This window comes from Sarcophilus harrisii, chromosome 6 (assembly GCF_902635505.1).
Source record: "Sarcophilus harrisii chromosome 6, mSarHar1.11, whole genome shotgun sequence".
In the NCBI taxonomy this organism is placed as follows: Eukaryota; Metazoa; Chordata; class Mammalia; order Dasyuromorphia; family Dasyuridae; genus Sarcophilus; species Sarcophilus harrisii.
Genome location: NC_045431.1, coordinates 164563861 through 164708039, shown reverse-complemented (window position 1 = coordinate 164708039; position 144179 = coordinate 164563861). Strand labels below are relative to the sequence as shown.

Here is a 144179-nt window from a genome sequence, read left to right as displayed (position 1 = left end):
CATCATTATATTAGAGTCAAGATACTGTGGCCAATCAAAGTAATATGAGCGTGGATTCTTTAAATTTGCACATCTCACATTTCTTTTGAGCTAGTTCAATTCTGTTTTGCTCATAGAGCAGAACACCTTCTCTGATAAGGACATTCTGAGATGGGCAGTCTTATGCCAAAGTCTCTCACATCACCCAATTAAAAGTTAAAAGAGTATTTTTCAAAAAATAATCTTTTTGGCAAGCCTACATTTGACATTCAAACAATGTGACCAACCCATCAGAATTGTATCTCTACAGAAGAATTTGAATGTTTGGCAGTTAATTCGAGAAAGGACCCAGTGTCGGGTACCTTATCCTGCCAGGTGATCTTCAGAATCTTTCTGAGACAATTCAAATGAAAACAATTCAGTTTTCTGGCATGACGCTGGTATACTATCCAAGTTTCACAGGCATATAGGAATCAAGTCAGCATAACAGTTCTGTAGACTTTCAGTTTGATAGTCTAATACCTCTTCTCTCCCACAATTTTTTAGGAGCCTCCCAAACACTAAATTAATTCTGGCAATGTGTGTATCAATGTGTACATACCTGAAAATTATATTGCCGAGATAAATGAACTTATCCACAGCATTCAACAACTTCTCCATTTGTTGTAATTGATGATTCCATGTATGAATGGTATGGTACTGGTTGATGGAACACCTATGTTTTCTTGATGTTAATAGTTAGGCCAAAATTAGCACAAATAGCAGAGAACTGATCCATATTTTGTTGCATCTCAGCTTTGAGGACTGCATGGAGTGCACAATCATCTGCAAACAAAAAAATCATGCTCCAAATCTCTCTCCACTTTAGTTTTGGCTTGAAGTCTTTCCAAGTTGAAGAATTTACCATTAGTGTAGTAACAGACCTTCATCTGGAAGGTGATCATCTACCTGACAGCCAGTGCAGCTTCAGGAAAGGCCACGGAATGATCAGTAGGGTGTGTGCTGCCGGACAACTGCAGGAGAAATGCCAGAAGCAGAAAAGAAGTCTGTACACAAAGGTTATAAATGTAAACAAGGCCTTTAATACTGTCAGTCACAAGGACTTTTGGAAAATCGTGTCAAAATGTTGTTATCCAGAGAAGTTTATCAATATTATAAGTCAATTTTAGGACTGCATGCTTAAAAAATAAGCATGTGTGTTCTGGACAATGCTCTCGGGCTTTCCCAGTCACCTGTGGAGTAAAACTTTATATAGTGATCAATAATTCAAAGAGAATTTATTAAGGATTACCTATATGAGACTGTCAGGAATATTTTTTAAAAGGCAATTAACAATAACTGCTCTCAAAGAACATACATATTAATGGGGTAAATAACACATAAAAAAAGTACACAGAGAAAAGAAAGAAAATAAGGGGAAGGGAAAGTCTCCTGCAGATGGTGATATTTGAACTGAATCTAGAAGAAAGCCAAGGAGATCATTCTAGGCATGATGAACAGGTCAGTATAAAGGCATCTAGATGGGAAATGCCCTTGTGGACAAGGGACAAGAAGTAAATCTATATGCCTGGATCATAAAGGAAATGGAGAAGACTAACAGGTAAGGAACCTGAAATGGTAAGAAATGACTTTCTTTTTATTTTTTATTTTTGATCCTGGAGGTAACAGGGAGTTTATTGAATTTATTGAATAATGAATATGACATGGTCAGATCTACACTTTAGGCAAATCACTGTGAGGAGGATGAATTGGAGCATGAAAGCCTTGAGGAAAGGTGGAAGGTTCTGATTGTGAGCATTTGCCCTGCTTAGAATTCCTTATCACAAGTTCAATATTCATCTTTATGCAGATAATTCCCAAATCTACACATGCAGCCCTAGTCTCTCTCCTTACCTTCAATCCTATATCATCTACCGGGAATCTCCATCCAGGTGTCTTACAAGCATCTCAAACTCAATCTGTCTGTAAAAGGATTCATTTTGGGGCAGCTAGGTGGTGCAGTGGATAGAGCTCCAACCCTGGAGTTAGGAGGTCTGAATTCAAATGTGGTCTCAGACACTTAACACTTCCTAGCTGTGTGACCCTGGACAAGTCACTTAACCCCAATTGCCTCAGGAAAAAAATAAAAATAAAAACAATTCCTTTCTCTTTCCTCCAAAGCTCAACCTAAAGTTTCCTATTTCTGTTGTGGATACCATTATTCTTCCAGTAATCTGGTTCCCAGCCTCAGAGTCACTAACATCTCATGGTCCCTCAACCCACAAATCTAACAAGTGGCTAAGCCTTGTAATGTCTCTCTCTTCCCTCCACCTCTTTCCACCTACATCCCACCACCCTCCTTCACCTAAACCATTGAAATAGCTCCTAATGAACCTGCCATCCCCAAGTCTCTCCAATCCATTTCCCATTTGCCAAAGTGGCTGTCCTAATGCATAGTTCTGGCCATTGACTGCCCTGCTCATAGAACTGCCCTTCTCCTCTAAGATCAAAATTGAAGCTTCTCTGTTTGGCATTTAAAGGCTTTTACAACCTGGCCGCAGGCTATCTTTCCAAGCTTATTATGTGTTATTCGTTTTCATTCATTACAAAATCCAGCCAACTAATTTTCCTGATATTCATCACATACAGCCTTCCCATACCATCATCCCTTTCCTGGGCCATCCTGGACCTTTCCTAAGCCGTCCTCCTCCATGTCTGGAGTTCACTCCTTCTTCACCTGCAACATTTAACAATCCCCACTCTCCTGGAACATCCCTATGCAGGCAAAAGATTTCTCTTTGAGAGGCACAAATGAGGGCTCTGGAAACTGGTGGAGATTCTATCCAAAACACAATAGAAAATACCTAGTTATTCATGTACAGGTTTCATTTTTGGGGGGTACCATTGGGATTTTGAAGTAACTTTCTGGCACTCTCTCAATTTTATCCCCTAATTCTTAGCTGAGGGACTTGTCCCAAAGGCCCCTCCTAGGCCAAATTCCAGAGTGATGTTCATATCCAAATCTCTCTCTACTTTGCTTTAGGAGGTTCCAGCTTATCTCAGGACCCCATGCATCTGGCATTCTCAGCTGTGCTTTCTAGGTGTATCAGCCCTCCAGACTAATTCCTTCCAGTTTCAGGCACCCCAAGCACACACCTTCATTTCAGTACCCAGATAAAGTTCTCTGAAACAGTGGATAAAGTGCAGCTTTTATAATCAGGAAAATCTGGATTCTAAACTCTGCCTCAGACACTCCCTGGTTGGAAAATTCTGGGCTGGTGATTTAAGCAAGTGCATAGCAAAGTGCCTAGCACATAGAGGGGCTATATAAATATTTGTTCCTTTCTTCTTCCCTTCCTCATCTAACTGCTCTGTGCCTCAGTTTCCACATCTGCAAAACTAGGATAGTAAAATGCTAACTATAATTTATATATATATAACTACATTGTTAATATAATGAATTAAATAATAAGTAAATAAATTAAGTAAAGATTCTATTTTATAAGAAAGTAGGGCATAAGTCTCCAGAATACACTATGAAAACCACTTATCTACTCTATATTAAGCACTTGGCAAATTTGAAATCATTATTAATCAATCAATTAGTAAGAGTTTATTAAACATCTACTATGTATGCTGGTTTGCTAGGTGCTAGGGATGCAAAGTCAAAAATGTAATGTCAAGGGATTTTAATTCCATGGATGCAAACAGCTTCCATACCTGTAATTAAATATGACGTACTTTGAAAAAAGAAGCACCACTATCTGAAGAGTTTAGAAGGACCTCTTACAAAAGGCTGGAAAGAACCTGAGGATTCTACAGGATAGAAAGCAGGAGAGAGAGAATAGTCCAGGTATGCGAGATAATGTCCAAAGGCATGGAGCCAGGAGGTGGACATCAGAAGCAGGGAGACAAGCTGACTGGTTTGTCTGGAATGGAGAGTGGGTGACTACTTATTGATCGATTGCCTAACTACCTGACTGGGTAAGCTCCAGGAAAACAAGAATTGATGAGAGGAGTCAAAGATAATTATGAGACAGCAAACCTTGGTGACTGAAAAAATGATGGTGCCCTCCTCAGAAAGAGGGAAGTTTGGAGAAGGGGTGTAGTAAAAGAGTGAATATAATGAATTCTGTTTTGGATATGTTGAGTTTGAAATTATTATAGGATATGTAGTTGGAAATGTCCATTAGACAGTTGGACTGGAGCTCAGGAGAAAGATCAGGACTGGACATATGAACCAGGAAATAAGTAAGATCATTGACTGAGAGCTGGGAAGGATCTTAGAGACCACAGGAGTCTAATACCCCTCATTTGACATATAGGGAAACTGAGGCATGGATGGTTTGGACAGAACCATACAGATTACTGAGGCAGATTTCAAATCCATATCTGGATTCCAAATCCAGTGTCCTAACCATTATACAGATGCCTCTCAAGTTATGTTTTATGTGAATCAGATGATCATATCCAACTATGTAAATGTTGGAATTTATTATTACTATTATAATGAAATGAATACAAATGAAAACAATAAATGAACATGTCTGAGTATAGCGTTCAAACATGCTCAACAAACCTGAACTGGGTATATAGCATACTTTCTCACTAAGTGGTGAATAAAACTATAGCAAAATCTATATAATAAAATGTCCAAGGTGCTCTGTACCCAAGAGGTCACAATCATGAGGGCACCAGGGCAAATAAAGGAAGCTAACAAAATTACCGCATAATTAGCTTCAGCTTTTAGATTAGTTTAAGCAAGACATAACCATCAGAAGGGTCAATGATTCACCAGATTTGCAGATTCAGCCATGAGTTTTCTAATTATGGTGATTCAGAACAGCTATTTCTAATGAAAATTTTATCACTCCTTTGGCAGTTGAGCTCGGACTGAAATGAATGTACGTCTCACAAAATCAAATTCTAAGACATTGTAAAAATGGATATTTTTTCAATTTCCCAGAACTTGAGTTTGGTGGTTTATTTTAATCAGGGCATCAATCCGTCAAACACCTTTGGAATATGTTAATCCCACCTTCAGTTTTTTAACAATATACACTTTTCATAAAATGACTGCTTCTGGGCAAATGTAAAAACTTTATGCACCATATAAAAGTGAATTATTATTACTTTACACTAATAAAGCCTCTTACAGAACACTTGTCTTAAGTACAAAAGCACATATCTAAAACATGCAATATCTTCACAATAAAAACATCTTAGCTTAGCCAAAAGGGGCCAATTGAAAAATCCCTTCCCAATGGGAACCAATTTTTTAAAACATACATAGCTTTCAACACCACCTCCATTTGTCAGTGACTCTTTAAAATGTGCTGGGCACCTGGACTCCCTGCACCAAAGGGTAGATTGCCTCTTTTTGTCATAGTCACAGATTCTAAGCATTTTCTAAGCCTTATAATGTCACCAATCACATCTGAGCAGAGAAAGAACCAACGAGGATACTTATCTAGTATTTTGTTTGTAGGTTAGAGACTCCCTTCCATGTGGAGCTCCTGGAAGCTCCACTTACAATCTTGATTTGGTTAGGATCCATTATCTATTCAAATAGATAGCTTCAAGCCCCCATTCCCTTTCTAAATTTTTTTCCTGTTTTATTATTATGATACAGGCTCTGGGCTCACCAACCCAACTCATGCTCGAATAGCAAGATTGGGCTCCAGCAAGAAGCTAGATATTGATTTCCTCAGAATTATAGGAGTAATCCTATGGGGTTGGGGGTCCCTTAGTGTGCTTCTCCTGCTATGAATCCAATAGTTACCATATTGCCAGTATCAATTAACCAATTAATATCAATTAGCTGTTACAAAGAGATATTTTTGCTATAAAGTGATAGCAAAAGCTGAAAGGCAAACACTTAGTCCCTGGGAACAGTGGAATGAGGGGGAGATCATTCTTGCCTCTGAGAATTCTTTTCTTCCTTAAAGAAGACCCTACTAAGGTCTCTCTTCTCTCACTTCTGGATATGAAATGGCTGATAAATAACAAACCTCAGTTGGCAAGGTACAGATGTGTTCATTTATTTCTGACCCTGAGCTGAGTCAAGCAGATGCTTCTTCAGGGTTGGTTCCTGACCAAACGCAGCCACTGTTATCACCAGTTTGGGTTGCTAAGAGGATTTTTAAATGGCTCATCTGACCTTTTGAAACCCAGTCTATTCTGTCTCTGATAGTCATTCACCTAAGACATGGAAAGAATAAAATCAAAGAACATGGCAGCCAAGTGAGAAAAAGCTTTTCAGAGGCTATTCAGACTATTTCAGAGGCTATTCAGAGACTCACAGTAATTTTTGCCTCAATCACCATCAGGAGACAGAGAGAGAGACAAAGACATACAGACAGAGACACTCCAGGCTTTTTCGTGAATACTCAGTTCCAGCTAAGAAAACAATTGAGACTTGTCATCACCCCTACAGTACAGGGTCCTCTCTTGTTTACAAATGGGGATGATATTTCTTCTTTCATCATACAGTGTTGGAAGCAAACTTGCCAAGTCTCCTGATAGAATGGTATCAGGCAGAAAATGCATTACACACTCTAAAGCCTCCTAGGTTAAATTGTTATAAATCTGACAAACGTGAACATTTTTCTGTACAAAGAATAGAAAAAGAGGATTGCTTATGAAGCTGTGAATCTTCACTAAATATAGTTGGCTATTGTTTTGGGGTTGGTTTTTATTGTTGTTTGGGGGGTCAAGAGTTGGTCTATTTGAAATTTAATTTTTTTTATTTTTTTTTATTTTGAAAAAAATTTCTTTATACATTATCCCTTGCACTCACTTCTGTTCCGACTTTTTCCCTCCTCCCTCCACTCCTCCCCCAGATGGCAAGCAGTCCTATACATGTTAAATATGTCACAATATATCCTAGATACAATATATGTGTGCAGGACCGAACAGTGCTCTTGTTGCACAGGAAGAATTGGATTCAGAAGGTAAAAATAACCAGGGAAGAAAAACAAAAATGCAAACAGTTTACATTCATTTCCCAGTGTTCTTTCTTTGGGTGTAGCTGCTTCTGTCCATCATTGGTCAATTGAAACTGAGTTAGATCTTCTCTTTGTCGAAGAAATCCACTTCCATCAGAATACATCCTCATACTGTATCGTTGTTGAAGTATATAATGATTTCCTCGTTCTGCTCATTTCACTTAGCATCAATTCATGTAAGTCTCTCCAAGCCTCCCAGTATTCATCCTGCTGGTCATTGAAATTTAACTTGATGGTTCCAATATTATCCTATTATTTGTGTCCCCTTTATTATTTTAACGACTCTTTGATGCTCCTTTCTTTCTAAGCATTTCTATCACTACACCCATTCCTCCCAGCTATCTCTCTCCATCAAAAAAAGTAAAAGTTCTGCTTTGTAATTAATAATATAGTCACACAAAATAAACCTTCATGTTTATCATCATTTTATACCAAGATAAGCTCAAAATGAGTAAATGATTTAGCTATAAAGGGTAATAACAAGCCAATTAATGGAACATGGAAGAAATTAATTGTCATGTTTATGGATAGGGAAAAAATTAATGGCTAAATAAGAGATATAGAGATTCACAAGAGATAAATAATTTTGATTACATCAAATTTAAAAGCTTTTACACAAACAAAACTAATTCAGTTGAATGGTGGAGGGATGGATATTTGCAATAAGTCACTCTGATAAAGATTTCATTTCTAATAGATTTAGTGAACTAAGTCAAATATATAAGAAAAAAAGTCCTTCCCCACTTGATAAATGGTCAAAGGCTGTGAACAGGAAGTTTTCAGAGAAAGAATTCCAGGCTATCAATGGCTATATGAAAAAAATTCTCTAAATCAGAGGAATCAAATACACAGCAATCTTGAGGGAAGCCCAAACTGTATTAAAAATGTGGTTACTACCTGATTTTGATGCTTTAATTATACATCCATGTGCACACGCATGCACACATACACACACACAGAATGTGATTTTCTAACAGCTCACAGGGATCTCTCTGTATGGTTTAATGGTTCCTGTTTCTATTTGAGTTTGACACCATTGCTCTAAATCACTAACAATTAAATAAATGTCAATTAAAACAACTGAAGTACATCTCTCAGATTAGCTAAGATGACAAAAAAAGGAAAAAGACAGATGCAGGAGGGGTTGTAGAAAAACAAGTACATTGATGCACGATTAGTGGAGCTGTGAATTGGTGCAACCATTCTGGAAATCAATCAAAAAGCTATAATACTGTGCATACCTTTAACTCAGCACAACTAGGGCCATATGCCAAAAGATCAAAGAATAATGAAAAGGATCCATATGTACAAAAATATTTATAGTAACTCTTTTAGTGGGAGCAAAGAATTAGAAACTGAGGAGTTTTCCATCAATTGGGGGATAGCTGAACAAGTCAAAGCATACGAATATAATGGAATATTATTGTGCTGTAAGAAATTATGAAGAGGATGGTTTTAGAAAAAATCTGGGAAGACAAATAAATTGCTACAGAGTGAAGGGCGTAGAACTAGGAGAACAATCTATGCAATAATAGTAATATTGTCAATATTAAATAATAGTAATATTTGTAATAGTAATACTGTCAATATTAAATAATAGTAATATTTTAAAGACTTATTAACTGTGATTAACACAATGCCCAACCATAATACCAATAGATCCATAACGAAAAATGTGATTTACTTCCAGATAGAAAACTGATGGATTCAGAGAACATATAGAAGCATATTTTTCTTCTTTTCTTTCTTTTTTTTGACATGACCAATTTTGAAACTTGTTTTGCATGACTATATACATATATATGTATGAATGTATAGAGATGCTCAGAAAGAAAGGAGCATCAATGAGTCATTAAAACTAATAAAGGGGACACAAATAATAAGGTACCATTGAAACCTTCAAGTTAAATTTCAAATAAATGTATGTACATATATATGTATGTATACACATGCATGTATATATTATAAGAACTGCCTGATCCTATTTTTCAATTACATATTTATTGAGGAATGACATATTTTTATCAGTTTTCTGTATATCTGGGATATCATATTTTTATCAAAGAAATTCACTGCAAAGATTCCCCCCAATTGACTTTTTCCCTTATGATCCTAACTACATTGATGTTGTTTATTCAAAAACTTCTTTTTATGTAATCAAAAATACCCATGTTATCTCCTTCAATCTTCTATTTCTTGTTGGATCAGGAATTCTTCCCTCAATCCAAAGTGTCTTCTTTTCCTTGCTTCCCTGATCTTTGGATGATATAGCCTTCTATAACATAAAAGAGTTCATTTGGAGCTTATTGTAGTATATGGTATGAAATGTTGCTCTAAATCTAATTTCTCAAGCTCCCATTTCCAATGAATTTTATGAGATCAAGCCAAATGACACGTCTTCAAAAATAATAATTTAATTAAAAAGAATTGCAAAGTAAATTAAAACTTGTCTTAGTCATTTGTACCATTTTAATAGGGTTATTAATAACTTGTCTTTCTCCTTTTAATTAAAAAGAATAGTAAATAACAAGGAAATTGACAAAAGGAGCACAATCTTCAATGGGTTTCCCAGTAACAGTGGGAGAGGAAATCTTTCTTTATAGGGAAAAATAGTTTGCTTTTATATAGTATTTTAAGGTTTACAAACTAACACTCCAGAGGATGCATCCCAGCTAGGTAACCTGTCACAACAGTTCATCAGTTCTTCCTCCCAGCAACACATCATGTCTCGCTGCTTGTGCCATGCCTCCAAATCCATCACTTTATGAGCTGAGCTAATTGTCTGCTGAGCTGCTGCTGCCATCTGCTGGAAGACTTTCTCACCTGCTGGGACTCTTTCTCATAGGGATTATTATCAGTCCATTGAGAGTACACCAATCCTAAAGCAAGGTTTGGAGGTTTACAAATCATTTTATATATTGTTTGTTTAAACCTTCACAATAATCCTGTCAGGTAGGTGCTATTATTCCCATTTTACAGGTGAAAAAACTGAGACACAGAAAGGAAAAATTCAAATCTAGCACTCTATCCCAACTTTGCCATTCCAGCAATTTCGTTAATCAGGTCCATAGCTGTATCCAATTATAGGAAAACACCTTTAAATCAAAACTTTTCTTCTTTTCTTATTTCTTTTTTCTTCCTTCCTTCCTTCCTTCCTTTTTTTATTTATTCTTCTTTAATTCACTTATTCTTTCTTCCTTTTTTTCTTTGACTAACCTGGCTCCCCCTTTGTAAGAACACCTCTGGAACCCACCTGATATTTCAATTAGAGAGTTTGATATCTTTCAATCTCCATCATTCTCCCAGCAGCTGGCACCAGGATCATAAAAATCTTCCTGGAATTATGTTTAATGATGGTAGGGTAGCACTATTCCCTTTCCAATAACTACATCCAGGCACTACCCTCTTATCACTTGGGAGGAAAGACCATAGGATTTAAATTAAAAGGTTCTTTAGGAATCATCTATTTCAGCTTCTCTTTCTTCCTATCAATTTTACAAATGAGAAAGCTGAGCCTGTGAGAGATGAAATAATCTGTCCACAATAGTAAGTATTTTTGGTAGTAACCTATCATGGGTAGTGAGTGTTTTTCATTATAAACAAATATACAAAATGGCCTTTTACCTAATGAAAATTAAAACAAAATACAAAATTTTCCAAGAAAACTATGAAATGCCCTAAGTGTATATTATTGTATTTTAGGATTGTAGGTTACATATTATGTTAAGTATTAATAGCCCAGATTATTTTGCTTAGACTTTTTTTCTCCCCAAAGAATTTATCCCTTGAAGTCCTTCTTCAGAATTAGCTTTCAAATGTCACATCTGGGAAAAAGGGAGGAATGTAAAGCTAAGGAGAATTCCTAGCAGAACAACGCAACGTGCATAATTAGCTGTCATCTGTCCTTTCTCTGGGATCTACACTGACTAATAATTTTTAAGTGGATGTCTTTCACTGACAGAAATACTCTCCTTAATCTCTCAGTAGTCCAATTTGGAAGCAATCTTATTTCAATGTAATTAAGGACATCTGAGCAACGGTACAAACATCTCAAGCACTTCATCATGTTGGTATAGAGATGATGCTAGGCTCCTTAAAATTGTGCCAGTAAAGTACAAGCTTAGGGGGTAAGGGGTCCCAAAGGCTCAAACAAATTAAGTGCAAGCCCGGGGAAATTCCTCCTATCTAAGTCAGCTTCCCAAGAAACAACTCAGCTAAGTTTACAAGGGAGGCTCTTCTTCAGGAATCACAAATTTGTGAATTTTCAGTCACGAAGACCAACGACTATTTGATAGAGGACATGTGATCCAAGACAATGGAGGGAGTCCTCAGACTGATGAAATCATAGCTGTATGGTTCATCTTGAAGATGAATGAGGTCAACCCAATCTCTTCCACTCACTAACAGTGTCATCTTAGATAAGTCACCTCAATTTTGGGTCATAGTTTCCTCACCAGAGGTCCGGTGTATTCTATAAGTTCTCTAAGTCTCTTAGGATTGCATTTTTCCTCTTTAACACAGAAATCTTAACTGTTTTTAACACAAAAAAATGAGGAAGCTAGAGCAGAGCAGCTGGTATCTATGTAATATTTTAACATTTGCCAAGTATTATGCATGGAGTCCCTCACCTGAGTCTCATAACAACCCCATGAGGAAGGTGCTAGGCAATATTACTCTCATTTTAGGATAGTGCAAATACACAGAACACAAGGAAATAATTACAAAGAACAAGAAAAAAATGCAAATCTAGGAAGAATGAAAACTATTGCACTATATTCTAGCAAGCATGTATAGTCATTATTCATGCAAACAAACAGCAAAACAATGTATTACTAACAGAAATAATTGCATTTACATGCACAACAGCAATACAAAGATCTCAAAGCAAGTAAATTAAAGTCACTCGTAGTATTTAATGATCATTGGAACTATTAAAAATAATATTTTATTAGTTATATCAAACAGCTTTTTAAAGGATGCTTTTCACAGTGTATTTTATATCAACCAAGTGCCTCATTTGATATATGAAGTTTTTGTCTTATATACTCTTATAAAAATCCTCATGAAAATTTCTAGAAATCTCTAAAACCAAGGTCCTCAAAGTATGATGGAGAAAAGAAAGATAGAATTTGGAACTTAAAACTTAACATGTAATTGAAGAAAAAATATTATATAATGAGGGAAAAGTATGACGGAATCTCTGGGAGTTCCTGAAATCATTTCAGGATGTCTGTGAAATCAAAATTATTTTTATAATAATCCTAAGGGATTTTTTATTTCAGCAAAATCAAAATATATACATAGCTAAGTAAACACATAAATAGATATGTATATATTTGTACCTGTATGGGTATGTGTATATGTGTGTGTGTATAGATAAACAGAGATAGTAGATAGCCAAACACACTAGATCGATAGATGGACAATGGGTAGATAGATAGATAGAATATATATCACACACACCACTCTTGGGAGTATTCAGTAATTTTTAAGAATATAAAAGAATCCTGAGACGAAAAAGTTTGAAAAGCACTATTCTAAAAATTATTTCATTTTGGAGTGTTTTAAATTAAACTTATGACTTAGGGAGAGAGAGTGTTGATCAAACAAAAAAGGGAAATAAGTCAAAGTTATATTTTATGATTTCAAATCTTAACAGAATTATAGCTTCAAGGACTTCTAAGTGGAAATAAAGATATAACAAATCACAAAGATTTCAAATAATAGTACTTTTATGAGAATAAACTAACTCCTACTTTATCTCATACATAAAAACGTTAACATCTTCTGATATCATCTGCATTCAGGCTATTTTGTTTTGATTACCAGCAAGCTGTATTTAAAACTTAGAAGTCTGGTAAGTTTCACATTAAACATTATACATTCCTTAACTTCATTTGTAAATTTAGGTTGCCAATATTTCACTTTCACAAAAATAATAAAATAGAAACATTTGGTAATTAATATGTGCTTCAATATATGTCAATGTATGTTATATCATTATCAACATGACATGAGACATTCATTGCCCAAGTGAGTAGAGATGTTGCTATCCCTTACATTCACAATTACTTCTCCTATTTTCTCTGCAGCATCCTACCTCAGCTGGTGATAGATCAGATGAATGTAGCTCTTTTGTTGTCCATTGAGCTTTCTGCACCTGTATCTGAGATGGTTGATGGTATGGGGAGATGATAGGATGGTATGGGTCTGTATTCCTTAAACTGAGCTTAATGAAAGCATACACTTACTCCTGAAGAAGTAGCAGGTTATGGGAGAGCAGTTCAAAATGTGAAAAATTCCCAACAAGTGTCATCATAGTTAAAAGGTGCCCTTTATTGACATGAAAAGGCTCACAGCCAAAATCAAAAGTGATTAATTTAGCAGCCAACTGTTAGTGAAGGGGACTTTCTAAAGGTCAGAGAGAAGGGGAAGTAAGGGCAAGATCTAGAGAATTAGGGAAGAGTTGGGTCCTACTAGAAAACAAACACACACATGTTATGTCTAAGTGAGCAACTGCATGATGTGACAGTTAAGTATGCCTTAGATATGATAATAAGAAATCTGGCCTCCCTTTATGTGTGATATATGGTTATATGGGAACAGGATGGGCTCGTTTAAAGTTCACATTATTCCTGACAATGGAAACCAGATGGGCTAGTTAAAGTTTACATCATTCCTATGCTACATCACTGCTATAAATAGGGCACCCAAAATGGTGGTCAATAGTGTGAAATGCAGTGGAAAGGGCAAGTATGAGGACTGAGAAAAGAACATTTAATTTGGCAATTTGATTGACTACTAACTATGGAAGGAACAGAATCCATTGATTGATGATACTGGAAGTCAAATTGTAAAGGATTGAGAGGTAAAAAGAGAGGGAATGAGTATAGACAAGTTTTTTCCCCCCTAGGAGTTTGTCTAAGAGAGGAGAGATATAGATTGACTGAAGAATATGGTGGTAGAGTTAAATGGAGATTTTTTTTTTTTTTACTATGGAACAGACTAGGAAAATGTTTAAAGGCAATGATGCGGGGGGAAACCATATAAGATAAGGTTGGAGATTAGAGAGGGAAGGGATGATGGAGAAAGAAATCCATTGAAAAAGATTTAACAAAGTGAGAAATAATAATGGAATGGGCAGCAAATCAGGTCTGGAAACCAGAAAAATCTGGATCTTGCTTCCCCACAGTATGACCTCCAAGTATCACTTACATCTCTTAATCTCTCAGTATTCCTCTCAGAGGAAACTCTTTAAAAATCTAAGTTGCAGGAAAGGTGCTGAACTGCATTGGCAGAGAATTTGTTTGTTTGGGATCAAAGAAATCATAGACACAATCTCTATCCCTATTCTATTTAACAAATAAATAAACAGCATCTTAAGATAGAAAGACCCAGTCCCTCTGCATTGTTTTAAATTTAATTTTTGAAAATTAATGCTTAAGACAAATATCAAAGGAATGCAAACATATGAATGATATTTTTACATATTTGCTTATAATAGTTATAGTCATAAATGAACCTATTCAGTGAACTTAGAGAACTATAAGAGTCAGAAAAGGCACGAAAAATAGAATTTTCTTTACTCTATGATCTTTTACTAATCAGTCTAGTGACTTTGATTACTGGATAACCTCCATGAATTTTAGCCCTGCAAAAAATGAAAAGGGGAATTTTCTATTTTTTTCCCCAAGGATAAGAAGCATCATCATGAAGAATAAAAAATATATTTGAGCAGAACAATGACTGCCCTCCAGTGTTTTAAACCAGAAATTAAAGGAAACAAAAATAATCCTTTTCATGGTTTTGTCTTTAGAATTGTGTTTCCATATGTTTTGTCTTCCCCAGTAGAATATGAGTCCTTTTGTGTTTTACACAAAGTAGATGCTTATTAAATGCCTTAGTCATTCATTAATTCATCCTATGTATTTTAAAGATAAAATCATTGTGAGCAAAGTGATATAAACATATGTAAGACATTTACAATCTTACAGAACAGATTTTATAACAGCAGTGTACAGTGGGAAAAGTTCAGCCTCTGAAGGCAGAGATTCTTTGTCCGATTCCCATTCTAGCATATACTGTCTATAAAACTCCAGGCAAATCATTTCACTCCTAAAAATCTCCTTTCCCTCATCTACAAACATTAAAGTTGGAACTAAATTAACGGTTCATAACCTGGGGTCAACTGATGGATTTTAGGGGATATGAACACTTGGATGGGAAAAAATTACCCCTTTATTTTCACTAACCTTCATAACCTCTGATTTCTCTGTAATTTTATACATTTCATTTTATGCATTTAAAAACATTATTTTGAGAGGAGGTCCAGGGACTTTCTGTAAAGATTTACAAGGGCAGAAAAAACTAAGGATCATTGGCCTAGGTAGTCTCTAAATTTCCCTTCTTACTCTAGAGAAACTTCTTAGAGACTATAACCAGAAAACAGTAGCATTATTCACTTTTCTTTAAAATATGTAATCATGGAGCAGCTAGGTGGTGCAGTGGATAGAGTACCAGTCCTAAAATCAGGAGGGTTTGAGTTCAAATCTGATCTTCGACAATTAACACTTCCTAGCTGTGTGACCCTAGGCAAGTCACTTAACACCAATTGTCTCAGCAAAAAAAAATATGTAACCACATATATTTGTGTATAACAGAAAATAGTAGAATTATTCTCTTTTCCTTATATGTGTGCATATATGAAGTGAATAATTCAATTGTTTTCTGATTATATTTTGGTTATAGACCTATGTAAATATATGTACATATATGCTTACATATATAATAAGCACATATATACATATACATGCTTTTATATATATAAGCTCTGGAAGTTAATTGCTTAAATTACTTCATATTATTAAAATCTTATCACAATAACATTATAAAAAACTTGAAACATAGAGTTCAATGGTATAAAAGTCATATTTTTATTGTATACAACCAATATGTCTACTATATTTTATTATGCTAATAACATTTTCAGCTAATTTTTAATGACGGTTTCTTTAGGAAAGTTCAACACAAATATTTGATTTCTTCAAGTGCTAAGGAAAGAAATAATAAACAAAGTTAGATACAAAATAGTCTGGCTTAACAACACAGAATCACCACTAGACCCTGAGGAGCTAGAGTGTTAATCCTCTTCCTTTAAAGGGGCCTATAGCTCACTTGAATTAGTTCTATAGAGTCTGCCTTTTTCCCCCTATTATAGAGTAAGTTATGGAAGAATCATTTAAAGCTTAAATTAGGTTTAAAAGGAACAATAGATAAGTACTCAATGAACAAAATACATCAGGCTTAAGATAGCTATTTATTTCTTCCACATACAAAAAACTACCTAAAACACAAAAGATATACAAGCACATATTGACAAACATGAAACTGTAATTTATAACTACTATTATATTCTTTCAAGAAGTTGATACTTAAAAACATTAAAACCTGAGGTGTTTGGCAAGAGTTCTGAGTCAACATTTCACCTTAGCTGTGCACTGTCTGAATATAAAGTCTAAGACCAGTGGATCCAGTTCTGGGGAGTTGATCAAGTGTCTTGAGGTAGTCAAGGCACCCAAGTGATATAGAATGGCAATCTGCTCTGATAGAGGGAATAATTACATTGAGGAGCTGACAAGTTAGTTAAAATATTGAAGTACAGTGGAATAGATTAGGTTCAAGGGATAAAACAGTCAACAAATATAGCAACCTAGTCTTTGACAAACCCAAAGATCCCAGCTTTTGGGATAAGAACTTACTGTTTGATAAAAATTGCTGGGAAAATTGGAAACTAATATGGCAGAAACTAGGCATTGATCCATACTTAACGCCATACACCAAGATAAGGTCAAAATGGGTTCATGACCTAGGCATAAAGAATGAAATTATTAATAAATTAGAGGAACACAGGATAGTTTACCTCTCAGACCTGTGGAAGGGGAAGGTCTTTATGACCAAAGCAGAACTAGAGATCATTACTGATCACAAAATAGAAAATTTCGATTATACCAAACTGAAAAGTTTTTGTACAAACAAAACTAATGCAGACAAGATTAGAAGGGAAGCAATAAACTGGGAAAATATTTTTTACAGTCAAAGGTTCTGATAAAGGCCTCATTTCCAAAATATATAGAGAATTAACTCTAATTTATTAAAAAATCAAGCCATTCTCCAATTGAAAAATGGTCAAAGGATATGAACAGACAATTCTCAGATGAAGAAATTGAAACTATTTCTAGTCATATGAAAAGATGCTCCAAGTCATTATTAATCAGAGAAATGCAAATTAAGACAACTCTAAGATACCACTACACACCTGTCAGATTGGCTAAGATGACAGGAAAAAATAATGATGATTGTTGGAGGGGATGTGGGAAAACTGGGACATTGATGCATTGTTGGTGGAGTTGTGAACGAATCCAACCATTTTGGAGAGTAGTTTGGAACTATGCTCAAAAAGTTATCAAACTGTGCATACCCTTTGATCCAGCAGTGTTACTACTGGGATTATATCCCAAAGAGATTATAAAGAAGGGAAAGGGACCTGTATGTGCACGAATGTTTGTGGCAGCCCTTTTTGTAGTGGCTAGAAACTGGAAACTGAATGGATGTCCATCAGTTGGAGAATGGCTGAATAAATTGTGGTATATGAAAATTATGGAATATTACTGTTCTGTAAGAAATGACCAACAGGATGATTTCAGAAAGGCCTGGAGAGACTTACACGAACTGATGCTGAGTGAAATGAGCAGGACCAGGAGATCATTATATACTTCAACAACAATACTATATGATGACCAGTTCTGATGGACCTGGCCATCCTCAGCAACGAGATCAACCAAATCATTTCTAATGGAGCAGTAATGAACTGAACTAGCTATACCCAGAAAGAACTCTGGGAGATGACTAAAAACCATTACATTGAATTCCCAATCCCTATATTTATGCCCACCTGCATTTTTGATTTCCTTCACAAGCTAATTGTACAATATTTCAGAGTCTGATTCTTTTTGTACAGCAAAATAACGTTTTGGTCATGTATACTTATTGTGTATCTAATTTATATTTTAATATATTTAACATCTACTGGTCATCCTGCCATCTAGGGGAGGGGTTGGGGGGGTAAGAGGTGAAAAATTGGAAGAAGAGGTTTGGCAATTGTTAATGCTGTAAAGTTACCCATGCATATATCCTGTAAATAAAAGGCTATTAAATAAAAATAAAAAAAAAAATATTGAAGTACATGTGCATTAGCATCTTCAATTAATATCAACATGGGATGCTAAGTTACATGAATATGTTGTTCATATACAAAAACGTCCTAGTGATAGCTCTTTCTCCTACTTTTCATTTATCCAGAAAGGTCATGTTCCACCACAGCTCAGGTACCAAGAATTGAATGGATTGGGGAAGGAATATCTGCCTCTTCTCCCATGCTTTTATCTCATCAGGTTGAAATTCGAGGATTTTTTTTATTTGTCCTATTTTATTTGTCATTTTAAATTTGGGGTAACAATAGTCCTATCCCCACTAGACCTGGATGCTCAAGCCATGGCTACTTTAGGGGCAGGATTCCAGTCTAGAAATGTAACTGGCTGACCCAGAGCCTAGGCGTATTTTATTCATTGAGTACTTTTCTATTGTCCCTTTTATGGAGACTGTAGATATAAACCCAATTCTCTAGAGAACTGAGACTAAAGCCCAAGGGAAAATGGGGAAAGGACTTTGGACTTTGAACTTGAAGGGATTGTGCTATTTAGAAACTGAACTAAACTGTGAAGGAGTCGAATCTACTCTTATCTCCAGAAAAAGAGGGAGAGATTATGTCCCCATCCACCACCAAGGTTGGGAGAGAATTATTTGTTTATTGTCTTTCCTTTGAAGTAAATATTTCTTTGAAAAAGATAAATGGTCAAATAGAGAATAGAATGGACCTTTAAAATTGAAGGAATACCATCAAAAGGGACTGGAACCAAGAGCAGAGAGTCTAGATCACAGAACTCTGGAAAATGTGTCAAATATAAAATATTTCACAAATATACCCATATATAACAAATACACCGTTAGACAGTGGAGACCAAGATGGTCAAAGAGTTCAAGGCCAGGGACAGGTGACAAAATTTGGCTCCAAAGGAGATATATAAGAAGATTCAGAGAAGAAAATCTGCACATTCAAAAAGTTTATAATTTTGTTTACAATCAGGAACAATCTGAACATTATAAAAACAAAATCAAATTGATTTGTTTCCATGATATTGTTTCTATGTTTATTTTCTTATAAAACTATTTTATCAATTTGTATATATACTCAGTATACATAGAGATGCTAGCTATATAGATAGATAAATTATATAAATAAGTGGGCAGATAGTCATAGTGAGAAAAAAGATGATTGATAGATGAATAGATAAATATGTAAAGAAACTGGGATTTCCAAAGAGATTTTAAAGAAGGTAAAGAGACCTGTATGTGCAAAAATGTTTGTGGAAGCCCTTTTTGTAGTGGCTACAAACTGGAAATTAAATGGATGCCCATCAATTGGAGAATGGCTGAATAAATTGTGGTATATGAATATTATGGAATATTATTGTTTTGTAAGAAATGACCAACAGGATGATTTCAGAAAGGCCTGGAGAGACTTAAATGAACTGATGCTGAGTGAAATGAGCAGGACCAGGAGATCATTATATACTTCAACAACAATACTATATGATGATCAATTCTAATGGACACGTCCATTTTCAACAATGAGATGAACCAAATCAGTTCCAATAGAGCAGTAATGAAATCAACCAGCTATACCCAGCGAAAGAACTCTGGGAGATGACTATGAATCACTACATAGAATTCCCAATCCCTCTACTTTTGTCTGCCTGCATTTTTGATTTCCTTCACAGGCTAATTGTACACTATTTCAAAGTCTGATTCTTTTTGTACAGCAAAATAACTGTTAGGACATGTATACTTATATTGTATTTAATTTATATTTTAACATATTTAACACGTATTGGTCAACCTGCCATCTGGGGGAGGAAGTCAGGGGAAGGAGGGGAAAAATTAGAACAAAAGGTTTGGCAATTATCAATGCTGTAAAATTACCCATGCATATAACTTGTAAATAAATATTAAAAAGAAAAAGAAACTGGGATTTCTTGACTGTATGAAGCCTTTATGATGGGAACTCCCTCCATTAATGGCAGATTACAACCCCATCTATGATCTAGTAGTTTAATCCTATAAACTACTGGTAATTATATGACTTGCTTTAAGGCACACTCTTCCTAATTTGAAGTCCATCATAATATCCATTCGGCCATATATTTTATATGTTTATAAAAAATTGAACCCAAGACTTTCTTGACTTCATCTTGCTTTCTATACATCAAACTATATACTACATTGAACGTGTAATCAGAAAGACCTAGATTCACAAACTTATACATACCAGTTGTGTGACCCTGGGAAATAATTTTGCCTCTCAGGACCCCAGGTAAATCTCTAAGACTATAATTTACAAATAAATTGCCAATCCCTTTACTTATATTCAAAGAATACATTACATATAAAAATGTACATGTTTAAGAAAAATAATCTAGGGAACAAAAACTTCAGATAAATATAAAGGATAGAGATTTTTTAAAGCTCTATCTATTTCTTTTGAAAATTATTAATCGTCCTGTTTTGGAATAGCTGGAGTAAGGAAGAAAAAATCTGAATCAGGATCAAAGTATAAACGATTCCAAACGGTTGAATCAAAATTGTGCGTCATATTTAACACCAGGTGGCGATCTTTTGCTTCATAAAAAAGGTCTAAAGATTAGACAGAAAAAATATCTTCTCTAACCTCATTTCAGACTGGTTATTTCATAGTTTTTGTTACTTTTAGTAAATTCCAATGATGTGTCTTCATGCCATGTGAGATACAACATAAAAATCTCATCTTTTTCTACATGATGCTATAAAAGATTAGTTGCAAAGTCACTTAACTTTATTTGCCTCAGTTTCCTCATCTGTAAAATAAGCTGGAGAAGGAAATGGCAAATCACTCCGGTATTTTTGCCAGGAAAATCCCAAGTGGGGTCACAAAGAGTCAGAAACAAATGAAGACAACTTAATAATAACAACAAATTACCAAAATGCAAGAACATCATTAACAAATGTTTTTTTAAAACCTCTATGAAATCTTTTTTTTTTAAATTATAGCTTTTTATTTATAAGATATGTGCATGGGTAATTTTTCAGCATTAATTGCAAAACCTTTTGTTCCAATTTTCCCCTTCCTTCCCCCCACCCCCTCCCCAAGATGCCAGGTTGACCAATACATGTTAAATATGTTAAAGTACTTCTATAAAGTCTTAATTGAGCTCCATGAGAACAGAGATTATCTTTTGCCTTTCTTCGTATCAATGTGGCTTTAGCATAGTTCCAGGCTCATGAAGGTGCTTAATAAATGCCATTTGACTGACAAAGGAAAGGAATAACCATTTCAACAAAACTAAAACTCCAATTTAGTATCTTAAAACTGGAAGCTTTGGGGTTTGTTCAAATTTGTCTCTGCTATACAAAATAATTTAATGGGAGAAGAGAACTATACATTGGGAGATGATCCTGATATTTTTTAAAAACAAAAATATTTATATATGCTTTCTTGAAATGGAAATTTATTGTTACATATTTTGACCCCTCCCTGATATACTGCTGGGCACATGACATTTTTTTTTGTTTATTTTCCTTTTGTCTTTCTTTTTATATTTTGTTTTTTCTTATTTTTATATTTAGTTTTAAATAAATATTTGGGAGGGGAAAGCAAAAATACAGGTTATTACCTGGGTTTATTTTATGAGGAGAGAAGTACACACATTGAACAATGAATCTAATATTAAGAGGCCATAAATCAAAGCTATAATTTAGATAACTAAAGAGGTTTCAAACAGCTTTGTTAGATTTTTATCTTATTAGCTGTGGCAAAGTGGATAGACTATTGGCCTAGAATTAGAAGGACCTAAATTCAACTGCAGCCTCAGATACATATTACTTATATTATCCTGGGTAAGTCACTTAACCTCCATTTACCTTAGTTTCCTCATGTCTAACATAGTAAGTTCTATAAAGATATACTTCATTTTATTGATCTCCATAGATGCTGATTTTTTTTAAATTGAAGGTTGTGGCAACCGTGTGTTAAATCTATCAGTGTCATTTTTCCAACAGCATGTGCTCACATCTTGTGTCTGTGTCACAGTTGGGTAATTCTTATAATATTTCAAACTTCATTATTATTATATTTGTTATAGTGATCTATGATCAGTGATCTTTGATGTTATTTATTTTATTTAAAACCACATCCATACAAGATGGCAAATTTAATTGATAAATGTCTGTTTCTGATTGCTCCTTTCTTCTCTCTCCCTATTCCCTGAGGCTTCCCTATACCTCAAACACGCACAAAAAAATTGAAGAATATTATATAAAATCACTTGATACAGCAGCAGCAGGATTTGAGAGATTTGGCACACTTTTGAGGGAAATTCTACTGTGAGTAAAATGCAATAGAGAAATCTTTATAAAAGAAAAGGTCAATCAATGCAGAAAAATTCATTATTGTCTTATTTTAAGAAATTGTGACAACTACCCCAAACTTTAGCAATTACCACCCTTATTAGTCAGCAGCCATCAATATTGAGGCAAGATCTTCTGCCAACAAAAAGATTACCACTTGCCAAAAGCTCAGATGATGGTTAGCATTTTTTAAGCAATAAAGTATTTTTAATTAAGCAATATACATTGAGTTTTTTAGACATAATACTATTATATTTTCAATAGACTACAAAATAGTATAAATATAACTTTTATATGCACTGAGAAACTAAAAAATTCATGTGATTCGCCTTATTGCAATGATCCGGAATCAAACTTGCAATGTCGCCTGTCTGTTGTTGTTGCTTTTATTGTTATTCTAGCTTGTTGAGATTTTTCTGAATCTTCACAACAAACTAATGTTTTTTTTTTTTTCAGTTCCTGATCACCTACGAATTTAAGTTTGATTTCTGTCTTCACTTAAGTCATTGATAAAAATGTTAAATAGAACCAAACAAAGGATACAGCCCAGTGGCCTGTCCCCAAAGACTTCTATTCAGTTTGAGTATTGATCAATTTTTTTCAGTTGTCTAGAAAGGCTACACAGACTTTCTGTAAGTAGAGGTAAAATATGAACTCAGATGTTATAATTTAAAATCCACTGTTCTTTTCATTGCTCCAAAATGCTTCCCTGATGTTTCCTAGACTTAAATTCCTGTTTTTGCTCTGACATACAAGAATATTTAACTTTCCCTCAACTCAGTTCCTTACATGTAAAATGAGGATAATAATGCCTCCTTCATTGAGTTAATGTGAGGATCAAATTAAATAAGTGAGACAATATTTTGAAAAGAAATTAAAAAGAACAAGCAGAATGTTTAAAAATATTATTGACAGGCTAAATGTAGGCAAAGATGGTCAAAGCTACCCTTGTTTGATGACACAAGGATCTACTTAGAAAACTCCAGAAAATTACCAATGAAACTAATTTAGATAATTGCTTCTATGAAGCAATGAGAAACAAAATAAATTTCTACATAGCAGTAGCAAACCCCATGAAGAAAAGGAAATCCCCAATTAAAATAATTACAAAATGAATAAAATGCCTGAGTCAATTTACCAAGGCACTCTCAAAACACAAAAATTCAGTTACAAAAATTCTTTAAAGTAAGAAAGAATAATTTAAATTATATGGACAGTCATTTGCTCATAACTGAGCCATGACAATATAATAAAATGAAGGTATTACCTAAATTAATATATAGATTTAGTGATTATGCTAATTAAGCTAATAAAAGTACTTTATATGCCTAAAATATCTATCATATGTGTCTAAAAGTTTATATATTTTAGGTTTTTGTTTTTTTTTTGCTGAGGCAATTAGGGTTAAGTGTCTTGTCCAGGGTCACACAGCCAGGAAGTGTTAAGTGTCTGAGACTAGATTTGAACTCAGATCCTCCTGACTTCAGGGCTGGTGCTCTATCCACTGCACCACTTAGTGGCCCCCTATTTTAGGCAAAATTAAATGAAATTTATTTGGAAGATTATGAGGTATAAAATTTCAAGGGAAATAATGAAAAGCATCCCCCAAGGTAGATTATGTCACTTTTGATTAGATACCAGGAGGAAGTTTTTCCGTATGTGGTAAGGGATGTGGGAGGGAATGAGGGAAAGGTAATTGATCAAGGAACCTCTCATGTTTATTGTGAGTATCAAATGAGATAATATTTGTAAAGCATCGTGCTTTGCACATAGTGAGCACATAATAAATACTTACCCCCTTTCTTCCTTCCTTTAGTTTCCTCTTTCCTTTCTTCCATTCTTTTTCCTTCCTTCTATCTTTCATTACTTCCTTTACTCTCCCTTTCCTTCCATTATTTCATCTTTATTTCTTCCTTCCCTTCTTCCTTCTTCCTCCATAAAAGGCTAGCTCCTTTTCAATTGTCAGAGATAATTCTCTCTCCCTCTTTGACAGAGTTCCTCTGTTCTCAACTGGATCCTTACAGACTGTTTTGAATTTAGAGCTAGCTGACTGATTTAATTAAGACCCCCAGGAGTATGGCTTCAGACAGTTATTGTCTAGCCTCTCTAAAAGTCCAACACACTGATGTTTAGAGTCTGATCCTAAACAAGCTCAGAATAACAATGTCTAAGGGGGTAAACCTTAACTCTTCATTACCTTCATTTCCTGGGGAAGGGGGGGGGACTTAATTGATCAAGTATCTCCTGTCCATTCCCAACCCAAACAAACTTATATCACCCCTAAATTGACAACATCTGTGACTTCCTCCAGTTTTCCTAACTCCTCCTTCCAGGTGCAAACAGAACAAGTTTTATCCCCTATATTTAAATATAGCTATCATGTTCCCTACAAATTTTCTCTTCTCTAAACTAACCTTGCCCTCTCCTTTAACCAATCCTCCTTATGACCAGGTCCTTTGACATTCTACTTGCTTCTTCGATACCAGCTTTTCTTTGTCTTTCCTAAATGTGACTCCCATTCCTGAACCCAATACTCTAGCTACAGCCAGATGAGAGATCAAACTTCCAGATTTATCAACCTCTATTATTGTACATGACTCTCTTCATGTATCTGAGGACAGCATTACCATTTTTGGGTGCTATACAGCTACTACATGCAGCTAGATGACCAATGGATAGAGTTCTGTGGAATTTAGAAAGCTAGAAAACCTCAATTCACATTCAACCTCAGGCACTTATTAGCTAATAAGATGACCCTGAGAATGTTATTATCCCCACCTATTTCTTTAACTATAAAATAAGGGGGCTTTTACCTGATGGCATCATATATCTCTTCCAGCTCTAAATCTACGATCTGATGTATCTTATAAACTAAAATCTCTGGGTGTTTTTTCACAAGGACATTAGTCTAACCCTGATTTTCATATTAGATATTTGAGAAATTTTTTCAATCCAAGTGCAAATTTTACATTTATTCTTCACCCCCTATAAAATATTAAACCCTTATTCATTCTCGAAACCCCCTTGAAATCTATTCTTCATTAACATAGGATGTAGTTCAAACTATGTCTTTACTTTTCAGCCATAAATTCTATAACTGAAAAGTCACTTTCCCACAAGGATCTGATAATGACTGATTCCAGTTCATTAGGCAATAAGTGAAACCCCCAACGGATGTCTGGTAATTGAAGTCTGCCATCATACAATATCATGCACCTGTACCAGATTTTTAAACCATAACTTCTCAGGAAATTCTTGTTCAGGTGGTCTGAAAAGTACAGTTGGTCTATACAATGCAAATGCATGTGATGAGGCCTTATAAAATAACTTTCCTGGAGCCTTGCAAATCTAACCAAAAGATCCTTAAGTTAAAAAGAAAAAAGTGGGAGGACATTAACTAAGCCAGTTATCACCGAGAGAAACTTCAATGTTCAAAGAGTATATAAGGGTACTCTGAGGACTAAGGGCAGCAATAGAAAAGAAAATAAAGCCAATAGCAATTTAAAAATAAAAACCACCATTGCTTCAGCTGTCTTCACACAGAGATTGCAAAGCACAGTGTTGTTAATAAACATATCAAACTAAAAACAATACCCCTGAGATCTGGTGGGGTGGAACTCCTGATTAGAAATATGGTTCTGGAAGTGTTTGTCTTGTTAAGAAGAAAGAGGACTAGTAAAAAAGAGAGAGAGAGAGTTTGACTGAAGTCTACAAAGGGAAAGTCTATTTCCCTTTGTGTAGAGCATTTATAGGAAGATAAACCAAAGGAAAAAAAAGCAGAAACATCTTTATAGGTGTAAACTAGAGACCATCTAGACAGAAGGAAGAAAGAGATAAAAGCTTCAGGAAACATATAATCAGCCTGGTGTGGAATTATGATATAATAGTACTGGGAGACTTCAATTATCTGGGCATTTACTGAAGGGTTCTCCTTGCCAAAAGCAAAGTAATTAATAAATGCCTGATTTGTCTTAATCATTTCATCCTTCTGGGGCAGCTAGGTGGCACAGTGGATAGAGCACCAGCTTTTAAATCAGTAGGATTCGAGTTCAAATCTGATTTAAGATAGTTAACATTTCTTATATATGTGACCCTGGGCAAGTCTTTATCCTTAAAAAACTGTGTGAAGTCATAAGAGGAACTGTCATTCTGGACCCCAATTCTAACCAATGAAATTGCTAAACTACCTGGGAGAAAAATGACGAAGCTATCTTGGGCATTTTAGGGCGTAAGGAGTCCACTTTAAAAGTGCTGATTTCAAAAGGAAAACACAGGGCAGATTCCCATAGCCTTTAACAAGGGAAATCAACTGGAGGGGGGTGGGAAGTTCTGAAGGGTAAATGTCAAAAACAAACGAACAGAAAATCCCTAACAGAGGTAAAAAGTGAATTGTCTGAAGAGATTAATGAGGATGAATAGGAAACTTGTCAACCCCAGCTAGTTTTTGAAAATTTCTACAGAGGATAAATACAAGAGCAAATAAATTGGGATAAATACAAGAGTTTGGCACAGCCTAGTAAGAATAATGTCAGGAGATGTTAAATCTGAGAATGGACAGAGACTGGCAAGGAATGCTAAGTATAGCACACACAAAAAAGAAGGGCTTTTAAAATATATGTATAATTGGGAAAAAGTGAACCACTCGACCTTGATTTTGCTTCCTTTTTTTCTGCCAAGAAAAATGGAAAGAACCAAGCAAAAATCATTAATGAGTTGAAACTCAAGATGAGCATAGATACAATAAAGCAAAATTTAGTCTAGGCAAACTATTTCACAGAATACTGACATAATTTTTTAAATGATAAGAACAGGCTAGGTAACCTCACCTTATCTTACTCAGAACCAAACCACCAAAATACTTTCCAACTATTTCTAAATCATGCAGCCTCTATTCTGACCACCCTCACCCCCTGGCACAAGAATTCAAACTCTGTCCCTAGGACCCCAGCTCTCACAAGTGAGTTTTTCTCCAAAGATTGGCTAGAGTCCAATTGATAAATGGTCAAATCGAATGTTGGAGGGGATGTGGGAAAACTGGGACACTGATACATTGTTGGTGGAATTGTGAATAAATCCATCAATTCTGGAGAGCAATTTGGAACTATGTTCAAAAAGTTATCAAACTGTGCATACCCTTTGATCCATCAGTGTTATTACTGGGCTTATATTGCAAAGAGAGCTTAAAGGAGGGAAAGGGACCTGTATGTGGCAAGAAACTGGAAACTGAGTGGATGCCCATCAATTGGAGAATGGCTGAATAAATTGTGGCATATGAATATTATGGAATATTATTGTTTGGTAAGAAATGACCAGCAGGATGATTTCAGAAAGGCCTGGAGAGACTTACACGAACTGATGCTAAGTGAAATGAGCAGGACCAGGAGATCATTATATACTTCAACAACAATACTATATGATGATCAATTCTGATGGATGTGACTCCTCAACAACGAGGTGATTCAGGCCAGTTTCAATGATCTTGTGATGAAGAGAGCCATCTACACCCAGAGACAAGACTGTGGGAAGTGAGTGTGGTTCACAACAATGCATTTTCACGCTTTTTGTTGTTGTTTGCTTGCATTTTATTTTATTTCTCATTTTTCCTTTTTGATTTGATTTTTCTTGTGCGGCACAATAATTGTATAAATATGTACTCATATATTGGATTTAACATATATTTCTACCATATTTAACATATATTGGATTACTTGCCATCTAGGGGAAGGAATGGAGGAAGAGGGAAAAATGGAACACAAAGTTTTGCAAGGATTAATGTTGAAAAATTAACCATGCATATGTTGTGAAAATAAAAAGCTTTAATAATAAAAAAAGATTGGCTGGTACCATGTCAATAGACCACTTCTCTACCATATCTAAACCAAGCATACTACCTTCCCCTAGTTTTAGCTCCCCGTTATCTGAGGGTTGTCTTCCTTCATTAAGGAAGACTTTTTGGGGTTAGTTAGGTGTCATAATGTATAGAACACCAGTTCTAGAGTCAGGAAGACCTGAGTTCAAATGCAGTTATTAGATACAGACTTGGGCAAATCATTTAACCATTATATTTTCAAAAAATATATAAAAACAAAACATAACTACTCTTTGAGGACCAAGATGGTATTCTTAGTGTTGGCACATATAAACCCCTAATAAATGCTTTTTTCATTCATATATACATTTCTACAGAACTAGAAAAGGGCAAATATATACTTATTCAAAACAGGAAAGAGAGAAATCTGGAAACTACAGCCAGGTAAGTTTGACCTTAAATTGCAGCAAAAAATCACAATAAAGAGATTTGTCCCTCCACAATTTGACAATACTTCTCTTGCTCCCACAATCTTTCTTACAAGTGGAGGTAGGCACCTTCTTTATAACTTACCAGTCTTACAGAGTTGTCTAAGACACTGAAAAGTTTTAAAATTGTCCGGAGTTTCACAGCTAGGAAATGTCAGACATGGAATTTGAATCTATGTCTTTCTCATTTCAAGACAAGCTCTCTACTCACTAGACCATACTGCCTCTCTTTGCATATTCCTGAGACACAATATGCCGCATCCTCAAAAATATTTTAGAAATCTAAGTTTGTTGGTAATTTTCCTATGAACCACATTAGTCTCCAGTAAAACCATGTTTCTCTTTCTGTCTTCAGAATTTCTTCTTGAGAATTTCACATTGTACCTAAAATAGAGTTCATTTGTATAATCTTATGCCATGATATCAAAGAAAGAGGAAAGAGACCTATATGTCCCAAAATATACATAGAAGCTCTTTTCATAATAGCTCCAAACTGAAAACTAAATAACTCCAAACTGGAGTTCCAGTTATTGGAGAATAGCCAAGCAAATTATGGCATATGAATATAGTGGAATATTGTTGTATTATAAGAAATGATGAAATGGGTAGATTCAGAGACAAATGGGAAAAGTTTTATGATCTGCTACAGAGTAAACATGCTTTGAATGAATAGATTTCAAAGTTTTGAAATCTATTTTTCTAAAATCTTGCATAATCTTGGATCCACTCTTTCCTTAGTCATTACCATGGAGATTTGGTGAGCAAAGGAGTCTGGGCAGATATTAATCAATGTTTCCCAAGATTTGTGGCTGTTTCTAACCTTGATTAAACTTCTCAGAAGCAGAGAGCACCTATGTTCAAGAGACTGGAAGTTTGGACAGAACCTCACCTGGGTCTCCATTCTAGACTGCCCAAGCAGGGAATTAAATACTAGCCAAAGGCCTTTACTAGATAATAGACAAAAGTTAAAAAAAAATGTGGAGTTCAGTACAGACAAGAACTGAGAACAGAACAGAGAAGGGAGGACCAGAGCCAGCAGATTTGTAGAGAACCAATGACAATGTATTGAGCTGTTCCCTAGCACCTTTCGCTCTCCCCTTCCGCTTCTGTTGTAGGGAAATTGCCCTCCAAACTAATCAAATAACTAATTCCTGTTGCTTTTCCAATCTTAATGGATGAAATTGATAAATGGTCAAAGGATATGAACAGACAATTTTCAGATGAAGAAATTGAACCTATTTCTAGCCATATGAAAAGATGTTCCAAGTTATTATTAATCAGAGAAATGAAAATTAAGACAACTCTGAGATACCACTACACATTTCTCAGATTGCCTAGGATGACAGGAAAAGATAATGCTGAATGTTGGAGGGGATGTGGGAAAACTGGGACACTGATACATTGTTGGTGGAATGAACAAATCCAGCCATTCTGGAGAGCAATTTGGAACTATGCTCAAAAAGTTATCAAACTGTGCATACCCTTTGATCCAGCAGTGTTTCTACTGGGCTTATAACCCAAAGAGATCTTAAATAAGGAAAAGAGACCTGTATGTGCAAGAATGTTTGTGGCAGCCCTTTTTGTAGTGGCACGAAACTAGAAATTGAGTGGATGCCCATCAATTGGAGAATGGCTCAATAAATTGTGGTAAATGAATATTGTGGAATATTATTGTTTTCTAAGAAATGACCAACAGGATGATTTCAGAAAGGCCTGGAGTGACTTACATGAACTGATGATGAGTGAAATGAGCAGGACCAAGAGATCATTATATCAATAACAATACTATATGATGATCAATTCTGATGGACGTGACTCTCTTCAACAATTAAATGAATCAAAACAGTTCCATTTGTTCAATAATGAAGAGGACCAGCTACACCCAGTGAAAGAACTCTGGGAAATGAGTGTGAACCACTGTTTTTGTCCGCCTGCATTTTTGATATCCTTCGCAGGTTAATTGTACATTATTTCAAAGTCTGATTCTTCCTGTGCAGCAAAATAACTGTATGGATATGTACACATATATTGTATTTAACATATACTTTTAACATATACATATTTAACATGTATTGGTCTACCTGCCATCTGAGGGAGGGATGAAGGGAAGGATGGGAAAAATTGGAACAAAGATTTTACAAGGGTCAATGCTGAAAAATTACCCATGCATATATCTTGTAAATAAAAAGCTATAACAAAAAATACTAATGGATGAGAGAAGAGGAAGACCAATTTTGTCCCTTCTTGCCTAAAGCACCATTGCAGTTGAACATGGCCAACACAGGAATTTGTTTTCCTTGATTATTCATTTGTTACAGGAATTTTGCTTTTCTTACTCTCTCAACTGTGGGAGGAGATGTAAGAAAGACAGGATGGATTTTCATTTGAAAATAAAAGAAGGACAGCCAGGTGGTACAGTGGATAAAGCTTTGCCCCAGGAGTTAGGAGGAACTGAGTTCAAATTCAACCTCAGATACTAGCTGTGTGATCCTGAACAAGTCATTCAACACCAATTGCCTCAAAAGAAAAGAAAAAATTTTACAAAAAGAGTGTAATGCTTTTTCAGATTTAATGTTTCCTAAACTCATGGATTTAAGTAATCTAGACTCCACTTACAATGTCACTTTTGTTTTTGCTGATGTACCCCAAAATATCAGGGGACCCTCACGTATAAAGATAAGGAAACAGATGTTGGAATGGAATGTATAAGGAACAGCAAGCAAGAAAACTAGTTTAGCCAGATCATAAAATGTGTAAAGGAAAATGATGTATAAAAAGCCTCAAAAGTTAGGTTGGTATCAGGTAATGAAGTGACAGTGTTCATCTGTATAAGGATAGCATAACATGATTCTTCAACAACACTGTGACCTTCATCTCTTAATTTTTTTCCCAAACCATCAACTTTGATCTGACTACTACTTTCCGCCTCCCCTGTGTTGACCTGTTGTCCATTCACTATCCTCATTTCTACTCCTGTGCTACTGAATAGAGCTAGAGGAAATCCCAAAATCTTAGTGACTGGATCCACTACAAATTTATGTTATATAATTTCTATTGGAAGCAAGGCAATCCTCTTTAGACCTCCTTAACTGATTCACTGCCCTACTCACTGCAGTTTTTCATCCCTCCCTCAAGTTTCCCATGGAAATCCTTTCCCTCATCCCCTCAGCTAAAAATCTTACTTCATACTTAACCTGAAAAAATGTTTTTTTTCAAAAAGCTTGAAAAAAATGAAGCTATTCACTAAAAACTCTTTTCTTCCTTCTCAGATCTCTTCACCCAAATGTCTTTCCCTACTATGTAAAGTCTCACATGAAGAAGTGGCCCTTCTTATCAAGGCAAACCTTTCTATGTGCACCTTTGATTCTATTTTTCTTTTTTCAGCATATTTCCCCCTCTATAATCCCTACTCTCCCCCTATCTACAGACTGATTTCCTGCATTTCTCCATTTTACAGGTGAGAAAACTGAGGCATAGAGACATCACATAACTTGTAAATTTTTTAAGTAGGATTTGAAATCAGGTCTTTCTGACTGCACATCCACTATCTGTTCTATCCACTGTGCCACTGAAATGCTGTCTTGGGAAGTTCCCGTGCCACTTTTTTTGTAGAGAAAAAAAGAGCATGGAACACTACATCACATGGGAACTCCAAAGTCCCTTTTAATCCTGACCCCTAAGCCTCCATATTTACTAATTATCTCTTTCATTCAACTTAAATTGTCTTCATTAATTATTTTATGTTCACATCATGGAGTATAAAATAATAAGAGGAGAAAAGGTCAGTTTCATGTCGTTTTCCCCAGACACTGAGATTTCTAATTATGACTCTGCCCATGATAGAAGTTAAAGTCCTTTTATTTGGAGAAAAAAGTGAAAGTCATGGCTAGAAAATTTCTGCACAGTTCAGAGTCACAAGTGTTCATACAATTAGCCAGAATCCAAGATAAGGGACATGGAGCATGAAAGCCAGACGCGAAAAGCAGTGTCTGGAATCAAAAGTAGGATCGAGATCAAGAACGGAGTGCCAGAACTGAGCCAAATCATGCTCAGAGTCAGGTTGCAGAATTTTAATATAGATAAGCAATAAGTCTCCAAGGACCAGAAAGAATTTTTTTCTTTTTGTTGTACTCATGTTTTACTGATGCACACAAGGCTCTATGCCCAGTCTGATACAGTACCTGTTTCAGAGCAATGATGGGTCTAAGGAAAGGTGGGCAAAGGGATACAGCTTTTTAATCACTGTAAGTTTTGGTATCAGTTGAATAGGACTTAAAAACCAATTTTATAATTATGTATTTAGAACTGGACCATAGAGACCTGCTGGCCCAATACCCTCACCACCACTGCCCACCCCTTCCACTACCACCCCATTTGAAGGTGAAGAATTGAAGGTACAAAGAAGTTAAGTAATATGTGGGAAATTTTTGAATCCAGATCCTCTGAGGCAAGAATCAATCAGTATTGTATACATATATTGTATTTAATTTATACTTTAACATATTTAACATGTATTGATCAACCTCCCATCTGGAGGAAGGGGTGGGGGGAAGGAGGGGAAAAGTTGGAACAAAAGGTTTTGCAATTATCAATGCTGAAAAATTACCCATGCATATAACTTGTAAATAAAAAGCTATAATTTAAAAAAAAAAAAAAAACATGGAAAAAAAAAGAAGAATCAATCAGTATATTTTCCACTGTACCACATTACTTTTCCAAAAAAGCCTGATTTAGGGCACTTTGAAAAGATATCAATTATTCCCCCTTTTGAAAAAAACATTGATTTTTTTTTTAAATGTGACAGAAATCCCATCATGCTTAGGAGTCAGTTATCCAAATCAGGTCCAAATAATCTAAAATAATCTTATATCTTCAGCTGTCTTGCTATTTGTTATCTTCATTTTGGGGTTTCTCTTGAAATTTCCATATACAAAGTAAAAACAAGGTTGTGGAGGAAGCAGTAAGAGCAGAAAAAGTCTTAATAAGAAGGAGGTGGGTGTTTAAACTGAGTTTTACTGCAAGTTGGGACTTTAAGATTCTGAGACACAAACAGGTCTTGAACTCCTATCAGAACTCCCTTAAAAAAAAAAAAAAACTGTAAGGTTCTTTAGAAAAGTTCTCATCTACTTTCCCCTGCATTTCTTTTTATTTTCTTTTAACATCCATAAAAAGAGCCTTCCCATAGGTTCATTTGCACTCTCTTCATTTTACAAAAAAGGAAACAGAGGCGCAGAAGAGTCCCGCAGAGTGAGTTCTTTGTTGGTACGGCACATCTCATTGGGTACTTTCTCTTTATCCTATTTAGGGGTCCTCAGACTTTTTAAATAAGGGGCCAGTTCACTGTCCCTCAGACTGCTGGAGGGCCGGACTATAGTAAAAACAAAAACTTTGTTTTGTGGGCCTTTAAGAAACTTCATAGCCCTGGGTGAGAGGCATAAACGTCCTCAGCTGCCGCATCTGGCCCACGGCCGTAGTTTGGGGACCCCTACATCCTGAAGCCCTCAGGTGAGAGGCACCTTCCCTGGCACGGAGCTGGAACTCGGGCTCTCGGGTCCTAGGCAGGCAGCCTCCTCCCCCTTGGCAAAGAGATGGTGTTGGGAGATGGACCTTGCACTAGGCGGCGGAAAAGGGCCACCCACCACCCGCGGCCCCGGGGCTGCCAGGCAGCGGGCGATGCCCCTTGGCGCAGCGGACCGCAGCGCCCCGGGCAAACATAGCCGAGGCCCTGGGAGCCGCGGGGGCCAGCTCGCCCACGGAGTGATGTAACGCCGCCACCGCTTCCACCTGCAGCCCCTCTTACCACTCACCCACTCGCAAGTTTTGCCGCGGGCCGATTAGGAGAGTGGGCAGCGCTCCCTCGGGAAAAGCCAGCGCGGGGAAAGGACCTGGGAGCCGGTTCTAAAGCGCCCCTTCCCCGCAGCACCCCGGGGGGCAAGGAAGACTGAGAAAGCTGGGGCCGACTCTGCCGCCCCCTTTCCTCATTCTTTTTCCTCTCCTGAGAAAAGTTTGTAGAGAAAAAGGGCCAGCCGCCCTGGGCTGTTCCTCCTTCGCCCTGTCGGCATTATGTTCCAAATAGGGAGGTCCAGTATCATCCCCAAACCTGCTCCACGCAACCTGGAGGACCTGGACTCAGTGCAGAGCGTCCTGATGCACAGGTTAGTGTCGGGGAGCGCTGGGAAGGAGGTGTAGGGGGATGGAGTGGTCCCCTCTACGCAACCCGCAGGGGACGTAGACGCGAAACTGGTTGGCCCCCGTATTCCTGGTTCTGCGTACCGGATGGGGACTCTAGGTTCTGCCTTCGCTACACCCTCTCCTGAGAAAAGACCCCAGCAAAGAGTGTAACCCCTGCTTCCCAACACTCATCTTGATAATTCAGCAATCTAGAAGGAAGCTGCCCACTCACTTTAATTTCCCTTCAGAAAGAAAAGCAAATCCCCTCAATCCCCCCACACACACACAAAAAAAGGATTGTGGTAGCGAGTCAATAAAGTAGCTTTTTAAAAAATTATTTACACTTGCTCTTAATCTACCTTCAAAGAACCACATTTAGAAGTTCATTAAATGGGAAGAGAGCACAAATTTACAGGCCCCTGGGGCGAGCCTGGTGTCTCAGTGTTAGCTGCACTAGGGCGTTTGCCCATCCCTGCTAAGAGCAAATTTAGGGACCTGGAGTTGCCAGGAATCAGGGAACGTCTCCTGGTGAATAAAGAATGTAGCGCCATAGAACTGGGCTGAACAGAGCCTGCTTCTTCATCTTGGAACCCAATGAGAGAGTCTAACCCCGAAGTCCTCCCGCTGGGCTCTTTAGAGCTAAGAAGCGTTGCTATCTGGCGGAGGAGGAGGCAGGAGCTCCCTTGGGGGTCTGTCCTGAGTGGTTGAGTAGTTTGTAGAGAGAGAGAGTATGTGCCCAAAGGGTCTTTTGAGAAGTTTATGGGAATCCTCTCATCTGTAAATATTTCAAGTGACCCTTTTTAAGTCTTTGTGCAAAAACACACGGAAAGAACAGAGTCCCCTTGCCCTAGATGTGTGACTGAAAGATAGTGTGCAAAACAGAAACAGTCTCTCTCTTTCCAGCATCCCTGTGAAACATGCAATTTGGCAGTTTTCTTCCAAAGAAGGGGGCCTGCTGTGCCCTATAAAATGCTGTCAGATGAGCCACAGAAGGGGGCTCTGGAATTTCCTTGGCCTTTATTCAGAAGGACCCCCTCTTACAGTATGGATGTGAACATTGAAAAACATTTGACACAAATTCGGAGCAAAACATACTCTGTAAAGTAAGAGCTGTGTTAATTTCAATATTCGCTATTCACACACACACACACACACACACACACACACACACACTTCTTAACAAAAATTCTTCATGGAATAAGCGTCAATCGCCAGAAGCATCCACTCTGATGATTAGCATAGAGAGGGTTTTATCCAAAGAATACCTCCTACTAAAGCCATGAGATAGAAGGGAGTGGGCTTTAACACCAGTAGCAAATTTAGGCTGTAATAGTGATTTCAATGCCATCATAAGGCAGCAGAATATTTCTGGAGCAAATCTGCCCAGTATCAGGCTTGCAAACCTTCTTTATCTGAGTTATAAATAAATGCTCTCAGATGCTAAAGGGTCCCTTGGAACCTGAGAAACTAAAATGTATTTTGTTGAAGAGACTGGGAGTAATAAGTTCTCTTGTTACCATTACATTTAAAAAACCAATGCTCTCGTACTATGGGGATTTGGGGGGAGAGGAGAATAAATTTGAACACATTTCGTGTAGTTTCTTCCCTTGTTTTTGAAAATTGGGGACGTGGTAAATGACATCTCTTCAGATTTCTCTGCCATTTACCGAACCAATAACTTTACAAAGAAAAATCTTGAATTTTTTTTTTTAAGATTAGAAGGCCCATCAGCTAATCTAAACAAACCCATTTTCTTGAGAGTCTATTTTTTTATATAACTTTTCCAACATTTTGTTATGTTTCTCTTTGAAAAGGCCCTCATCAGTCCTCCACAGAGTTTTTGGCAACTGCATTAAAAAAGACCAACAGCCTCAAGCAAAGGGAAATGACAGGCATTAGAAAATAGAATAAAATCCTATTTTATTTTATCTCTTAATTTCCAAGTCTAAAACTTCTGGGTATTTATTTTTTTAATTACTTGTATATTTTGTTAGTATAGATTTCAAAATGCAAAGCAGTAAGTTGCTGAACTTTGTAGAAAACTAGTTGAGCCAAACCATAATTGAACCAAAGTTGCAAGCTCTTTTCTGCATGAAGTTTTAACTTCAAAAATATGTCTCTTTTAACATAACAATGGCAAAGCAGAAAACTCAACTAAAATGCTTTGGAAAAATGTTGGTCTATTTCCTGGGCATTTATTATTGAGAAAGAAATTGGGAAAATTCAGTCCTGTTTGCGTACCTATTTTAATTTGAGATAGTCTTTAATATCTCATCATCTTAACTTAGATGACTAAGCAAATTGCATTAGGATTTCTCAAGACTTTGAAAGGATTCTTTTAAATATTGGGGAAAAGTTATTGAGAGAGAAGAATTTTATTAAAGATTTGTAGCATATTGTAATAGAAACCCACATATTGAGATTAGAAGTCTCAACCTTTCCTTTACTAATTATGTGACCTTAGGAGATCTTTAATTGGAACCTCATTTTCTCTATTTTGTAAAAATATATATACATACATATATTGCCTTACATGCTATACATGAATTGAAACAAAAGAAAAATCACAGAATAAATATTTGTTCTGGTGCACAACCAGATCTTTATAAGTAAGTGTCCAATATATTTTAGCATGTTTAACATATATTAGACTGCTTGCCATCTAGGGGAGGGGGTGGGAGGAAAGAGAGGAAAATTTGGAATACAAGGTTATGCAACAGTCAATGTTGAAAAATTATCCTTGCATATGTTTTGAAAATAAAAAGCTTTAATAAATAAATAAATATCCAAAACTTCAAAAATAAGGTTTCAATTCTACTCATTACTTCCTTCAAAATAGCTCATGTCCCACCTTCTTTAAGAGGCTTTTCTTAGTTCCTGTCTCAATCTCTCCACTGCTATTGTTGCTGTTGCAACAGAATGGCTTCTACTTTGTGTGCATCTTGTTTGTGTACAGGTATTTCCATGATGTCTCTCCCCACACACACACTAAATTGGGAGCTCCTTGTCTTTTTGCCTTTTCTCTTTGCACTCCTGTAGTTAACACTTTCCTTCGTGGCAAGTTCAAGATTAAAATGCCACTTTAAAAATAGGATCTTGCTCTTTATTTTTTAAAATAAAGTCATTCCTAAGAATTCTTGTTCTCTAATCTCAAATAGGGTCTCACTATTGCCTGCAGTCCTTTTATTAATCTCTAATTGAGTCTCCATCTCAGTCTCCATAATGGCTATTTCAAATCTTCTTTCCTGTATTATCACTCCTTTTTCCTTTGCAATTTCATCATCCATTTTCTCTTCCCCACTAATTCCACACCATTCATGAGTTCCCACCAGTTAGGTGGCTCAATGAATAGAGCTCTAAGCCTGGAGCCAGGAAGATCAATGTTCAAATTTGGTCTCAGATACTTATTAGCTGTGTGATTGGCCAAATCACTTTAGCTCTGGCAGCTAAGTGGCTCAGTGAAAAATGCACTAAGTCAAAAAGCTCTAAATTCAAATTCAACCTCAGATACTTAGTGTGTGAGCTTGAACAAGTCACTTAATCCCTGCTGGCTTTAATCCACTGGAGAAGGAGAAGGAAATGGTAAACCACTTCAGTATGTTTGCCAAGAAAACCCCATGGATTGTATGATCCATGGGGTCACCCTGGACACAACCACCTAAGGATCTGTCCTAGTTTTTCTTCCCTTCTCTGTACACGTCATTCCTTTTTGTGGCCTTACATTTTTGCAGATAGATGGATAAAGAATTTATTAAATGTCTATTATATATTCACTGTACTAGCAAATTGGGAAAGTAAGAAAGATAAAGAGACTGGGGAAAATTGAGAGACAGAGAAACGGAGAGAGAGAATGAGAGAAAAGAGAGAGAAAGAGAAAGTCCTAATCTTAAAAAATCTGCAGTCACCGAGGGGAGATGACTTCCAAATCTTTTCTCCAGCCCTAATCTCTCTCTGGGACTCCAGTCCTTCCTCTCCAACCGCCTGATGGACATCTCCAAGTGAATGTCTTGCTTCCAAAATAATCTTTTTGTCTCCTTTTTAAAAGTAATCTTCCTAATACCAAGTCTGATCACATCTTGAATGGTTCTCCATTTCCTGTGATATAAAACACAGACTCCTTATTCTGGCATCCAAGATGCTCCAGTTTGCTCTTTCCTTTTCATGCTACTCATCTTGTTTTACAATCAAATTGAACCATAAACTACTTTTTCTTTCTTTGTTTTCTGTTTTCCGTCTTCTGCTTACTTGTGGGTATTATCCTACCTAATAATGAAGAAACCACTGCTGGACCAAGAAGGCTGGGGCACGAGCCATACCCTTTCCACAAGGAGCCCTTCTGTTCTGGATCCAGGCACCAGTTGCATACTAGATTCAATCCCACAGGAACTTTAAGGAAAGGAAGACTAGACTCTCTTTATTCACATGCTTCAGCTTGTTAAATCCCTTGCCCTGATACCACTGAAAACAAACTATTTATTTTTATTATTATTATATATTTTTATTTACGTAACATATGCATGGGTAATTTTTCCAACATTGACCCTTGCAAAACCTTCTGTTCCAACTTTTCCCCTCCTTCCTCCCTTCTTCCCCTAGATGGCAGATAGTCCAATACATCTTAAATATAAAACAAATTATTTATAAAGCAAGGTTTCTCCAAAAAAGGAGAGTAGAAATGTATTCAATGTAATTAGGTATAGGACAGTTATTTATTTTCTCCACACAAGAGAAATGCTAAAATACAAAAAATCCATAAGGTTGTATTTGATTGGAAGACAGACCAAATGACAGCGATAACTTCAGGTTTACTCATTTGGAAGATGATCCTTAAAACTGTGTTAACATGCAGCATTTTGCAGTAAAACGGCTTGGTGCTAGATTGTCTGCCTCTGCTTCCCTGCAATCCAGGCTGACCTATCATGATCAGGCTTGATTTTGGCTCCTTTTCTTGTCACTGGCTGACTTTTCTAATGTAGATTTCCTTCTACACAAGTCATCCCTACTCATTGAACCCAGAACCACGAGAGAAAGACAGTTAAGGCAAAAAAGTAAGCCAAAAACTCTCTCTCCTTTTAACTGGTCCAGCCTCCCTGGAGTGATACGGAGGAAGAATGAGATCATTCAAGACTTTTCCATCATGCCGAAAGGGTGAGTCCCAAAATAGTCCCCAAAGCCAGGAAGAACAGTCCCAAGCACTCTTCATGAGATATCCTGTTTCACTTTGAAAAGACTCTTGAGGAATCTTCCTGTTGAAATCTTTCCCTTCCTTCAAGGTTGGATGCTTTCATCTTCCTGAGGTCTTTTCCCGATTCTTCTGACCAGAGGAGACTCCTCCTTTACCAAGATCTCATGCCTTTTTTGACACATACTTTTTGCACAATGTCTGTATTATTTTTCATTCTTTTCCCCTCAGCATGCATAATAAAAATTGCCAATATTAACTAGCATTTATAAAGCTCCTTAAGGTTTACAAAATACTGTAAATGAACCTCATTTGATTCTCACAGCAACTCTGGGAAGGAGGTGCTATTTTCCCCATTTTACAAATGAATACAATTATCCCTTCCACAAAGAGGCATAATATATCAGGTCAATATAAGAAATTAAATGGGAATTTTGTGGAAACTGCAGACAAGACACAAAGGTCAGTAGACAACACAGAAAAAAAAAATTTAGAAACTCAGAAATGTATAAAAAGTATGTTTGCTTTTGTATAATACCAACATATTTTATCTTTCAATGCTATAAAGACCCCATTAAAAAATAAAAAATCAGACTTCTCTGATACAAAGGGATGGATTTTCCAAACTGCATAAACACCACACTGCTAACCCCTAACATGTGGAAAGGATAAGTATATTTCGTAAATGAGACTAAGAGATTAGGTGACTTGTCTAGGTTCACACAGCTAATAAGTATCTGAGGTCCAGATTAATTGCATTTGCCTTCAAAGGCAATACTCTATATACCATCTACTACTCAGTATTCACCAGCTACTTATTAAAGTCAAATTCAAATTCAACCAATATTTGTTAAAAGTTCCTACTCTGTGAGTACCACGGCATAGTGGGTAGAGAACTATTCTGAAAGCTGAGAAACCTGGATTCAAGTGCATCTCTGTATCATTCTGGATAAGTCACTAAATCTCCCAGTTTTCTAGACAATTTTCTAAAAACATGAGTTGCAGAGGTTGCTAAAAAGGCATTTCCCCAAGTAAAAGTCCTCTTTATCAATGAAATCCTAAATCCATCCCTTTTCCCTATTTACATTCTAATGCTAGATGCTGATGATAGATAAAAATATGACCCTGTCCTCAGGAAGCTCACATTTTATGGATGGGAAGGTATATCAATAAGATCTGTGAGTTATGGAGGCAAATGGGAAAATCCAAGAAAAATGCTCTAGGAATATTTGAGAAGAGAAAGAGAACTTTCAGGTTAGAAGGGCAATCGCGGTGTGGTTAGGAAAGGCTGAGCTGATAATGTATGATAAATATGAAAAGGAAGCTCACCCCAGACACAGGAAGGAAAAAAATGATTATGTCTCTCTTATATTTAATAACTAAGTATTGAATCAGGACCAAGGTTTTTTCCTCTTTTCTACTTCCTCATCCAGAAACCAACCAGTATGGGAAATCTTGGGCAAAGACTTACTCAGATTTAAATCAAAGATAGTAAAAAATAATTTCTAAGTTTACGTGAATGGATGGGTTACTGTTCATTGTGTTTACTCAGGTCTGGGAAAAGGTGGACTCTCCCTTTTGTCAAATGGTGATATGAAAATTGATATTTCTTTTGGATAACCCAAGTCATGGATCTCCAGGACTTTCATTAGAATGAGCCCACTTCTCATAATATTCATTCTCTTATAGTTAACCAATCCAAAATTGCCACCCTTAGGAATCCCCACCATTCCAAGAGTATGTAAGTATTGAATAGGATCCATGAGGGATCTTTAGCATTCAAGAGCACCAGTGAGCTATTTTATTAATAAAATGCTAGCATTGTTAATAAAATGACTAATTACCCAGAAACTCTTGAATTTTTAAAACAACATAGGAATGATTTGTATGAATGTGAAAAGACTAGAGATAGCAGATTAAGTTCAAGAAACCTGTTCTGAACATAGAATGGGTAAAAAGAAGTAAAGTGAATTAAGGATAGCTAGACAGACAGGGTCCAAACTGTGAAGTCAGATCAAAAAAATCTGTCCTTAGCTTTGTTCTTTGGGTTAAGTGTCACATCAGTGAATTTGTCTTTTTTCCTAGAAGTAATAAAAAGTCTCTACAATTGTCTTGAGTCAAGTATGATCACAATTAGACCAATGGGCCTTTGGAAAAATGAATTCATCAGCAACTTAAGAGACAAGAAACTGAAGGTTGGGTGACTAATTAAGAGTTTTTAACTGGTAAAGGATAATGAGGACCTGAAGGAGGATGGCGCTCATGTAAATAGAATGAGGGCAAATGGATAAAATAAATTTAGAGGCAGAAGATTTAGCAACTGGTTAGAGGTTGGGAATGAAAGAGAGGGGAGAGTCAAGGATGGAGGGTTTGTTTAATAACCTGCCATAACAATAATTAATCTTTTCTGTTGCTGTTTTAAAACTCTATGTGCTTTTGTCTTTAAGGCTATCATACAAATGTTAGTCCTCAGAACTTCCTAATAGGGAAAGTTTGTGCAAAAATAATTCCTGAGCTGCTCCTGCAGTGTTCAAAGTCCAGGAAAAGAAAGGTGCTCTCTGAATCCAATGTGAGCAGACTTGCAGAAAAGGCCCCCCCCTGCAAGATTTCCTTTGTTGGCCCAAATAATAAATGTATACCAACTGAAATGCATGTAATCCCACATTTAGGGGGCATCATTTGAGAATTTGGTCATTTACAAAAGTATATTTTCCAGAAAACTGAAGCTCACCTCCCTACCCCACGTAAGGCTTTCATACTTTAAAAAAAAGTTGTTAAGCTTTGGGGAAAATTTTCATTCTTGGAAAATATGGGGAAAAGTGTAATTTTTTTTCTTTTGATCCAGGATTTTCATTATACTTAGTTAATAAGCATTTATTAAGTGTCTATAATAAATAAACCAGGGACTGTGCTGAGGAGCTAGAGATATTGGGGAGAGGGGGTAATCTAATACCTTTGGCTCAAGCCATCTTTCCAGATACTTTCCCACCATTATTAGCCATTAGTGACTAGTATCTCATTTCCATTCAATTAATTAACTAATTCTATCAGTTAAAAATCAGTCTGCCTTTATGAAGGAATAACTTTGAAGATATAGCAAGATCAGAAGTATAAATATTTACCCCTAAAATCCTAAAGTAAGTGTGAGCTCAGTTTCTCTTTAGCTTTGATCCCACCAAGTTCACTTCCAAATGCAGTATGATTACAAGATGATTCACAACTACTACTGGACTATACCTGGAAGATGCTCCTTAGGGCATGGCTGCTGCACTGGCTGAAAAACGCAAGACTAAACTCACTTACCTGGATTCCCCAGGTTCTTGAACACTTTGTTCTCCTGAACTTTACAGATTAATCTCGCTTCTTCAACTATAGTCAATAAAAGAGGTTTCCATTCACTGTATGATTAGCAAAATGGAATCAGTTACAAAATGTTGATACCTACTCCAAAGCCTTTCTAAGAAACTTCCATCAATATCTAGAAGCAGGCTTGCTAGCTTCTTGAAATTAGAAAAATGTATCAAATAAGCAGGCTAAATATAGCACATTATTGCATTATTGGTCATTTCTCCACTTTATGTGTATGGGGAAATTTTGTGAATTAAAAATCATTACCCCTATTTCATAGATGAGGAAACTAAGGTTAGAGAAATTAGGCAATTTACCTAATTAGTTAACAAAAAGTATTAGCTAATAATAAGCAAAAACGGTTTTGTTATAATGATACAGGGAAAAATTTAGGAAATGTAAAAACTATATATATTTGCATATAAATAATCTCTTTTGAAAGAGATTTTTAAAAGAGTTTTCTCTTTCTAATTTGCTGCTTCTAAATGATTATGGACTGGTTAAGAAGATAAGGAAGATTTTTAGGACTGTGTATTTAAGAGTAAATTAGATTCTGCCTGAATGAGGACCTGAGGAGATCTGATCTGAATATCATATTTTAGCTTTGTTGTCCTGTCCATATTTTTGGCTATTCAAAGGCCTTTTGCATAATTCTAGGCTGTCTGCTATATTTCAGATAGTTAAAACTGCTAAATAAGTGAGGCATTCATTCCAGACCTTTTTTTAAGTAGATGATTACATAGTAAGGTCATTCTGCAAACTGGAAGAGTGCCAAGGAAATGATTGCTATATTTGTTCTTCTTAATCCTGATTTTTCTTTTAAATTCCATGGGATAAGACCCCAATCCTTTTTAAAAATAATACCGGCTATACTGATACACATTTGTTCAGTTGTTTTTCAATCATATTCAACTCTTCATGATCACATTTGGGGTTTTCTTGACAAGGATACTGGAGTGTTTGCTATCTCCTTCTCCAGCTCATTTTATTGAAGAAGAAACTGAGGCAAAGAAGATTAAGTGACTTGTCCAGAATCACATAGCTAGCAAATATCTAAGGTCATATTAGTTCCTGATGAACCTATAATATGTGTTTTATATCCCTTTTTAAAATTATAAAATGAAAATTACCTCTGTGGATCCAAGTCTCACTTATTGCTGGTTTCTCTTACCATGGGAGAAGGATTCTTTGGACTTGCTAAAGATAGTAAATATTTAATTATTTTATCTAGTGTATTTTATGTCAGAATTGTATTGTTTGCCTAATTTAGATTGTAATCCATGGAAGTAAGGAACTTATGTTTCATTCAGTTCCACTCAGCACATCACTGGGCCTCTGAAGATAAGGCAGATACTTCTTACATAGTGGAAAATGGAAGATGAGCCTTGCTCAGTATAAATCTTTTAGGCCTTTTTCTACTTACTAATTATACAGAAGTGAATGATCTTTGAAGAAAAACAAAAGAAAAAATGTATTATTTATTTGAAGTATTTAAATATATTTTACTTCTTTTAAGGACTTATAAATATTAAGATATAGTTAGTTCAAACATTACATATATAGTAGGAAGTATTATCATAAAAAAATTAAAAACAGAATAATCAATTTCTTATCAGTTTTTTTTCCTTTCATGATGTATTTATATTAGGAGGTCAAATAAGGCCTATTCCATCACTTAACAAACTAGTCAGTGGAAATAGTTAACCTGTACTTAAACTCCAGGAAATCTGACATAATAGATGGAAATATCTGATATAAAGGACTAAGTTGTATGAGAAATTTTTCCATGTGTTATTCCTTGCCTTAAGGAAAATATGAAAATGATATACTAACGGGAATATTTTTGTTATGTATCTTTATTAAATTTGTAATTTTTTAAAAATTTCCCCCAAAGATTCTTTTAGCAGAGGAAGAAATGATTAAAACATTTGATGTTACAAAGGAAGTCTTGAATTACTTAGTTATAATGGGTTATAATTGTTGTAGTATATAGTTATGGCTTTCTTTTTCAGCCCCCTTATTTTATAGCTGTGGAAATTGAGACCCAGACAGTTTAGGTTACTTGTCCACTGTCACATATTTCAGAAAGATGTTGATAAGTGAGAGAACATTCACAGGAAGGTAACCAAAAATGTCTTTGCTTCTAATGATAATGTGAAGGAGACACTGCCACTATCTTTAAGAAACACAACCAAATTCAGACAAACAGGGAATGTCAGAAATTTGATTTGAACTCAGGCCTCTGATTCCAAATTCAGGGCCCTTTTGACCAATTTTTTTTTCCCAATTAACAAGTATGTATTTTCTCTCCCTTCCAAATTCCCTCTCCCCAGATGATAAAAAATGAAAAAAACACAATCTTTTAAAAAAAATATATACACAGTCTAGCAAAATGAATTCCCTCATTTGCCATGTCCAAAAACATATGGCTTACTTTTCATCTTGCATCAATAATTTCTCTGTCTGGAGATAGATGGTATGTTTCATCATTTATATTCTAAAATCACGGTTGATCCCACTACATCAGTCAAAGTTCTTATGTCTTCCAAAGATGTTTGTCTCTTATAGTGGTGATGTTATAATATACTTTGTTGTCCTGATTCTGCTCACTTCATCCTGCAAGTCTTCTGAGGTTTCTCCTTAATTGTCTTTATCATTTCTTATAGTATAATAATATCCTATTACATTCTCATGTAATTTTTTCAGCCATATTCCTATGGATGACATCAAGAACTATGCAGAGATCTTTTTGACATGTCATTTGAGCCCAAGTGAATCCCCAGAAGTGCGTAGTGTAAAAGTTTCTCCAGCTTACCTGGATTCATAAACTAGAAAGACAGCAGATCTCTCTAATATGAATAGTAGATTGACAATTGGCAGACAGCAACCAACACTATTCCTCTCCTCTCCTCTCCTCTCCTCTGGGGTTCAGATCTTCCTTCCTTGGAACATAAGCAACTTTATTTTTTTCAGAGTACCCAGAATTCTCCTGTATCAAAAGTGCTCCCTATCCATGATATAATTTCCTCTGTTCAATATCTTTTCTTCTTTTTTATTTCTTGTTATATTGTAACCCCAATATCTTAAGATCCCTTTTCTCTCTTTTATTACCTTGAAGCCGTCCCTCCATTGTTAAAGGAACACTTAAACCCTCCTGATAAACTGGAGAGGGGAAGAAAACTCCTGTTTACCTAATCTTCGAAGCCAAGGCTCTCTACGCTATAAGCCATGGAAAAATTACAAACATTGTACATTCTCTGTAAATGACTACAAAATTTCTCTTGCCCTCCAAACTTGCAAGAAGTGAGATCTTCTATCCTCAGTCTTTTATCTTTTTTGTTGGCAGTGCTTTTGGAAACAAGAGACATAAAGTCCAAAAATAAGCTCATGCTTGAAGTCCTTCCAGCTTGATAGAGCCAAAACTGACATCCTTTTTTGTGCATCCAAGGACACCTTAATACCACCAGGAAGCATTGGAAGAGAACTGATTTAATAAATGAATGAATGGATTATTGGTTAATGAGTGAATGAATGAACAAATGGTTAAAAAGCTAAGTAAATAAATATGAGGATGAATGAATAGATAGATTAATGAAAAGAAAAATGAAAAAGAGGACAGGAAAGAAGAGAAAGAGATAGGAAATGAGAGTGGGAAAGAATGAATAAAAGAAAAGACATTAGCTTCCTAGTAATAATCTACAGGTACTTCAGCTAACTATGACAATAACTATGAAGGATCTTCCAAGTCATCAAAGACTAACATCAAACCAGAGTTTAGCAGTGGACCAATACAGAATTCTGTTTTACCTCTTCATCCCTTCTTTTGTACTTTATGCTCCTTCATGCATTCATTCACCAAATATTTATTAAGCATCTATTTTATATAGATTACTGTGGGAAATAAAAAGTTTATAAATTAAATAGACTCTGTCCTTATGGAATTTACAAGGTTAGCAGAAGGATAAAATACAAATACAGAGATTATATATTTAGTATTGCATTTCAGAACACTTAAAAAGAACTGTAAAACACAGTGCTATGTGCAGACAACTATTTGGGGAAGATTGTTATTGACCAGAAATAATTAGGGAAGACTTAGGGGAGTAATAATCCTTTATGAGTTGATCTTTAAAGAATGGAAGTCAGTTTCCTCACCTATGCCAGAAGCCAACCACCTGAGTCACTGATGTGTTCAGCAACCCCTTAGTCCAGGTCTCTTAAGCTATCCTCCATTTTTATACTTATAATATAATATCTTCGAGGTCAATTTCAGTAAGACAATGAATGAGAGCTAAAATCAGGTTACAAAGGATTGAGAAGATTGTGAAGAGTTAATAAGCAGAGTCGTGGGTATAGACAAGTTTTTCAAAAAAGGGGACAAGAAAGATGAAACAGTGGTTTAATGGTCTCAGAAAGGAAAAGGGCAAGTCTTTTTAGAACTGGGAATGAGTAAACAAATGGCTAAAAAAGCATGAACATGAGTGATGGATAACAAAAGGAAAGGAAAGAAGGAAGGCAGAGAATGAAAAGGACAGGTTTTTAAGTAGATAGAAAGGAGCCAGTAGAAAAGGAAAGACTGAATAAAAATCTATAAGGGGGAAGGGATGATTATAGAGCCAGAACATGGAGGATACAAGAGGGTATGAGATCAAGGACGTGTTATAGGACAGGCCTTGATTTAGGCCCATCTGTCCTTCAAGACCAAGTTGGGATGAAATAGACTCACAGGTTATCAAAAAAATAAAAAAGGTAATTAGAGCACGGAAAGAATAACCAGCAAAAACACAGCACTGATGTAGTCAAGAGCATTTTTGTTGCCTCTGTATTGGCCATGCTGGTCTGACAGTAAAACGCTTGGGATAGGAGCTCCTGGGTTTTCTTCCTGTCCTTGTACTTAGTCCACCAGGAAGCTGTAGCAGTAGATTGAACATTAATGCCCTGGGTCTGTTAAAGTTCAAGGTTGGTTCCTGGGATAGTGTTCTCACCTGGGAAAGGATTAGGTTTAATGAAAAATAGGGCAAAGCATATGTAAAGGCTAGCAGAGATAATAAACTTACTTTCAGAGCACAGATTGTCTTTCTACCAGTTCTTTCTAAACTTATTTGCAAAAAATGGGAGGAAAACCTTAGAATTTAAAAAAAATTAGAGCACTCTGAACCCCAAAATTTATTTGGTAATTATTGGACAAATGACCATTGCCCAGGTAGGGCCCTGCCTAGAGATGAAAATAGCAGATAGTCATGATAAGTCAAGATAAGTAACGGTATTCTCTTATTGAAAAGATCCAGCCCTTAAGTCAGGAAGACTAGCCAAAAGAAAAGGCTAAAATCTCCAGGACTTGGAGGACAAGAAGCTACATATATTTGTTTCAAGAATCAAATGCAGACTCCATTGTTAGGCATTAAATCCCTTCACAAGTCTGATAACACATAACTACAAACTAGCCACTCAGCTTTACAAATTCTCCCTCATATGACATTCCTGTCAATGGGATTTCACCCAAGCCACCCTATCTTACCTGGGTGCACTCTTTCCTCATCTCTGACTCTTAGAATTAGTTTTCTTTAAAAGTCAACTCTTCCTGCATTGAGGTCTTTCCTGATCCCAAACCACTGTTCGTAACTCCTCCATTAATAATAGCAGTAACAATTCCCAAGGTTGTAAATCACTTAGCATAGTGTGTCTCACATAATAAGCACTGTATAAATATTAGCTATTATTATTCATTTGTGTTTCTGTCCCCAATAACTAGCACAGTACTTGACATAAAGTAGGTGCCTGATTGACTGGGGAAGTAAAAGATTATTTCCTCTCTATTTTATATATTATGACATTAAATTTCTTCTGGGAAAAATCAGTCTGCTCTCAGCAAACAGTTTTTGTTTTTGTTGGGTTTTTTTTTTTAGAATTTTAAAAAATAATTGCTTGTTATTTTTCCAAATACATGCAAAGATAATTTTCAACATTCAAACTTGTAAAACCTTGTGTTCCAAATTTTTCTCCCTTCTTCCTCACATTCCCCTCCCCTAGACAGCAAGTAATCCAATATAGGTTAAACATGTGCAATTCTTCTAAACATATTTCCACATTTATCATTAGCAAACAGTTTTAAAGTATCTTTCTTAGAAGAAAAGTACACATTAAACTGGACTGACCTTTACAAGTACCTGCACATATGTCTGCAGGTAGAATTGTCTGTTACCAACTAAGCTTGTAAGCTATTTAACTGTACTGGATGCATACATGCATACAAAACAAAATATTAAGTAATCATCATCATCATTATCATCAAATAGTTAACTATTTAAGTTTTAAATTTAATATAAAACACTCTGGATAGCTAGGTAACAGTGGATAGAGTGCCAGGCCTGGACTTGAGGTCAAATCCAGCCTCACTCACTGTGTGAACCTGGGCAAGTCACTTAACTGTATTTGCTTCAGTTTCCTCATCTGTCAAATGAGCTAGACCAGGTAATGGCAAATCATTCTGGTATTTTTGCCAAGAAAATTCCAATAGGGATCATGAAAAGTCATGCACAACTGAAAAATAAATGAATAAAATAGCTCATTTTAATTTTTTTATTTGGTTCTCACAATAATCTTATGAAATTGTGAGGAAAGAGATTTAAATAAGAAGGCAAAAGACCTGCATTTGAATTCCAGCTCTACTACTTAATATTTTTGTGTCCTAGCCTCTCTACATCAATTTCCTCCTCTATAAAATTGGGGGATTATTCATGAGAACACTAAAGTAGTTCTAAATATATGACCCTGTTAATTTATCAGTTCCCCATCAAAATAATCCCCACAACTGCTTTACGAAATTATAGGATATTAGCCTTTAAATAGTCATTTGCATGTGAAAAAATCAGAAAATGAGGCTGAGGATTTAAGTGCAAGTGAATGAGGCCTTTAGGTGGAGAGGTAAACTTAATATACATCGTTCACTCCATAGAAAAACCCTTTGAGTTTAATGAATGTGGGGAACTTTCAGTAAGAGAGTATCACTTATTTCACACTGGAAAGGAATCCTTTGAATGTGATGAATGCAGTAAAGTTTTGTGATAAATGTCACTTTATTGTATGACAGAGGACACTGGAGAGAAATTCTTTGAGTTTATTGAATCTGAGGAGATATTCATGTGTAAGAGTTAATTTAATTAACATAAGAACTCAGGATGGGGGAAAAAATTCCCTTTTGAATAGAATCACTGTGAAAAAGTCTTCCACTAGGACCAGTGACTTTGGAGTCAAGAAACCTTTGTTCAAATTATGTGATTGTCACTACTTGTGTCATCTTGTCACAACCTCTCTGGGACATCTGTAAGGATTGGGCCAGATTATCCTTGAAGCCCAGTCCACTTCAAAATCTAAGCTTCTATCTTATCAGAGACAACAGACTTGGTACTGGTTGTAGTTTACTTTAATTATTTGCTTTTGTCTATTCATTGACTTGGGTGAATAAGAGAGACTGAGATTTTTAAAACTGAGAAATCAACCCTTGAGGCCATTGAAAAGTCAATCAGTTCTTCTGGAGTCAGTCTTGGGGTCTCTCTTGTACTTCTTGCAGTGTACCACAATTATATGGGGTGAGGGGGAGATAATTCTTTCTATTCCTCCTACTTTCCTTTTTCTCCCATTGGCAAAGTCATCTTTCCATAGATGGCCACAGGAGACCTGGGCTTACATATAGCTTGAGAATGGAACTTTTCCTGGACTCCACTCTTTCTAAGCCCCAGGAGCAACAGATTAAGAGATGACAGACCTCAGAGCTGAGACTCCAACAGAGCAGAGCTTCTTGCTTGTATTCTGAAAGACCACAGCAGTGTCTGAGGGAAGGACTTCTGCTGAGCCAGAAGCTGGAAACAATGCATACCATTGAAGCCACATGGCCAGCAGATCAAGTCATTCAGTGGGGAAGCAGGACAGGGATAGCAAGAGAGATAACAGGGACCCCACAGTGTCAAGAGAGTTAACAAGCATTCCCCTTCTGTATGCTCCTTTTTGCCATATGTACTTGCTTACTCTACCTAGGACATAACAATGTGTACTTGTGGGAAAACATGCCCCAAATTCGGAGACATGTTCTATTGAAAATCTTACTTTACTATTCCAGTAAATGCCTTTGTTTCATCTTAATTTAACCTCTGATTATTGAAACATAAACCCCATTTGGTGAGATATTGTGAATTATAATTTTAAGATGTATCTTGAACCTGGAGCAGTCAGTCATCTTCTAAGGAGCTTGATTCATGAAAGTGCCAATCAAGGGAGAGGGACTCCGCAGGGTACCCCACTATGATCCTACTCTTGGGTTTAGGAGAGAAATGTCAAGAGAACATTGAAAACATAACAATCTCCACAGGAAACATTGCAACCTTTCCATAATACCCATACTAACAAACACTTCCTAAGGCCTAATCCTTTGATCTTAGGCTATAAACTGCCTGTGCTCACAGGAGACATTGAAACCTTTTCATAATATTCATACTAATAAGCACCCCCCTAAGGCCTAAATCCTCTGATCTTAGGCTGTGGACTGCCTGTGCTCAAATAGCTAAAGGGGGACCTAAAACCTGAGAATTTCTATTTACTTAGTATATATGTTTTCTATTTTATGTGTGTGTTCATGTTACTTCTCTGAAGACTATTATTCTGTGTGTCTTTATATCCCTATCATCTAGCAAAGTGGATAGTACACAGTTAAGTGCTTTGTAAATAGTTGCTGAATGTAAAAGGCAAGCCCAGGGTGTGAAAATGGATCTTCTATGCCACAAAATAGTTGTAAGGAGAGCTAGCACTTTGTAAATCATTAAGTGTTATAGAAATGTGAGTAACTATCCTTGATGATGATGATGGATTTGTCCAGTGTTTTTCCCCACTTTTCTACATCCACTTTTTGCAGCTCAGGAATCCAGGGGGACAGCAGCTTGGAGGGCACTTTCAAGCCAACACAGGCTAATCATTTGGCCTAAGTCCTATTCTTTCTCAGGAGAAATGAGTAGCATCCACGAGATTCTTCAGAAAGGACTACTCTTTTTTGTTTTTCCCCTTCTAGTCTAATCCCCTCATTTTACAGATGAGGAAACTGAGGCACTGCCAGGTAAAGAGATTTGCCCACAGTCTTAGAAGTTGTGAATAGCAGGCAGGCAGAAAATGAATCTAGACTTCCAATTGTGCCTCTTCAATCGCATCATATTGCATTACATCATCCATTCCCTTCTTCCTCTATTCTTTTCTCCGCCCTTTTTCTCCTCCTCTTCCTCTACCTCCCTTTCCCCCTTTTTATCTCTTCTCCTTCACCTTCCTCCCCTCTTTTCTTCTCTCTCCTTTTTCCCCTCCCCTTTGTTCTCTACCCTCTACCTTTTTCCTTCCCTGGCCTTTTTCCTCTTTCCCTTTCCCCCTCCCTTCTTTCTTTTTGCACTCATCCTCCTTTCCCCTCTTCCTCCTTAATTTCTCTTCTCTGCTCTCTCATCACTTCTCTTTCCTCTCCTCCTTTCCCCCTCTCCTCCTTTGCCCTCTTTTTATCTTCTCCCTTCCGCTTCTTGTTCCCTCCCTTTTCCTCCCTTCGCCATCCTTCTTTCTTCTTTTCCTCCTTCCCTTGGCTTCTATTTCCTTCCTTCCCTTCCCCTCCTTCCTCTTTTCCCCTCTTTCTCTCCCGAGCCAAGAAGCTTCACCGTCTCCTAGGTGACCGCAACAGCAGCCAATAAAAATAGCAGACGGGGATCACGTGGTTCAGTGCCCCGCCCCCAGACCCGATTCTTGGCCTCGGTTCCCAGATATGTCGGGCGAGAACACCTCCCGGGCCTGGCGGGAAAGGCTGCACGGGCAGACCCCTCCACTACCCGCAGGGAAGACGGAGGCGGATGTGGCGGTCACGGCCCGGCCGAGTGACGCCCCCGCCTCGAAGGAGGAGGAGGAGGCGGCCGAGAGCGGGGAGAGCGGCGACAACAGAAGCCGCAGCCCGTCGTATTTCTCCGGCAGCGACAATGAGTAAGAGTCGCGAAGAGGGACATTTCTGTGTAGCTACTGAGCGCCCTAAGTAGGACCACGTGATGGGGGCGGGGAGTGAGGGAGCGGGAGCTTCCTGGTCCTTCTTGGGTGGCTGTTCGTTCTCCCTCGGCTGTGGGTGGTCTGGGAGAGGGTGACACGGAGGCCCTGGGGGAGCTCGGAGCTGGCAGCAGCAGTCCAGCCTGTTTTCCGTCTGAGCAACGAAGGACCGCAGTAACATAACTCCCCAAGGGCACACCAAGAGGGTCGGGCTGGATTCGCACTGAGGTCGTGCACCTCCCAAGCCCCCCTGCCACTTTGTGTGCCTCCTTCCAGATTCTCCGGAGTGGACTGGTCGCAGCCGCCCCCTCCCCAGTGAACTCCTTAAATTGGGCAAGGACTTAAATGTCAGCAATTTCTTAATCCGGGATTGCTGTCAATCATGTGTTGCAGAGCGCGTTTGCGGCTCCCTAGTGCTTGCTGGGCTTTGAGTAAGATACAAAGTTTCCAGCACAGGGGTCAAAGACTTGGAACTGAAGTCCACGCCCTGGTGGAGCTCCATGCAGTGGGAGGCATCCTGGGCCACAGGCATAAGTACAATGTCAGTGTAATGTCTGCTGTAATTTGCAACATTTACGGATTCACTTAACAAAAGTGTGTAGAGCAGGATGGCAGGTGCCCGAGGAGCGCAAGAAGAGTTTAGATAAGATTGGTTCCTGGTCTTCAGGATACTCACAATCTTGTAGGGGGGCAAAATAAGCTATTATGGAAAACATTGCAAACATCATTATATGATGAGTAATTTGGAAGAGCACAAAATAAAATGCTTTTTTTGAAAGGCAGACTCACAGAAAAAGGAAGTTCAGAATCTCATTTTTGAAAGAATCCCTAAGAGAATCTAGTGCAGTCCCTACTGAGCAGGGAAGCTCCCTACAACCCAGTCTCCATAACTTGTCACCCTATCCTTAATTTTCTATATCTTTGCTCGATAACTTGATATACTTGATATCTTGATATCTTGCTCAAAACTACGGAAAGATCACTTCATAGATACAAAACAGGGAAGCGATGGATCGAGACAACAGTTGTTCTGAAAGAGATTTGGGGGTGGGGTCCATGGTATATGCTCAATAAATGGGTAGAGTCATCCAAAGCATCAAATGCAAATTTGGGCTGTGTTAAATGGGGCAAAGCTTCCAGGAGTGGGGAGGTGATAGTTCCACTGTACTCTGTCCTGGTCAGAGCTTCCTCTTCATCGCTGGGGGCATGATTTAGGAAGGGCATTGATAAATTGAGGTGTGTCCAGAACAGAGCCACCAGGAAGAGGAAGGGCCTGTGGGCCTTAATGTGAATTGAGGGAACTGGAAAGAGTCAGCCTGTTGAAGAGAATACTAGAGAGGGCATGGTAGCTGTTTTCAATTATTTGAAGGACTGCCCTGTTGTGAAGGAATTAGACACACTTATTTGGGTCCCAGAGGGCAGTACTATGAGCAAGGGATGATGTTCCATAGAGGCCAATTCAGTCCTGATGTCAGAGAAAGCTTCCTAAAAATTAGAGGGGAATGGACTGCCTAGCAAAGTAGTGGGCTCCCCTTGTGTGGATGTCTCCAAGCAGCTGCTGGATGGCCCCTTGTAAGGGATGGGGATTCCCCTCCTGAGTGCATTGGATTAGATTATAGCTGAAGTTTCTGCCAACTCTGAAATTTAATTCTGTTTCTGAAGTAGTCTTATTCCAGGAATAGCAAGGATGCCAGTGTCATTAGATTATGAATATATAAGGTGGTATAAGACATAAGACTGGAGTGATAGAAGGGGCCAGATTATGAAGGGCCAAACAGAGAGAATTTTATATTTGATCCTGGAAGCCATAGGGAGCTAGTAGAGTTTATTAAGCAAAGGGCTGACATGATCAGACCTATACTTCAGAAAAAATCACTTTGATGACTGAATGGAGGATGGTAGAGACTTGAGGTAGAGAGACCCATGCTTAGCTATTGTGATTGTCCAGGATGTGAGGGTCTGCACCAGAGCAGTGCCCAGAGAAGTGGGCAAAGGCAAGAAATCTTACAAAGGAAAAGTCCACAGGTCTTGGCAATAGATTGAATATGGGGGATGAGAGAATCAGGAGTTAAGGATGACACTTGGGTTGTGAGTCTAGAAGGATGGTGGTGTCATCAGTAATAAAGAAATTTGGAAACAGGAAAGGAGTGGTGGATGGATAATGAGCTCAATTAGGAATGTGTTTAATTTATCTACAGGACTTCCAGTTTGAGACATCCAAAAGGCAATTGGAAATGTAAGACTCGAGGTCAGCAGAGAGGTTATAGCTCAATAAGTAGATCAGAGGATCATAAGTAAAGAAATAATTGAATGCATGGGAACTGATAGGATAACCAAAGGAAATAGTATATACTGTATGGAGAAGAAAAAAGGGCCCAGGACATCCTTTAAGGGACACCTACTGTTAGTGGACATAACCTGGATAAAGAACTAACAAAGTAGGCTGAGAAAAAAGTAGTCACAGGAAGAATCAAGAGGGAGAGGGATGACTTGAAAACCTGGAGAGAAAAGAGTGATTGACATGTCAGAGGGAAGTCAAGAAGGAGGAGGATTGAAAAAAGCCCATTGGATTTCACAATTAAGAGTTGTTAATAACTTTGAAGAGAGCAGTTTCAGTTGAATGATGAGGTTGGAAGCCAAACTGTAGAGCCTTAAGAAGAGAGTGACGGGAAGGGAAGTGGGGACCCCATTGTAGACAGCCTTCTCAAGGAGTTTAGCCATGGAAGGGAGGAGACAGCTGCAGCAATGGATAAATCAAGTGATGGTTTTTTGAAGATGGGGGGGTTTGGGGTGTGTTTGTAAGCAATTGGGGGAAGCAGCCATAGACAAGTGAAAGATTGAAGATTAGTGAAAATGAACATGATAGGGGGGATAATCTGCTGGAGAGTACAAGATGGGATGAGATCACTCATATATAGAGAGAGGGGGGTGGTTTGCCTTGCCTGGGAGAAACACTTCATTCTGTGGGATAGGAAGGAGATAGAGGCAAAAGACATCTTGATGAAGTGAGAGGAGGTTTCCTTTATGTGAATGGCCTCCATTTGTTCAGTAAAATAGGTTCTCTAAGAGAGTATTCAAAGGGGAACCATGGGAGTTTGGGAGAAAGAAATTAAAAGATCTGCTTTGATGAGTAGAATGGCATAAAATTGTAAAACGGGTAAAAGGATTTCCTTGTTTCAGTGAGGGTCCAGCCAAAGCTATTTAAGAGGAATTTGTCTCAGACTCAGTCAGCATGGGACCCAGTCAAGTGCATATAAGAGCAAAGGCAGAGAATTTTAGGAGTGGTGCAGAACTGAAGTTGGATCAATGGGCACTAAAGAATGAATTGACGAAGAAAGATACTTCTAAAGCCCTGCATTGACTGCATGCACCTTTTGTAGGCTGGTCTAGTCTTAAGTGGTTTAAGAATCTTCCTTATATTTTAAGTAGTAATAAACTGATCATTGGTGCTTTGGTTGCTTCCTGAATTAATCATTTGAGGGTGACACTGAGGCACTGAAATGACAGCCTTTGTGGGTGACCAAAGTTATTGCAAGAAGATATTTCATATCAGGGACTAATGTTAAGTCACAGAAAGGCTTTTTCAGCCACAGATGATTACATGGTCAGGAGATTCCATCATCATTAGGCAGCTGGTGGAACAGTGCACTGAATACTGGGTAGAGTCTGGAATCAGGACTATCTAAGTTCAGATCCAGCCTTGGATACTTATTAGGTATGTGACCCTGAGCAAGCCACTTAATCCTGTTTGTCTCAATTTCCTCATTCATAAAATGAGGATCATGATAGTATACATATTACAGAGTTGTTGTAAAGATCAAATGAAAAGTTATTTGTAAATCACTTTGTAAACCTCAAGTACTATGGGAACTAGATAGACATGCAAGTTTCATATTAGTACAGTGGCCCCAGGATCAGAAAGGCCTGGATTCAAATGCTGTCTCCAACATATAGGTCCACTGTGACCTAGACCAAGTCCCTTATCCTAGAACTATCCCAGACATTTCTCTAACTTAATAAATTGCAAATCTGTATTGGAACTTTGAGTGTCCTTATAGAATCCTTTTATCAGTGAAATCACAAGATCTGTTTAAAACATTTTTAGTGGCTTTTTTATGCACTAATCACGTGGAGCTTTTGTATTCTGAGTGCTTACATAAGGAAGGCATTTACTAAATGCTTATTGTGTTGCCTTGAATATTGTTTGAAATTTTATAGTAGTCCATTTTACAATCATTTTAATTGTGTTAATAATTGAAATTTGTAATAATGGTTTCTGGCTCCACATCTTCTAATGCCTTTAAAATCAGAGATCATAGAGTTAGAGCTAACAAGGGTCAACAAAGCACTTCCTCTTATCCAAAGTTCTCATTTTATGATGAGGAGTCTATGGCCTATGGAGGCCAGGGCACTTGCCAGTGATCTATATAGGATCATTGTGCCAGCTGTTACTAAAACCCAGAAATTCCGATTACTGTGATTTGCAACCTCAACCAAATGGTCTTACATTGTGGCTTACTAGCTTTTTTGGACAAAAATAGTCTAATTCTAATACTTTGCCCAGATTTCTCAGGACACCAGAATTGTCTGCAATCCAGGAAATAGGTACATCTATAGAATTTCTTAGAGTGCCTTTTTTTCTCTTGGATTTTTTTATTATTGTCTATCTATCATTGACTGCTGCCATCTTTTTTCATCATTGCCAGTTGGCAGGATACACAACATGAAATCTGAGTTTTAATTGTGCATTTCTCTTCCCATCAATGAGGGTACTCTGTTCTAGCTGTTCCTTTCAGCGTTCCTGTCAGTGATTTAGAACAAGTTCTCACGAAGTTGTTTATAGTTTGAAACTCATTTTTTGACTGTGCATTTCCTTTGAATGGCTCTTGATATCCTAAATTTTTGTGAATTCCCATTATTTTGGACATTAGACTTTTCGTGGTATTAACTGATAAACATATTTTCTCCCATCTAACATTTCAATTTTAATTCAGTCTTTGATTTTTATCTTGCAAATGATTTCCAATTTTCTGTACTCAAACTGTCTTTTTATCTTTTTTGATTTCCTTTCTCTTTGTTTGGATAAAAGTGAAAAGTATGTGGCCAGGCCTTATCTCTGCCCAACTGCTTTCTGGTTTTTTCCCAACAGTTCCTCTCAACAAAGGAATTCCACCTCTAGGAATTGAGGCTTTTTCATTTTGCCAAGGCATTGGATGACCATTTTAATGAATTCTGTTTCTGCCTTATCTAGTCTAGGCTATTCTGCATTTTAATCAAGCACATGAAATGTGGATGACAACTTCTCGATAATATCATTGGACTTTTCCACTTCTTGCAGGTTCAAATCAAGCCATGTTTTTGTTTCTATTTTGCAAAATAAGTGGAAGAGCAGACATTTTGGTTTTCCCATCCCCTGTGTTTAAAAACACAAGACTGTCTTTATACCCTTTTGGGTACTCCCTAGAGACAAGCATAAAAAATTTTAAATTATTTTTAAGATGAGCTCAGATTGCCTTTCTTCTTGTTGTCAGTGTGTCTTTAGTGACATCTGGATTAAGTTCAGAGGACTAAGTGTCTTGATAATGGGATCAGTTCTCAGAGCAGTTGATAGGTAAACAAGCATGTGATGACAAAATCACTAAATATCCATTCTAGAATTATAGACTAACAAACTAACCCAGCGTGTAATAGCAGTAACAATAAATCCTGATGTTTATATGTTTTAAGTTTTGCAAAACAAGCATCATATTTGGTCCTTAGGACAACCTTTTGAGGAAACAGCTATAAGTAGTCCCATCTTACAAATGAAGAAACCAAAGCTGAAAAGGATTGTGCCTCTTGCCTGTGGCCACAGAGGTAATGTATCTGAGACAGGATTCAAACTTGATTTTTCTGATTTCACATGCAGTGTTCTACCTAGTACCCAGGAAGTGAAAGTGGTCAACATCAAAGCGAAGGGTATGGGTAGAAGTTTTGTAGTTCATAGTATTTTGTGATTTGAAGGACATACATGGATTTTAAAATCCTGAATGAGAGATCTCAGCAGGTAAATAGATGAGTAGAAAAGAGAATGTTAGGCAGGCAACTGATTAGCAAGCAATTAAGTATCTGCTGCATGTCAGTACTAGGCCAGGTACTAAGGGATACAAAGACAAAAAAAATGAAACAGTTCTAATCCATCAAAGAAGACAACATGTAAAGTTATAATATGTGCAAAAATAAATCCATGTAGACATAAAGTAAAAATGGAGGACAGTTGTAGAAGGGAGATGAAGAAAGGTTTTGTTATAAAGAAAATGGGACATACTGGGAGATGGGAGATGAGGACATCAGGGATAGCTAGTACAAAGGCCTGGAGATGAGAGATGGACTGTTCTATGTAAATAATACAAAGAAGTCAAGTGGGCTTGGATTATTAATTAAGGGAAATAGTGTATAATGAGGCTGGAAAAATAAATTGAGATCAAGTTTTACAGGGGTTAAAAACAAACAGGAATTTATATTTTATATTAGAGGCAATGGTGAACTACTAGAATTTTTTGAATAGGGGACTATCTTGGTGAGATTTCCATTTAAGTAAATTTGCTAACTGTGAAGGATAGATTGGAGGGGGAAGAGACTGTAGGCAGGAAAATTATTGCAGTTGTCTAGGTGTGAGTCATTTGAGTTCCTGAACTAAGACAGTGGCTATGTGAGAAGAGAGCAGGGGTCCATTGTCAAAGGTGTTGGGAAGGGAGAGATGGCAAGATTTGGCAGCTGATTGGCCTGAGGGAAAATGAGAAGTTGAAGTAACCCTGAAGTTGTAGGTCTCAGAACCTAGAAAAGTGGTGTGTTTCCCACAGAAGTAGAGGCAGTTGGCAAAAGGAAAGCACGGAAGTTCTGTATTGTCCATACTGAGTTTGAGATACTTATGGGAGATCCATTTGGAAATATCCTGTAGGCAATTGATGAAATGGGTTAAAATGGATATATGAATCCGTGAGTCATCTGCATACTAATTAAAATCTGGGAAACTGATGGAGTCAATGAAAGAAAAGTGGGCCTAGGACAAAGCTTTGGATAAAATCTACAATTAGGGAAGTTTCTTGGAACTGTGCCACAAAGTGAAGAACTGTTAGAGGGCACAAATTATTAGAAAGATGTATGTGTGTGTGTGTGTGTGTGTGTGTGTGTGTCTTTGTGTGTAGAAAGCCAGTAGGCTGAGTCTCTCTGGTTAAGAAGAAAAAGGCTTTTTTATGTAAAAAGAAAAAAGTAGAAGCATGAGTGGTAAAAAACTACAAGTTAAAAATAGCTATACAAAACTGCTAGCTTGATAAAAATATGTTGGTTAAGCAGTTCTCAGACAGCTGTAGAATCTTCCTGGCCCGTTTATGGTCTGCTCTCTGTGTCTTTTTGAGTTTTAGTGATGCAGCAAGGATACAGCAATCTCATACTATGCATGGTAAGCCAACCAAGGAGACAGAAATGCTGAAAGTGGTGAGAGAGAGGAGATCCAGGAGAGAAAAGTGCCATTAAAATCAAGAGGAGCGAGAATATACAGGAGAAGACAGGTCAGCAGAGAGTTCAAGAAGAATGGGGAGTGAGAAAAAGATGTTAGATGTCAATAAAAAATTATTATTGATCTCAATGATCTTAGAAAAGCATGGAAAGACTTATGAAATGTACCATGAAATGGTAGAATGAAATGAGCATGAGAGTAAAATGAGCATAACCAAGAGAATATTGTATATAGTAACAGCAGTATTGTTTTAAGAACAATTTTGAGAGACTAAGCTATTTTGACTATCATAAATACCCCAATTAACCATAAAGAACATAGGAAGAAAGATGCTGTCTGCATCCAGAGAAAGAACTGATAAATAGAAGTATATACAGAATAATTTTACATATACATACATATATATATATATATATATATATATATATATATATATATATATATACCTATTTGTGTCTAATGTTAACCATCTCTGAGGCAGGGCAAAAGGGAAGAAAAAAAAAGGGGAGAAAGAAATTTACTTGAAAACTTTTTTATACATTCAAAAGGAATAGCAAATTGTACATAATAGATTTGCAGTTCCATATGCAATCATCTTTTTAAAATTATACTGTATAATGGAAATGCTTGTTTTATTCCATAAATTTAAAAAATGAGATTCTTACAACTATTAGAGATTGACTCTGGAGAGAGCAGTTTCAAAAGAATTGGAAACCAGAATTCAAAGATTTCATAGTGAATGAAAGGAAAATTAGAGGAAACAAGTGTAGACAGCTAGGATTTTGACTGAAATTGGGAGATAATGAAGGACAATGATGTGAAGGTATGTTTGAGTTTAGTGAAAGGTTTTTCACTAAAACCTAAGTTTTAGTGACTTAGGAATGTTTGAGAGCAATAGAGAAGGAACAAATAGATGGGGGGAATTGAAGATGGATGAGAGGTATGATTGAGGAGCGAATCTGCTGAAGAAGACAGGAGGACAGAGATGAAGTCCCATGTAGAGATGTTGAATTTGGTTAGAAGAAGGGTCACCTCTTTGTCAAAAAAAAAACAAAGGAAAATCACAGAGAGTCATGTTTCCATCCCAGATCAGCATAGGGAAACAGATAAAGAGGTCTGCAGACCCTGAGGGCTGGGGTTGAGCTAAGACAGGCTTCACAGGTCAGGGAAAAGTCTGGCATCAGAGCAAAAAGTAGAAATGTAGACCAACTTATCTATGGCTCACTATGCAGTTTCAGGTCTCAAATCTAGGGTAGACCAAGCAGAAGACTTGTGTTTCAGGGCAGTGATCTTTTAGCCTGTGCAAGAAGAAGGAAGAAAATGCACAACCAAGCAACAGTTATGTGGTTCTGACCCCAAGAATCTTCAGTTGCAGTCTCCAACTCAATCCAGAGCTTACAGTGGAACAGCTTGGGCAGGAATCCTGGAACAAATGTAAGCCTACACTTAAGGAACTACCCAAGAATAATTGTTTATGTACTAATGTGAAGGGCTGATTCATGTGTCCCCTTGGAACTGGGTTGTCATCAGGGGTCATGGAGGAAATCCCATTAGACAGATGGCTGAGGAGAGTGGTTGTTTCATTTTGATGATCGTGAAAGAAGAGAAGAAAGGGGAGAAGAGAAGGACAGGAGAAATTATCTTATGCGATCCGAATATACAAGAATTGTCTCAATGTAAGGGGAGAGTGGGGCAAGCAGCTGACACTTGAACCTCTCTCCTCCAAACTAGGCAAGAAGGGAAAATAGATAGAGTTGGGTATTAAAAATACATTTCACTGAAAAGGAAAAGAGGAGAGAAAGGGAAGAATGAAAAGGAGAATAGAGTAAGGAAGGGATTAGTCTTAAGTAAAACAAACTAATAACCAAGGATGTACAAAAATATTTATAGAAAAAAGAATTTATAGTGCAAAGACCAAGAAAACGAGGAGGTGCCTGCCAGTTGGGAGGGGATTGGGTTAAGGAGGATAGGAATAAGGGATAGATAAATGGGTTCAGGGACAGAGAATAGGATTTGAATGATTATGGTGGGGGGTATTGCTGAGATAAGGAGTTGAGTCACTGAGACAGGGAGTGTTTGAGGGAAGGAGATTCTTATCTTTTGAGGAATGACTTCAAGTACATTATGAGCATTTGTAAAAGTCTCTTTGTTACTGTCATCGTCTTCCTGTGGCTCTTTAATTTTCTATTATTTTTTAAGTTAGATCTTATTTTACATTCAAAGATCCTTCTTTCCCTCCCACTTGCTTTTTTTCTACGTAAGAAAACAAGAAAAAGCAAAATGCTTATTGTGCGCAAGTGTTTTAGACCAAAGAGGTGCTTAACCTGGTATATTCTGTCATGATCAAATCATATCTAGCTGGCTCAGTGGATAATAATAGAACACCAGACTTGGAATCAAAAACACCTGAGTTCAAAACCAGCCTTACACACTTACTAGCTATATGACCTGGAGCTAATCACTTAATTGAGGTCAGCCTCAATTTCATCATCTATAAAATGGGGATAATAACACCACCTTCTTCCTGGAGTTGTTTCAAAGACCCAATAAGAGAATATTTCTTTCATTTAATAGTATTTTTATTTTTTCCAATTACATGTAGAAAGTTTTCAACATTCATTTTTTTTTTATTATAGCTTTTTATTTAGAAATTATATTCATGGGTAATTTTATAGCATTGACAATTGCCAAACCTTTTGTTCCAATTTTTCCCCTCCTTCTCCCCACCCCTTCCCCCAGAAAGCAGGTTGACCAATACATGTTAAATATGTTAAAGTATAAGTTAAGTACAAAATAAGTATACATGTCCAAACAGTTATTTTGCTGTACAAAAAGAATCGGACTCTGAAATAGTGTATAATTAGCCTGTGAAGGAAATCAAAAATGCAGGTGGACAAAAATAGAGGGATTGGGAATTCTGTGTAATGGTTCTTAGTCATCTCCCAGAGTTTTTTCACTGGAGGTAGCTGGTTCAATTCATTCCTGCTCCATTGGAAGTGATTTAGTTCATCTTATTGCTGAAGAGGGCCACGTCCTTCAGAATTTATCATCGGATATAGTATTATTGTTGAATCAGCATTCATTTTTGTGAGATTTTGAATTCCAAATTTTTCTCCCTCCCTCCTTTTCTTCCCAAAACAGCAAGCAATCTGATATAGACTATATATTGGCTATACATGGTATATGTTAAACATATTTCCATATTAATCTTACTATGAAAGAAGAATCAGAACAAAAGGGAAATACCATGGAAAGAAAAAAAACATAAAAAATGAAAATACTTTGTTCCCTAGTCCTTTCTCTAGATGTGAATGGCATTTTCCATCACAAGTCTTTTGGAATTGTCTTGGGTCACTGTATTGCTACATAGTTGATCATTTTACAGTGTTGCTGATACTGTGTACAACATTCCCTTGGTTCTGTTCACTTCCCTCAGCATCAGTTCATGTAAGTCTTTCTAGGTTTTTCAGAAATCCAGTTGCTCATTTTTCTTATATATACAATAGTATTCCATTGCATTCATATCCCACAACTTATTCAACCATTTCCCAATTTGTGGGCATCCCCTCAATGTCCAATATTTTGCTACCTCAAAAAAAAAAAAAACCTGCTATAAATATCTTTGTACATTTGTGTTCTTTTCCCTCTTTTATGATCTCTCTGATATACAGACCTAGTGGTAGTATTGCTGGATGAAAGGGTATGATTTTATGGCCCTTTGGGCATAGTTCCAAATTGTTCTTCAGAATGGCTGGATCAGTTCACAGCTCCACCAGTAATGCATTAGTGTCCTAGTTTTCCCACATCCCCACCAACCGATATCATTATCTTTTCCTGTCTTCTTAACCAATTTGAGAGGTGTGAGGTGGTACCTCAAAGTTGTTTTATTTTGCATTTCTCCAATCAATAGTGTTATAGAGCATTTTTTTCCTGTGACTAGAAATGGCTTTAATTTCTTCATCTGAAAATTATCTGTTCGTATCCTTTGACTACTTATCAAATGGGGAATAACTTGTAGTCTTACAAATTTGACTCAGTTCTCCATATATTTTAGAAATGAGACCTTTATCAGAAACACTGGCTAGAAAAATTGTTTCCCAGTTCCCTTCACATCTTGGCTGCATTGATTTTATTTGTGCAAAACCTTTTTAATTTAATGTAATCAAAATTGTCCGTTTTGCATTTTATAATGTTCTGTATTTTTAGTTTGATCATAAATTCCCTTCTTCTCCAAAGATCTGACCATAACTATCTCTTGCTTACCTAATTTGCTTTATATCTTTATATCACCCTTTATATCTAAATCATTTACCTTTTTCAACCTTAATTTGGTATCGTGTATGAGATGTTAGTCTATGCCTAGTTTCTACCATTATTATTTTCCAGTTTCCTTAGCCGTTCTTGTAAAATAGTGAGTTATTATCCCAGAAGCTGGAATCTTTGGGTTTATCAAAGTGTAAGTTAATAGAATCATTGATTATTGTGTCTTGTGTATATAACCTATTCCAATGATCCACTATTCTAATTCTTAATCAGCACCAAATGGTTTTGATGGCTACCATTTTATAATGCAGTTTGAGGTCTGGTGTGATTAGGCTGCCATCCTTGACATCTTTTTCCCATTAATTCCCTTGATATTTTTGAGCTTTTGTTTTTCCTGATAAATTTTGTAAATATTTTTCCTAGCTATATAAATGAATTTTTTGGTAGTTTGATTGGTATGGCACTGGATAAAGAAACTAATTTAGGTAGAATTGTCACTTTTATTATATTAGCTTGGCCTATCCATGAGCAACTAATATTTTCCCAGTTGTTTAGATCTGACTTTATGTGCAAAGCATTTTGTAATTGTGTTCATATAGTTCCTGAGTTTGTCTGGGCATGTAGAATTCCAAATATTATATATTGTCTATAATTATTTTAAATGGGATTTCTCTTTCTATTTCTTGCTGCTGGGCTTTGTTGATAAAATGTAGAAATGTTAATGGTTTATGTATGTTTATTTTACATCCTGCAACTTTGATAAAATTGTTTCAAGTAGTATTTTATTTGATTCTCTAGGATTCTCTAAGTATACTATCATATCATCTGCAAAGAGTAATAGTTTTGTTTCCTCAATGCCTACTCTAATTCCTTCAATTTCTTTTTCTTCTCTTATTGCTATAGTTAACATTTATGGTGCAATATTAAATAATAGTAGTGATAATGGGCATCCTTGTTTCACTCCTGATTTTATTGGGAATGCTTCTAGCTTATTCTTATTTATATAATGCTTGTTAATAGTTTTAGATGGACATTATCATTTTAAGGAAAACTCCATTTATTCCTTTGTTCTCTAGTGTTTTTAATAAGAATTGATGTTGTATTTTGTCCAAAGCTTTTTCTGTACCTGCTGAGATAATCATATGATTACTGTTAGTTTTGTTATTGATGTAGTCAGTTATGCCAATAGTTTTCCTAATATTGAACCAACTCTGCATTCCTGGTATAAATCCCACTTGGTCACAGTGTATTACCCTGGTGATACATTGCTGTAATCTCTTTGCTAATATTAGCCAATCTGATAAGTGTTAGCTGATACCTCAGAGTTGTTTTAATTTGCATTTCTCTAATCGATAATGATTTAGAGCATTTTTAATGTGACTATAGATAGCTTTAATTTCTTCATCTGAAAATTACCTATTCATGTTCTTTAACTATCAATTGGGGAATGACTTGTGTTCTTATAAATTTGATTTCAGTTCTCTATATATTCTAAAAATAAGATCTTTATCAAAAAATTTCCAATCTTTCTGCTTTCCTTCTAATCTTGGTTGCATTGTTTTTGTTTGTGCAAACCCTTTTTAATTTAATGTAATCAAAATTATCCATTTTGCATTTCATAATTTTTTTCAATTTCTTGTTCATAAATTCCTCTTTGATGAGATAATATTTGTAGGGGCAGCTAGGTGGTGCAGTGATGCAGTGGATAGAGCACCAGCCCTGAAGTCAGGAGGATCTGAGTTCAAATCTGGTCTCAGCAGACACTTAACACTTGCTAGCTAAGTGACCCTGGGCAAGTCACTTAACCCCAATTGCCTTAGCAAAAAAAAAAAAAAAAAAAAAAAGAAAAAAGAAAGAAAGAGATAATATTTGTAAAACATTTCACAAACCTCAACACACTATATAAGTGGTAGTTGCTTAGAATATTGTATTTAATGCTTTGGTCTACATTTTAGGGAGGATATTGATAAACTGAACCCTGCCTAAGATACCAAGGTGGGTGGTGAATGGTCTCAAAATTGTGCCATATAAGGATTGGTTGGGCCAACCTGGGAAAGGGAAATGTTGGGAAGATAAGATATTGGTCTTCAAATTGTTATGGAGAAGAAGGATTAGATTTGTTTTGCCTGGCCTAAGAGGGCAGAACTATAGAAATGAAAAAGAAATCACAGAGTAGCAAATTTAAGCTTAGCATATTTTTTTTTTAAAGTTCATAAATAATTTGAGTTCTTCCAATGCTGAATGAGCTCCCCTTGCAGGGATTAGAGTGGTCATCCTGTAGGGGTCCCAATAGAAGCAGGAGGAATTCTTGTCCAGGTGTTGTTGAAGGAATTGTGATTAGGTATGGTCTAGGCTGATGGTCCCTGAGCCTTCCCTCCTGCTACTGAGATTCTATGGCTGAAGATTTGTTGGTGATGACAAGGGGAAATGGCAAGGACTGTTTGGCCTTGAAAGGTTAGAACTTAGTATTTTTGCTGCATCAAAACAAAACGACTCTGCACTGAACTGGTATGTGACTGGCAAATATGGCTGAACAACCACTTTCTCAGATTTCTTTAATAGGTTTTTTTTTTTTCCCTTTAATTTCTGATTTCTCTTTGGGCTTGAATAGAATTGCTAATGAAGAAAGTAGCTATATTTTCTGTCTGGTTGAATGATCAGAATACAAATTATACCATTTTATGCCTGCATTTCTGAAAGAACTCTGCCTGGATGATTATACCCCAGTTTTTATTAAAAGAAAAGTGGTTTATAAATTTTGCTTTGGATAGATTGATTTCATGTTGAACTGATGCTATAAAATTAGTATTTTTTTCCTGCATTTTTAGAATTTAGGTTTTTTCATTACCTTACTTCTCAGAAAGATATTTTGATTCACGTGATAAATTATGAAATGTGTGGTTTACTATCCTCCTACCATCATCTATGAGAACTGTCTAACAAATTATAGGTCTTGTGCTTGTGAATACAAATTGGCTCATATAACCATAGATTTAATGTTGGAAGGGACATTAGAAGTCATTTAGTTCAACCACTACATTTTATGGATGAGAAAACTGGGTTCAGAGAGGATTTACATAATGTAATTTATTTAAGATTTGTAAAGCAACTTAACATGTACTGTCCCGTTTGATTCTCATAAACAACCTGGTGAGGTAGATGAGGGAACTGAGATTGAGATAGTATCCATTTACAGGTCCACTACATAATCTTGTCATCTCATAAATAAAAACCATTTCTTAATGTACATAGGGTTCAACTAAATGGTCATTGTTTTGTGTGTCTGAAACAAACATCAAATCAAATTGGCAGTATTGCTGAATAGTATAAGGGAGACATGTATCCAAATGCATTTTTGATGTCCAAAAAAAGAGACCTCCTTCTATAAGGGGAAGAAGGGAAGGGGAAAATAAGAAAATTGCATTGTATATAATTTAATATAGCTATTTAAATAGCACCTAGTATGTGCTAGCCACTATGCTAAAAGCTTTACAAATATTATTTCATTTGATTCTCCCAACAACTCTCTCCTATTAATTATCCCCATTTTGCAGTTGAGGAAACTGAGGCATCCAGATTAAGTGACTTGCCCAGTGTCACACAGCCTGTAAGTGTCTGAGACAGGATTTAAACTCAAGTCTTCTTTACTCTAGGCCCAGTGATCTGTATATTGTGACAGCAGCTATTTCTGGATGGACATATAGAGATCTTTACTCATCTCTGGTTCAGTAAAATGGTGAATACTAAGACATTGAAAAAGGCCATTTGACATCCTAGACAAGGGTGTTTTCTTCCCTCACTGAAACTTTCCCCTGGTTCCATACAAAACTTTCTAAGGGGATTCTAGATATGTTCACAATAAATTAGAATTCTGGGGGATAGTGGAATCTTAAAGATTCTGAGACAAAACTCGGAAAAGTTGTTTCCCTTGTGTGTTGGTGGTTTTCCTGGGGGCCAGCCTTAGTCTTAGTTGAAATAAATAATTACTTTGAAATCTCAGCCAGCTGGTAAAAGTTGCAAACGTTTATTTCTCCTTATAAAATTATCCCGGGTAGTTGAGGCCTATCTCACTGCCTGGCTCCAAGAAATCTTGTAGTTTTGTCCTTGGCTCTTGCCTCTGCTTTCTTCAGTCTCCAGTCAGCTCCGACTCGTGGCTTCTCAATCTCCAGTCTGTGGCGAGTAGTCTTTTCTTCCAGAGTGTTCTGTCTCAGAGCCCTGTTGATGTTCCGGAGAAATTCCTCCTAGCTCCAAGAGCTTCCTTCATTTATGTGATCTCCCAAAGGTTAACTCCACCTTCTGGAGGGAGAGGGATTCTGGGTTATCTCCCAGAGTGCTCTCTAAAGGTGTGAACACAAGCATTGTTCAATCGGTTCCACCTAATACCTTGTTTCAAGTTCTGGCCCAAAATCAGATCAAATCAATTCCAATGTCTTCACATTTTGTAAAGAAATGTCTTAACACTTTGTAAAAGATTCCAACACTTGTGTGTGGCTATTCTCCAATTATAATTTTTTTCTTCTTTTTCACAGTGACCTTGAGGCAGAATGGTCAGACAGTGTGCAGAAATACGGGGAACTTTTTTATCTAGAGCTGAGTGACAACGAAGAAGAAAGTCTCCTTTCAGAAATACCAGTTGTGAACCATGTCAGATTCAGTGAAAATGAAATCATTTTTGATGAGGATTATCTCCGAGAAGGAAGAAAATATGAACCCAGACTCAAGAAGTTTTCCAAAATTTTGAAAAGTCGAAGACTTTTGCCAAAACGTTACAAGAAAAAGAATAGCAATGGACCAGTATCAATCCTAAAGCATCAGCCTACTCAGAAAATGGGCATCATCCTTCAGCAACGGTACAAAGATGTGTCTGTCTTTGTAAACCCTAAAAATGCAATGGTCCTGAAAGCAAAAGAGCATCTCAAGCTTCTGGAAGTGTTGCTGGGGATTATTCACCAGACTAAATGGAAGAAAAGAACAGAAGGCACCAAACTAGTAGTGCACGGCTTACTCCCAGGAGGCCCAGCCATGAAGAGTGGACAAGTGTTAATTGGTAAGTATCCCTCTCTGCAGATGTTAAGCAAAATGGTGATCCTAGACTCCCTGGGCAACATGCATGAATGTTTCCAAGTCTGAGCTCTAGTTTCTGAAATAAAAACATAGAAATAAGCAACTGGCAAGTGTGGCAGAGAGAGTATATGGGTGCAAATGAGCTACATAGCTCCATGCTTCAGTAATTCAGAAGATCTGGGCTTTCACTCACGCTTCTGCCAGTGTAGAGCCCAGACTCCTCTATATCTTAATACATGGTTTTTGAAAAGCCGTGTTTAGCCAACATTTTTGTCATCTGGTGTAAATACCTCTGAACTCAACTACACTGGGCGCAGAGACTGCAAAAGGGCTGTTACTCTGCAGGGAACCAAGGGTTGAGCTTTTCTGGTAAAGGCTTTAAGAATCCAGACCTCCACCACACTGTGGTGAGCCACAAAACTGAGCATTCGGAACCCTACCTATGCAAACATGCATGTGTGTCTGTATGTATACATGACTATTGTGTCTATGTGCACATATATACACTTATTTGTGTGTACACATGTGTATATTCACTGTATATCTGTGACATGTGAGGTTCACGAGGGCATATCTCCATGTGATTTGTCATACCAGGAATTATTTAACTAGGAATGCATTTCTCCAAGGCCAGAGATGCCTTAATCTTAGCCTGGCTAAAGCTAACACCACAACAAGCCAAGCCCACTAATAGCCAGGAAAAGTTTAAGGTTTGCCCAAAACCAGATAATAGAAAATATATAATTTGTGAATAGAAATATTCTAAATTAGACATCTGTCCTTGAAAGAATAAACTGTGAGATTTCAAAGTGGTTTTATACAACCTACATAGCAGCAGTATTATCCACAGGTTAGCTTTTAGGATGTTCATCCTGGAGGGAAAAAGCCTGCCAATCACAAAGTCAAAGAAAAAAATCCACATTTTTTTTTAATACATGTTATAGTTGTCTTTTTGTCTTGTTTGATGGATTGAGAATCACAAGTGCCTCCTGGATGCTTCTACATCCAGCAGAAGCCACATTGCTCACCTAAAGTTGAAGGAAGCCTTTTCTTTTCTTTTATTAAATAGTATTTTATTTTTCCAAATACATGCAAAGGTAGTTATCAACATTCACCTTTATAAAACCTTGTGTTCCAAAATTTTCTCCTTCTCTACCCCCTCCCCTGTTCCCAAGACAGCAAGCAATCCAATATAGGTTAAACATGTGTAATTCTTCTAAACATATTTCCATATTCATTAAGCTGTGCAAGAAAAATCAGATCAAAAGGAAAAAAAATACGAGAAAAACAAGCAAATGACAAAAAGGTGAAAATACTATGCTTTGATCCATATTTAATCTCCATAGTTCTCTCTTGGGTGCAGATGGCTCTCTCCCAAGTCTATTGGAATTGCCTTGAATCACCATATTGTTGAAAACAGCCAAGTCCATCAGAGTTGATCATAATATAATTTTGTTGTTACTGTATACAATGTTCTCTTGGGTTCTGTTCATTTCACTCAGCATCAGTTCATGTAAGGAAGGAGGCCTTTTCTAGATGGTAGAAGGAAGAAGGCAAAGAATTTTGCAGATTGATTCAGCCTCAGAGATGGACAGTGGGGAGGAAAATCTGACATTTAAAAGTACTTAAAACAGTGTATCTGCAGTGGTTTCTGGCTTTTGTTTCTTTTCTATGTGCACATGAAATTGCTTCTGATCAGCATCACCATCAGTGGGGAATGGGAACTGTCTTTACCATATTTGTATTTTGGCCTTCTGTATGAAGTTAGAATTCTGCCATAGATAGGCTTTCTGAGTAAATTTTCTAAGTAATTCTCCTGTCTGTCACTAGCAGCATATTCATTAATCTGCTCATTTTTCAAATGTTTTTAATGCTTTCATTTCTTTTCTGGTTCTTTTCTCTACTACCCTCATGTCAATTGTAAGAGTGGGTCTTCTTCGTTTCCTCTGGGCCTTCTTATTGACTGTGGCCAGTCTCTTCTTTTTCCTTGAGATATAATTTACAGGAGTTTTATAATTCTCATTTTGGGGATTTATGTCTTGTTTATCCCTGGTAACCTCTTAGTTCCTTTTCATGGGAGTCTTTTCTTATTTCCTTCTTCTACCCTTACCTTACAACTTGGTTGTTGGACTAAGAACTCTGCAATTTTAGAGAGAACTTTACAGTCCTAAATTGTTTAGGTCTGTGTTATGTTGGATTCTGCTGCTAAGTTCTGTGGCTGTTGGGTCCTTCTTCAAGTATCATAGGGGTGCTGCTACAAATGTTCAGTGGGCACTAAGTAGTCTTATGTTAGAAGCAGAACGACCATTGTCCTTATTTTGTTTCCAGATCCAGATCCTGGTTTTGGTCTAGGTAACACAACTGCAGATTTGCCTTGGGTAGAACTCCAGAAAAAGGTTTTACACCTTCTCCAGACTTAAGAAATGTGCTCTGAATAAATGAATGAATCTGTTGTTCAGTGATTTTTCAGTCATGTCTGACTCCTCCTGACCCCATTTGTGGTTTTCTTGACAAAGTTATTGGAGTAGTTGGCCATTTCCTTCTCCAGCTTATTTTACAGGTAAGGAAACTGAGGCAAAGGGTTAAGTGACTTGTCCAGGGTCACTCAGCTAGTATCTAAGATCAGAGTTGAACTCAGGTCCTCCTCACTCTAGACCTACTGCTCTATCCACTGGGCCACCCACCTGGCCCAGATGGATGAACAGTGTGAGGAACATTTTTGTGGTGTAAGACTGTATTTGTGTAACCTTGGGCAGTCCATTTATTATGATTCCTGTCCTCCCTGCAAAACTGAGCTTTAGTCCTTTCTGTCCTTTCATTCTTCTTATAAAGCTGAGGTGAAGATTAAATTAAAAGCTAAATTTAAAGGGTGACTGTGAAGTTCTTCAGAACCACAAAGTGCCAGGAGAACAGTGACAAGTGAGAGGTATTATTTTAAAACATCACCTGATTCTTTTGGGTGCTCCCATCCTGTTGGCCTCCAGAAGTTTATAATTCTCTTAATCTGATTTCTTCTTCATCTTATCTGAAACCACTTTCTACTTTTATATGTGTAGTCACAATCATACTCTTTAATTTGTATTATATTGATCAGGGGACACATTTATCTACTCCCTGTACTATTGTGTGAGGTCCCTGAGGACAGAAACCCTATTATGATTCTCTCTCAATCAATTAATAAGCCTTTACTAAGTGCCTGCCTTGCATCAGGCACCGTGCTAGGCACTGGGAATACAAGTATGAAGAAGGAGTCCCTGAATGTAACAGGGAAGCAATGCTTACATGTAGCAGATTCAATATAAGGTGAACAGATATAAATCCGTGTGCAGGAGTTAGGAAATACAAATTCATCTGCAAGGAAAGACCCTTAGAGTTGGAGTGATTCACAGAGAAAGTTGTTAAGGGGCAGACTGCCCTGCCCTGATTATGCCAGTTGTAGGGAGTCATCTCCTCTAGAGAATACTGAGATGTCAGAGAAAGCTTAGTCACTGATAGATTTTATTAGGATAAATTGGGATTTTACTCAGATGTGGTCAGTTGTCCTGGGTCACAGCAGGACAAAGTAGCCTCATGGATTACCACACCAACCCCAAGCCATATCAGTTATCATATAGAAACAGAACAAAGAAGGCATGGCCTTACAGGGAAGTTTCCTCTGGAATAGTTGGAGCTTCTTTTGCTCTTTACTTTTATTTATGGTATATCCGTTTTTCTGTGGAGTCATAGGTCATATTCCCATTCTGGCCTAACAGGGGTGATACTTGACCTGTATCCTGAACTTGGTAAGTTGGAGGTAAAGAGGGAGGCATTTTAGGAATGTGGGATTACCAGGACAAAGACACAAAGATGGGAAATGTCCTCTGTGAGAAATAGAGAAGGAAAACACCGTTTTGTTTGGATCCTAGAGCACAGGAGGGAAGTCATGTCCTTGGAGGTTAGAAAGACAAATTGGGAACAAGTTGTGTTGGGCTTTAAAAACTAAACTGAAGAGTTTAAATGTTTTTAATCAATGTGCATTTATTAAGCACTACTATGTACCAAGCGCCATATTAAGCTCTGAGAATATAATGGAAGGCTTAGCATGATGCTTTGATATTTATTCTAGAGATAATAAATAGTAGATTGATTTGGGGGAGAAGGAGGGAGTTTGATTCCTATCAAGGATTAGCACATGGAAGACAGGATCAGCTCTTCCCTTAAGGAAGATTATTTTGTCAGCAGGGTATGAGTTATTTTGTCAGTGGATGTAGGAAACTTGATACAGAAGACTAGTTTAAGAGACTGCTATCGATATGTAGTTGACAGGTAATGAAACATTGAGCTAAAAGAGCAGCTGTCAGTTCCAATGATCTTGTGATGAAGAGAGCCATCTATATACCCAGAGAGAGGACTGTGGGAACTGAGTGCAGATTACAATATAACATTTTCACTCTTTTTGTTGTTGGTTGCTTGCATTTTGTTTTCTTTCTCATTTTTTTCCTTTTTGATCTGTTTTTTCTTGTATAAATATGTATGCATATTTATATATACATATATTGTATAAATTAATTTTATAAATATGTATACATATATTGGATTTAACATATATTGGATTACCATCTAGAGGAAGGAATGGGGGAAGAGGGAGAAATTTGTAACACAAAGTTCTGCAAGGTTCAATGTTGAAAAATTATCCATGCACATGTTTTGAAAATAAAAAGCTTTAATAAAAAAAAATTCATTGGAAGGATAGTATTCAAGTGTGAGATCAGAATTTTATTCTCACCTAATAGTTAGTGACATAAGCCTTTTCTGTCCTTTATCCTGTGGATTTGGTTAGAGCTCATTGCTATATAGTTGATTATGTTATCAATAAACGAATTACACCCCCCAAAAAAAATAAAATCGTGGCTATGTATGTGAGCGGAGAGAAGACATCAGACATCAGAGATGTCCTAAAAACAAAAACAACAAAATATGTGGTAATTGATTGTATAGGCAGAGTAAGAAGAGTATGAAGTGTCTAGGATGATGTCAAGAGGATGAACTTGAGATACTTGAAGAATGGTGGGGCCTTCAACAAAAACAGTGTGGTCAGGAAGAAGGGGATCTTGGTGGGGAAGACCCTGCATTCTGTTTGGGACAGCTGGTCATGCTGAATTTAAGATGTCTATAAGGCATAGGTGGTAATGATGGCACAGGACTGAAACTCACAGGAGAAAAGAGCCACACACACATACAAATGGACATATAAAACACCTCTGTGTGTGTATGTGATCTGTAATATAAGGATAATAATAGTACTGTCTCTCAGCATTGTTGGAAGGATTGAATGAGAAAACTGTAAAGTGCTAATTTAACACAGTGTCTGTTATATAATAAGTACTTTATAAATATTAGTTATATATTATTATTATTATATTAATAGAAATTATATTAAATTCAGGAGAATTGATGAGGTTTCCAGGAAAGAGAGAATGTAGCAGGAAAAGTAAAGGGAAAGGGAGGAGAGAGGAGGGGAAAAAAGGAAGGAGAAAGAGGCTACAAAAGTACATAGCTATTACGAGGAATTTTTCTGAGAAAAGATAGCTTGAACAGATTGCAGGGGTTCATAAAGGTTTTAGGGGAGCATAAGGGAAATGAATATATTTAAAGGCATTAGGGGAAGAACCAGTCAACAGAGAAAGATGAAAGATTAGGGATGGGGGGTGACGAAAGGGACAATCTGGAAAAGATAAGAAAAAAATGGGATCACAGGCCCATGTACAAGTGTTAGGTATTATTAGCCTTGGCAGGGAAAATTGCATGAATAAGAGATGATATCAAATGATTATGAGATGAAGAGAATGGAAAAAGAGGGAGTTTGATACTTATTGCAAGAATTAGGATATAGAAGATAATAAATATTTGTCAATTAGGTGAATATAAGACTTCATTTGAATCTATATTAAGCACTATCCTTTTGAAACTTTAGAAACACAAAAGTTTTGAAACAGTGGCTAAATTGACACATTATTTAGTTTAATGATGGCACAAAGCCATCTAATAATGCTTTAATAGTTAATGCTTTAAATAGAACTCCTGGTTATTGTTGCCAGTAGCTCTCCCACCTTGTCAGCAACCCTTAGATTCTTTCTGTTTCTGTACAGTCAGGTCTCTCACTCCATGAGGTAAGGTGGGACGTGATTCTGCTTATATTTGTGAAGAAAGTTATTGAACAAGGAACCAGAAGCCTCTTAAAAGTGATCTGAAAACCTGCCAACTTGCTTCATCAGCCAATTTTTGTTCAGCTTTTTGATGTTCTTTGAAGACATTTAATGGGGGTGAATGTAGAAATGACAGTGAGGAAGGATTTTTTTTTTTTGCAAAGTAAAGAGTTTCTACAAGAAAAAAAATGATCTTAGAATATAAGTGCATATGCTATAGTACTTATGTACAACAGTGGTTTAAAATTTATTTCATGTTCTTGTTTTAAAAATGCTTATATCTGTGGTTTCCACTGACAGTGTGGAAATCCCCACCAGTGTGGATCAGCAACTCTTCTGTTGTTGAGTGCCTTATATGATAAAAAAAAAAAATACCTAAGGAAAGTCTTCCTTTTAGTCTTTATACACATGGCCACATATACACGAAAGAAATTTCCCAGATCTTTCACTGTCAGGGCATGGGATTCCATATGTGAAGTTTAGAGAGACAGCAGATAAATAAATGAGAGCATCATCAGTAAAGAATTAATAGTTGAATCCATGGGAGTTGATGAAATGACCAAGTAACTTAGAATAAAGGGAAAAGAGAAGGGAGTCCAGTTTGGAGCCATGAGGGGTGATCTGGAGCAGGATCCAGCAAAAGAGGCAGAGAAGGAATAGTCAGAGAAGAGAAAAAGGGAGGAGAGAAAGAGATAGCAAGGAGAAGATGGGGATTGAAGTGTCAAAAGCCAAAGAGAAGTCAAAAAGGAGAAAAGGTCGTTAGATTTGGCAAACTGAGAGATTGTTAACTTTGGAAAAAGCAGTTGCAATGGAATGAGAAGTTCAGAAGCCACTGAAGAAAGTTTAGAAGTGAAGTAGAAACAACTATGGTAGTTAGCTTTCTCATGAAGTCTAGCCACAAGAGAGACATAAGCTGATAGTGGAGATGGATGGATCAAGCCTTGTTTTACTCAGGATGAAGGAAATACAGACATATTTGTAGGTTCCAAGGAAGCATCCCTAGACAAGTAGAGATTGAAGGTAGGTGACAATAGGAATAACAGGGGACAATCTGCTGTGGAAGACAGGATGGAATGGGATCACTCTCACACAGAAGGGTTTGCCTTGGCAAAGAGATGGGCCATTTCATCATACAAGACAGGAGAAGAAAAAAAGTGGCAGAGGCATCTGAGTGATGGGAGATGGAGGAGACAGGAGAGAAGGGAGCTCCAGGCCAATGGCCTCCATTTTTAAGTGAAATATGAGGCAAGGTTCTCTGCTATGAGGTTTTGGTAGGGGGAACCTTGGGAGGTTTGAGGGATCAAGTGGCTAGATGGCCCAGTGAAGCTGGGTCAGTAAGACTCATCTATTCAAATCTGGCCCCAATACTTACTAGTTGTGTGACCCTGGGCAAGTCACTTATCTCTATTTACCTCAGTTTTCTCATGTGTAAAATGAGATGGAGAAGGAAATGACAAACCATCCAAGAAAACCCCAAACGGGGTCATGAAGAGTCATTCACAACCCAAAAACAACAATGACAAAAGGTTTGGAATAGCTGCTGTGGAAAATGGAAGAGTGCTTAGCATTGCCAAGCAGCAGTGAGAACCCCATGGAAACTGTGTAACACACTTGTAGTGGATCCAGGCACACGGTTTTCTGATTTTCTCCAATTTCCTTCAACAGTATATGTGTATGATGGAGTGATCCAAGGCTGAGTCTTAGCAGGGCAAACTTGGTGATCCAATAAGGGAACAAGGAGGTCAAGAGAAGGGGACAGTGAGGAGTTTTAGTTCACCAAGGGGCCAAAATGAAATGAGAAGATAGCCACTGAAGGAGTGATGACCTGGGAAAGAACTGAAGGCTAGAAGGCAGTGGAAGTCCTGGTGAGGATAAGAAGCAGGTTTTGGCGAGGGAAAAGGGGGAATGACAAAGAGATTGTCATCAAATAAGAGAATTTCAGGGATTGTAAACTTAGAATTGGTGCATTTGTGGGTGATGGCAAGATCATGGATCTGACCATTTTATAGCTAAACTAGGGTGGAAGAAGAGGTCATGGGAAATGATAAAATGATACTGACCTAGGAGGTGAGGTACTCATGAGTCACTGAATTTCTCTGTTATATGTAAAACGAGGAGGATTGAACTAAATTATTTCCAGAGTGGTTTCTAAGATTTAAAATCACAGTTCCTCACTTTCTTTCACATTCTTGTTTTAGGTGATATCCTTGCTGCTGTAAACGATGTGGATGTGACCTCAGAGAACATAGAGAGAGTTTTATCTTGCATTCCAGGCCCTATGCAGGTACTGTCCATTGTCTTATTTTGAATGTTTAACATGTAATACATTCTATATTTGGATTTTTACTTTAAAGATATATAGATACCAAAAAGGCTGATTTATTTATTCCCTTTACATTCTGATCTTTTGTGCTCTAGAAGTTTTAAATTTTAATTTAATTAAATTTGCGATTTGAATAACATGATTCCCTTTTTGTTGGAGGTAGTAGAAAAAGAAATGGGACATTATTAGAATTCTTCTAGATTCTCTATGTCACTTTCCCACCAGGCTTCCTTCTATTCCCTTAGGTGATGCAGTGGATAGAGCATAGGCCCTGGAGTCAGAAGGACCTGAGTAAAAATCCAGCCTCAAACACTTGATACTTACTAGTTGTTTAATCCTTAGGAAAGTCACTTAACCCTTCTTGCCTCCTTCCCCCCAAAAATGTTTCAAGGTCCCTCTTTTATTCCTTGCATTTTGGGGGGGATGGGAACAACACTAATGTTAGCTTGTCCCTCCCCCCAATAATACATGAAAAACATAATCCTTATAGCAAATAAATATAATCAAGCAAAAGAGATAAATATTTTTGCTGTGTCTCAACTGTACCTTCATTCTGCATCTTGAATCATGACCTCTTTTCACAACATACTTCATCATCAATCCTGGTTGGATTTCTGGTTGGTACATTACATTGGTCAAAATGTTTAAGTCTTTCAGAGTTTTTTGTTATTTCAGTTTTGCTGTTATTATAAATTGTTCTCCTAGTTTTGTTCACTTCACTATACATTTTTTTTGTTCTGAAACCATCATTCTGATCATTTTTATATCACAATAATTTACCATTACATTAATAGGCATACATTCAGCCATTCTCCAATTGATGGGCTTCCCCTTATTTATTGGCCCTTTGCCACCAAAAAAAAAAAAAACAAACAAACAAACAAAAAAAAAAAAAAACAAAAAAAACAGGCAGAGATCCTTGAGAACAGATACCTAAGAATAAGACAATATAGGTAAATAGCTTTGTAGACATTGATGTTTCATTTCACAGAGGAGGAAGCAGCCCCAGAAATGGGAGTGGACTTGCACATCATCCAGGTTGAGCCAGGATTAAAACCCATGCTTTCTGACTCTTAAATCTCCATTATCTTACAACGTATACCTAAATAAGAAAATATATTTTAAAAGTTTGCTGAATGTTGTTATAATTTTTTTTAAAAGTCATTCTTTAGGGAGACAAGGCTGTGTAATGGAAAGAGCACTTGACTCTTTAGGGCGTCAGAAGATGTCGTCCTAGTCTTGTCCTTGGCTATCTGTGAACTTGGACAATTCCCTTAACAAATATTTAGTAAAAGCTATGAAACTCTGTGTTGTGCTCTGGGAAAGATAATTGAGACAAAGGAAAGATTCCTGTGTTCTTGGAGAGTAGGTGACCCATATACAGGAAACTGTCTTAAAATGTATATCTGATTGTATGAGAGATGAATCATCGGGTGCATCAGGGGATTAAGACAATGAGATAAGGGTGGAAAGATAGAATGCTATCTGCTTGGTGGGGCCTCAATGTCTCGCCAAGGAGTTTAAACTTTATTAGGTAGGTGATAAGGGCCATTATACATGTTTCAAGCACAAAAATGAGGCAATCAGATCTTATGTATGGTGACAGTGATATGAAGGATGGATTGTAGTGGAAAGCAAATGGAGGCTATTAAATAATTTAGGGAGGGCATAGTGGTGCAGTGGATAGAGTGCTAGGCCTGGAGTCATGAAGACCTAAGTTCAAATCCAACCTCAGACACTTACTGTGTGGCCCTGGACAAATCACTTAACCCTGTTTGCCTCAGTTTTCTCATTTGTTGAAATGAACTGGAGAAGCAAATGGTAAAACCACTCCAGTATCTTTGCCAAGAAAACCCCAAAGAGATCAGAACTAGTCGGACAGAGATGAAAAAATCTTTAAACAATAGCAACGTGTTAATGAGGTCTTCTACACAGGTAGTATTGGGAGTACAGAGGAGGGATCAGCTGAAAAAAGAATTCAAATTCAAATACCAAGAAAGAACCATAGTCATACAAATCTTAGGAGAACAGAGAATATAATATACAAAAAGCTAAAGATAAATTATTACAACCAAGAACAATTTGCCCTTCAAGACTTGAGTATAACCTTACGGGGGAATAATAGATCTTTATGAGAAAGAGAGAACTTGTAAGCGTTCCTGATTTAAAAGCCTATGCTAAGAAGAAACTGTGAGATGCAAACACAGGGACAAGAGAAACCTTGCTAAGTGAACAAATGGATGGGGCTTTATAGTGATGCAGTAATTCTCTTCTCATAAAAGTAAAAGAATCAAAATTCATTTTAGAATCTAAGTGTCTTCAGGAGCTTAAAGGAAGAGGGTGGGGGAAGGTGGCTTATTTTTTATAATCAAGCACACTAGAAGACTATTTAGACATGGAGAAAGAAGTAAGTTCAATACCATTTTCACCTCACCTCTTGAATTAAGACCCAAGAAAATTGAACACAAACACACTTACAGACAAAGAATTTTGTATATAAATTTTGTGAATTCAGAAGACAACAAACGGGGACAGGGACAGGAGAGGAGAGTAGCATTATAGTTATTGTCTCATTTTATCCTCATATTACAAATAAGGAAATTGAGGCTAAGTGATTGGCCTAGGGTCACACAGTTGAAGTCAGTTCCATCCCCCTATCCACTGTGCCACCTAGAAAAATAAAAGATAAAAAGTTAAGGATCAATCCAACCATTCTGGAGAGTAATTTGGAACTATGTATGGCCAAAGGGCTATAAAACTGTGCATACCCTTTGACCCAGTAGTGTCTTTACTGGGTCTATAGCCTAAGGAATTCATAAAGGATGGAAAGGGACCCCACATATGTAAAAATGTTTGTAGCAGCTCCTTTTGTGGTAGTAAACAGTTGGAAAATGAGTGGATGCCCAACAGTTGGGGAATAGTTGTATTAAATGGTGTATATAAAAAAATTAATGTATAAGAAAAATAATTAAAACAATTTTTTAAAAGTTAAGGATCAGAATCTGGTCAAAGAAACAGTGGAACAGAAACAAATCATTCCTCTTTAATCAGTATCTTCTTTGTGACGAGAGGTGAGAAACCAAGAAAAATGCATGAGTGAATACTATAGCAAAAAAATATACAATTAATAATGGGATAAATTCGTCCATAAAATAGAAAAGGATAGCAAAATGGATTAGAAAACAGAACCCAACAAAAAACGCACTTGAAACATAAAGGTTCACATAGAGTTAAAGTAAGGAAAATGTATCATGCCTTGGATGAACTCAGAAAAATACAGGTAGAAATCATGATCTTGACATGACAACAGTAAAAATAGGGTTAAAAGAAATAAACAGGCAAACTACAATGTGCTTAAAGATACCAAAGACAATGAAATAATATCAGCATTTAATACATATGCATTAATTGACAGCATGTATTTAAAAGAAATTTTAATTGAATTGTAGGGAAAATAGACAGCAGATAGTTGGAGACTTCATTGAACACTTTTCAGACTTAGGTAAGTCTAATAGAAAGATACAAAGAAATTAAGAATTTGTGAAAAGTTAGTTATGATTTACCTTAGCAATACTGAATGGGAATTAAAAAGAGCATATATCTTTTCCATTTTTGCATGGCATCCTTACAAAAAAGATGACCACATGCTATGGCAGGAAAATCTTATAAGCAGATGCAAAAAACCCAAAATATTCAACATATTTTTTATTTACCACAACACAAAGAAAATTATTATCAATAAAACACATATAAAGAATGGATTTAAACTTAAGGGACTAAATACTTTAATCCTAAAGAATTAGTGGAGCAAAAAAAACCAATAAATAATTTTATTTTTTAAAATGACAATGAGAAATCCAAGATGGCAGATTAGGGCAGCGACCCAGCTGAATTCTCCAAACATTCCCTTCCAAACAACTTTAAAATAACTAAACTCAAATCAAATTTTGGAGTGGCCAACCCAACAAAAAGTCAAAATGAGACATTTTTAGGAGCACTGGGGGGTTAATCCCGTGAGCAGAGACCCTGGTCACAGTTCCAAAGCAGAGAGAAGTGCTAGTCTCTGTGACTTCAATAAAGACCAGAGCAGAGACTAAGAGACTAGTGACTATACCTGTCCCAGAATCACACTGACTTGGAAGCACCAGAAACCTGCAGACCCTCAGAAATAGCTTTGAAAACAGCAGCAAGAAAAAAACTTAAAGCTTGGCACAATGTCCACTCAGGCAAACAGAACTTAACTTTAACCTAAAGTTCAAAATCCCAAAACAAAAATGTGCAAACAACCACAAATAAGAGAATTTAACCATAAAAAGATAATATGGTGGCAGGGAAGATTAAGATATAAACTCAGATATAGCCATATAAGAACAGCTACCAAAAAACCTCATAGAAAAATGCTATTTGGATCCAAACCCAATAAGAATTCTTAGAAAAGTTAAAGAAATATATAATTTTTAAGAACTTTATCATTATTAGGGCAATTAGAAGGAGTTTATGCTGATAGAGGGCATAGGTATAAATTGATTATGTTGGAATTCTCTCCCCAAAAAATGAAGGGATAAGAAAAGAGAAATAGAATGAGGAAACTTCTCACATGAAAAAAAAAAGCACACAAAGAAGCGCTTTCACAGTAATGGAGGAAATTTGGGGTGAGGCAATATTTGAACCTACTCTCATTAGAATTGGTTCAAAGAAGGAAAATTATATACACACTCAGTTGTATAAAGAAATGTAATTTACCCAGTTGGAAAATAGGAGAGAAGAAAATAAAAACAAGTTGGGATGACAAGAGGGAGGGTGAGGTTAAGAGAGGCAGTGTTTAGAAGCAAAATAGACTTTTAAGGAGGGATAGGAATAAAAAAAAAGAGAGGAAATAAGAAAGAGAAGAAAGTGGTATGGAGGGAAATACACAGAAATCATAACTGTGAATGTGAATGGATTGAGGTCACTCATAAAATAGAAGCAGATAGACTGGATTAGAAACCAGAAGCCAACAATGTGTTGTTTACAAGAGACATACTTGAAACAGAAAAACACAAAGAATTAAAAATAAAGAATTAGAGTAAATCTGATATGCTACAGCTGAAATGAAAAAGGTAGGGGTAACAATAATAATCTCAAACAAAGCAAAGCAAAGATATATCTAATTAAAAGATTAGGGAAATTACATTTTGCTAAAAGTAACCATAGACTATGAAGTCTATCAAAATTTTTTATAACAAGTTTCTCCTAAAGGCCTCATCTTTTAAATATATACTGAGTGCAGAACTGATTCAAATTTCTAAAAATGAGAATCATTCTCCAATTGTAAATTGTCAAAGGATATAAACAGGCAGTTTTCAGAAGAAGAAATCAAAATTATCTAGCCATATGGAAAAAAAATGCTCCAAATTACTATTGACCAGAGAAATTAAAAATTAAAATAATTTTTGAGGTAAATGCTTTCAGAATGACAAATGCTGGAGAGAATAGGAGAAAAATAAGTATATTAATGAACCCTTAGTGAAGAAGTTAATTGGTCCAAACAGTCTGGAGAACAATTTGGGATTATACCTAAAGGACTGTGAAACTATGTATATCCTTTGACTCAGTAATAACATTAGAGATCTATATCCCAAAGAAATCAAAGAAAAAAAAAAAGGAACTACATGAACAAACACATTTATAACAGCTTTTTGTGGTAGCAAAAAATGGGAAATTGAGGGGATGCTCATCAATTGGGAAATGGCTGAACAAGTTATAGCATATGATTATTATAGAATACTATTATGCTATGAGAAATGACAAGGGGAGTTTCAGAAAAACCTGATAAGACTTATATGAGTAAAGAACTGAAAGATCATTATTCACAATAAAAACAATGAAAGATCATTATACACAGTAAAAACAATGTTGAAATGATGATCAAGTAAAAGAGTTGGCTATTCTGATTAATATAGTGATTCAAGACAATTCCAAAGTTTCATGAAAAAATTCTCTCTACTTCTAAAAAAAGAGAACAAATGAACTCTGGATGCAAATTGAAGTATGACTTCCTTACTTTCTTTTTCTTTTTCTTTTTTTGCTTTAAAAAAAAGTATGGCTACTAGGGAAATATATTTCATATGGATAATCGATATCATATTACTTGCTTTCTCAGTGGATATGGGAAGGTATGGGAAGGAGGGAGAGAATTTGGAACTCAAAATTTAAAAAGAAAAGAGTATTTGAAATAAATAATAAATTAATGTATTCAAAGAAAAGAAAATGACAATAAGACAACATATAGAAACTTTCAGGATACAGTCAAAGTAGTCCTTAGGGAGAAATTTTTATCTCTAAACACTTTCATTAACACAAGAAAGAACAAATCATTGACACCAGTGTAGTAGATGGATTGAAGGAAGAAGGAGGCACATGGAGAGCACAAGGGTAATTAGAGTGAGTAAGTGAGGTGGAAGTATGCTGATCCTTAGGGAATAAAACTAGGCGGAATAACCCTGAAGTCCACCAGAGAGTTTTCAGCACAGGCTTCACCTGCCCAGCCTGCTGCATTGCTGTGTCAGAGGAGGTATCTAGCATTCCATTTTGTGACATATATAAGCAAGGAAGTGCTATTTCCCAAGACTGGCTTAAAATAAACCTCGTGGTGGTGGAGGCTTAGGGTAGAACTTAATGAGGAAGCAGGAAAGGTTGCCTAGAACAAAGGAGGCTGGGTATATTCGGTCCCTACCTGCCTGTTACCAGTTATGAGCAGAGTTTGGGTAGGTTATGGCCCATGAGCCTCAGAAAACCAAAGATGACATGCCTCTGCCAATTGGTGGCCTTGTTGTTTTTAGGACATCTGGAATCCAAGTGGACAGGCAGGCAGAAGTGTTCCTGACCAGTCCAGAAACCAAGGGAGAAAGGAAAAATACTCTATCTCAGAAGCCTAGCAAAAAAGTGGGACAGAGGACATGGAACCCACTCTGTTTCTTGTCACTCCAAAAAACAAAAAAACAAAAAACAAAACTACCCAACAACCCAGTTATAAATATTTTGGTATACAATACATCCTTTTCCTCTTTCTTTAATCGTCTTAGGTTAGTCCTTGCAGTAGTCTCTGTGCACAGTTCAGGGACTTTAGGGGTATAGATTCAGATTGTTTTCTAGAAGGCTTGGACCACTTCAGAGTTCCACTACATTATTAGGGTGCCTATTTTTCCATACCTTTCTTCCCTCCCTCCTTCCCTCCTTCCTTCCTTTCTTTCTTCCTCCTTCTTTCCCTTCTTCCTTACTTTCTCCTTTTTCTACCTCTCTCCCTCCCTCTTTTCTTCCTCCTTCTTTCCCTCCTTCCTTCCTTTCTTTTTTATGGGTTTTTTGGGTCAATTTGCTATGCATAAGGTATGCCCTCGGAGTTATTTTTATTTGCCTTTTTCTAAGTACTAGTGATCTAGAGCATTTTTCAAATGAAAGATAGCTCTTGTTTTTATATAACTGAATCAGGTTTTTATGTAACTTTGGAGATTAGACCTTTTTCAGAGAAACTTGCTGAAATGATTTTTTCCCCAGATAATTGCATCCCTTCTAATTTTATTTGTATTAATTTTGTTTGAGTAAAAGCTTTTCAATTTTATGTAATCATATTATCCATTTTATCCTTTTAAAAGCCTCTCTATCCCTTATGTGGTCATAAACTCTTCCTCCAGCCATAGTTATGTTAGATATTAAACAGTTCTGGATAAGCAAAGTAAGTTGGGCAATATTGTCATTTTTAATATGTTAGCCCAACCCAACGATGACAATTAAAATCTCTCCAATTATTCATGCCTATTTTTTTTCTTTAAAGAATGTTTTATAATTATATTCATTCATATTCTTATGTGCCTTTGGTAGCTGGATTTCCTACAGAAATGTTTATACATTTCTGTAGTTGGCTGTTTTTTCTGGCTATGTTTTATTGATAGTGTATAGGAAGGCTGATGATTTGTGTGGGTTCATTTTATATCCTGCTACTTATATCCTGAAGCTAATTCAATTCATTTAATTAATTTTCTATGGTTCCCTAAGTTCCTGCTTCAGCTGACTCTATTGTGACTCTTGGGGCTTCTATAAACCTAGGAAAGAGGAAGGAGGTGGTGTGATGGTCCCCTCATGGTCTTATCACAGTTAGAACCCTTAATATGAGGAATTCAGAGAAGCATGGAGAGATTTATAAGAGCCATTGCAAAAACTGACAGAACAGAACAGCATTTGGAGTGACTTTACACTGCAAATGAAAAGATTATCACGATCTGAGTTATTGAGGAAACTGAGACCCAGAGAGATCTTGTGATGGACTGAAGTCATATAAGTAGAAAGGATAGACTTGGGTCTTAAATATAAATCTCCTGACTCCATACCTAGCTTTTTAAAAATATGTCCGTGTATGTGTGTGTATGTATGTGTGTATGTGTATGTGTATGTGTATGTGTATGTGTATGTGTATGTGTATGTGTGTATATATAAATATATCTCTATGTATACATCGAAGTATATATACATTTCACATAATATACACACATCTGACACATTGTCAACTGGTTTTTTAAAATAGCTTTAATTGTACTTGAAATCACTTCACTAATTTCTGTTTATGTATAACCAACCACCCAAAACTTTGACATTCCTGGGTTGCTGAATCCACTTTGCCCAAGCCAGAAGGGGAGTGCCATTTGAATGATTCTTTGAAGACTCCTTTTTTTTTTAAATAGCTTTTTATTTACAAGTTATATGGATAGGTAATTTTACAGCATTGACAATTGCCAAACCTTTTGTTCTAATTTTTCCCCTCCTTCCCCCCACCTCCTCCCCTAGATGGGAGGATGACCAGTAGATGTTAAATATATTAGAGTATAAATTAGATACATAATAAGTATACATGACTAAACTGTTATTTTGCTGTACAAAAAGAATCAGACTCTGAAATAGTGTACAATTAGCCTGTGAAGGAAATCCAAAATGCAGGCAGGCAAAAATATAGGGATTGGGAATTCTATGTAATGGTTCTTAGTCATCTCCCAGAATTCTTTCTCTGGGCGTAGCTGGTTCAGTTCATTACTGCTCCATTGGAACTGATTTGGTTCATCTCATTGCTGAGGATGGCCAGGTCCCATCAGAATTGGTCATCATATAGTATTGTTGTTGAAGTATATAATGATCTCCTGGTCCTGCTCGTTTCACTCAGCATCAGTTCGTGTAAGTCTCTCCAGGCCTTTCTGAAATCATCCTGCTGGTCATTTCTTACCGAACAATAATATTCCATAATATTCATATACCACAATTTATTCAGCCATTCTCCAATTGAGGGGCATCCACTCAGTTTCCAGTTTCTGGCCACTACAAAAAGGGCTGCCACAAACATTCGTGCACATACAGGTCCCTTTCCCTTCTTTATGATCTCTTTGGGATATAAGCCCAGTAGTAACACTGCTGAATCAAAGGGTGTGCACAGTTTGATAACTTTTTGAGCATAGTCCCAAACTACTCTCCAAAATGGTTGGATTCGTTCACAACTCCACCAACAATGTATTAGTATCCCTGTTTTCCCACATCCCCTCCAACATTCCGCATTATCTTTCCCTGTCATTCTAGCCAGTCTGACAAGTGTGTAGTGGTACCTCAGAGTTGTCTTAATTTACATTTCTCTGGTTAATAATGACTTGAAGCATCTTTTCATATGGCTAGAAATAGTTTCAATTTCTTCATCTGAGAATTGTGTGTTCATATCCTTTGACCATTTATCAATTGGAGAATGGCTTGATTTCTTATAAATTAGAGTCAATGCTCTATATATTTTGGAAATGAGTCCTTTATCAGAACCTTTGACTAAAACTATTTTCCCAGTTTATTGGTTCCCTTCTAGTCTTGTCTGCATTAGTTTTGTTTATACAAAAACTTTTCAGTTTGATATAATCAAAATTTTCTATTTTGTGATCAATAATGATCTCTAGTTCTTCTTTGGTCATAAATTCCTTCCTCTTCTTTGAAGACTCTTAATCGAGGTTCTGTTGTGTTTTGGGCTCATGGTATTGGATGGATGAGGAGAAATCACAGAATCATAGATTCAGAGCTCAGAAAGACCTTTAGAGATCTTCTGGTCCAGTCTCCTGATTTTTCAGAGGAACACACTGAAACCCTTAGAGGAAGACCCCCTCATGGTCACATGGGGGGCTAATAGTGGAGTCTCTGAACCTAGGTTCCCCAAATCTAAATCAGGGCATTTTGTATCCCACCATTCAGCTAAGAAAAAAGTAGGTTTTTTGTGGCAGAAAGGAAATTGAGTGGTTTGTGAAGGCTGCAGTTAAAGTTAATTTACAGCTAACCAGAAGGTTGTTATTCATTTTAAGATTGTAGCAGCCAATCTATTCCACATGGAATAGATTTACTTTAAGAAATTATTATTTTGTTTTGGTTTTTTGTTTTTGTTTTTGTCATTAATCTGCAAATCTAGGTTCTTTGTGTCTGTCCCCATTTAGTAAATCCTTCCCTATCTAAATCCCTCACCCAAAAACCCTACCAGAAAGACAACTTTGCCAAGATAGCAGAATAAAGAAAATGACCCTACCTGAGCTTTCCCCTAAACTTCACCAAATATCTTTAAATAATGAATAAATAATCATTCTAGAATGGCAGAACCCACAAAAAGGCAGAGTGAAACAACTTTCCACCCAAAACAACTTAGTAGGTCGGCAGGAAAAGCCTGCTGCACCAATGTGAGAGTGGAGCCATAGGCTCCACCAGCATGGGTCCCAGCAAGCCAGAAGTACATCTCAAGGCAACTGAATTACTTGGCAGTAGTGGTGATTTCCAAACAGACCAGAACACAGACCAAAAGAGTTGTAAACACTTTTCCTTAGATCATATTACCTTGGAAGAACTGAAATATCCGTCCCTCAATCTGCCCTCTAATTTCAGAATTTAAGGTAGTCAGAAGCAAAATATTTTTGAGAGGGACAAGGTGAAAGAAAAGAATAGAATAAATGATGGGGTGGGGAAATAGTATGGAAGAAAATACAATTAGCAAAAGTAACTTGAAAAAAATTTGAAGCAAGTTTCTTTGATAAAGGCTTTTTTTTCCAACTATGTAGAAAACTGAGTCAAATTTATAAAAATAAGAGTCATTCCCCAAATGTTAAGTGATCAAAAGATAAGAATGGTTTTCAGATGAAGTAATCAATGCTCTTTAGAGCCATATGAAAAAATGTTCTAACTCACTATTGATTAGAGAAATGAAAATTAAAACAATTCTGAGATACTACCTCACACCTGTTAGACTGGTTTATAGAACAGAAAGAAGAAATTTTACAAATGGTGGAGGGGATGTGAGGAAAATGAGATGCTAATACACTGTTGGTGAAGTTTGAACTGATTCAGTCATTCTGTAGAGCAATTTGGAACTACACCCAAGGGTCTTTAAAACCATGCATTCCCTTTGATGTAGCAATACCAAGCCAGGTCTCAAAAAAGTTAAAAAACAAAAAAGGAAGGTGCCTATGTGAACAAAAATATTGATAGCACCTCTTTTCTGGAAGGCAAAGAATTTGGAATTGAGGGGATTCCCATCAAGTGGGGGATGGCTAAACAAATTGTGGTATGTGATTATGATAGAATACTGTTGTGTTATGAGAAATGATGAGAAGCTGAGATACCACTAGACACCTCTCGGATTGACTAAGATGACAGGAAAAGATAATGATGAATGTTGGAGGAGATGTGGGAAAACAGGGACACTAATACATTGTTGGTGGAATTGTCAACAGATCCAACCATTCTGGAGAGCAATTTGGAACTATGCTTAAAAAGTTATCAAACTGTGCATACCCTTTGACCCAACAGTGCTACTACTGAGCTTATACCCCAAAGAGATCTTAAAGAAGGGATAGGAATCCGTATGTGCAAAAATGTTTGTGGCAGCCCTCTTTGTATTAGCTAGAAACTGGAAATTGAGTATATGCCCATCAATTAGAGAATGGCTGAATAAATTGTGGCATATGAATGTTATGGAATATTATTGTTCTGTAAGAAGAGACCTGGAGAGACTTACACAAACTGATGCTGAGTGAAATGAGCAGAACCAGAAGATCATTATACACGGCAACAACAAAACTATACAATGATCAATTCTCCTGGATGTGGCTTTTTCCAACAATGAGATGATTCAAACTAGTTCCAGTTGTTCAGTGATGAAGAGAGTCAGCTACACCCAGAGAGAGAACCATGGGAGCTGAGTGTGGATCACAACACAGTATTTTCACTCTTTCTATTGTTTGCTTGCATTTTGTTTTCTTTCGCAATTTTTTTTCCTTCCTTCTTGACCTGATTTTCCCTTTTTTTTTTTATTATAGCTTTTTTATTTACAAGATATATGCATGGATAATTTTTCAGCATTGACAATTGCAAAACCTTTTGTTCCAATTTTTCCCCTCCTTCCCCCCACCCGCTTCCCCAAATGGCAGGTTGACCAATACATGTTAAATATGTTAAAGTATAAGTTAAATACAATATATGTATACATGTCCATGCAGTTATTTTGATGCACAAGAAGAAACGGACTTTGAAATAGTGTACAATTAGCCTGTGAAGGAAATCAAAATGTAGGCAGACAAAAATAGAGGGATTGGGAATTCTATATAGTGGTTCATAGTCATCTCCCAGAGTTCTTTCGCTGAATGTAGCTGGTTCAGTTCATTACTGTTCTATTGGAACTGATTTGGTTCATCTCATTGTTGAAGAGGGCCTTGTCCATCAGAACTGATCATCATATAGTATTTCACTCAGCATTAGTTCGTGTAAGTCTCTCCAGGCCTTCCTGAAATCATCCTGCTAGTCATTTCTTACAGAACAATAATATTCCATAATATTCATATACCACAATTTATTCAGCCATTCTCCCATTGATGGGCATCCATTCAATTTCTGACCACTACAAAGAGGGCTGCCACAAACATTCTTGGACATACAGTTGACCTGATTTTTCTTGTGCAGCAAGATAATTGTATAGCTATGTATACATATATTGGATTTAACATATATTTTGACATATTTAATGTATTGGACTACCTGCTATCTAGGGGAAGGGGTGGGGAGAAAGAGGGGAAAATTTGGAACAGAAGGTTTTGCAAGGGTCAATGTTGAAAAATTAACCACGCATGTGTTTTGTAAATAAAAAGCTTTAATTTAAAAAAAGAGAGAAAAAATTAATGAATTTTAAATTGTTCAAAATATTTAATGAAATAAAAATGTTCTAATAAAATAAAAAAAACTTTAAATGAAAAAAACTACTTTATTTTTCTTGAGGATTTTTAGGAGATTTCTATGATCAATTTAGTCACAGATCTTCCTCCAGCCAATGGAATTCCTCACTTCTGTTTCCATGCCCACAGTCTCTTGTCTTTTGTTCTCAGAGGTATTACCAGTACCTAGCATATATATATTGTTTTTCCTCATCTGAGTTTTTGACACCAGAATTGGAAAGCTTTCCTTCCTTTGCCAGTTCTCTGTTTCAAGAAAAGACTCATACTACTTTATTTCCATCATCCCTGTGTGCCCCCAATCTAAGTTTGAACCTGAAAAACTGAGCAGAGAAATTGAGACAGACCTGGGAATTCCAAGTTCAGAAATCGGAAATCACCAAGTGCATTCTGACACCTTTTTAATCACTGAAGTAGAGTTAAGGTATTGCTCTAGTTGGCTTTTCCCCTTCTTCCTTTTACTGTAACCATTCTAATCCTGAACTCTAAGAAAATCTACTTGCCCCCTCTTACTCTACATAAGGTATTGCTTTTTTTTTTCATTTTACTTTAATGTATTCATTCTGGACTTAACAAACACCAAATAAAACAAGTGTTTCAAATACACTTTGCAACAGAAGGAAGGGATTGTACATGAAATTGCAAATCTTCTGTTAGGTTGGTCTTTTTTGTCTTCTTAGATACATAATAAATTCAACATGTAACTTGTAAGCTGTCCCGCTTGCTTAGGATTCCTTCTGACCTTCCTCTGTTCCCTCCTCATTTTGGGGGGGTTAGAGGAGCAGAGAGAAAGCTATCCCTAACCCTCTTTCTTTCCCACTTCCCTGCCAATTAAAAAAAAGCAAAACAAAATCCTTATAACAAATATGAATTGTCAAACAAAATCAATTTCTACTTGGGTCAAGTCCAAGGATGTATGTCTCTTTCTGCATCTTGAGTCTGTCACTACCTCGTGTCAGGAAATGGTTACCATTGTTCCTGGAGGGTTTGGTCATTGCACAGATCAGATTTCATCATGAGTCTTTTAGAATTGTGGTGGGTCATTATCTTGATCATAGTTGTTAAGTCTTTCAAAGTTTTGATGAAAGCATTGTAATTTCTCATTACTCTCTGATATTTTATTTTAGTAGAAATTGTTTTTGCTTTTGATTATTTGTTTTTGTGGTTATAAAACTACTGAATCACATATAATTTTTAGTGATAGGTACTGGATTCTTGATTTTCCTGACATAACTCTCAGGTAAGGAAACTCCCTCTTACTCGCCTACCTTTTATCAGCGATAAGTTTTAGAGAGATACCTGGAAAGCTGAAAAGTGTTCATTATTAGTTTTGATCCCTGGTTATTTTGTTTATTTTTTGAATGAAGTTGAATAAAACTAGAATAAAAAAGCTAGATGGGAGCCTGAAAATCTTTTGGTCTAGCCTCCAGATTTGAGGAACAAAGGCCCATAGCAAGGCCCACAAGAACTAGATTCAAATGCAAATCCAGTGTTAACCTTTGTTAGGCCTTGTACTTAGATAAGCAGATTTTCCAACTGTGAGTAGACATTTTTCACTAGGGAAATATGGACCCATGCATGGGGCCTTTTAAGAGCAGAAAATTTCTGCTCCTGGATGATCAGTTATATGCATCTTGTGTGTACTATATAAACACCATACATGTCTTGCATATCTGTACACTGCATGTTCATAGAAACCACAACTGCTGAAAAATCAAAATGTTATTTTGATTAATAGGTGAAACTGACATTTGAAATAGCAAATGCCAGGCAAAAAGAAGCCAGTCAACCCAAACAGAAGAAGGCCCAAACTACTTCCAATGACTTAGTCAGACTCCTCTGGGGTGAAGAGGTCCAGGAACTTCAGCAGAACCTCCAAAGCATCCCTCACATCATCATGTATCTCTCTCTCCAGCTGGACTCTGAGACACTGAAGGATGAGGTAAGTGTTCTGGACCAGGGACAAAAGAATTAGTTTGCCAAAAGACACTTTCTAGAGTGTAAGTTAGTAATCATTGGAAATAAATTCACTTTTTTATCCCTTTCAGTAACAGACTAGAGGAGGAGACAGAGAACAAATTGTATCAGAACTCTATTTTCTTAATTGCATAAATACCTTCTGTGTCCACTGGGTGTCTCAGTGGAAGCCTGGCTTTAGGGACCTCCTGCAGGAGGAAGGAGAGCCTGGTCAGCATTGAGCCCTGAGCCCTAAGGCCCAAAGATGAATTCTTTTCAGAAAGGAATAAATCAGAATTCTGCCTTTATATACATTTGGAGAGAATAGTTCAATTTTTTTTTTTCCCTAGCCAATAACATATAAGGTGAAAAATAGCACACAGCCTGTAAGCCTAGAAAATGTACCCAGATAGGAGTATATAATAACTGAGAACTAGGGTCCACATGAACTTTGGAATTTAAATTGGTTAATTTAATGTCAATGATCTGCTCTTCTTCTTCTTAATGAATGATAGGATGATTATTCATCTCTCTTTTAGTGGCTCCTTAATACAAAAGTCAGAGATAGTATAAATAGATAATTTAGAAAGCCTAAAGTATAGCAGAGTTCTTAATTCCTAAGAACAATAATAAAATCTAAGTGCTTAGATTCTAAGGTGTTTTCATTTATCTTCAGTCCTAGGTGAATAATTAGATAGTTCTGGGTTGTAATTATCTTCAGGGTGACATGAATTTTCCTGTATTTTTTTACTCTGCATTTAGTTGCCTAGGCAGCCTTTTAGCACATCATATCTCAAGTCATTACTTAAAGGAACCACAATTTCTTGGTGTAGGGTTCCTTACCAGCTCATATCACAGCTTTTCTGTGCCTTAGGAGATGATTGCATGAGATACTGTGACCAAAAATATCCATTCCCAACCTTTATGTCATCCTAGAGTGACAGTCCATTCCTGACCTGCCATCCAAATGGGTGCTCCATTTGCATAACCTTAGAAAACCCACGGTCCCCTCCAGCAAGAGTAAATCATCAAAGGGGACTCTAGGTCTTACCTTATCCATATGGCATAACAGAGACATAAATAAATGTCAGTCCTATCTGCTTGAAGAATTAACTAATAAAAATAAATTTCACCCTTTCAAGTAATTGATTTGCTTATTGTTTATTAAATAATAGTATTGATCTTATAACTATTATACAAATATCACAGATTTTATTTTTTTCATCAAAAGGCTATTTAGCAAACTACTGGAATGGTCTGATTTGAGTTCAACAACAGCCAGATTGAAAGGCTGAGAGAGTAACTAATGTTTCTTTGCCAGAAGTATTAGGTTGGTCAGAAGGAAAGGTTTCTTCATTTTGTCTGTTTTTTTGTATCCTGATGAAGTTAATCACTGAAATGATAAAGGAGGGATTTGTTCATGCTTGCTTTTCACTAGGCTTTTTTGTGTTCTGGAAATGAGAGAGCCTCAGAACCTAAGATTCTCAGTTCTATCATTGTAAGACATACAAGGCAGATAGACATTTTCAAGCTGAGGTTGGCAAGCACAGCCTTAAACTTTCTAACTCATTGATAGGTAAAATGTGACCAGGATCTTTTGTCATCTTTGAATGTCTTTCCATGGGAAAGTCTATAGATGTTTCTCAGAGGAACAGCATGAAGATTTTATTTGAAAATCAAGAAAAGATTCTTCTTGGCTCCAGCACAACAGCAAAGTTTAGTAGAGGTGCATTTTCATTGTTGAGATTGGCAAATGTGGAAAATCTGCTAATTGCCACCCTACTAACAAGCAATTCAAAACCCAGCTAATTAAATTGGCTAAGAGCTAAAGGCTATAGAACTTGCCAAGTCTTTTAATGAGGAGACTTTTAATCCATTTGAAAGAAGGAATTACCCTAAAAGTCTTTGTTACCTTTGCTAAGCTTTGGCATGACTTATTTACTAAAGAATATAGGAGGGTCATTTTAGTTACTAACTAAAATTTTCATGATATTTTTAATGTGAGATTCTTTGGCCACTAGTCTGCAGTAGGTGTTCCCTATCAATAAGTTGAGGAGATAGTAGCTTTCCTGTTTTATCAGTTTTCAGCATTTTGGATAATGGTGACAAATCCTTCTTTCTCAGTCAAGCATTAGATGGGTGGCATTTATCTGTTAAAAAAAAACAACAGCATCTCATTTAAGGTGATTTATAATTCTGGTTTAAATTCTAGAAGCATTCCAAGAAATCATTTATTAAGCAGAACTTGGTTATGTACATCCAAAATATAGCGCATCATGAGAATATGTAATATATGTTAAAACGAATGTGTTTCAAATACATTATTATCTTTATAAATATGTAAGAGCTGGTATACTGTGCTCACAATGACATCTAGTTATTTGCAGTGCACAGAAACTAAACCAAGAAATAGAAAGCCAGTGAAACTTGAAGGAAACTGAAGGAAATTGTGACCTTACAAAAGGTTATTTTGTTCTTTATGAAGAGTATGATAACTTTCTTTCTGGATTTAATGTTATGTAAGCTTCAGATAGAAATGAAAGGCAGTGTGATGGAGTGGTTAGGGAATAGCCCTCTGAGCCGAGAAGACCTGGGTTCAGACCTTCCTTGCATGCACACTGAGGGAATACTGGGCAAACGACTTGTCTTCTCAGTATTCTAGGCAATTCTCTAAGACTAGGAGTTGCAGAGAAGGAACCAAGCTGTCTGGGTAGAGGAAACTTCCTCATCCAGGAGTTCCTTAAAACTAGAAAACCTCAGATCAAGTCTAAACATGAAAGGAAAAGTTATGTTGCAGAATGAATTTTCTGTGGGTGTCTGAAAGGTTTTATTTTATTTTTATTTTTATTATTGTCATGATAAAAGAAAGGTATTCTCCAGGTATCCCTACTCACTCAACCAGGATATAACTGAATCAATAAATTTGTGATTTTTTTGTCCCTTGATTCCATAAAAAATACTTGTGCTTTTGGAACACATAAAGTGCTGTATCCCTGCATAGTGATGACACTTTTACTAGTGATGAGTATCAGGAAGACTCAGATTCTGTTCCACTCCCAGGTGGGCAAACCACTTTCCCACAATGATGGTGCAGGACGTGGACTCCATGAAAGTGATTCACTTGTTTTTTCCTTCGTATCCCCTTGTACACTATTTGGCATGCAGTAGACTTTGAATCAGTGCTTACTGATGAATTATCCCCATTTTACAGACAAAAAAACTGCGGCTCTCAAAGATTTAATGACTTGTCCATTGTCACATAACCAGTTAAGTGTTTAAAGAGGAATTTTGAACCTAGTTTTCCAGACTCTAGGTGTTTAGATTTGGCAACACATTTGTGATGTGCCTATACTTCTCACATTTAGCAACTAGGTGGGCAATGATTAGAGCACTGGGCCTGGAATCAGGAAGCCCTGAGTTCTGATTCAGCCTCAAAAAGATCTCTAAGAGTCACATATGAACATCCAAGATGTTACCAGGAATTCTAGAGTCTGGGACAAAATTATATGGTATCCAAGATAGGACTGTTCCCATCTATGATTCTGGCATGTTAGAGACTGAGGAGATAAGAGCTAAGGATGAAGACCTAGAAGGCAAGGCTAGTTAGAGGGTGTAGAGGTGTGAGGGAAGAAGAGAAGACTGTGAGCTTGCCAGATACTTATTAGGGAGGAAGGGGAGAAAGTGTGACCTATAACTCCTCAGATGAATACAGTAGGGATCTGGTGAACTTAAAGGAAAAGTGGTGGCTGAGTGCAGGTAGCAGTAGAAGCGTCTGCAGTTGGCATTGGGGAGCACTTAAATGTCAAGGGTATCATAGCCTTTGAAAGAGCGCCAAGAGATGTGGGGTCTTTAGGAAAAGAGCTGGATTTCCATGAGCCCCAGAAGGTAGAAGGAATCAAATCCTAAAGTCATGGATTAAACCTGGAATGAACCCCAAAGGGCATCTAACCAATGACAGGTGGAGAAGCCTAAGACCTGGAAAGATTGCATAGGTCAGAGAATTGATAAGGCAAATATTAGGTCTTTTTACAAGAAATCTGACAATTTTTCTAGATTTTCATACAACTGAAGGAAGTTCTTTACAGAGTACAATAGAAAGAGAGAGCAGGGGAGGATAGTGACAGGAGAAGACTGAGGCTGTTTACTATAAGAGGAAGGGAGGAAGACCAGCAAATAGTATTAATATCACCTTTAATATTCATCTCAGCTGGGAATTAAGAGGTGAGAAAGGTGTATAACACTGCCTTGTTCAGAAGATGTCCACAGGACTCTGGACTATGGCAACTCCATGACCTTGTTAAGAAGTGAGCCATTCATTTTGTAAGTAGGAAATCATGCCCCTGGGTCCTTCTGCTTCTGGGACAAATCCCTTATTGCCCTAGGTTAGTTCCAACTCCATGAGCATGCATGTATATAGAAACAAAAATAAAATTTTTATCAGAAATGTTTTCTAGACTTGAAAAAGAGTTGAAAATTCAATTTGAATTCTTTCCATATAGTTATCACTAATTGTATACACATTTTCATTATAATACAGTTTTGTTGCCTTTAACTTAATTTGCAAGTCAATTTTTTTTTTGTATGTTTGAAATACTTAAAATATATGTGATTTCATTGTGTGGATATTTCCTTTACCAGTCCTGATTCCAAGCCTTCTAGTCTCAGTAATAGTTCATGAAGAGTTGATGTGGTCCTAAACATTATTACCCTTCAGCCAACCTGTTAATGACATTCTCCTAAAGAAACCAAGCTAGTTCTCGTTCTCTCTCTCTCTCTCTCTCTCTCTCTCTCTCTCTCTCTCACACACACACACACACACACACACACACATATCTCACACTACCAGGTCATCCATTCCAGGTTAGATACCTGTCCTACCTTTTGAGAACTCAAGTGCTAAGTGAAACATACTAGAAAACAAAGATTGAATTTCCAAGTCTGAAATTTCAGTCTAATGTGAATAAAAATAGTTGTTGGCATTAAGTAACCATTTAGCTGTTTTATATGGGACTATTAAAATTATTTGGAAATACTGACTTACCAATTTTGAATCTTACTGATTATGTCATTTATTCTTGTTAATTATACAGCAGGAAATTCTTTACCATTATCCAATGTCTGAAGCATCTCAGAAACTTAAAAGTGTAAGAGGAATATTTCTAACCCTCTGTGATATGCTGGAAAATGTAGCTGGAACACATGTTACCAGGTAATATCAATTTGTATTTCATGTAAATTTTTTTTGCTTTGCAAATTGTCTTAGTGTTGATCAGAGGGAAAAAATGCCAATAAAAAAAAAAACAATCACATTAATAAAAATACCTGCAAGTGTCTTTTCACTAGGGTTTTGTGATTTATAGCCAAAAGGAACTTCTGTCTTCATTTTGCAAGGAAAAAAACTGAAGATGATTTGTCCAACTTAAACTCAGGTCTAATGTTTTCTCCACTATTTCTAGTTCATTTAAATCCAGGATTTTTTAGATTCATCATCTTAGGATCATAGGATGTAGCATTTATCTGGATCTCTAAGGTTACCTTTTGCAAGCTCTTCATTTCAGACCTAAAGAATTTAAGTGATTTGACAAAGTTCACTTCGGTAGTAAACATCAAAAATGAGATTCAAACCTGAGCCCTCAGATCTAGGACTTTCTATTTACTACAAACACTGACTCTTCACACCTCCTGAGTGGTAGCATACCCAACAAACTACTCTGAACTAGCCTCATCACCAATGCTTTTTCTAGACAACTGCCATATTGTTATTCCTAACGCACAGGTCTGCCATCCTTCTTCAGAAACTCTTGTGACTCCTGTTTCCTCTAGGATAATATATAAACTCCTCTGCTGGATCTTAGGAGGGGGCTAGAAGCCCACCTCCTGGCATTCACCATTGAGAAGGTATAGGTTCCTGGCTAGGAGTCTGCTGTATCACAGGTCTGAATTGGAAACAAACTTGATATTAGTATAGCTGTAGAATGCAATGGAATATTATTGCCCCATAAGAAATGATGAAAGGGGAAGATTCAGAGAAAACCAGAAAGATTTAAATGAACTTATGGCAATGAAGTAAATCAAACCGGATCAGCAGTTTATACATTGAATACAATGTTATAGGTTTTCATTTTATTTTTTATTAAGAAGCTTTTCTTTCTCTCTTTCCTACTCCCCCAATTTAAAAGAAAAACAAAATCCTTGTAACCTCTGCTTAGTAAAACCAAATTCCCACATTGTCTGTATTCAAAAAGGTTTCATTTTGCATGTTGAATCCATCACCTTTCTGAATGACTAAAAGCTCCTGTGACTCCTATTACCTTTAGGATAACACATAAATTCCTCTACTGGATCTTAGGAGGGGTCGAGAAGCCCACTTCTTGGCATTTACTATTGAGAAGGTACATGTTTCTGGCCAGGAAGAAAAACAACCTTGAAAGACCTCATGACGTCAGATTATTTTATTTATCAAATCATCTCAGAAGACTGGTGATTAAATCATACTTTTCACCCCTTCTTAGAGAGATAATAGCCCATGGGTGGCAGAATGAGTCATGTATCTTCAAGCATGACCAATGTATTTATTTGTTTTCCTTTATTATACTTTTTTTTTTACAAGGGAAGGCATCTCGGGACAGAAGGTGGGAAGGCATTAATGACTGAGGAAGTGAGAGAATAAAGATGGTAATGCCAAAAAAAGAAAGAAAATAACATTGGAACATTTTAAAACACCAAAGAGAATAGTAAGAAGTCGAGAAGGGAACAATGACAAACAAGCAGTGTAGTGTTGTTATTGCCAAGTTAAATGTAATACATAATTTTCAAGAGGCACACGGTGGCATAGTAGACAGAATGTTGGGTCTAGAATCAGGAAAATGTGAGTTCAAATCTGGACAGTTATTAGCTTTGTGACATGGGGTAAGTCACTTAACCTCTGTTTGCCTCAATCTCCTCATCTGTAAAATGAAAACAATAATAGCACCTTCCTCAGGATTGCTGTGAGGATCAAATGAGATAATAATTATAAAGCACTTATCACAAAATAAGTGCAATATAAATGTTAGCTGCCATTATTATTAAAAAGATGTACATATTAGAGGAACATTATTTCATATAAAAGCCACTTTTTCCATTATTTTCTTAAATATGAAAATGTTTATACTTGATTATCAGGTTTACATTAAAAAAGAAAATTTAATTTTAATAAAATTATATTGACTTCATGTCTTTAAATTATCATAGGAATATGAGGTCATTGTAGGGAAACATAGTTTGAGTATTATTCTGTTTATGTGGCTCCTCATCTCTATGGTGAGCCACTACCCCTTGCTCTCATTAAAAATAGAAACCATTTTTTAAATTATCTGTGTCATTCTTTAGAATCTAGAAAAAATTTAGAAAAACTATTGACATTAGTCTTATTTTAAGTTCATGATTTGACCATCCCTATACCATGCTACCCATACTTATGCCATCATCCTCATCCCCTCCCCCCTCCAGAATCTTGCCTCTGCTCCTGGAAAACAGGCTCCAGTAGGTTGAATTTTGACTTTTCCTCCCGGAACCAGGCCTCCCTGCCACTTCCTAGGTAACTGTTCATTGTCACTATGAGAGTACATTCCCTTCTCTCCTTTATAGTCCTTTTGTGTGTTGTCTTACCACATTCAATTATAAGTTCCTAGAGGGCAGAAATTGTCTGTTTTGTTTGTACTTGTGTCTCTATTGCTCAGCACAGTGCCTTCTCTTAAGAATTGCTTTTTATCTCTAACTACCACCCCTTCAAACTAATCTCTCCTCCCTTAAAGCTTTCCACATAGATAGCCTCTGTTCTCTCATCTCACACTAACTTAGTAACCTCGTGAAGCCTTCCTTTTGACTTCATATCTCACTAAAATGGTTCACTCTGAGCTTAGGTTACAAATGATGTGTTTATTTCTGCTATTGGACTGGTACTTAGTAAACACTCAATTGAGTTAAATCTTCTAAGTGGAAAAACATGTAAACACCTAAGTGCAAGTTGGCCTTGTATTGGGCACTAAAGATGCAAGACAAAAGTTAAACAATCTCTGCCCTCCAGGAACTTAAGAGAAGAAGCAATTTATTTACCCAGAATAATGTCAGCATCAACGAGAAAATCTTAAAAAACTGTTAGGATTCAGGAAAAGGCTCATGAAGGAAGCTTTGAGGGAAGTGTGAGGGTCCTTGAGACAGAGGGGAGAGAGATAAGCATCCCAGACAGGTGGTAAGCCTCATGCAGTGTTCTGTATGTAAGACAGGGGATCACTTTATATGGAAGTCGGGGAGAGGGATGATGTGGTGACCTTTGATGCTCATCTTTCTGAAGCCTAAGTCTTCTTCACTGTTGTGAAAAAGCATTTGTTGAGCATTCTGACAGAATAGTGGCTTATTTGCCTGTATCATTCTGGAGTCTATCCTTTGCTCCCTGGTATTACTTGCTAAGAAGAACGTTCAGAAAATATGCTTTGTTTTCTGTTGCCAATTGGCTGCTGAGAGAAAGAGAGAAAAAGGAAAGACAGAAGATACTTTTCTCCATTGTGCCTGTTGTGGCTGAGAAGTGGAGGAAGAGAACTCTGCCATAGAAATAGAATTAGAGAAGTCTTTGCCAGTATCAGTATGATACAGGCTGCCTTTCCTTAAAAGTTTGTAACACTGTTTCAGCTAAAGGCCCATCTAAGTATGAAACTAGCAATAATGGTCATAGAATTGCTGTTTAGGAGCAAGCTTAGCTGAGAAGCAGAATAGCATAAAATCAGAACATCACAGAAGGCTCAGACCAGCAGATCAGTGCATCAGTTAAAATGCCACATGTAACAAAGTATCCTAATCCACAACACAAGTCATCTTCCCCCAAATCTCCCCACATTAGAATGAAAGTTCATTACAAGTAGATATTATTTCATTCTTTGTACTTGCATTAATAGTGTTCTGGCAATAGGAAGTACTTAATAAATATTTGATAATTGATCAATTGAACTCAGCTTATAATAAAAGCATTTCTTCCATAAATGAGAAGCTGCTTTCATCAAGGAACTTTTATGGGCAGTTGCTTAGGGATGTTATTGAAGGCTACAATTCAGAAGCTGTGAGTTATCTTGGCCACATGTATGACTTATTACTCTAGGACTTTTAAGTATAATGACCACTCTCAACATAGACAACATTGGAAAGAGGATGTGATTCAGGTTTATAGGCAGAAGGTTATATAAATATTATATGTTGTTTGGTTGCTGGTTTTGGTTAATTTTTTGGTTGTTGTTTATTATTTTTTGTTATTATTATTAGTGAGAGCTCTATTTGTAGGAACTAAACAGGTGAGGACTCATAAAGTACTGTATTAGTAGGAAGTTATTCACAAAGTTTTAACTCTAGGATTTTGAAAGTATTTCCCGCTAGAATCTTGAAAGTATTTCCCGCTAGGAAAGCCCCAACTTGCTAGCATGGTGACATGTCAAAGGAAAAGGGAGCAATGGAAAGAATGAGGGGAAGAGGGGGAGAGTCTCCAACTATTACATTTTGAATTGGCTCTTAGCCGATACCACATATAACACACATTTAACAGGCCAGTTTGATTAGGACTGAGAATATACAAAGGGAAATCATGAAGTGAGACTGGAAAGGACAACTGAGGCTAGATTGCAATAAGATTTACATGCCAGTCTTAAGATTTTGTATTTCATTCTTATCTTGGCACAGAGCCACCAAATTTTCATGTAGGGAGGAAGAAGTATTCAGCTCAATGTATTCAACATTTCAGTTTGGCAGCTGTGTGGAGGAGAGAATGAAGAAAGAGAGACCAGAAGTGGGGAGACAATAGCTACAAAGAGCAATAGTAATGCCATTAGGATCAAAGGGTGCCCATTATTGTAGAGCTCAAGTATCCAACAAACAGACATTACAGATATGCCAGGTTATTAATTAATTCCAGATTATACTAAAACACACACCCATCTGTCTGCAATCATTGACTTCTCTAGGCTTCGGTTTCCAAAAACCTAAAATGAGGGAGTTAATTTAGTCCCTGTTAGCTGGAAATTCTATGGACCAATTCTATCCAATACTCTGCACCCAGGCGAGGCTCAGTAGATATGATCTGATTTTCCTACTGATTTTTAAGGTTAATTATGCCATATAAATGTATTATTTATGTATGAACAGGAACATTAAAACATTTTAATATTGTTAACTGGTCTGAAAGTTCTCTGTATAGAAATGTTTTGCGTAAATTCTTAGTAGAAAACTTCTATGGTACAATTTTATTTGATATCTATGTTTTGTTGGTCATTGACTATTATTAAAATATATTTCTGAAAAATTTATAATGTATTTACATACATCTTTTATTGACATATAATGTCTTACCTCCCCTGTGTCACAGTCATATTTCAGGGAATCTGCTGTCCACAAAACACCCATATGTAATATTATATGAATAAGACCACTTATTTGTCATTTCATAATCTTTATGAATATACTGACCTTCTGACTTTATTTTTCTAGTTCATCACTTTCTTTAAATGAAAAACTAGTACATGTGGCTTACTGGAAAGAAGATGACAAATTGTTATTAATTGGACTTCCTGCTGAAGAGTAAGTTGAATGTTTTTTTTTTCTTTCATGCTTTGAAATCAGTCATAAATTATACTTTTCATAAGGCATATTTCATTTCAAATATTCACTTTTTAGTCTAAATATAAATTGCCTGATGTTCAAAACTAATATACAGATGCCAGAAAGGGCATGAGATTATGTTTGGTTTTGTTAGAATATATTAGGTATACCCCTAGTAAACAAATCCATGTTTTAGTTATAAATTATTAAATCTATCAAGATTTGTTTCTTCAGAGATAATCCTATTTCAGAGACTTGTCTAGCAGTAACCCAGATCCCTACTTTTGTCAAATATTATTTGTTTAGCGAATTCATTATCTTGACAAGTCTTAATTCTATTGTATTCTTCCCTAACTCTTTCCTCTTTAAATTCTCTTCCATATCTAGGAGTAAAGTGCAAAGGCCATATCGTGTTATATTAGCCTTCAATATCTTAGAAGTATTAAAAACTCTTTTTGACTAGACTGACTTGTCCAAATGTGTATCAGCAGCAACAACACTGTGTATCTTCACATCATCTCTTTCCTTCCTTACAAATCAAAAATATTCCTTAATATTTAGGGATGTGCTCTTTTTGTGCTTAATTAACCTATTTTGTATTTCTGTGATATAATTTACAACAGCATTGAAAGTAGGAAGCCAGATTAGTTGAGATGTTGAGAATAATCCCAGAGAAGTGGGTTTAGCCACCCCTGTTTATGTTGATCTCAAATTCCCTCTGGTAGCCCAGCCTGAGAAATCTTATTACCTCTTATCTTCCAAAGGAAAATCAAAGACACATGGAAGTGAGGACGTTATAAGAGTAATAGAGTTTTAGAGAACCCAATCAACAGGTACATGTTCTACTCTGGCCTTTACCAAATATCCAGAAACAAACTGGTGATTGCTGTATTTTTTAGCCTAGTTTTAATAATGCAGGCAAGAGCAGAGTCCTTTTTTTTAATGATGATAAACACCTTGTTGATCACAAAGCTTTCATTACATGGCAGGATTTTGAAAGGAGGCTTTGAGAAAAAGCACCCCTTCTGGATAAAAGTGATCAAGGAGTAAACTCAGAGAGGAAAAGCAAAAAATAGATGTGATGAAATATAAATATATGGGGGGAGGGAATAAATATTTCAAATATTTTGAGGAAAGGTCTTGCTGAAACCTCCCAAGAAAAGATGGTGACTTACTCTGTCATGCTTATGTCAATGCTAATGAAACCTAATATCAGAAAGACCTAAGTTCAAATCCAGTCTCAGTCAGGTCCTGTATATAACTCTAGACAAGCCATTTCACTTGTCTGCCTCATTCTTCCACTGGGGGAAATAGTAGTTTTTGAGTTTTTGAGGATCAAATGAGAGAATATTTGTAAAAAGCTCTAAGTACAGGGCCTGGCACTTAATAAACAATAAATGTTTCCTTCCTTTTTTCCTGTTAACTGATTTCCTAGTTTTCCTTACATGAAGGGAGAATATGGTGACCTCTCCTGGAGAGTGTGGCAACCTCAAGTTTGGACTCCTTTTTGGAGAAATGAATGAATGAATGAAATGGCTAAAATAAAGAAAAACATTTATTAAACATTTACTTTTTGCCAAACACTATACTGAGTGCTGGAGATACAAATAGAAAAATCAAGATGGCCCCTACTTTCCAAGAGCTTACACTCTTAAGTTGAGGATATAACACATAAAAGAAAGTTCAGATCTGAGAGTCCTTCAGGTTTAACTTTAGGGTGAATGGTAAGGCCCAGCGGTGCTTAAATTACATTTGTTAGTCAGATGATTGTGCTGAGGGTTCTGGAGGGAATAGAGTCAAGACAACTGGTAGGCTTGGTGGGTCTCCATCACCCCCAAAACTCCCATCTCATCCAAGCACTGGGGCAGTTCAGCACCTTGGACAAGGGCAGAGGCTGGGGAAGCAAACACAGGGATTAGGTCAGGCCTTGCCATCTCCCTGGCCATCCCAGGTAGGTTTCAGTTGGTAAAACTGAAAAAGCAAAGTGCTTTTTAGTGAGAATGTGGATTCAAAGAGAAGTGAATAAAACCCAAAATGAAATGATCCAGTGAATGGACTGGGGTAAATAGCCCACTGAGAAAGAGCAAAGGCAATAAGAGGAAATAAAGCAGAGTCTAAAGGAAGGAAATATCACAAGAGCAGATTTTAGAAGAGAGACTCTACTCAAAAACTGAGGAGAAGATTCTAAAGGGTTTATGTGTACTAAGCAAAAGCCAAGCTGATGGTCAGCTGGCTGCAGCCCAGACTAATTAAGCATAGGCTTTGTGCAGAAGTCTGTGTCTTGAGGGAGATAACAAAAATTACATCAGATATAGACTGGCCCTCACAGAACTCACAATCATGTCAAATGCAAATAACCAGAGGAAAGAGCAAAAGTCCTCCAGTGTATACAAGTAGTAAAGATCCTGTTCCCTCAGGAATCTCAAGGACTTAAAGAAAAAATTGGGCCAACATCTCTGGGAGATCAGCCAAAACAGACTCTAAGGACAGGTTCAACAAAGGAAGGGAATACTGGAGTGTTTCATATTCCCTGTGCCTCCTCTTAGCAACACAGCATCAAAGAAATTTTATCTCAGGGTCAAGAAACTTTCTGGAAGGAGCCAGAAAATAAATATTGTAAGCTTTATGAACCAGAGGCAAAATTGATTGTGTTGGATAGCTATATATACAAGAGAGAAATTTTCTATATTTTACTGGTAAAATTAAAATTAATAATAATAATAGAGTACAGATTTTATAACAGGTTTATTGATGAGAAGAGGGCATTTCTTGGTTACATTTTGATTAATTGGGGTTCATAATTCATATTACCCATCATCAAAATAGATTACAAACATCCTTCTATTAATACTGATTTGTCATGAGATTTTATGCATTTAATCCTTGAAAATGACTTTTCATACAGATAGGTGGCCAAATACTTATATCAGTCTCAAAGCATGTGATTTTTATTGAATGTATTCATCACTTAGAAAAGGCATTTAGAAATTTCTGTTAGATTCTTCTCTTGATGTTTTCCAAAGGTAGAAATCCCCCAACTGCACAGTTAAATAAATGAATTTTGCAACATGCAAATCAGGAGAGTAGTAAACATACCCCTCCTTAGATCATACTATCTTGGAAGAATTGAAAATTTACAGGTCTCTAGGAAATATTTCTAATCTCACCCCCAAACCTATAACCAACTGAGGAGAGAAGGTGGACTCGTCAAGAAAGCCATTCTTACCCACCATTTGGGGAGCCCGAGGTTACCTGGGTCTCTTGTGGAAGCGTGAGCCACTGCACTTGCATCGAATTCTGAAAAGAATTACATTGAAAATTGCTACTGGAGCTGGAGTTTAAGCTCAGAAAACAGATGCACTATAAATTCGTGTTGTAATGGAGGTCTCATTTCCCATTTAACTTCTGACACTACAAGAAATATATAAAACAGCTTGACATTACTCATAATTTAAACAAGATTTATTGTCACTAAATTGACTTTACGTCAGTATGTAAACCTTGGAATTTTACAATTACAAAATTTAAACAATGATTTGCCTTGTAATTTTAGGTTGAATTCATTAAGAAACATCAGGTCTGCAGCAAAAGCTAATCTCCAAATCCATTCATTGTTGTAGAACAATAGTAGTTGAGAGTGTTTCTACTTGTTCAGAAAAATTCAAGTCACAGCTCTGAGTTCAAAAAATTGTAATGGAAGTCTTTTTTTCTTGTTGTTTTAACATGATGGGTATGCACTGGTAGTAAGAAAAAATAAAATGTCAGGTACACTATGGCACTCACAGTGCCCTTGAGTTTGTGATTGCCTTACTGCAATTTGTAGGGCCCTGAGGAGCAGCTGTGGCAAATGATGGAAGTGTCTCTTTCGCCATTTTAGTACAAAAGTAATCATGGAAAATATATAAACTGTTTACACAATTACGTCCCAACAAGAACTTTTTTAATAAAGTAAAAAATATTCTTAGTTCCCTGGCTATCTATAAATAGATGAGGGACCTAATTTGGCCCATGGACCATAGTTTGCTAATTCCTGTTCTAGCTAGTTAGATAAATGAGCTTTATTACTAAATGGTGTCTGTGTCTTATGCTCCTCCTTTCTATCTCTCCCCCAGATTTACTGATTTGGACATCCAGGATATTATACATGCCCCTTCCTTACATACCCCTAAGCCCCATACCTGTAGCAAATCCTAATTAGCCAACGGCTGATTAAGAACCTGGTAGAGAAGGAAGGACTTCTTTTTGGGGATTCCCCATTCCATCACAAATTTAAAGTCAGGTGAGCCCTAGTACACAGGATTATACATTAGTTTTTAGCTTCCTTTGCCATCTTTCCCCATGCCTGTCCTAGTGGCACTAAGACTTTATTTCCAGTCCAGGTACTACACAGGAACCCAGATTGTTCATTTATTCCTAGAATTAGGTAATAAGATATTACTTTTTAAAACAATATTAAAATAAAATTTAAAATAGGCACCATCTACAGCTGTACTACTAATTCTAGATAAAAATATGCTTATCCTTTATCTAAAATTAAATCTGTTTTGCCTCCTTTTGATGTCAAAATTTTGCTATTTTACCAATGTGGTTGTGAATTAATAGACACTGTTTGCTTTTTTAGAGTTCCTCTTCCTCAGCTAAGAAGTTTGATAGAAGATGTTGCCCAAACCTTAAAATTTATGTATGGTTCTTTAAACAGGTAAATATTGTATATGTATTAATTTTATAACATTTTGACTAAGTCATTCAATGCCCTTGAGAGGCAACAAGGTATATTGGCGATAACATTGGAATTATATGACTACGCTTACCATCCTTCTTTGTTTCTTCCCAAGGTTGAATGATTTCTATTCCCACCCCATTATGGTAGCCTACATATCATGAGTCTTCTTCCAATTGAATTTTATAATGGCATTTTAAACAGGGGATAGTGGCAAGCACATGTGTTTTGCATCCACTACTCTGGAAAGTCCAAGAGTCATGTGTATCATAGGGGAAATTCAGATGAGATATTATGGTTAATAACTTCAGTGTCAAACAGATGATGTTGTTCTGACTTCACATTCACATTTTTGCAGTGCATTCTGTGAGGCAGAGAATGTTGCTCGATTGGATCATTTTTTCAACTTGTTCTTCCAAAGAGCAATTCAGCCTGAAAAGCTTTACTCCAGTACCTGTACTCAGTCCTATGATGCTTCCTTCTCACTATTCACCGACACTCTGCCTGGTGTTCAATGGCTCACACTACCACAAGAGACCCAGGTAACCTTGGGCTCCCCAAATAGCCAAGAATGGCTTTCTTGACAAGTCCACCTTCTCTCCTCAGTTGGTTATGGGTTTGGGGTGAGATCAGAAATCCTTCCTAGGGACTTGTAAGTTTTCAGTTCTTCCAAAATGGAATGATCTAAGGAGGGGTATGTTTACTACTCTTCTGACTTGTGCTGTGCTCTTGGGAGTGAGATCATTTGATCAGGAAGCATTTCTTAAGCTCCTTCTCTGTACTGGCCACTGAGCTGGGAACTAGGGAATATTAGTTTAAGGAAAAAAGCAATTTTTTAAAAGGAAGCTAACATTCTGTCAGGGAAGAAGAATGAATAAAAAAGTCATCCATTGAAGAAAGATAGAAATACTCTTTTTATAAAGAAAAAATAACTCGGGCTTTATCATTCTAGATTGTCATATAGACTTTTTAAAAATAGGGTGGTATTTCTGTTCATGCAGAACACATTATTGGGGAGTAAAGCGCCCAAGAGTTTGGGGTTTTATGAGATTTGGGCTGTTAGATTAGGCTTACATAGGAAAAAGAAGATGACTCAAGAAGGAAGGTCCTTACTTAAAGTACAAACTTTGCTAAGAAGAAGAAAATGAAAACAGGCCATGCTTTACTTGATTGAAGATGTTCAGTAAAAGCTTTTGCCATTACACTGTTTAACACCACACTGTGGGGTTGATTTAGTGGTCCTCTTGAAGGGGGAGGTTTACTAGTATCTGCCTAAGCATCAGACACCTTGTGTGACTCAAACCTTGTCCTTCCACCTCCAGATGACCAGAGTGTGACAGGACCAGTAACAGCAGTCCTGACACTGCCAAAAGTCTGTTCCTCCTAAAGACAGTCACCATTCCATGACCCTGTGTCTGGGTGAACGCTCCCACATAAATTCACAGTTTAGTTCTGCTTATTGGCACTTAGTACCAAGCTAATTCATGATAAATTTTATTGGATTTAACAAGTTTCATCATTATAACATTTTACTGGTCTTTCCCTATAAGAAGATATAACTTCATATGTTGGGAGATATGCATCAACAGGCCTATATGTTGGAAATTGCTTAATTTCAACTGCACATCTTGCTAATTTATCATGGGCCTGTTTGATCTGGCTATATAGAAAAATTACTAACCATGACATATGTTCAGTACTATATTAGACTTCAGGTGGGGACAGAAATATAAGGAATGAGCTTGCCTGCTAGAAGGTTCCAAGTCTAGTTAAGGAGACAAGATAAATGCATCAGGAAAAAAAAATGGTAGCTAGTAGTGCAGTAGATGGAATCCTGGACTTGGGACTAAGGAGGCCTTAGATTTACAATCTGCATGACAACAATGGGCCCAGTTTCTTCATTTCTAAGACTCAAAGGTCTCTATGAACCCTTACACCTCTGACTTTTTTATTAGTTGTATCCTCAGTGATCAGCACATTATTATCTGGTGCTTAATAAATGTTTATTGGATTAAATTGAACTGACAGCAAAAAATCAAGGAGGCAAAGTCTTCAATTGTGTGATAGACTGTTAGAATACAAAAAGGAAAGGAATAAGCAAATATACCGATTTCTTTTTTAAAGGGTGACTCTTATTTATCTTCTGATAAGTTGTCCTGAAGTTCCCCATAAAGAAGTTAAAGGCTAAAGAACATACATACTCGTCCCTGATTTTTTTATTTATTTTACTCAACAGTCCTGCAGAGCCTTTTATGTTTTCCAGTTTCTCCCTTTGTGTTCTAGATAGTAGGGGTATGCTGGCTCAGTTTCTCCCTATTAACAAATAAGGAATTCTGGATAAATGCTTATATTTGTGTGGTGTCTGGCCCTTGGGCTCTTACCTTTAGACCTGTTACTCTCACAGTAAGAATGAAGCATGGGTACTTTTGACCAAACATTTAGAGCTTTTACTTTGATTTTACTTTTTTTGGTATGTATTGGAGTGAGTACATTTTTTCTTAAAGGATATGGGACCAACCAGAGAAATACTAGGGCATTAAATGCCATAATTCAATAATGGAGGCACCCACTAGCCAATGGGAATCTCCTTCGTAACACAAACACACACAAACATAAAAGAAACTAAGAGTATATATTATATGGTGAAAAATATGGGTCATCAAATAAGTATGGACATGTCAAGAGGCATGACTAATGTTTCAGAAAGTTGCATAATCTTGGCCAATGTTTCCTTCAGCCCTGTAGGGAACATATTTGCTTTTTAAAACGTGTTGCCTCCTAAGGAGCAGCACATTTATCAACCAATCTCACTCCCAGCCTCTTGGTCAGTTTAAATTTATGTTACAAAAATAAAACTCCTCTTGAGCTCTTTTTACAGTTTGGACACCTCTGAGAATGAGTCAGACCCTCTGAGACATTTCTATAGCAACAAATCTAAATCCTACATAACGGCAGAATTCCCAGTGGCTCACTTGGTTAGTCATCTTATGCCAGATCCCAGGACTGGGGTCCCATTCTCTTCTTCATCCATTCAAGCAATAAGATCAGCATGGTTTTTGTACAAAAACTCTGTGCTAAAGGGGCAGGCCAGGAGAACATTGATATTGCACCTTTTTAAAAAACCTCAACTACAGAGAACTATAAGGAAATTTAAAGAAGTTTTGTATGGCCTTTGAGGATATTCAGGTTGAATGGTTGTTTGCTTTTAAGAACATTGTTTAAATGGTTTTTTTTTTTTAATTGAGTTTATTTAGAACTCCAGGAGCAACAGAATTGCTCCATGAGTTTTTCATTGAATACAAGTTGAAACCTACTTCTCCTAATTAGTGTTATTGATGGTGCCTCTATTTTAAAAACTATCCAGTAATTGTTTTGTAAATGCAAAAAGAAAAAGGGTGTAATATTTCTTAACAAGTAATAAGAAGAAATACCAATTCATTCTGATTAATACATATAAATTACCTGCCTCTTCAGCAATTTGCCAGTGAATGGTTCTTAATAATTTTGGATTCTGTTTGTATTATGTTCTTTTTTTAGATGGAAATCGACATGGTATTAAATGATTTGGAGGCAGCAGATTTTGCAGAACTGGTGAGAGAAGAAAGTTTTAATGCTGATGACTGATTTGATGGGATTTTAAAATTTTTATTATATTTTTTTCCAATTTATTAAAACTCACCTCTTCTCCCTCCTACCTTTCCTATCCCCACTGAAAAAGAAAAAAATATATATGTGAATGTATGTGCATGGAAATGTATATTTTCAATCAAAACAAACTTCCACATTGATCATATCATATATATGTATGTATGTATGATTACCTATACATACGTATATAAATATGCATTGTGTGCATATATGTGTGTGCACCCTGAATTTCTTTCCTCTGTGCTAAGAGGTGGGACTCATGTTTCAATCCCAAGTCTTCCAGAATCATGGCTGGTCACTGCATTAATCTTAGTGCAGTTATTATACAGGTTGTTCTCCTGGTTCTGCTTCCTTCTTCCCCTCAGTTTGTACAAGTCTTCCCAGGTTTCTCTGAAGCCATCCCTGGTATATTCAAAAAAAGGAAGGTGAGTCTCTTCCTGACTCCAGGCCTGATCCCTCACCATTCCTCAACCAGAGAATGACTTTTGGCTTTATAACTTTGATCTTTATAAGAAAGGTTCTCCAAAGACTTTTTCCCCACTGTGATGATGAACAGCTTCCTCCTCCTGAGCAGGCCTGGACAGCCAGGGCCCCCGCCTTTCAGGGGGTGAATGGAGTTTGGGTGGAGTCTCTGCAGTGGGGTGGAGGGCCCAGGCCCAAGCTCTCTTGCCCGGGCATGAAGCCTGGCAGGGCAGATGTGCTGAGTGGCAATGAGAACGAGAGCTCTTCAGGATTCATGAAGGTTTTCCTTGTCCTGGCAAAACAGCAATCCAGCATTCCTTGTGTTTGCCTCACTGAATCCTCCTAACAGTCCTGTGAGGTGGAGAAGCCATCTTCTCATTATCTCTTTGTTACGGATAAGGAAAATGGGAGCCCCAGTGAGGTTGAGCCCATCTCAGATGTAACAGGATTGGAACCTGGGTCTCTGAAAGCAGCCAGCCCTCCCCAACTGCATACAGGAACTCTGGAGCAGTCGGGTGGGCACCTCATGGGGCAGCCTGAGGGCAGATTGAGTCACTTCCTTGAATTTAGGATGATTTTCTTAATTAGCTGTGTCACAAAGGGATCCTCCCCTTTCCCTCTTACTTTGCTTAAAAAAGTATCTAGCATAGTTGTCATAGTGATTAAAGTGGTAGGCCTGGAAATAGGAGAACCTGAATTCAAATACAGTCTCAGATACTTCCTAGCTGTGAGACCCTAGGGAAGTTGCTTTACCATGTTTGCCTCAGTTTCCTCATCTGTAAAATGAGCCAGAAAAGGAAATGACAAACTGCTCTATCATCTCTGCTGAGAAAACCCCAAAATGGGCTCACAAAGAGTCAGACCTGACGAATCGACTTAACAGCAACCATAAATATTCTGGATGAAAGTCAGCTGGACAGAATGAGAGATTGGACATAAAAGTGATCTCGGCATCAGGAAGACAGGTTTCGAATCCCATTTCTGACATGCACATCATCTAACCTCTGTTCTGGGCAGCCTGCTAAGACTGATTCAGGAAATAACTACTTGTTGCTAACACTTGGGGTCCAGATAGATAAAACACGCTTCTTCCGAGCCTTTAGACTCTAAGAGGAGAAGCCATGTACGAGCCAGTGAGGGCTTTGGAGAAATGCCAGTGCCTCTACAGTCAGGGAGGCTCATCCAGCATCTGGCCACCTTTCTTCCCCTCATCCCGTCTCTTGCCCAGGGACTTAACCATCCATGCTGCTGTCTCCTCCTAGTACCTCAGACTCCACACCACTCCATTCCACATTCATCTATTTGCTGTGCCGTGGATCCCACTCATATTCCTCTGTCAGGCCATCCCTTCCTATCATCCTGGGTCCCCAGGGTCACTTCTTGTGAAAGTAATTTCCACCCCCAGCCCCCCCCCCCCCCCCCCCCCCCCCCCCCTGTGCGGGGCGCCCCCCCCCCCCCCCCCCCCCCCCCCCCCCCCCCCAGCCCCCACCCCCGGTTGTGAGTGTGCTCAGCCTCTCCACCCATCAGGCTTCCTCTCATCTGAAATCTCACACCCCCTCCTCTTATTATCATGCATCCCTTGCTAAAACCAGCTTGGATTACACCTTCCTTCCAACCGCCTCCTCTGTTCCCCCTCCTTATTTAGCCTCATTTATTTTAGCCTCAATTAAGGCTACCCCTGGGCTTAGCACATAGTAGACATTTAAAGGTCAGAGCTATCTCTACACTATATTGAGGCATCAATGAAGAGACAAAGAAATACTAAAAATTTTAAACTGACTGTAATGGTATGCTGTCTTTTTTCAGTCTGAAGATTACTACAACATGAGGCGTCTATACACAATATTGGGGTGTTCTCTGTTTTTTAAGGTGAGAAAACTGATGGATTCAAACCTGAAATATTTGTAACTGTGTCATATGTTTATCCTAAGACGAGTCTAAAAATAACTTTTATCAAAATTAGTCATAACTGTAAAACTGTAGTCTTTTAATTTAATATGAGATACAATTTCAGTAAAACAAAGTATTGTAGCTTAATACATGTAAACATTAATCACTGGTTTATTTTTTCTTACACTGAAAAATCGGTAATAAGTAGAAAAAGGACAAGTTATATGATTTGAAAGAGTTGATTATATGCAAAATTTCTCATTTTGTGCAAAAGCATGCCTAGCATGATAGGATACAGTGCTGTTATTCATTATTGTCTTTTTAAATTGAAAAAAATTAATTAAACTAGGATAAAGTAGTGATATTCTAAAGAAAGCAAATTAAGGAATAATTAAGATATATTTAGTGGTCCAGTATACAGAGCTCAGTCCTGAAGTAGGAAGACCTAAGTTCAAAACTAGCCCTACATACTTCCTGGCTGTTTGACCCTGGACAAGTCAATTAACCTTCTTTGCCTCAGTTTCCTCATCTACAAAAAGAGCTGAAGAAGGAAATGGCAAACCACTCCAGTATCTTTACTGAGAAAACCCCAAATGGGATCACAGAGAATTGGAAACAACTGAACAACAATATGTTTAGTTTGTAATGTTGTTAGATTCTTTTAATAAACTGTTTGCCTAAAGGTACCTTAGTTTTAGCCAATCTGTCCAGAGAGCCTCCCACACTTAATAATTGTGTAATTGTGGTCAATCTGTTCCATTCCTCGGAGCCCCAGTTCCTCATCTGTAATGGTATACTATCTGTCTCAAAAAATTGTGAGGAAACTGCTTCTTGATTCACAAAACAATATGTGAGGGTTTTTTTTTTTTTAATCTCTGCCAGGTGGGGGCCTTCAGGCATGTACCTGATCTTGTGTTTGATTCTAAAGAAATAACATATCTTTTTAATGTAATATTAATTATCACAATAGTCACTATTTATATTACCCTTTAAGGTTCTGAACCAAACAACAACCTTGTTAGGTAAGCATACAGATCTTACTCGTCTCATCTTGCAGATGAGGAAACTGAGGGTAGGGCAAATTAAATGATTTGGTCTGAGTCACTATAGGAAGCAAGATTAAACAAGTCTCTAAACTCCCTGAAGTTTGTACAATAGAGATGGGAGAGGTTGCAGCTCACTGCCCCAAGATCTCAAGCTCTTTCTGTTCTTAGGTCACTGTTGGAAGATTGTACAGCTAGCAAACCTCCAGCAAGTGAGGCTTTCCCCACAAAATAGCCTAAGAAACTCTGAGAAAACTTAACTCCTATTCTATTAAATTACTTTATGTAGCTGTTCAACCTAGTGGAATCCCCTAGAGAAGTCTGATTATATAACAGTCTGCTCTGTCCCAGAGTTTCTAAGGATGCCAAGGTTGGAACTCTCCCTGCGTCCTGTTTCTAATTAATAAATAAAAGGTTCCCATGGTAGTTCCTGTTCTGAATATAACATGAGATTTGTTTCTTTGATAGAAACACAGCCAGGTAGTGTCCAAGACTGCCTCAGCGTTCTATCCACTTTGCCACATTGACTCCCCTTTATTAACCTAATAAATGAAATGTTGTGAGGTTCTTTTTTAAAAAAATGTTTGTTAATAGCATCTTTTCTCTCCTCCCTTCTCATCTTCTAACCTTAAAATCTCAGGGTCATTTTTCTTCCTTCTTCAGATCCCATATATAGTCATTCCACTTTCCTAGCATATATCTTTTTCTTTTCATTCCTAACACTGGTGCTCAGGTCCAAGCTCCTTAAGCTAGACTTTCACAAAGCCTTAATTAAGTTCTTGCTGGTCTTCAAAGGCTGCCAACCCCTTTTTAGGATGGTTCAGTCATTTTCAGTGGCATTTCACTCCCCATGGCCTCATTTGGGGTTTTCTTGGCAAAGACGCTAGAATGGTTTGCCATTTCCTTCTCCAGCTCATTTTATAAATGAGGGAACTGAGGTAAACAGGAGTAAATGATTTGCCCAGGGTCACACAGCCAGTAGGTGTCTGAGGTCAGATTTGAACTCAGGTCCTTTTGACTTCAGGCTTAGTTCTCTATCCACTATACTATTCACACCCAAATGAAACCTGAAATCCTTAGTGGAACATTTAAGACCCTCCACAATCTGGCCACAAACTACCTATCCAAATGTCTTGCCTTTGATCTTCCTCCATTCCAGACAAAATCCAACCATTGCTTTTCCACAAAACACCTTGATGCCTTCCTTCTTCCCCCAGCTTTGCCTGTCAAAATGTTTTCCTCCCCTCAGTAGAGCAGACATGTCTTCTCCCCCTGCCCAGTCAGAAGTCATCCTTCCTATAGCCCATTGTGTACATTTATCCTAGTTATTGATTATCTGTGTATGTTTCATCTTCCCTTCTCTATTAGAGCCCCTCGAGGACATCAAATTTGCTATCTATGGCATCCTGCAGTGTTAGACAATTAACATAAGTTGTAGCTCAATCATTTTTTTAAGATTGAATTGTATTGCTTATAACTTAGGAAAAAGTTCAAGAGATACCATTGGAAGTAACTTTCTCCCTCTTTGCTTCCCTTTCAAGGGCTATTTGATTTGCAGCCACTTGCCAAAGGATGACCTGATTGACATCACCATGTATTGTCGACATTATTGCCTGCTCCCGTTAGTTTCTGAACAAAGGATCGGTCACTTAGTCATATGGAGAGAAGTGTTCCCACGACACCATCTTCAACCTGCTTCTGAACCAGATGCTCAAGTCTTTCAGGAGCCTGAGGGAAGATATTTTTTATTAATTGTTGGTTTGGTAAGTTATCCCTCCAGTCATTCTTAGAATCACCTTCCTCACCCCTTCCCATATCTGATTTTCTGAATAGATTTTTAAGCAAAAAGGGAAATGCAAAACATTCATCAAACCAAAGGAATATTTTCAATATTGGAAACCATAGTAGCTGAATTTCTTCCTTGAAGCCCCCTAATGGGAACTCTGGTGAAATTAAGAGACAAACACTTCAGGGTTCCATTTAGGAGTTTTCCTCCGACTATGCCAGGTTCAGGCTCTATTTTCTCTATGGGCAGTAAAGAAAGATGTGGCAAGTAGGGAATTGTGAGAGAGCAGAAAAAGGAGGCTACCACCAAAAAAGTAAGAAATTTAGAAAATGGTTGAAGGAGTTCAGAATTCTGGATAGATTTGTATAGAGTTTTTTTAGAATAAAAAATTACATTCACTAACTTATTATTAAAATTTACTATTTCCTTCAATTACTTTTCTTAGACATTCGATTGAGAAAGGGTCCATAGGCCTTCCTTCACCAGACTGCCACAAGAGTCCTGGTTTCAAGTGTTCTAGAATGACCATAGATCTTAGATTCATCTTTTCCAATCTCCTCATTCTACTGATTAAGATGCTCCAGAGTTATGGAACTTTCTCAGGATCAACCAGGTGGTAAATCCCAGAGCCAAGTCATTGGATCACAAACCACAGGCTTTTGTCAGTGTGCCATGTTATCTTGCTGGGTAACCAACAGCACCATCAGGGCAGGGTTATGTTGGAACCAGTTTCTAGTAAGAACCTAAGGTGTGGTTTAGAGGGGATAGGGAAGAAAAGTGATTATTAGGCACATGGGTAGGACACTTTTAAAACTGGCTGGGAAAAGAAGTTCAGGGAGCTATATCCATAGCTCAGCCATATAAAGTGACAATAATGATAATTAATAATAATAGCAGTGTAATTGTTGTTATTTGTTACCACATCAGAACCTCATGACAACCCTGAGATGTAAGCGCTGTTCTATCCTCATTTTACAGATGAGAAAACTGAAGTTAAGTGATTTGCTCAGGGTCACCCTAAAAGCTCAGTACCATTCATAGCATCCCCAACTGCCACCAATAGAAGGTTAGAGGTTAGAGGATAGTTTTTCTACCTTTTCTGCCTGTGAAATGTTCTTCCTTGCTTCCTTCTGCCCTCCAGTATTAGAGAGGCATGTTTTCTGCCCACTATAAACATCAGAGCAAGAAGAAACAATGGCAAGAAGCTGTCTGGTGACTGCATCCATCCTTCCCCTGGCGCTCAGCAGTTTTCTAAAAGGAGACCATGAGCAGAGGGTCTCCCTTCAAATATGGAAGGCAAGGAGCATTGTAACAAGAGTGCACTGCCTTTTGTGTTTCTGTGAGTGCCCAGTACCTGTGTGTGAACCAAGTCCAGGCTATGGCCTGGAAGGAGGTGGTAGGGACGGCACTGAGACTCAGGGCCCTCTCTGAGCTGATCAGGAAGCATGAAGTGTTCCTTCAAAGAAAGGAGCAAGACCTAAAGGAGAAAAGGAAGAAGCTAAACGGGCATTGTGGCTTGGAACACAAAGCTGGAGGAGGAAGAATGGGACCCAGAGAAGGCAGGGAAGGGATCTTGAGGAAGGGCCGCTCGTGGTTCAGAGCCAAAAGCTGCCTCTGAGAACTAGAGCACTGTGTGTGACTCTCACTATGGTGAGATACTTCTTTCTGGATGCTTGCAATATTTTTTCTTTGACATGGAAGCTTTGAGTTTAAGCTAACATTTTCTGGGCACTTTTCTTTTGGAGATTTCTTTCAGGATATAATCAGTGGACCTTTGTATCTTCACTTTTCCTCTGGGTTCTAATAGATCTGAGTAGTTTTCATTTGTGATTTCTTAAAATATAATTTTTTTAAAAAATAATAATACTTTTCAAGAAGTCTAGCAATTTTTAATTTCTCTATCCTTGATCTCTTGTCTAGGCCACATTTTAGTCACAGATAACTTACATTTTCTTTTTTCAATCTTTTGATTTTGTTCTAATAATTCTTAATGTCTCATGGAGTGTTTGATTTTTCTTTAGCCTTTTCTAATATTCAGGAAGTTCTTTTCTGGGGTAAGATTTACCACTTTCTCCTCTAAGCCATTTATTCTTCTTCCAATTCTTTTCTCCAGAACTTCAATTTCCTTCTTTACCTCTTGCTTCACTTATGGGTATTTTTGTGGCTTTGTGAAAAACTCAATTTTTTCTCCTTTTAAGTCTCTCCTTGCAGTTTTAGTTCTTTTCCTTCCTTTAGGAGATCTTCATGTATGCCATAATTTTTTGATGCAGTTGAAGTTTTCTTTGATTTTGTTCATTTATCTTCTGATTCATTCATTTCTCCTGCTTTAGCCCCTGAATTGGGGCTTACTTCTAAGGCCAGTCTCTTCCCCTGCTGCACTTATAGATGTGAATGGTTGGCACTGCTTAATATTTCCTGAATATATCTGGACTTTTTCATTGACCTCCACCTTCCAAACTTAGCCTCCCTGGACCTTCAAATTGGAGAGTGCTGGACTCTCAGGACTGAGATGTCAAGAAACATCTGAGCCTGAGATGTCCCAGTCTAATCACAATCAGGTCGTTACCACCATTCGTTATCACTTCCAAAGTTCTCAAAATAGGGCTTTCTTACCATTCTGGGATTTCTTCAAAGGAACCCTTTATTCTTGAAGCCTCTGGATACAGGGATTTGAAGTTATTAAAATCATAGAACTCATTAAATAGATGGATTCAAAACATTAAAAAAGTGACTTCTAAAAGCAAGCATGACCAGGTCAAGATCAATTATGCCAGTCTCTATCCATCTAGTTTTCTTACCGTTTCTAGACTGGTGGATTAAGGGAATGCTATAGACATTCCCAGATTTCAGCAAAACAATTAGCAAAACAAAACTGTTAATTGTCCTGGACAACATGGAGAGAAAAGTGGGTAAAGTATCATACCTCTAAACAAATTTGTAACTGAATAAATGATCAGTCCCAAAGAGTAATTCCAAATGTATGGAATTTGTTAGTGAAGTATCTCACAGACCTGTCCTTGACCCTAGGGTTTTTTGGCATTTCTATCAATGAGTTGGACAAAACTAAAGAAGATGCTTGTAGATTTTTCAGATGATACAAAGCTGGAACAAAATACATCATCATAATAATCAAGATCCAAAAGTCAGATAAATTAATATGAGAGAATGGGATTTGGATTACTGGTATGAGGCTTATAAAATAGGGATTACAGGTTACTCCCTTGTTGGTGTTTCTTTTCCCAGTTGAGTTGACACTAGGATTCCAACATCCCCTGACCTAAATATGGAGTACTCATAACATAGGGATAATAGCTTATTCCTAACCTGACCATAAAAGAGGGATAATAGCTTATTCCTAACCTGATCATAAAGGAGAGATTACAAATTATTCCTGACCTGATGATGGAGTGCCCCTTACAAAGGTGGTCAAGACTGTCTTTGCCTGATGAGTCTTAGAAATGTAATATAAAGGTCTTTACTCTAAAAAGGATGAGGGGAGGGAGAAAACTGCTAATTTACCTCTTACCACCAAATTAGATACCACAATCACAATATAAAAAAGACAAATAGCAGTGAAGACACCTAAAAGTTCCTAGGAAGTTGTTTTTGTCCTTTGTTCTCGAATATGACCAGTGACATCAGGAAGCTGATGTCTTGATTTGCAAGTGAATTGGGTTGAAGTGAGAGAGAACTGTGCACAGTCACCAGCCTCACTCTATCCTCTGAAGTCATCTGGGTCCAGTGGCAAGCTATAGATTGGGAGGCCCAGAAATGGCTCCAATGCAGTAGGAGACCTTGGCCTTCTTAAACTAAGCTCTTTCCCAAATCTGTTTCTCTAAGGGCAACACTCAGTGATTAAGACTAAGACTTTAGCATATTTAACATCTGCCTGCCATCTAGGGGAGGGGTTGGAGGGAGGGAAGGGAAAAGTCGAAACAGAAGTGAGTGCAAGGGACAATGTTGTAAAAAATTACCCATGCATATGTTGTCAATAAAAAATTTTAAAAGTTTTTTTTAAAAAAAACTAAGTAAGAAATAAGGCAAAAAAAGCGCTTCTTTTACCTACTCAAAAAAAAGAAAATCAGGAGACAAAAGATAAGAAAAGAACCAAGAATAAATCCCTGTTCTAAAATATCTGATATGAATAATATAGAAATATATTTAATTTGATTGTATATCTATAACCTATATCAGATTGTTTGCTATCTTGGGGAGAAGGGAAGGAAGAGAGGGAGGAAGGAAAAATTTGGAACCCAAAATCTTATAAAAGTGAATGTTAAAAACTATCTTTACACATAATTTAAAAAAAATAAAACATCATTAATTATAAATTTAAAAAATAAGTAAAATATCTGTGCACAAATGTCCAAAGTTGAAGCAAGAGGGCGGAACACAACTCTATTTTTGAAAATGGACTTCCTTAAGTCAACCTGTGCGGTGGAATGAAACCCATAATTGGACTATGTACTGTGTTTAAAAGATACAAGCTGGCCACAGGGGGCACTACCACCTATTCAGAAAGCAGCATGATGTGAATAAATCCTGGGGCTAGAGATGGGAAGTTAGCATAGAGGAGGGCATTACTGAATGTCAGACAGAAGTGATATCTTTAAAATACCTAGCCTGCTCACCTTGTCAGAGAAAGAAAATGGATGAGTTTTGGAAACAAATGACAAGCCTGGGATGGAAGCAAGATGTAGCAAATAACTTTTTTTTATTTAGATAAATAACTAAATAAAAAAAATTTAAAAACTAAATAAATAAAATTCAATTTTTTGAATTGAATTGAAATTAAAATTGAATTGAATTGAAAATATCCTATTTTATCCTTTAAAAAGTGAAGGAGCCAACAAGAAGAAATTCTAGTTCTGGATTCAATTCTCACTCCCAGGGAGGAGTTGGTATCTGGGGAAGAAATGATGGTCACCTTGGAGGAAAATGACTATTCCATTCTAGAGTTTGTGACAGAACAGGAGAAAAGCTGGATGTAGTCAGACCTACTTGCATCCTTGGGAAAGCAGATTTCAAAGAATTTAGAGCTGGAATAGTATTCCATGGATTAAATTTATCAACCTATGAAGGGAAACCTTTCAAATGAAAAGGAGGAGGAATGAGATTTGCCTGAAAAGACCAGGGGGATGCACAGGAAACTAACCATCTTACTCAAGTTTTCAAAAAGAAGGCACAAGAGCCACAAATAAGACAGAAACAGAGTTCAAAGGCATATCAGCACCATAGAAATTGTGTCATGGTGAAGCTAAAGCATCAGGAAGACAGAAAAAGATTATCAGCTCTATGGGCATAGTAAAGAATATGAAAAAAGGAGTAGGGCCAGTGCTTGGTGTGGGCAACACAGCAATAATGGACAGTGGGAAAACACAGGACTCTCTGACTCCTTATTTGTTTTCTCTGCCAAACCTATGAACTTTATATCTCAATTGACTGGATAGAATTTGGTACTCAAAATAAGAGAGGTAGTAATAAGAGAGACCTGGTTGGTCTGGGTGGATTTAAATCCCTTGCCCTAGTTGTATCAGTCAATAAGCATTTATTATTAAACACAGGTATACTGCCAAGCACTGTGCTAAGTGCTAGAGAGGCAGAGAAAGGTCAAAACAGTCCTTACCCTCAAGGAGCTTAAGCTCCAATGGGGGGAACATTGTACTTATACAATAAAGCATTGGTAAATACAAAGTGCATACATACAGAGTAAGTGGAAAATAACTTCACAGGAGAAGGCTCTAGCACAATATCCAGCACAAACTGGGATTAGATACCCCATTGTACTTACCTGTAAATTTAGGTAATTAACAAGATTGCCCACCAGAGAACTACTAGTAAGTGCTTAAAACCCAAAGGACTTGGTAGTGTCTTAAACCGCACTAGAGAAGTCTATTTGGATAAATCCCAATTTACCTCACCCCTTCTTGCCAGTACAACCTATATATTGTCATTGTCATCTCACCCCAACAGGGACTCGAAATAAGCAGAACCACAAACCATAAAAACATTATGTCAAGGTGTAGCATATGAAGGGGAAAATAATGGACTACATTTTCTAAACAAGAAAATAATGGAGCATCTCATGAAACAAAGACATTAAAGAAGGATTTAGTCATAAATTGAGAATAGAAAGCTTAATTGAAATTGGCAATAGGGCACGTACACATTGCCCATCTTCCTCCTCAATACAGTACTAATAATAATAATTCTACAACATAATATGCTAAATGTACTGCAAAGTGTACTTGGAATATCAAAATGTAGCTTATATCAGGGAGGACCAGGAAAGACATCCTGTGAGACATGACATTTAAACTGAGTCTTGATGGAAGTCATGGATTTTATAGGGCAGAAGTGAGGAGAGACTGGTTGTCAGTACAAAGGGATGGAGACTAGAGATGGTATATCATGAATGTGGAACACCAGATGGGCCTGTGTGGCTGCTTTGTAAAATATTTGGAAACCAATACCATGGAAGAAGATTGGAAAGTTAAGAAGGGGTCTGGTTATAGAAAAACTTCTAACTACCCCAAAAGGATTTTATATTTGATGCTAGAGATAAATAGGCCCCACTGATCTCTATTTTCGGATACTAAAAGTATTGGCAGATTCAATTACTAAGACTGGATAGTTGAAACATGGCAGAAAATAGTTTATCAGCACAGGATTAGAAAAGTCTTTATTTTCTTTCTGTGTAAAAACAGAAGAAAATTGAGTCAGAAAAGTAGAGGGCAGTGAACTTCTGTTCCTGTGCAAGTTCTGGAATGGATTATAAAAGAGATGAGATGATTGACAAACACTGAGATGGGATCCTTTTTGGCAGGATTATTAAAGTAGTAGTTGAGGAGAATGCTATGGATAGAATGAGGCTAGAATTTGTTTTAGCAAAGCTTTGGATAAGTAGCTCCTCCTGTACTTGTGGAGAACATGGAGAGATGTGAACTAGTCATCATTAATGGCTGAATGTCACATGGCAAGAGGTCTCCAGGGGATTTTGATGTTTTCATCAGTGACTTGGATAATTGATGTCCCCTCAGCTAGCTTGCAGATGACCCAAGCTAGGGGGGATGGGCAATATGCTTGATGACAAAGTCAAGATGCATGCAGACCTCAGTGGGTTAAAGCAAACGAGTCAGATACAAGACCTATAATACTCCTGAGTGCAGCCTTCTCTGATTTTAATGTGTCAGGTGTATTCATAAAAAAGAAATCGTATAAATATATGTGGTTTCATAAATCAGTATGCAGCCAGTAAGGACCTCATCTATTGGGTACTGACCCCCCCTTTTTTTTGAGTTTGACATTCCTGGGGTAGAGCAGTGGGCAAATCAATCTACCGATCATTAAGCATTTATTAAACACCTTCTCTGTGCTATGCCTTGTGTTAAGCATTAGACTTGGTATGATAAAATTCGGTAGAAACACATGCAAAGTGTGCCCTTGTGTACAAAGAAATCAACTTCAGCTTCAGTACAAGAGACAAGGGTGGCCGGAGCGTCTGGGGTTTTAGCAGAGGGTCAGCTCTCAGTCACCAAAAAGTTAATGCAAGCTCAGGCTACAGTAAGAAGGGCACATCTTCCAGAACTGGGAAGGCCTCTTCTGGATCCTTGTGTTCAGTCCCAAGTACCCTGGTTGAAGAAATTAAAATAGAACTCCTTGAAAGCAGGAACTCTCCACTTTTCAGGGACAGTGCTTTGTATGTATTGTCTTAATAAATTCATTCATTCATCCATAACCTCTTAAGAGTATCCAGAAGAAGCCAACTAGGAAGAGGAAAAGCCTTAAGTGTATGCCATAAAAGGAGCAGTTGAAGGAACTACAGACCTTTAAGCTGGAAAAGGAAATACTCAGGGAAGATAGGAGGAAATCTGGCTTCAAATATTTGAAAGACTGGCATGGGAATAGGAACTGACCTTAATTGTCTTAACCCCAGAGAGCAGAACTAAAAATTTCACAATGGAAAATTTAGGTTCAATATTAGTCAGGGAAACCGTCCTAACAAGGGACCTATCCTAGAATGGAAGGTGTTGTTACTTTCAGAACTTCATAGATGACCTTCAAAGGGAGGTTTGATAACTACATATCAGGTCTGTTAGATTAAGGATGTGGGGGGGAGGGGAGAGAAACAGGATGGGATATGAGGTGGATTAAATGGCCATTAAGGCCTAAAATTTTCTCATTCTGTAAAAAATGTTTCAGAAACCCAGTCTAGTGGAATGAAATCTAAGAAAATGAAATTTACTGGAAAAGAATATAGAATCCTACACTCAAGTCCAAAGCATCAGCTTCCCGAGGACAGAATGGGGGAATTTGTGTGTGTGTGACTAGATAATAATCTGCAAATTCAGCATGAGCCAACAGCATGACAAGGCAGCTAGAAGAAACCAGTCCTGTCTTGAGAGGAATTGTGTCTAAAACAGGAATATGGGCGTCTGCTAAGCTTAAGGGTGATCCCATTTTAGGAAGGTTGAAGACAGGCTGCAGCATGTATGGAAAGTGTTACCAAAATGGCAGGAGGAAGGCCTGGAGATGATTCCCTAGGAGGACTGTTTGAAGAAATTAAGGAATATTAGCCTGGAAATGAAAAAACTGGGAGTAACACGTTAGCTGATAGACTAAATGATGGCTGAGATTACTTCTCAAGATTTTGTGATTTTAGACCCAAGTTTTTCAAACTATGGCTTACAACATCATGTGGGGTCTCATAACTAAATGTGGGAGATTGCAAAATTATGATTTATTATCAGTAAACATTTGATTTGTTTATTTTATCCACTTATATACTCAGGGTCATATAAAAATTTCTCAGGTAAAAAGGGAGTGGAAAAAGTTTAAGAAGCCTTGTATAAAATAAAACTACTTTATTAAAGATGTTTTTCCAGTAATCCCTCACACTCTAGTATAACCTGCCTCAATAATTGTTTTCTTACAGAAGCATTACTTGTTGTGTGTGCTGCTAGAGGCTGGAGGATGCGCATCCAAAGCTGTTGGGCATCCAGGACCAGACTGCATCTATGTGGACCAGGTCAAAGCCACTCTCCTTCAGCTGGAGGGAGTAGAGGCCAGCCTCGATGAGAGGCTGGCCTCTCCTTCAAATCCCTCTTTGTCTTGTGCAGACTGGTTCCTTCCCTCATCCCGAGATAAACTCGAAAGTCTGACCTCCTCCCCTCTCCTCACTAAGCTCCAGTACACCTCTAGGGCCATCACCTCTCCTTCCAGCAGAAGAAGACTGTTTAGTGACTACTCTCTAAAAACACGTAAGCTCAGTCCTTCCAGAAGCAACGGGGGCTTCGAGAATGGCGTTGAAGGTGGGGAAGGGGGTGGCTCCAGCCCATACACAACCCTGGATCCACTGCCCAAGCAGGGAGCAAAGGAAGCTCAGAGTCCTGGAGGTCCACAAGCCAGCAGCACCTTGCTAAAGGTACGTCTCTTCACTCAAGGTTTTCCTTCCCTCCTGAGCTTACCTTTCCATTGACACCAAAGGATTTTAAAATAGAGCACACCTTATTAAGCTGAGGTTTTTCACCATAGTTAACAGACTAGAGATTTGTAATGTATTTTTACCTAAAAAGGTTAGCAAGTCAGAGGGCCCTTGTCATTCCTGGGTGGTCCAGGAATAGCGATACTTGGTGAACTTGTTCCTTGATATATTCAGTCTTTGCTGGCAGCTCTGCATTGTGAAACAGGTAAGGAAAGGACTGGGTTAGGTGGTCTGCACAGAAAAATTCAGAACAGAGCCAGCTTCAGACTTAAGCCAGCATGGGGTCTGGAACTCGTTCCACACACCCAGACTTGACCCAGCCACAGGTGCTTTGTCAACACTGAAGTTCTGAAGGACTGACGGAGTAGGTAAAACTTCCAGTTTCTCACCACAAAAAGAGTCCAGACAGAATTTGGTTCCCATGTGCATTGTCCAGGGATAAGAGGTCTTTTATTACCTGTGTCTCTCCTGAAATCTTTCCATTTTGGAATCGCTTTTTCCAAATTTCCTAATTTTCCAAATTGGACTCCAAAGTGCAAGGTTCGACTTAACCTTATAGAATTCAGTTTCCTCCACACTGTGGGAAAGGTTAATGGAAGGATGAAAAAAAGGAATGGCAAAGATGATGCCTCAGGCATTGAGGAAGGTCCAAAATTAAGGGTCTCCTGGGGCCCCCAGAGTTAGAAATATTTTAGTTAGGACATAGGAATAGCGTCAGAAAACCACACACCGTAGACATAAACTGAATAAGAACTTCTTCACCAAATCTCAGAAGACTAGAATAAGGAGGTATCTTTAAAAGTCCAGTTTTTTGACTTGGAAAGATCATTCAGTCTTAAGGCCAGTGGATTCCTTTATCATTTTTCTAAAGCATATGTAAGGATACATTTATTTCTAGAATTTTGGGATTTTGAGTCTCAGTATCATCATTCTCCTCCCCTCCCACCATTCCCATTCTCATCCAGATTTGGTAAACTCCTTCACATAATAAATAACAAACTTGTGGAACTCATTACAAAAATTAGTATGGAAAGAAATTTAATGCATTCAGAAAAGATTTGGACAATCCAAAGTTACAAAGTAAGAAAAGCTACAGTTAACCTTTAGGGTTGATTTGACATAGCTTGGTACTTAAACCTATTCCATAGTTTCTTACTTTGCAGTCAAATACTGAGCTGATATACCATGGATTTAACTGACCTCCTATTTCTTTCTCTCTATAAAGTCTTCTTTAGTTATTTTAGCTTAGGCTCATTAGTAAGACTCTTAATTTTAAATTGTGGTCTAAAAAAGAAACCTTTCAGTTTCAAATACTTGTCGAAAATTAGCCAGTGTTTCCAACCATGATGTGTTATCTTTGTGATTTTTAATGCTATTTGATGTTGTTCAAGAGAAGAAATAATTAGATTTGAGAATATTGTTTGTTTTCCAGGTCACAAAAAAGAAAGCTACTCTTCCAAATCCTTTTCATTTAGGAAGACAAAAAAAGGACCTTTCAGAAAAAGAAATGGAACTATTTGAGGCCACAAAGTAAGAAATATGTTTAATATTCATTTTCATTAAACTTTTAGCTTTCTTTTGATTGAAATATTTCCTGAGAAAGCAGAATTCAGAAGGATATCTAACTTTTTCAGAATTTAAATTTATGACTGATAATAGCAAATAATATAATTTTTAAGAAATAATTTTTTTGTTTCCCATCACTAAGCATATTGTCTTATCAATAATACTTATTCATTCATTCCTTCAACAAGCATCTATTAAGTCTGTTAAGTATTTGACAAGTATGTACTCCTTTATGAGGAGCTTTGAATACAAAATAAAAACAAAATGGTCCTTACCTTCAGGAAGTTTATAATCTATTGGGTTGTAAAAAGAAAAGCACATCCATAATGTATACAGCGCAGATGCAACATATTTGTGAGGAGAAGGCACTGCCAGTTGAGAGAATCAGGATGGGCTTCTTATAATAGGGAGCCCTTGAGCTAAAGCAGAGAATCTGTGAGTCAGAAAGGAAGAGGAAAGAGGACTCCAGACACAGGAGACCATTTGTCCAGACATCTGGAGAGGGAGTGTCATGGACAGGGAACAGCAAATAGTCCAGTAGACAGAATACAAGGAGATCATGAGACCTAAATCTTTATGGAAGACTGGGACCAATTATGAAGGAGTTAAAAATCCAAAGAGAACAGTGTGTATTTTTTCAGAGAAGCAATAGGGAGCCACTGAAGGGACAGGGCCAAAATAAGTGCTTAGAGAGATCACTTTAGCTTGGGGCAGGGGTCACATAGTCTGTAGGGGAGGCTAAGACTGGAGAGTTTCTAGATCTTGGGAGTTCTGAGATGCTACAGTGCAGGGATATACTGATCAGGTGTCCACACCAAGTTTGGCATTAAACAACAGGCCTTCAGGACCTTTTTTTTTTTTTTTTTTTTTTTAATAAATGTGAAGGCATAGAAACAGGGTAAAACCTAGGGAAGATAAGTACTAGAGAGATTACTTAGTGCTTTGTTGTATGCTGAGGGTAACAAGACTACAGATTTTCATTTTTCTTAGGAGACATTGTGGCTGAGCCTGAGGAAGGATCAGTGGCCAGCGCCCATCCTTCCGCACTCTGACCCAACACCCAGTCCAGAGGAACCAGCCCTGTTGGACCTTCCTCCCTATCCATCACCTGCTTTATTCCAAACATGCCTAGAGGTTCAATCAGATGACCAAAGTTCACATGCATTGCCTTTTCCCCTGATGCACTCACTGTGTAGAATGTTAACAATAACTATTCTCATATTTCCAAAAAAAGATGATGATCAAAAAGTTCTGGAGCAGACCAGCTGTCACACACACACACACACACACACACACACACACACACAACATACACACATTCCTCCCATCAAGACCAGAATTGTACTAAAAGATGGGCTGAAGAAAAAGGAGATTGGGAAATAGGGTACACCAGGGAAGCTAATTGAGACCTTAGTAAACGGCCTACACACACTAGGAAAGTCCATGAAGGAAAAATACGAGCTGAAAAAAGCTCAAGATCAGACAAAGACAGTAATTTCAGAGGAAAAACATGGCTTAGCCTCAATGACTAAAAAAAAAAAAGGCCAGAAAAAAATAAAACAGGAGCTCAGTGATGAAAGGGAAATAAGAATTCTAGAAAAAAAAAAAAGATGGAAAGTAATAAAGAACTTAGAATAAAATATGTAAATGCAAGCAATGAACTTTCTGAAAATTAGAATGGAGCTGACTGAATTTAATGACTCATGAGGACAGAAAAAAAATAAGATTTTTTTAATATCAAAAACTCACCTGAAAAACAGGTCACAGAAACATAATTTAAGAATAATAAGACTTCCTGCAAATCATGGACTAAACAAGAAACCTATATATCATATTTCAGGAAATTAAAAAATAAAACTACTTCAAAGTTATTAGTATCAGAAGGCAAAATGAAAAATAGAAGAAAAAATCCAGGAAGAAATCACAAACTGAAAATATTTAGGAAACATCATAACTAAAATTCAGAGCTTCTAGATCAAAGAGAAAATGCTGGAAGTGGCCTTAAATAAAAAGAGCCCAAGTACCAATAAAGCACAGTAAGGGATCACTCTTTGCATATATATTTAAAACATGCACCTATATACATATATTGCACTTATATTTACCTCCTCTTTTTTCCACATAAATATGCATATATTTACATATATATGCATATCTATGTATCTATGTGGAAAATTCTATTGGAAAAAAATAATAAGTAAGCATATATATATAAATACATGCTTATAATTTTTTTCAATAGAATTTAAATAGCTTAAGAGTAAAGTCTTTTGTTTTTGTCTAGTATTTCAGATACCAATATAGTACATGGCACATATTTGGTACTTTCATATGCTTATTCGTTTTTTCTTGTTTTAGTCACTGTAGTCTCATGTCATAAAGCCAAATGGCTTAAATGAGTCTCTAAAAAACTTGGTAGAAAAAAGTATTTAATCACCATATATTGTTTGATAAAGAGATTAAATCATTCGTTGTTAAATGAGTTGAAATGATACCAATATGTTTTCCTTCAGTATAGACTAAACTTTAGTGTCTTGCATGATTAAAACAGTCTGATAATTTGAACAATGTTGATTAAAAGGGAAAAGAAAATTAGCTGTCTAATTGAAAGAAACTTACTTGTTTCTTCTTTTTTTGTTTTCCAAGATTGACATCTGGCACTGAGAACACACTTTTTCACTATGTTGCCTTAGAAACAGTGCAAGGAATCTTCATTACTCCAACTCATGAAGAGGTAGCACAGCTCAATGGTTCTATCCATTCTCAACTGATAAAGAATTTCCATCGCTGCTGCCTTTCTATTCGTGCGATCTTCCAGCAGTCCTTGATGTATGAGGTATGTTAATATTTGTTTGTGACCAAACCTTTAATTCTCAGTTCACAAAATTTTCTCTAGTCAATATGTTCTAAGAGCAAGCCTCATTCTCCCTTTCCTCACTCCCCTTTCATTCCCCCTACCTCCAATCCCACTCTTACTACCAAATTCTTTGAAAAAATGATATAGATATGGCTTTATAGTCTGAAGTCTTCATCACTGCACAGAAAACACTCTCTTGAGATGATCAGTGATTCCCCCAATTACAAATGTCTCTATCATCCTTCTGTATAAAAAAAGGCTAGAAATAAAATCATATTACTAAATAGTGAAAGGCAGTTGAGGAGAAAATGAGTCTGCAAATGGGCTAAACCAAGACAATTAAACCAAGGATATTCATAGCTAAACAAAAAGTGGACAACAAACAGACCTAAATGGAACAGATCTGCTGAAATTTTGTTAGTGATCTTTCATCATTTGTAGGAATGCTACAACCTCCATATATGGACCTATCACCTTAAGTACCTGAGGAAGGTCAACAGTACAAGCATTTATTAGTCATTTACTTTGAGTCAGGCACTGTACTAGGTACTAAAAGTATAAATACCTGTAGATAGAAAGGCAGCCCTTCCCTCAAGGAGCTTATATTCTCTGGGAGAAAAACAACACATTAAAAAAAGCTACAGGTAGGGGAAGGGAAGAGATGAGGGTGCCCTGCATGAAGGCATGTTCAAGAAAGTCCAGGATAATCGGGGCGGGGGGGGGGGGGGGAACATCAGAAAGTCACATTTAAAATGAAGCTTTGAAGAGAGCTAGACCCTAAGTCCACCCATATGCTGAAGTAAGCCTTGCTGGGGCAACACAATCTTAAAGACAATGGGGGTTCAGTTCTCAAGATGGTACAAAAAAGAAGATGTCAGAAGAATGAAAAGGATCATAATTGATACTTTTACCCAAAAACACAATGGAGAAGAATTCAGCAATCTCCATTGCATCTGCCTTTTTTCCCCCTTATTTCTGTAAAATCTTAAAGAAATATGAGGCAGGCAGCCTTCCATAGGTGATTTCCTAGTCAACTCTATCTTTCTACTCATAGAAGTGACTGAGATGTCTGCCAGTGCTTGAGGAAGAGATATGTAGAGAGTATAAGTCAGTCAGGTTCACGCACTGATTTTAGAATAGCATTAGACTCCCATACCTATGTTTTATATATGTGTGTATGTGTATACATATATATATATGTATATATATATATATATATATAAATGTATGGATATATATAAGACTCCAGTGACAGATGGGACTACAGATCACTTTGTTCAGTGTGGCCATGGCCACAAATATTTACCACTGTTGCTGACGTATCCGAGTTAATATCCAAACAAACAAAAGGATTCCTTATTAATGGTGAAAATGTCTTTGTTCCAGGAATTTTTAACCCTAAGTCCACAAATTCCTGTGAACTTGGACAAAAAAAAGTTCACATCTTTATTTCAATATAATTAATTTCCTTTGTAATTCTATATTTTTATACATTAAAAATATTCTTGAGAAGAGGTCCCTAGCCTTCACTAGAGTACAAAAGGAATCCACTATACAAACAAAAGTATGAATTCTTTTTTTTTTCTCAGATTATTTTGTATAAGTTGTACTGACCTTGGATGCTACAAAACTTTTTCTATGGCAGTGCCAAAATGATTGGTTTAACCATCCAAGATGTACTAAGAATAAAGGAAATTTAAAAAGACATGTCACCAAGCATGAGACAATAGTCTACCACATTAATGCAACAGTCTATATCTTAGACAGGCATGGTGGCTGGGTAATAAATTAGGTCCAGAAATAAGTGGAAAAAGGAATAGTGTTGTGTTGGCAAATGTTTAAAAACTAGTTTTCCAGATAAGAAAATATATGCGCGATACACTTTTAAGTATAATCAGCATCATTAACATATTTCTCATCACTTAAGTCTAGACAATCAATTAACAATAAATCAAACCCTAATTTGTTTTGCTGTTGCTCAGTTATGTCCCACTCTTTGTGACCCCATTTGGGGTTTTCTTGGCAAGGATACTGGAGCAGTTTGCCATTTCCTCCTCTAGCTCATTTTACAGATGAGAAAACTGGGCAAATAGAGTTAAGTGACTTGCCCGGGTTCACACAGCCAGTAAGTGTCTGAGCTGGATTTGAACTCAGGAAGGTGAGTCTTCGGACTCTAGGCCCAGCGCTCCATCCACTATGTTGCCTAGCTGCCCTAATTTTCCAATGATTTCCAAGGTGTGAATGCTCATGCTAAAAATTTCACAATCATTCAAGCTGACTCCAGCTACTCCTGAGAAAGAGATAGGCGAGATGGCATCTGAAAAATGGCACAATCCCTCTAGGGATCCTGGATAAGTCACTGCAAAAATAAAATAAAACCAAAAAAACTTCATCTCTTATGTACTATCTTTATGGATAATTCCACATGCTCCCATTGGAATCGCTTCACTAGGACTTGTGGACACATTGTCCCTACACACTTGACTTCTAAATAGCAACGCCAGTAACAGGCTGGAAGGATGCTTCCAGGGCAGTCAATAAAAGAAACATCCTGGGCACATTCCTGGAAAAATTACAGATAACCCAAAGTGTGATACAAAGGCCTGTGCATGCTGGGCACTAACAGACTGCAGCATGTTACCCACAACGTGCATAAGATAAGTTATATTAAATAAACACATTGTTTGATCCGCAGGGGGGGAGAGCCCCTGACCAAGAGAGGGGCCCCAGCCAGCTGGAAAGAGCTGCAGCTTGTTTGGCAGGAGGATGTGATTTTTTTTTTAAGCTGGCTTTTCACAGGATCATCAGAGGCTTTAGAGCTATAAGTGATCTCAGAGGTCATCTAAGTCGACCCCCTCATTATACAATACAGAGAGTCAGAAAAGGAAAGAGTTTCAAAAATTTACCTACAGTCACAAAGTTCAAAGAAAACTCTAAATACAAATTCACATTGAAGCCAAGTCTCTGGCATCTCTGGGTGTGAGCAGTTTCTAGGCCATCTTTGTAATTGTAATGCTGTTTACAGTACTATTAAATAACAGAGAACAGGCCAAGAAAAGTTGTCTGTTGCTTCCAAAGAATAATAGCCAAAGGTCCTTTTCTGACTGGACATGTTCAAACAATAAATCTGGTCTCCTAAGAAGAAAAATTAAACCTATCTGCACCTGTGTGCGTATATATGTGTATGTGTGTGTGTAAGTAGTGCTGTGCTGGTGAGTTCATTGGCTCACCTGAAATACTTCCCTTTTGATAAGGCTGCCTGGTCCTAATTCCTGAATCCTGAGAATTAAGGAGGCTTTTGGCACTGGACTTGGTTTTTGTCCCTATCACATTGTGTGACTTTAGGCAAGGCAATTAATGTCTCTGGACTTCAACATCCTCATCTCTAACCTCCTTTACAATTCTAAAATTACATTATTCCCATTGTTATTCACATGCGCTGCTTCTATTTAGCAAGAATATAATAAATATTTTAAACAAATAGTCTAAGGTTCAGTACATAGAATTTCACTGTTTATTACAGAAATACTTTGTTGGGTTTTAGTATTCTTTAATGTTTTAAATTCTGAACATAAATACCTCAGACAGGATATACAGACTGAACACAAAAGAGGACTCTATGTAATACTATAAATCTCCATTTCCTGCCTCTTGCTATTTTAATAGATAATTAATTCCACATGTTAGCTTCAAACCTGTGCTGCTCATTTGTACTTCCTTCTAAATTTCCTTCTATGCTTTCAATCACTGAACCTCCTTTTTTTGACATCACTTGATACAAACCCCATCCTTGATTCCTCCTCAATTATAAACCAAGAGAAAGGAAGACAAATAAAAAACCCTTGTAACATATGGCCATAGTTAAGCAAAAACAATCCACAAAGTGTCTCTTCCTGCATCCTGTGTCCATCCCCTCTCTACCAAGAGGTAGATAACATGTTTTATCATAGGTGCTCTGAAGAGAAGTGTTGGTCATTGCTTTGCTTAAAGATTCCAAGATAGTCAAAATGATTTTATTTACTTTGTTGTTTTCCTTTTATTAACTGTTCTCCTTGTTCTACTCACTGTTATGCATCAGTTCCTATGATCCATGATTGCCTGAAATTGCCTCCTTCATCCTTTCTTACTAATCAATAATATTCCATTTGTAAAATTTTTCTCAGATGTTCCTAGGTCTTGATAAGATAATCTAAAGTACCTCCCTTAGATCATGACTCTTTCCCAGAAAAAGATTGTTTCAGGATCAAAAAATATGTTCTGTGTACCAACCCTGAACAAGTGCCACCATTATTAGCACAGGGTGCCCTGAAAAGTCACGCTTTTGCTAGGTATTGGGTACAACTCATTGCTCAAAGAGTCAGAGGTCTGAAATTCACTTTGTCAAGGCCATTGCCAGTTATATCTAGCACTTCAAGGGATTGTTGGGTTCTGCATGTGATCAGTAACTACAGTAAAAAACTTAACGAAAAAACATTAAACCTGTGGCTGGAAGGGCTTTATACAGTAAGATTGGGGGTCCAGCACATGTCAAAAAATTGTACAGTATAAAAGAAATTAAATAGGAGCTGGTTTCTCATGGAAACAAATATACTGATTATTGAAAATCATTCAGTTTATAATAGTATTTAAGGAATATAAGGATTTGTTTGGGTTCAGAAAAAAGGAATTTAGAGTAAATGAGAAATTTATTGCATTAAGCATAATTGATGGGGAGGTGTTTCTGCAAAGTCTTGATCTGAAACTTAGGTCTTATTTCTTTCGTGTAGTTTGTAAAGATGTATGTCCATTCATTTAGTGGTTGGTTCTCAACAATTGATGAGTTTGGAACTTCTTTATATAAAGTGTCTTTATGTATGTATATTTCTGCTGTATATGTTTCGTAAAGAGAGAAAGATCATTTTAGATTCCAGTGTTCCTCATGCATTAACAATTCCCATAAGGCAAGGGAAAAAAGATAAGCAGCTTACTAGAAGCATTAAGAAAGCCTTTGAAGAGGGAGGTCTATAACAAAACTACTGTTGGTTAGCACATAACCTTCTCTGGTGTTTTCACACTCACCAAAAAAATGTTAAATAAAATGCTTGAGTTGTTCACAAAAAAAAGAAATATGTTCTGATTGTGACTGTTCCCTCCCCAATTTTATCTTCCCCTTTAATCATCACCCCCTCTTCCATACCTCCTGCTTGTCTCCCTGCTGAAGTGCTTGTGTGTCTGTGTGATCACTTCAGACAAGAGTGATCAAATTTCCAGTCCCCTCTTCCTTCTCCCTCACAATTATGAGAAATAGTCAAGTTCTACCCTCTTCTTCTATCTACATTAGTATATTCCTTTTACTCTCCCTTCTTTTTCTCATTTTCAAACTCTCCGAATTAATCTTCCCCTCCAGTCCTCTTTCCCTATTCAACTCCCTCAATATCCTTTGAAGACATGAAGATTATGATAAGATACTTGTTTCTTCTCTCCCCATTACAATGTTAGCACCACATCATCACACATCTCCTTGCAGGTACTCAAATAAATTCATCCTTCTCAGTTTCCATTGACTCTTGTGTCTGGATTTCAAAGTTCTTATTCAGAGCTAGCATTTTCATCAGGAAGGTTTGAAATTGAACTCTGTTACATTAAAAATCCACTTTTCTCACTGTAAGATTTTGTTTAGCTTTGCCAATTAAATTAGTATTCTTTCTAAGCTTATCATCTTTTTTCTTTTTATTTTCAGTTCCAAATTCTTTCTCTTCCTCTACCCCCTCCCTCATCCCATTAAAAAGGCGAGAAATATAATACCCATTATACAAATGAAGTTATGCAAGACATTTTGAAGAATAGCCATATTGTAACAAGAAAAGCAAAAAAAAGCAGGGGAAATATGGAAATGAAATTGCATGACAATGCATGTACAATATATCAAATTGCTTACTTTCTCAATGATGGGGTGGGAAGGGAGGAAGGGAGAGAATCTGGAACTAAAAACTGTAAAAACAAATATTAAAAATTGTTTTTACATGTAACTGGGAAAAGTAAAACACTAAGTTAAAAAATTTTTTTTTAAAGTAAGGGGAAAATAATTCTCACTTTTACCTTTCCAAGCTCTCTTTGGGTTTTTACTAGAAGCTTCTAGATTTTTTGGGACGCTGATTATATTTCCTAGGTATTAAAACTGCTTGTTTCAGGATGCTTATAGTATTTTTTAAAAATACAGGAGCTCTAGATTTTAGTTACATTATTCCTGGTACTTTTTCTTTTGGGGTTTCCATGCAGGAAGTGCATGGAAGTGCAATAGATTTAGGTTTCTTTATGATTTCTTGAAATATAGGGGATAGGCTTCTTTAAAATCATGGTTTCAAAAAAATCCAGTCATTCATAAATCATCTCTCTCTGTCATGTTTTGTGTGTAGGTCAGTTTTTTTATGTCAGCTATAATATTTTCTTTATTTTTTCAGCTTTTAAATTTTATTCAAATAGCTTCTATTGTTTTGTGAAAGCTTTGATTTTTGTTTGGTCTAGTCTAATTGTCAGAGTCCATTTCTTGAGCAAGATTTATCCCTTCTCTGATTTTTATTCTCCTTCCAGCACTTTTATTTCATTTTTTATGTCTTCATTTATCCTAGGTATTCATGTAGTCTTTGTGGTAAATAAATCTACTTACATTTATTAAAGAATTATTATAGAGGAAACTTTATTTGCAACAATATTTGATACTGGTTAGTAGTTTCTTTGATTTATTTAACATATAAAGCAGCTAGGGGACACTATGGATAGAGCGCTGGGCTCTGAGTCAGGAAAATCTTAAGTTCAAACCCAGTCTCAGATGGTGAGTACCTGTGTGATTCCTAGCAAATTACTTTCTGTCTGCTTTGATTTCCTCAACTGTAACATGGGGATAACAAAAGCATCTTCTTGCCAGGTTGTTGTGAGAATCAAACGAAATATTTATAAAGCACATAGCATAGAACTTAGCATAGAGTTGATATTTAATAAATGCTAGTTCCCTTCTTCCTTCTCTCCTCCAAATTGAGGGTTTGTTCCAGGGCCAGGATGCCCTCTGTCCTCAGTTCTGCTTTTGAGTGTCATGGGCAGCTTTCCTTTTTTATTTCTGGGACTTTCTGACAATCTTCAAGCTTTCCCCTCCACTCTCACTGCTTCGAGACACAGAGCCTTGAAGGATATACATGTCCTTGGTTCATTCCTGGTTTCATGGTAATTCACCAGATTATCCATTTTGTTGCTTGACTATACACAATTAAATAACTGATTCTCTCATCCTCTCCCTTTCCTAATTTCCATTTCTGCTGTATACTTTAAAGGAAAGTTAGATTTAAAACTGCATTCATTGCAAGGTTGGAATGATGTGTTATTTTAAATAGGCTCTAAAAAGTGAAATTTGGAAATAGTGTCCAGAAGAGAAAAAGTGCTAGGACTTCAGATGTGTTATAGAGTTCAGCCATTGAAATTGTTTCTACAAGATAAGATACTTGGCCTACTTGTGTCCTATTCATTCATTAAACATCTCTATATGTGGGTGGATAATTTGCTTTTTATGAATAAATGCTTCTTCCATTAACTTACAGAAGAAGAAAGCCCTTAATGTTGAAGGTAATTCTGAGTCACCTCATGCTGCATCCTCCCTTAGTCCTGTGAAAGAACATGGTGTGTTATTTGAATGTTCCCCTGAAAACTGGACAGATCAGAAAAAAGCACCTCCAGTTATGGCTTACTGGGTTGTAGGGTAAGTAGAAACAAGATCAAGACTTTTCAGAAAATGTCCTACCAAACTTTGGGGGAAAGAGATTCTCCTCCTGCAGAGCCCTTGGTCCTGACACCCTCCTGTCAGCATTGGGGAAACAGTAAAGATTTTTGAGCAAGGACCTAATGCAGAAAGATTCTGTGTGATGAATGTGAAGGGTCTCTGTGAGAAAGCTGGGGAAGGAGAGAAGCTGAAGCCAGGATAACCCAAAAGGAAAGTAATTGGAACAGGCAGGAGACACTTTCTGCATCAGTCACCCAGTCATCTGTCCCCTACCCCTCTTTGAAATGGAGGCCCCCAAATGGAAACAAGGATGTCTGATAGTTTTAAATCCAAACCTGGCCTTGCTGGCTTCAGGTGAGATCCTTGGGCTCTCAGGACCTCAGCCTCCTTAGATAGATAGATAAAAAGAAAATGGGACTTTTTGTTTGATATATATATATAACTGAACTTTTTGTTACACCAGGAATAAAGACCTGATTCTAATTGGCAGTCTTTAAAGAAATCCAAATAAAACTTTGACCTTACTCTTACCATAAAACTGAGAACAAACTGGTCTCATTAGCTTGGCAGATATTGTACAGTTAAGGTCAGGAACACAGCCCTCACTAAGCAAGGGAGCATCAAGCTTCTTCCCTAATTAACATCTCAAAGGTCGCTTTTATCACAAGTGAAACCATGCTGCAGGCTTAATACTTTAAGGAAAATCAAATTGCTTAGTAAGGAATGTCAATAAAGATGGTCCTTTTGCCCTCTAAAATGATGAAGAGAATTGAGCTGGCATATTTACTTCTAGTAAATAGTCCCAAAAAAGTATCCTGGTCTCGGCCCCTTCCTCTCATTTTATAGTGTCTTTTTGAGCTGTGATAAATCCTTCCAAATACAAACTGAGTTGAGTGAAAAGGAAATAAAAGTGTCCTTCTGAATTTAGTGTGGGCTTTTTTCTTCACAGAAGACTCTTCTTGAAGCCCAAGCCACAAGAACTCTATGTGTGTTTTCATGACTCGGTCACTGAAATTGCCATTGAACTGGCATTTAAGCTTTCCTTTGGCTTGGCCACATGATGTACCTTCCTTGTCATCCTGGGACACCATGGAGCATCCATCATCAGAAACACTGAAACCCACCCTGAGATTACCGGTCTCTTTAATGCATCCTGCAAACAGCTTTAAATGGTCCCTCTCTCATTAAATTCATCATACCCTTCTTGGTCTGGCAGAACTCTTAAAAAGATACTTTATGTGTACAGTAAGATGGAATCATTAATTCATTGTCATTATATTGTATGGCATATGTGTAGGTTTGTTGTATTTTATGAAATAACATGTATAAAATTTAATATCAGATTGCCTTCAGGAACAGCATTTCATGGAAAATATCCAAAATCATATTTACTTTGTGGCTAATATTGGTGGGAAGGGTGCCCTGTGCTCTGGTCCTGGCTTTGCCACCAACAGTAGTAGGTCCTGCAAGAGACCCTGAGACACCACTACTCAAGAGAATAAATCACAGTATTGTCTTAAGTGGATTCTAATGTGCCTTCCAAGCTTTAGTGTTCTATACCTCTATTTCCTATCATCTTGAATATTGGTCATTTCTCTCCAATATTCTTCATAATGCAAGTATTGAAACCTCACCAATTCAAATGTCCTTCCCACTGCAGTCAGGAAATAAAATGAAAGCCATATAGCACTCACTTCTTCAAGCATTGGTCTTAAACATCCAGCTGCTCAGAAGCAAGATAGTTTCTATTTCCTGAGATCTAACATAGATAAATTTTTACACAATAGACACGTTCTTTAAATGCTACATATAAATTAGCTTCTTGAAAACCAAATTCTTTATTTCAGAAGTATGATTTCCATTTATAGAAACTCTTTATTGAATTTCATTGATAAAGTTAACCATGATGGTAAAAATCATCAGCCCTTTTGATTCATCTGCTGGCAAATTTGCATTCTTAAGATTATTTTAGGATTCCTCCAAGTAAGAAATATTGATGCTAAAAAAATTCCCCCCAAATGAGAAAGTCTTGTGTGGAGCCAGCTAGGCTTGACAAGGTTGTCAGTCCTGCATGGCCATGTGACCCATGTGTAGCCTTCAGGAGGCCCTGCAGGGACTTTCTCCCAGCCCAGGACAAGAGGACCACTAAGATCACCAGACTGGACTCTGTCTCTAGCAGCCCCAGGTCCCCCTGCTCCACCTCTGGAACTTCAGGTCGTGCTGGAAGTAAAGCCTACAGATTATCCGGTTATTCATGTATCCAGATCATTTCATGTATTGTATTTGTAGGCTCTGTACCTGGCACAAGCTTATATGTGCTTGTTAGTGGACTGACTGAAAAAGGTCCACTCCCATAGGGGTTTAAACAAGTTGTCTCAGGCCACTGTTAAGTGTCCGGGCTGGGGTTTGGATGAATCTGTGTCACGCTGTGTGCCATGGAGACATTGGAGCCGGGCCTCATTCCCCAGTGCTGAGATCTTCACTGGGCTTATCAGACTCACTACAGCATTTGAACCAGGGGAAAGTGTTATTTAAAGGGAGAACCTTGGTCTTGGAGGCAGAAGATATGTTTGAATTACACACATCCATAAGCTGCATATGACTGTGGGCAATTTTACTTTGAGCTCGTTTCCTCTTCTCTAAAAAAGGGATAATGATCCCTCTGGGTAATCATAACATCAAATGAAATACTATTTGTAAAGGGTTTTATAATTGTAGAGATCTAAATAAAGGTCAGCAATTATAATCATTCTAATTTTATCTGTGAAAATACTTTATAAAAAATATTTAACAAAATTTTGTTTTTTACAATGGAGTTGGGGAAACAAAAAGAAAGAAAAAAACAGTATCCCCATTTGTATCCAGGTGCAGCCTAGTACGGAAGGGCAGCTTTGAAAAACACAAGCAGCAGCATCTTGGGTTTTGATTCCCAAATGGCCAATGAAAGGAGTACTCCCCGAGGATCCCTGCACTGAAGATGGCTGCCTGTATTTACCTCTGAAACCAAGAACTCTCTGACAGTCATAGCCAGGCTGCAGCGCGGGCTAGTCTGGCATTTTATTCAGGGTCAGTTTGGCAGTGGACATTCTAGCTGAGAAAAGAGTTGCCTAGTTCCTTTGGGCAATGTGAGAACATTCTCAGACTGAGATATTAGATATCCCAGCAAGTCCTTGGACCTCCAAGGCATTGTACAGCATTCTTTTTTTAACCCACAGCTTTCTGTATCAGGTACTTCACAGCGTAGATTAGGATTTTTCCATCTAAGAATTGCAGTTAATTTACATCTTTACCCTGTGTTTCTGAACTGCTCCCTGGAAAGTGATCAGCCCTGAACCGTGTAGGTCCTTGTGTTATATTTGGGCTTTGGGAAGACTGATAAATATGTAGGAGCCCAGAAATTAATCCAGCATTAGTATTTTTCCCTCCTAAAATAGCATAGAAGGGGAACGAGGTTGTGCTTACAAGTTGCTTCTATTTCTTTGGCAGTTACATTAGGGACACTTGTGTTTTATCACTTGTTTGTCACTGATTTAAGGGTCTCTGGCTCCAGGTATCCTGGTTAAAATTCAAGGAATCAAACCAACTAGTTCTTGGATTTCATACCAAAAGATGTGAACTAGGGAAAGACTATTTCTCTTTTACCTTAGAATGTATAAATGACATGGAATTTGACCATCAGGTAAACTTTTTAAAAAATAAAAAATGTCAGTTTTGATATTTTTGTGTATTTTTAATAAAAAAAGTAGCATTTTGAAGATGGCTATTATAAATTGTTGCCTCTAAAACATGTCTTTGTGTGTGAAATAATTTAATTTTGCATAGCTCTATTTCTCTAAACTGTATGAAAAGCTATTTTTATATTTTCTCAAATGTTTTAATAAAGATAAGTTAGAGATTTGTTCACCCAAAAAATATGCTTGTTTGAATTTCATTTTATGTCTTCTTAATTAAAGTGGTATATTCAGTTTTCTTTACTAAGTTTTTTACAGTTTGCAAGGCAACAGTTTAGACATATTTCTACAAATAATAAAAACTAACTGATCTGAAGCTGTCAGGAGATAGACAGGTGCTCCTGGAAAAAGGAAGATCTGAGTTCCAATGTAGCGCGACCTCAGACCTGTGGTAGCAGTGGAACTCTGGGCAAGTTACTTCATCTCTGGCTGCCTCAGTTTCTTCAACTGTAAAATGAGGGTAGTATTGTTCTTAAGTCCCAGGGGTACAAATGAGATTCTATTTGTGAAAC

At 37.0% G+C, this 144179-nt stretch overlaps 1 protein-coding gene across 2 annotated transcripts; it reads left to right on the top strand.

Annotated features, from left to right (window-relative positions):
- Window positions 1-53237: 53237 nt before the first annotated feature.
- INTU (inturned planar cell polarity protein) lies at window positions 53238-143840 on the top strand. Of its 2 annotated transcripts, XM_023505625.2 has the most exons (16): window positions 53240-53514; window positions 69862-70379; window positions 78780-78865; window positions 93896-94099; window positions 99204-99322; window positions 104623-104712; window positions 109355-109432; window positions 109812-109995; window positions 112991-113044; window positions 115370-115432; window positions 118038-118259; window positions 127218-127706; window positions 129199-129296; window positions 131979-132168; window positions 139758-139915; window positions 140886-143840. In XM_023505625.2, exons 1-16 carry the CDS (start codon window positions 53303-53305, stop codon window positions 140995-140997), a joined length of 2877 nt encoding a protein of 958 aa, XP_023361393.1. In that variant the 5' UTR covers window positions 53240-53302; the 3' UTR covers window positions 140998-143840. The 2 variants fall into 2 exon arrangements, with proteins under 2 accessions (XP_031799943.1, XP_023361393.1); XM_031944083.1 differs by lacking the exon at window positions 139758-139915 and having other exon boundaries at window positions 53238-53514.
- Window positions 143841-144179: the final 339 nt, after the last annotated feature.

What these genes read in the sequence shown, in the direction of transcription:
- INTU (XM_023505625.2), top strand. Translation starts at nt 53,303, where the DNA reads ATGTCGGGCGAGAACACCTCCCGGGCCTGGCGGGAAAGGCTGCACGGG. An exon ending in TTCTCCGGCAGCGACAATGA is followed by an intron (nt 53,515 to 69,861) that starts GTAAGAGTCGCG and finishes TCTTTTTCACAG; the next exon opens with TGACCTTGAGGCAGAATGGT. An exon ending in GCTGGAACACATGTTACCAG is followed by an intron (nt 99,323 to 104,622) that starts GTAATATCAATT and finishes TTATTTTTCTAG; the next exon opens with TTCATCACTTTCTTTAAATG.